General features: G+C 39.1%; 5 protein-coding genes and 2 non-coding genes across 12 annotated transcripts; 5 read left to right on the top strand and 2 right to left on the bottom strand.

Moving 5' to 3' along the window:
* Window positions 1-4,934: 4,934 nt before the first annotated feature.
* LOC108414016 (piggyBac transposable element-derived protein 4-like) lies at window positions 4,935-27,907 on the bottom strand. Its single transcript, XM_017686768.2, has 6 exons — window positions 27,878-27,907; window positions 26,472-26,726; window positions 24,407-24,481; window positions 22,775-24,320; window positions 13,659-13,758; window positions 4,935-5,004 (listed from the first exon to the last, which is right to left on the bottom strand). Exons 2-5 carry the CDS (start codon window positions 26,633-26,635, stop codon window positions 13,750-13,752), a joined length of 1,794 nt encoding a protein of 597 aa, XP_017542257.2. The 5' UTR covers window positions 26,636-26,726; window positions 27,878-27,907; the 3' UTR covers window positions 4,935-5,004; window positions 13,659-13,749.
* A 95-nt stretch (window positions 27,908-28,002) lies between these two features.
* On the top strand, window positions 28,003-28,074 carry trnaq-cug. Its single transcript has one exon. It is a non-coding gene; the product is annotated as a tRNA-Gln (tRNA).
* Window positions 28,075-29,988: 1,914 nt separating this feature from the next.
* LOC108414020 (piggyBac transposable element-derived protein 4-like) lies at window positions 29,989-33,182 on the bottom strand. Its single transcript, XM_017686780.2, has 3 exons — window positions 32,906-33,182; window positions 31,876-31,944; window positions 29,989-31,765 (listed from the first exon to the last, which is right to left on the bottom strand). The coding sequence occupies exons 1-3, from the start codon at window positions 33,067-33,069 to the stop codon at window positions 30,157-30,159; spliced, it is 1,842 nt and encodes a 613-aa protein (XP_017542269.2). The 5' UTR covers window positions 33,070-33,182; the 3' UTR covers window positions 29,989-30,156.
* A 3,177-nt stretch (window positions 33,183-36,359) lies between these two features.
* Window positions 36,360-36,431, top strand: trnaq-cug. Its single transcript has one exon. It is a non-coding gene; the product is annotated as a tRNA-Gln (tRNA).
* Window positions 36,432-39,948: 3,517 nt separating this feature from the next.
* Window positions 39,949-62,598, top strand: LOC108414019 (SLAM family member 8-like). 5 transcript variants are annotated; one of them, XM_037532945.1, is made up of 6 exons: window positions 39,950-40,289; window positions 56,168-56,473; window positions 56,596-56,874; window positions 57,811-57,949; window positions 58,974-59,044; window positions 59,461-62,598. In XM_037532945.1, the coding sequence occupies exons 1-5, from the start codon at window positions 40,250-40,252 to the stop codon at window positions 58,999-59,001; spliced, it is 792 nt and encodes a 263-aa protein (XP_037388842.1). In that variant the 5' UTR covers window positions 39,950-40,249; the 3' UTR covers window positions 59,002-59,044; window positions 59,461-62,598. The 5 variants fall into 5 exon arrangements, with proteins under 5 accessions (XP_037388843.1, XP_037388842.1, XP_037388844.1 ...); XM_037532943.1 differs by having other exon boundaries at window positions 39,974-40,289; window positions 57,811-57,945; XM_037532946.1 differs by lacking the exon at window positions 58,974-59,044 and having other exon boundaries at window positions 39,949-40,289; window positions 57,811-57,975; window positions 59,461-59,580.
* A 2,959-nt stretch (window positions 62,599-65,557) lies between these two features.
* LOC108414014 (hepatocyte cell adhesion molecule-like) lies at window positions 65,558-71,275 on the top strand. 2 transcript variants are annotated; one of them, XM_017686764.2, is made up of 6 exons: window positions 65,558-65,689; window positions 66,327-66,632; window positions 66,751-67,035; window positions 67,572-67,697; window positions 68,685-68,753; window positions 70,985-71,275. In XM_017686764.2, the coding sequence occupies exons 1-6, from the start codon at window positions 65,629-65,631 to the stop codon at window positions 71,008-71,010; spliced, it is 873 nt and encodes a 290-aa protein (XP_017542253.2). In that variant the 5' UTR covers window positions 65,558-65,628; the 3' UTR covers window positions 71,011-71,275. The 2 variants fall into 2 exon arrangements, with proteins under 2 accessions (XP_017542253.2, XP_017542255.2); XM_017686766.2 differs by lacking the exon at window positions 67,572-67,697.
* A 16,019-nt stretch (window positions 71,276-87,294) lies between these two features.
* Window positions 87,295-88,839, top strand: LOC119261986 (CD209 antigen-like protein C). Its single transcript, XM_037532582.1, has 6 exons — window positions 87,295-87,377; window positions 87,456-87,554; window positions 87,655-87,774; window positions 87,862-88,004; window positions 88,087-88,190; window positions 88,442-88,839. Exons 1-6 carry the CDS (start codon window positions 87,311-87,313, stop codon window positions 88,629-88,631), a joined length of 723 nt encoding a protein of 240 aa, XP_037388479.1. The 5' UTR covers window positions 87,295-87,310; the 3' UTR covers window positions 88,632-88,839.
* Window positions 88,840-108,078: the final 19,239 nt, after the last annotated feature.

The raw sequence follows: 108,078 nt of genomic DNA, 5'->3' as shown, positions 1-108,078 counted from the left end.
TTCTGATAAAATGGTCAACGAATGGGGGTGTAAAGTAGGTGTACTTAATAAACTGGCAATAAACTGGCAGCTTATTTCACAGTGAAAGGAACAATTAAAATGTCCTTAACTGTAATGTGGTTTCTACATTAACTTCAAGTTTAGACCTTTTTTCCATTCTTCTGTAAAGTTCACAGCAAAATACAGTACAACATACATCTTACCATATTTTGTACTCTTTTTGCATTAAACATTGTTTCAGCACAATGTACTTCTTTGGGGGTCTGACCTGTTGGACAGTGAATAAAAGATGTGAAAATGTGTGAAAACAAATCGTTTTGTTTAATGAAGCTGACTGAAAACAAAGATAAATACTTCATCTTCTACATTTACGGCACTTGGCTGACGCTCTTATCCAGAGCGACGTACAATTTGATGATTTTTTTTTTCCACAGGTAGGCCAGGGTAGTGTTGGGAGTCTTGCCCAAGGACTCTTATTGGCATAGTGTAGGGTGTTTACCCAGGTCAATAACATTTTAAGAACAGAGACTGTATAAGTTTGAAGATTCATGCCTTCTTGTCTGTTTTTAGGGACATTTTTGTTTCCATATAGCCGGAACGTAGCAACTGATACCAGTAGCATTATCAGCAGTAGCAGCAGTACAGGTATCAGCCACAGAACAAATCGATAGCCTCCTGTTATAGACAAGGACAAAATCGATTAGTCTTCACAGGAGTTTAAACAAAATATTCAAGAAAGAAAAATCAAGTTTGTCAGCATATTCACAAAACCCTATAACAAAACAGCAAAATGTCACTGAAGTAAAACAACACCAGACAGCTTTAGATACAAATGTAGTCTGAAACAAACTAAATCTGCATTTGCCACACATGGTTTGGCAATGAGTTACAACAGATATTTCCAAACATTTATAATTTATTAAACCAGTAGTGATCTGTATGTGATCTCCGTTCTAGTTCTAAATTCCAAAGCTGTATGATGGGGTTGAGGTCAGGACTCTGTACAGGCCAGTCAAGTTCTGCCACACCAAACCTACCCAGCCATGGCTTCATGGACCTTGCTTTACGCATTGGGGCTCAGTCATGCTGGAACAGAAAAGGTTCTTCCCCAAACTGTTCTCAATAAGTTGGAAGCGTAAATCATCCTAAATGCCTTGACATGCTGAAGGAACAAGATTCCCTTCACTGGAACTAAGGGGCAGAGCCCAAGCCCTTAAAAACAACCCCATAGCATTATCCCTCCTCCACCAAACCTTACATTTGGCACAATGCAGTCAGGCAGGTGATGTTCTCTTGGCATTTGCCAAACCCCGACTCCTCCATTAGACTGCCAGATAGAGGAGCATCATTTGTTACTCCACAGGATACATTTCCACTGCTCCAGAGTCCAGTGGTCGCATGCTTTACACCACACCCTTTAACGCTTAGTATTGTGCATTTTGATCTTGTGTGTTGCTGCTGGGCCATGGAAATCCATTTTGTGAATCTCCTAACGTACAGTTCTTTTGCTGATGTTGCTTCCAGAGGTAGCTCTTTCAAGAGTGATTCTAAAGAGGATAGACACTGTGTGTAGCTTCTACTACTTTGTGGCTAAACCATTGTTGTTCCTAATGCTTCCATCTCACAATAATAACACTCATAGCTGACAGGGGCAGACCTAGCTGGACAGAAATTTTACAAACTGACTTGTGTTATGTTTAAACTCACTGAGCTCATCAGTTTGACCCAGTCTACTGCCAGTCTTTGTGTATCAAGACTGCAAGGCTGTGTGCTCAATTTGGTGAGGCTGAAACACTGGAACTCAATTAGCAGGGGTGTCCCAATACATTTGGCCATATAGTGTTAGTGACTATGCGAGTTTTGTTTTGGTTCAGTCCTTTTTGGTCTACCATCTGTGACGGCCCAGTCAGGCTGAAGTCAGCACATGAAGTAAGAGCCCGAGGGCTTTCATCATGCTTATGACATTTAGCACTGTATATAACAATTGCCCATTTTACTTGTATATCATTTCAGTGGTGTTAAAGTTAATATTAAGTCCATAGTTGAACTGTGTTTTGATAGAGCCCACTATAGTCATGCGTCATTTCTGTAGTCTGCGTTATGACCTCTTTGCTTCTTTTTTGCCAGCTGCTTGTTCAGTTCAGAATACAACTGCTGCACCATTTAAGGTGGAATGGGAAAATTCAAACATGAAGCTTGTGAATGTCCTGAGAAAATGTCCTCAGACAATGTTACCAGCATTAAAATAATAATTAGGATATTCTAATATGAATATCAGAGAACTGCAGGGAGCCCTGCTTCTTTTGTTCTTTTCATCTGCCACAGTCTTTACATGTAAATACACTACCACACTGGCAAAGCGTGCTGGCCTGCACAGCTTTTAAAGAGGTTGCCAGTCTAATGACGTCAATTCATTGCGCAGTAGCATTAGCTTACATGTAGCAATATTCATATTTTGACTCTTTAATGACCTCAGAGTTCAGAAGATCTAGTGATATTCAAGAGAAGAATCGTGTTGGGTTCTGAACATTTTTATTTACCACAGGGTACAATAAAGGTGATTTTTCAAGAACCCTATTCATTCTGGCCACAGAGAAATCATAAGATCATGGTGACAACACAACTACAGTGGTATTCTTTTGATATGGCTTGTCTGTTTTCCTATTAGACATGTTTTCTGTACTAGAAATAAAAGCAATTAAGCTGGTAACTGAACTTTTCAATGCTAGGAGGGGACTCTATTGGAAAGGAGTCTAACAAAGGGTTGGGTGTACCTTATATTACTTCAGCACATTAGTAATATTTAAACATACTGCTTACATTCCTGCCATCTTCCTGCTGATCTAAATAAAGATAGTAAATCTAAGTACTTTTAAGATGAGGGTTGAAACATGCAGCTGCTGGCATCCGTGGAGTTCCAAAAAGCCAGAATAGTCAGGGCTCAACTTACATGCATTATAGATGAACAAGGATGCCGCAACGCATTTGAAAATATAACAGGAAATGGAAAGGCAACTGTCTTAGGCATTTGAAAATGTCACATTTGTGGACAATTGTGGAAATGGAAGAGGAAATGGAAAGGAATTTTGGGAAGTACTGCATTTCACAACTGTCTTTTCTTTTTTAAAACTGTTTTCCGTTTCCAAATGCATTTCCCAAATGGATTTTCCATTTCTACATTTGTTTCCCATTGCCTTTTCCAATTCTATATGTATTTTCCAATTGCTGTGTATTTCCAAATGTATTGTCCAACTGCATATTCCATTTCCACAATGAACTCTTTTCTCATTTTCAAACATATTACCCATTTTTTTCCACTTCCAGAAGCATTTTCAACTGTATATTGGCAAACTGGATTCTATATAATGTATTTGTCACAAATCACACTGGTAATAATAACATGCCAAATGTGGAAAAAGTGCACCAAAATATCCCAAACTGGAAAGATATAAATTAACAACATGTGGATTAATGCTAAACATGACAAAAGTGTGGCCTCAAAATTAATAAAATTCCTTAGTATAAAATGTACTAAAGAACACCTATGAACAGAAAATAGACTGTGAGCGTGACTGAGCTGGAATTTATGGTACAGCTGCTGGAATGGAAACTGATTGGAACCCTAAGCAGTGGAAGAAAAAAGGTTGTAAGGAACTGTAAATGCTGATGATGACTGTAAAATCACTAAACACTAAATAAGTAATGAAACATTAAAGAACAATTCATGAAACACCCAGACGCTAGATTTATGCCACCAGCATTGCATTTTGGTTTCAGAATTATTCATGTGTATCTTTTATATTTTGGTTTAAAAATATTTGAGTGCTCTATGCAGAGTCAGTCTCACACTGTAAAATTACTTTTTGCGGTAACAAGCAGTACAATCAATTTTTATTAAACAAATGATCAAACTGAGAGGGGTAAATGATAAACTGCATGAATGTATAGAGTCTCCTATAAGATTCAGAAGTTTATACAGGAAGCAATATCAAAATGAATGAGCAAATGTGCAGATGCTTGTGATGGGTTGTACCTTTGGAAGAATAGAACTGTGTACAGGTTGTATTGAGGTGTACCGTCTGGTTGCTGACAGGATTGGCTGCCACACAGCTGTAGGTGTTATTATCACCATGTTCAAAATCCAGAGGTAGAGAGAGGGTGCTGTTACCAGAATCACTGATAGAGTGTAAATCACTCCCGTTGTACCAGGAGAGAGTCACCTTATATGCATTCCTCACAGAACACACCACAGAACATCTTCGACTTGATGACTTTAAGTCTGATTGTCTTTGTGGAGATCCTTGTGTAATGGAAGGCACAGGCACTGTAGCTGGAAAACAAGCACAAAAAGCAACTCTTACCACTTTTTTCAAACAAGACATGGTTGAAGATTTTTATATGATTGATTAGACATTGTGCCTGTGGGACAGAACATCTCTCCATCCTTGAGTTTCATCAGCAGCATTGCTTCTTTAATTTAAAGGGCCGAATATGCTGGAGGATGACAGAGTGATTACAATAGAATTCAGTGGATCACTCTTTTAGATGTGGTTTAACATCTGTTACTATGACATGTGCACTAAAACACCTGGACTGATTATAAAAATGTTTAATATAATTTAGATAAACGTGCCATAAATCAAACTTTTAGCAATATGAGAAAGAAAATAAGGCACTTACCATAAACAGTGACGCTGAATTTCTTGTTTGAGACCTGTTCACTGATGAGCTGCTGTTTATAAACTCCAGAGTGTAGAAAGCTGATGTTGCTGATGGTCAGAGATCCAGTCTGTTTGTCCAGATTCAGTCTGTTTGTGAATATCCCATTATAAAAACTGACAGTGCCACTGTTAACTAGCTGTGCTATACGAGTGTCTGTAGTTCCAAATGTCCACCGTATCATATCATCACTCTTTATTCCAGTCAGATCAGTCCTCAGAGTTACATTCACTCCCTCTGTAACTTCTACTGTCTCCACTTCATCCTTTACAGATGCTCTCACATCTGGAAAACACACAATCATTCAAGGAGATGTGAATAATACACAACACACACAAATCAAATAATGCATGTTGAAACACATGTATTCCTTATAATTCTTGAAAATATTTAGTGACTAAATATTAATATGAATCCATTTCAGCCAAATGAGATTGTCTTAAAAACAAACTGCAGTTCCAATATATCTATTTAGTGCTATACTGTTCTGCTGTAAACTGGTGTTAGATATCTTATTTCTCATTATATGCATATACTGATACATCACTGGCTGTAAACAAACAGTCACTGATAATACAGCCTGTTGTGTGTGTGTACGATAAATCTTATTCCCAATAAGTGTTATGCTTGCTGCCCATATAAACAGCTTTACATGTAATGTTCTCAGATGCCTAATGCATTTGCACAGTACTGTGTATGTGTAGGTACAAGGTCAGACTTACCACTAATGAAGATAAGAATTAAGAAAAGAGTGCAGCGAGTCATTTTAGCCTGTGACCTCAACAAAAAATACTTGAGTTAGAGTCATTATTCATCTTGTGGTAAGAGTCGTTTGTCCTGCTTCCAAACCTGCTGTTAAAATACAACTTAATATTCCGCAGATGTGAGTACGTATGTTCCTGAACTTGTCTGTTACGTGTAAATACACATATATCACAGACCTCCAGGGGGACCCAGCCCACCCAGAGGAAGGAGGAGTTTCATTTCACTTGTCTATTGCCTGTTTAGAATAGTTTTTATATAGTTTTATAGTCCTTTTTCTTTATATTTAAGATGTTTGATACTTTTTTTTCCTTAAATCTGCACTTTATATATTTTAGCCTTATGTTTAGATATTTTAACCTTATGTTTAATTGTTTTGTATGTAGAAAGTGACTGGCAACAGTAGTTTCTACATTTCAAATGATGTACAGATGATGGTCAACTTTATTTATGGTATTTGATAGAAACATCAGTCTGACCATTGGTTTAATGTGTGGCTTGTGGCTTCCACCATGCCATTACATGTAGAGCTGCCGTCCCAGACTGGCGTGTGTGACAACTACATCCATTTTTCCCTCTATGGCTACATCATTGCTCTTACGTATTTCATTAAGAGCTCCGGCTCATTAATGGGTCTTAATAATTACATAAGTATCCAGACGCACACACTAATTAGTGAATCGAGATACATTAACCTGCATTTATCATTCACACTGGAGTGAAATGTGCACATACAATCATGCAATCACTGGAAATAGAACAAGATGCACCAAAAGGGGGGGGCAAACTCTCTATTAATAAACTTGATGATGATCAGATGTCTACAACAACACGACATATACATAGTTTAATTAGATGTTGACCAAGCTGGAAAAACATTGAATAAGAGTTCGAGGCTATGCAGCATATTGTAATAAAGGCAGTGTATCATGGCCAACAAATAAATAAATAAATACATAAAAAAGTCACAAGGTGATACATTAACACAAAAGCTAGAAAGGACACAACTTGGAACTGAAACTAACAATGCTACACAAGGTCAAGACAAGGACTATAACTACACAGACAGGTAACAAGTCATAGTTTGAACCAGTGATAATAGGGAGGGAATCTAATAAAGACAACTGTAGACTGTGGAGCAGTGAAATAATGTTCTTGGAGCACCAGCCAATAGCTTTGGAATGAGCAGGAATGGTGTTTGTATCTGACCTATATAATGCTCTTGTGGTTGAATACAATCAAATCCTCACCGCAATGTTCCAAGAAGAGTAAATAGCAGTAATCAGGCATACATCTGACTACAGACTTACAAGAATTTACCTAGTGCTTTATATATTGTGGGGTGTTTATATATTGATCTCGTATTTTGCTTTTCCAGAATAAAATGAATATTGAGTCTTAAAAGCATAAGAAATGTAACACCGACTCATGACTTGTCTTACAATGTATCTTTAAAATGAAGATCATTTAGTGAAGTTGTTTACAGGACTTGTCATTGCTCTGCACACTTTATAATCTAACATCAACACTTCACCTTATGCAGGGCATGGTAATTATCTGATGAGCTGAAGTGCTATCAAGTCTGAAGAACATGCAACTGGGGGAAGTGGGTCACCTACACATGACTCAGAAACCACTTAGTTACAGCATACCCAGATAGCTGATCAGAAAAAAACTTCAGCCTGTGACCTGTAACTTCCTCCTCTTGTTTTCGATGTGTGTCTTGCTCTATGAAAGCCTACAACATGGACTCCATGCACAAAAAGTTCTACAGGAACTGGAACCACAAAACCTAGTTTGACATATGTGTTCTAACATATTTCCATTCAGCCTAGCAAGCCACATTCATTTTCTGTAACAGACCCTCATACATTCTGACCTATATAGAGTAAACCACACTAGGTAGCACTTTGAATCTGCAGAGATCAGTGGCTTTTTAACCTGCATGTAGATATTTTTAATTGCATGAATCAGAAAGGTCTTTATCTCTGGCTTTTGCAAATACTCACAGAGCATTTCTTTCAAATGGCTCCTGATTCCTAATTTTGGACTGTGGCCTGGTTGTTAGTTCTAGAAACTGAATTTCCTGGGATTTTCACAGATAACGGTTTCTTCAGTTTACACCAGATGTTATGAAAAACTAAAAAACATCCAGTGAACAGCAGTTCTTTACGCAGAAACACTTTAATAAGGGGTCAGAGGATGATGGCTAGTATTGTTTATGCTGACACGAAGGCTACAGGTTCTCAAGTAATCGCTCCTTACAGCAATAATAATTAGAGTAACATCTCTAATTGTCACATTGAACCTTGAGGTTGATGGGCTACAACAGAAAGACCACATCTGGTTCCATTCCAGTCAAAGACAAGAATCTGAGGATCTCTAAAAATGAACAGTTGAAGATTGGAAGAACGTTGCAAACCTACCTAAATGCCTATAAAGAATATAATGGCTATAAAAAGATATCAGTTCACTTTCAGCTCACAAATTCCACTGTCCAAAATGTCAATTTTAGAAAGTACTATGTTTTAGGATTGTGTGGCAGCCAGAAGCACAAGAAATGTTGTGGGGATAGAGAGAAGAATTGAATATTATAAGATAATGATCCCAAACACACAATAAAATCAACATTGAACTACTTAAAAAAAATCACTAATCAGCAACAATAATATTTCTTAACTAAAAGCATTCTTCAAAAAAAAAAAAAACAGAAGGACTGATGGATGGCTCCAAGAAATGTTTCAGCCTATGATTTCAGGACAAAGGGAGGCTTACTTAGTACTGACTGAATGAGCCCAATCTTATACACATGCCACTTTTTATGTTTTATGACAAATTCAGCAAGAAATAATGGCCCATTGAAACTTGCATATGAATGATTTCCAGTCAAACTACAAATTAAGGCACAATGCACTGAAGCTTGTGCAGATGCAGAGCTGAGGCAGATGAAAGAAATGATAGATGGTTACATTATGTCTGCACAGAATTGGCCTATTAGTGGTTACAGTAGTCTAAAATTTGCTATAATGCAGTATTTCATCCAGTATGGATGCTTTTGATCTATTACATTTACTTTGCATTTCAAAATTCATGATCTGAATCACCTGGGTTAGGCAGCTGCCTGCAGGAAGACTGTGAGCCTAATTAAAATTCAGCAGCCGTGTGTCAGCGTGATGGGAACTACCCTGCATAAGAAAGCTGATAGTTGTAAAAGAGAGTAACAAAAGTGTAAAAGGTGAACTTTGCTTTCATCACTTTTTAACACTTGCCTCTGGTTGCCGACCACTTCCGTTTCATGTGAGACGGGGTGCTGTCCGCTTTTCTGAGTGCGAGTGAAGTGCACCGACCACAAACCCTGTACATCGTCTGTAGCAAATGGTTGGTTGAACATTTACTGTCTGCATGATAAATATAAGGGCAGCTGGAGTAAGAACATGTTGACCTTTGTCCTCTCAAAGTGGTGTCGCTTCAATAAGATGGAGAAAGACATTGTAAACTCACTACGAATGAACTGAGTGAAATACAAATAAATAGAAGAAGATATTTAAAAAGTAATGTAAAAATAACAAAGTGCTCACTCTACATTAGTTGGTTTCTGTTACATTTGGTAAAGAGAAAGCGCCACCTACTCCATTCTGTGTTCTGCTGTTCATTTCTCAGTCTGCATCCGTTTATTCCTAGGGGTGTAATACCATTATGCAAAAATCAATGCATCTTAACTTGGATATCACATGCTTTTAGGTACTAGAGTGCCTAGCTGGCCCAAACCACTAAAAACAACCACACAGATGACTAATGATCATGTGTACAATAGCCACAGCTGCAGGAACCTACTGAAAGTACCAGCTGCCAGGAAAACCCCTAGAATAACTTTTCCTAACAGGAATGTTTACCAAAGTACACAAAACAAATTCGACGTGGGGCTATGGCGGTCATTTATCAACCAAACCTGAAAAAATATATTTTGCCTCTCATACATTTACTATGAAAGTTGAAGAGCCACTCTGGGCACTATTAAAGGACCATTCAAGGAACATACACAATTTCTTGAGGCCAACACATTTACATTTATATATTTAGCAGATATTTTTATCCAGTGTGGAAAAGGTGCACATAGAGTGAGCCAAGCCATTACAAAGTGCCCACAAACTGCAAAGATCTATGTCCTTTAACACAATATGCTCTAACTGAGCTTGATTCAGACTGTAAAGACTTACATATACGTATAAGAAATACATATATAATGAAGTCAAATATTAGGTGCAAGATAAGAAGTTTAGCTTAATAGCCATGTGGCTATGGATTCAAATCTCTGCAGTTTTCACTGTAGTAATCATGTACGTCCTGTCCACTCAGTATTCAGCTTAGGAACTAGATAGCAGGACCTCTTGACAGTTCTTTACCATCAAGAAGTTTCAAGCTAAAGAACACTATTGATTCTACATAAAGATTTGTCTAAGGCAACTGAAGGATTTGACATGTTGCTTGCCGTCCATCTTGCCGGTGCACTGTAATGCATTATTGTATTATGCATAAGCCATTTAGTTTTTCGAGCAACTGACCACAATTACTGCAGAGTATTATAGATATTTTTATAGACATCCTGTCAGCCATGAAGATTCACTCTTGGAAGAACTGAGCTAAAAGCTTTTTAATGCTTCTTCAGCTAGATCAAGGCCTCGTTCCTCACTGGAACTTCTAAATATTTCTATAAGTTTCAGTTCTACTTTTTTGTGGTTATGAGATGTATTATTAACTATATTACATATTTTACAGTGAAAAAAGACATGAGAGAAAAACTGCCTCCATACCCTTTTTTCAGCAAGCCAAACACTCCTCTGCTCGTCAGCACATGAAGGCAGCCTGAGTTTCAAAGGAACCTAATCCAGCTTTTTTGAGCAGCTCTTCATAAATATGTAGATAGAAGAGAAAGATGTTCACTTGTACTTTTCAAAGGTTAGCCTTAGCAGCTCAGTATTGAGTCAAGGTGGGTGTTTAAACAGGAAAAGCACTAAAATTTGCAGGACAGTGGGCCTCAAAGACTAGGGTTGAGAAACACTGAACTAGTTGATGATTGAATTATGTTAACAAACTCCACAGACAGTAAAAGTTTTACCAAGAGATTCTTTAACATCCTAAATCCTGCCAGCAGCAAAGCAGCACCAGACGGCTAAGACAAGATAAAAAAGCATAATTAGGTAACAATTTACCCCACTTGCCTCCACATCCTATATCATCCTTATAGCTTCAGCTCTCTAAAATTTCAGCCAATAGGAACAATGTCCAATATTACCAAACACTGGTGCTACCAAAACTGCAGTGTATCCTAATAGACACAATGCTTTTGAAGTTAGCTGGCTCATGGTGGCTAAACCCTGTTAGCTATCTTTGAAGGCCAATGGACACAATAAGCCCATAGCACAAGAACGCTGATATGAAGAGGCTAAATATGCTGAAGCTAATTGAATACACTTCTCCATACACACGTGTTGCCAGTGTTACAAGGTTCTGAAAGATGTTCACTGTGAGTGTGACCACTTCTCAGCAGTGCTGCAACTAGCCCACAAGGCTAGTATAGTAAAAATCTCAACTGCAGGCCAAACTGTGTTCATGTACTTTTAGAAGATGTCCCTTAGGTTTTTTTATGCTAAGCTATCCACCTCAAAATATTCTTAAATCATTTTAATAAATGATCCTACATTTTTAACACCGCTCCAAATTGACTATGGGTTAACAACAGTACCCTTGACATATGTCTGGAACCACGTTGCGTGTAGCATTTGCACATTGGTCTGCTGGAGACCGTGACGGGCTGTGAGCAAACATTAGCAACATTTTCATTAGCTTAACCATTATGTTTCATTCTTATGCACTTGTTGTTAAAACTTGTGAGTCAACAGAAAGTTCTGTTGCCAAGTGCATTAATGCAGTGTCTGACATAACTGTGAAAAACAACTCTATCTATATATCTATAGTATTGCAGGTAAAAAGCTGTGCAATCACTTTGCATTCCCTTCAGGAGAGGTGTATAGCTTTATGTACATTGATATATTTGTTTACCCAACATTATTTGTAGTTTTCATCCAGTACCTGGTTTTGCTGATCAGTGCTTTATTAACTTAAATCAAGTGTACTGCACCAATCTGACCTGATACCTCAGACTTTTAAAATACACTATTTTTCCAAAAGTCTTCACTCACCCATCCAAATCATTGAATATAGGTGTTCCAATCACCTCCACAGCCACAGGTGGATAAAACCAAGCCCCTATGCCAGCAGACTGCTTCTACAATCATTAGTGAAAGAATGGGTCGCTCTCAGGAGCTCAGTGAATTCCAGTGTGGTACCGTGATCGGACGCCACCTGTGAAACAAGTCCAGTCGTGAAATTTCCTCACTACTACATATTCCACAGTCATCATAACAAAGTGGAAGCAATTAGGAATGATACCAACTCAACCACGAAGTGGGGAGCCACGTAACATTAAAAAGCGGAATCAGCGGATGCTGAGATGCATAGTGCGCAGAGGTCGCCAACTTTCTGCGGAGTCAATCACTACGGACCTCCAAGCTTCATGTGGCCTTCAGATTAGCTCAAGAACAGAGTATAGAGCTTCATGAAATGGGTTTCCAAGGCTGTGCAGCTGCATCCAATCCTTACATCACCAAGCACAATGCAATGCGTGGAATACAGTGGTGTAAAGCGCAGCCACTGGACTCTAGAGCAGTGGAGACATGTTCTCTGGAATGAGGAATCACGCTTCTCTGTCTGGAAATCCGATGGACGAGTCTGGGTTAGGCGGTTGCCAGGAGACGGTACTTGTCTGACTGAGTTTGGTGGAGGGGGGATTATGGTGTGGGGTTGTTTTTCAGGAGTTGGGCTTGGCCCCTTAGTTCCAGTGAAAGGAACTCTTAATGCTTTGAGATTTTGGACAATTTCATGCTCCAAACTTCGTGGGAACAGTTTGGGGATGGCCCCTTCCTGTTCCAACATGACTGCACACCAGTGCACAAAGCAAGGTCCATAAAGACGTGGATGAGCGAGTTTGGTGTGGAAGAACTCGACTGGCCTGCATAGAGTTCTGACCTCAACCCAATAGAACCCCTTCTGGATGAATTAGAACGGAGACTGTGAGCCAGGCCTTCTCGTCCAACATCAGTGTCTGACCTCACAAATGTGCTTCTGGAACAATGGTCAAAATTCCCATAAACATGTTCCAAAACCTTGTGGAAAGCCTTCTCAGAAGAGTTGAAGCTGTTATAGCTGCAAAGGGTGGGCCAACATCATTTTAAACCCTATGGATTAAGAATGGAATGTCACTCAAGTTCATGTGTGTGTGAAGACAGACGAGCAAATACTTTTGGCAATATAGTGTATCATATAGTGTATCTTACACCGCACAGCTTCAAAAACACAAAAAATGTAAAGAAATGAAATAAAGCACTGACCTTTCTTATACAATGTCAACCTCTCTCTATATATTTATTTTGGGTGCTGGTCGCCTACCATTTCCCATATTACTGAGTGTGAAACAGCATCGCTTTCAGTACTCATCATCATACATCCTGTTGAACTGTCATCACGTGAGTGAAGGCACAGCAAACATGAACAGTGTGTTTACTGTAGAGTCATGATCATTAAAGAGCGGCCCACCAGGCACAACCTATCTGTCAAACCTTTTTCTCTTCAGTTCAGTAGAATTATGTGTAATCTGCACACTTAAAAACACTGATTGAAGAGTTTTTAGTAAAGGACATGGTTATTTTTAGAACTACAAGTTATATATAAAACCATTTCATGCTTAAAGAATGCATGGTAAAACGGCTCTTCAGATTGATGGAGAATGTGTATATGGTTCTATTTAAAAGCTTTTTTTAAAAATGGTTCTAGACAGCTCCAAAAAGGTCGTACTATTATTACAAGCTTGACATCAGAATAATAGCAGAATCCTATTTGGTGCTGTGCAAAGAACCATTTAAGCATGAAATGGTCCTATATAAAATTCTATATAAAGTTCCTTTATATAGGAAATCCTCTATATAAAGTTCTAATTAGAACCATTACTTTTAATAAAGAATTCTTAAAACATCTTTTAAATTGTGTATTAATATTGTATTAAATGGATAAGGCATAGAACATTCCTACCACCAATATTTAATAAAATATATAAACAATACCTGTCTGTCTGCCCTGCAATGGACTGGCGACCTGTCCAGAGTGTATCCTGGGATAGGCTCCAGCAGTGACCCACACAAAACTTGAATGGCCCTAGAGCTTCTTCGTATGAAAAAATACAAATAGCAAAATGTTAAAAATATAAATGACTTGCTTGAATGAATGAATAATTAAGAATAAGTTTATTTTAAGATCAATTTTTGGATCTCTGCCACTAGCCAGTCAAAACCAGGCCTGGCCTGGATGAACGAAGAGTGAAAAACCCTGAACCCTAATCAAACCTCCAGGTCCAGCTTTTCAGTCTCATACCAGTTGTCCGTTAATTTATCTGCCTTTTGTGCCACCTTATGAAATAATCATCAAATAACAACGTTTGTTGGGCTTCTACCAATATTATCTTTCAGCAATAAACACCATGTAACCAGGATGGTGGAACCTGCACTTCAGGTTTTAAACAAAATCACCCTGGATATGAAAATTCTTGGAAGACAAGCAGCTTAGATAAAAGAAAAGAGAAAGCCAGCAGGTGTGTCTGTGCCAGATGTCCATTTCCAATACCAGGTAGTTAGTCTTTTGTTAGTGAATGAAACATAATCTGTGTGTGATTTCTGTCAGTTCCTTTGGCTTTGCAACATCAAAACCAAAGCTCTATTATACATAAACAGAGCTGTTTAACTGAAGCTTGAGATGTTAGGGCAACACAGACTGGTAGCAACAACGAGGCATGTTGCTGAATTTTCTGAACACAGCAGAGCAGTAACGGAATAAACAGGCAGACAAAAGAAGGCTTAGCACAGGCACTGCTGTTTACTTTCATTGGGGCCAGCCATTCCAGCTGGCTTTTACCACATGGTCTCATCTTGAGTCTTCTTGAAGAAGACCCATCTTCCTCCAGGGCAGAAATGTCCTGGATTTTTTCTCAACTGTCTTTCTGTAGCTTATTCTTTTCAACGTGGTGGGCTAGCTAACTCTCACAGCTAAAAGCTAGGCCAGCACAAATTACTACCCAAGCTCAGCGGCTCCTTTGGCCTTCATCAGAGCACAGAGTTGCAACATGAAAGGTATGTTGTTGTGATGGCCACTAGCTAGTGAGGCAATAAGGTTACTCTGTGCTGCGGGTTTGTTGCTGCTTTCAGAAAACCAAGTACCCGCATACAGACTATCTACAACACTGTGACTAGTTGGAAAATAGTTTAATATAGCACTATATTGTTGCGGAACAAAACCTTGTATCTCTATTTTTGTCATAATTTTTTAATAATTTGAAAATGGCTATTGCCTAAAGAAATGGCCCAAAATGACGTGAAAAGATGTCTGGTTCCACTCACTTACATTAAAAGTAAAGTCTTTCTCCTGTAAAGTTACTATTTTTGGAGATACAAGGTTTTGATCCAACAGCAACAATATGCATTGCTTTAATTGTGTCTTTGGAGAGTGACCTGGTTTGACCAGAGATCTGCCTTTATCTGTGAGGTAGCCGCGAACCAGCCGCATGCAGCTCCCCAGGTGCAACTTTGGAGAGGGACGTGGACATCACTTACCAGCGATGACAGGGTCTACTGTTACCCACTGAGCACCCAACTATATTTGCATCGCATTTGCATTGTTGTGCATGTGAGATCAAGGACAAGAGTCCGCAAACCACATTCTCAGGAACACATTGTTTTCTTGCAACTGTACTTTTACAAACAAAGCAAAACGATATACAGATCAATATCCTGTCCTAGATACAACCCACACGGCCTATTATGACTTCGCCTAGATGCACGATGCTGCACTCGATTTTGCATGCAGAGGCACGGAGACTCTAAATGTAGTTTAGTCAAATCTGTAGATCTTTCAGGGACTGAAGTGCTGTTTCTGCCTAAACTCCACTCAAAGTAATGTAAAGACCCATTTCACGATCACAACCTCCAAGCAAAGCTAAATCACAGCCTCTAAACAAAAGAAAAAACCTTGATTGCTGTCATGACCTCACACACTCTTTTGATTTTTCACACCTCTTTTAAAAAATTTTTCCACGTTACCCACAAGTCACAACCACATCCTTTTGAACTGTGGCATGTGAAGTCGAGTATGTATTTACTGATCAGTAAAAGCTGCAAGCGCAGCATTCTTGTATAGAAAATTCCTCTTTGCACTTCCGTGCGGTTGCACTGAGAAAAGCAAATACCCACCTACAGATACACTGTGACAAGAGGGAAATATAGTAATATAGAGTATTATACGGCAATGTATTTAATTAGTTAACTGATGTGTATTAAGTGTGTCCTGTTTTGACCTGAGAGCATCTTTTATGTGGAGGTTTAAAGGCCTGTAGGTGGAGCATAATAATATGCACTATCAGCATAATTCTAAGTGCTTGTGCCCACTTCTGTACCAGTTTAAGGCCTCAAGGGGCAAACAGTCCCACAATGTCTCTTCATCAGTGGTAAACCTTTGGTCAGGCTGGCGCACAGATCTCGTCATAGTTTTACACATATACAGTATTATAGTATAGTATATACTTAAATCATATATCCATCCAACAAATACAGCCTGACAACATGTACAGATCAAGCAAAGGTACTATAGCGAAGCAGCGGTAGCTCCTCTATATTAGATAAGCTGCCTGTCTTAAATATGTTACTCAAATACACAGGTTATAGATTGGTACAGACAGCTGGAGTTATCAAAAACTGTGATTTTGCTCTGTAGGTGTTTAATAACCAAATTTTAAGGAGTATTTTTTTTTTAACTTTACTTAAAGAAATTTATAGGAATCTCAAGAAGGCTTGCCCACTGGAAAACCAGAGAACAGAACTTTTTCAGAACAGAGAAAGACTCACAGAGACTACCAAAACACCAGCTTGGTCAGGAGACATGTGCAAAAAGCAGCACAAGCTCAAGACTGAGCCCATAAGAATGGTGATGTGCTCCTTAAGTAAGCCAGGATACAGGTGCTGATAGTTGCCTCTAATTACTAATCACTCTGGTGCCCTCTGGTGGCAGAGGCCAACCTAGCATTGCCAGTGTTTACAGTGACATTTGACAGCACGTTCTATGTTTGTTTATTTTCATAAATGAGGATAAATTAAGCCAATAACATTGTCATAAATTCTGTGTCACTGAATTTATCACAAAATACTTCAGCATATGTGAGCTCAATGTTGTCTTTCATCAAGAAGCAGAGCTTATCATAGTTTTGGTTAATTTAAGAATAGAACAAACACTATAGTCATCAACTATCTGTGGCTTATTCTTATTCTGAGCTCATTTTAATTGCTCATGTTGTTAGAGCTCTATGTATTCAAGCTCAGCCCAGAGCCGGTTTATGAGGAGCCTGGCCGCTTCCTATTCCCCCCGTTATATCAAATACAGGCCTGCTAAATAAATGGGAGTGAATGGAGCTCAAAGGCTAAAGACAGACTAAATAATGACTTATAATAGTGTCTGGTCACTCGCCCTGAACGTTTCTTTAATGTTAGAAAGTAGACGGATGTATTTCACTAATAAACAAAGAAAACTTACCAATATATTTCCTTTTTTCTACAGTAACGGGTTTTGGGCAGCAGGAGGCAGGCTTTACTGCTAGAGCGTGATTATGTATTAGAGAGGAGAGCCACTCATTGGCTGTTCACGCTCACTGATGTCATGGACACACAAACCCATATAACTCGAGTTCAAAAGCTCTTAAAATATAACAGCAGTGTTAAAATGTTTTATGCTGTTCTGTGTTCAGGAAATGATTCTATTCTTTTACATTAAAATATTTAAGCTTTTATAAACTATGATTTTGCTCAAATGCTCCATATCAACCCGTTCATTCTGGACTCGGGAGCGCCCTCTAGCATGTGAGGAAACCAGAAGACACTGCAGAGTGAAAGTTCTCCTCTCTACAATTTCTCTGTTACTACTAGAGAGGACTGATTAGTTAGCTTTACTGCTAACGAGAGCTGATTGGTTGGCATTACTGCTAAATAGAGCTGATTGTTTGGCATTTCTTCTACTGAGGACAGATTAGTTGGCATTTCTGCTAATGAGAGCTGATTGGTTGGCATTTCTTCTACTGAGGACAGATTAGTTGGCATTTCTGCTAATGAGAGCTGATTGGTTGGCATTTCTTCTACTGAGGACAGATTAGTTGGCATTACTGCTAATGAGAGCTGATTGGTTGGCATTTCTTCTACTGAGGACAGATTAGTTGGCATTACTGCTAATGAGAGCTGATTGGTTGGCATTTCTTCTACTGAGGACAGATTAGTTGGCATTTCTGCTAATGAGAGCTGATTGGTTGGCATTTCTTCTACTGAGGACAGATTAGTTGGCATTTCTGCTAATGAGAGCTGATTGGTTGGCATTTCTTCTACTGAGGACAGATTAGTTGGCATTACTGCTAATGAGAGCTGATTGGTTGGCATTTCTGATACTGAGGACAGATTAGTTGGCATTTCTGCTAATGAGAGCTGATTGGTTGGTATTACTGCTAATGAGAGCTGACTGGTTGGAATTACTGCTAATGAGAGCTGATTGGTTGGCATTTCTGCTACTGAGGGCTGATTTGCATTACTTAGTACTGTTATATTTTCAGGAAGTGAATTTATTCTCTCTGGAAAAAATGTTTAAGCATTTAGAAACTATGATTTTGCTCAAATGCTCCATATCAACCCATTCATTTTGGACTGCTCAGGTGTGCCCTCTAGTGTCTGACAAACCTGTAGGACATGACCAGCAGTTCTACTCCAATACCAATCCCTTTGCCCACATTCCTTGCAGAATGCCTGCAGTTGGACCACTGGGGGCCCTGAAAGAGGTGTATCTGCTGAGCCCTGTGAGCTGGACTTCACTAATTCCTTACCCACTAAACATGACTGCAAACCACTACTGCACTAAAGAGTCTTCTGCTAACAATGGAACCAGACAGAAAAATATAAATGTGACCCTTTTTCTGTTGTATGTTTTCCAGTATAAAACTGTAGACTAAAATTGGCCAGAAAATGGCATATTTAAATTTGTTATAATAAGTAACTTAGTAATGGCACATGATAAATTATTACAACTGATTTCTGTGTATTTAGAGATTAATTGATAATCAGATCAGCTTTCTGCAGCATAAAACTTATTTTATTGTGAGTTTTATTGTCATATCAATTATATATAATACTGTCAGACTTGTGTTTTTTTCCAGATTTCCTGTGCTGACAGGAGCCCCACAGCACCTTACTTCCTGTGTTTATATTCTTTTTCACTATTCTCATTCACCTCACTGCTTTGGAAGTGATGTTTACGAGCAGGAAATCCTGTAGAAACATGATTAATGTTTAAGCTCAACTCAACTTTCCTTTTTATTCAGCTCCTTCCCCACCAGTTTAGTCACTGTGTCATTGTGACAATAGAAGAACCTTGGAGTCTATATAGAACTCAGGACTCCCTTTCCTCAAAAACCCTTGAAGAACCATCTTTTTTAAGACTGCAGTATGGCCCACAGGTTGTGCATTTAATGTGTTTAAAAAGCATAATTTAGTATAATCTGCTTTGGCAATTTACTTTTTTATGCAGATATGAAAGTATATTAGACCTTAAGACATAAAGAGTTATGTAACATTTGTTATTTCCTCTGTTCAAAAGACCCTTAATGTTGTTTAAGCCTTTAGACCACTTGCAAGTTCAACCTAAAATAGTGCAACAAGTGGAATTTCAGTGTAAAACACTGATAGAGGCTTTTTGGCTGGTTAACTACTAAGAGAGTAAGAGGCCCTATGCCTGTAGGAGTTATTAAAGTTCTTTAGCATGACCATCAGGCAAGCAGAAAGGAAATCACAGTTGTCTGAGCATGTGATCATAATTTGAACCATGAGGCAGGATTTCTTCCACTCACCCAAAGTAAACTACGGGCTTAAGTCAGGGGAAACGGGTTCATACTTTGTTTTACTTTTTGTTTATTTTTGTTAGACTTATTCCTTTAATTTGTTAGCAGGCTTCTAACACTGTATTAATGCAGTGATTTCTACAGAACTATCCAATGCATTTTACATGTTTATTGAAAAGGTTGTGATTGCAGTGGGAATATCTTTTTAGAAGTGGTTAAAATGTCTGCGGTCTGAGGAATTAAGAATGAAAAACCTTGAAGAACCTTCATTTTACAGATTAGTACTACGAAAGAACGTCATTCAAAATAGTAAAACTCTTGCTTACAATTAACCGCCATGTCTTAAAGTCACTGCCTTGAGATACTTCCGACCGCTGAATGCTAAATCCTAGGATATCTTCCAGAATGGACTGAATGCAGGTAGGACTTTTTCATTCGGAGAGCTGTCTTCGGGAAATATAGGTTCTACTTTTTAAGAATTACAAGGTTCTGTCTGCTAATAAACAAAAAAGGAATAGAACCTTAAATGATACAAACTCTTGCCTTAAATGATTAAAAGATGCACATATAGAAATAAGAGGCTTCGTTTCTTAAACGGTATGAATGGCATTGTAGCTAACTTTAGTATTTTATGTCCTCGTAACCAGATGATCAAATTGGCTGGTATTCCCTTGACCTAGTTAGCTACTTCTTAGTATATGATAATTTAGGTTTTTTTGTTGAGTTGTTTAGAAAATATAAAGGCTAATTTTACTTCAGTGGTTTGCAAGCCGTTATCAAAGCCAGGCAACATCCAACTGAGCTTGGAGATGTGGGTAAAACAAGCATTCTGGCTGTGTATTCTCACATTCATCAGCCATGCTGATTGGAACTACAGACGGATCTTTGTATCAGTGCAGCTCCAATTTAAGCTTTGTACCGTTTTGCTGCACTCAGAGAAGCCGCTGTGGGCTTCACATACACTCGCCCTTATCTCATTAGAGCTACATAGTAATACTGACATCTGTCTATATACAGTATTGTTAATTTCTGTTCAGTTGTTATTAAAAGAGAAGGAACGTCCAGAATAATACACCACTGTTAATCTGTAAAAAAGGTCATTCTGAGAAGTTTGGTGCAAAATACTTAATTCTAGAGAAACTTAGCAAGTCAGAATCGCTTACATGAGTAGTGATTGTAATCACACACCTGACAAGTTTAAGGCCCCTAAAAGCTCCATCACAGAAAGGCATTACATTAAATGGTTATGAATGCTCAGCCTGATACCTGAGATATTGTTTCACACTAGTTTTGAGATTATGTAAATGGGAGCGAGGAGGCGGATGCACGTGCTGAGATAAGCAAGATTTATTATGGGCAAATCCAGGGTCATAGTCTAAACGGTCCAGGTTCAAATAGCCAATACAGAGAGCAGGAGAGACAGACATGACCAAATGAACATAGACAGAGATTCAAACAAAGACCAGCAAACACAAGGGGCAAACACAGGGCTTAAATACATAAGGGTAACGAGGGACAGGTAGAAACACAGATGGAGACAATCAGGGGTGGAGTCATGAAACGAGGGGGCAGGACCAAAACAAACGCACATGGAGTGGGATGAGCCAATCGTCACAGATTCAGTGTTGGCCTAAAATTTATTTTAATCAATTTACATAAAGCTGTTTATGGTGGAGGGATATGGTGGGTGTTCTAAGGCGAAAGAGTTTTTTTTTTACATTTACTACTGTCATTACATATAAAAACCTCAGAGGACTTGTGAATGTTGGCGGTTTTGAATAGTAATTAAAATGGCTATAATTGTGTTGTAGACATCACCCAGAGAGATCCCATCACCTGGTTCCCATCACCACCACTGTAAATAAATCAGTCAGTACGTTTCTCTACAAATGGACTATGGACCGTTCATCTGATGTTTTGCTCTCTCAGTACCTGGAGAATAGCTGGCATATAGCTGAGCTCTGGCAAAAGACAACTTGACCCCCCCCCATACTTCTCCACATACGCACACTTTTTTGCAAATCTTTTCCCAAATTATGAGGTAAATGTTGACTTATTAAAAAAGTAAACGATGAAAAGCTACATAAGTAAGTACGCTTAAAAAAGCTAGTAAAGTTAAACAGTTAAAAAGTTAAAACAAGCTTCTGAGAGGTTACATATTCGGTGATGTGCAAATATAAACACTCATCCTCAAACCTCAGTGGGTAGTGCGAGAAAGTGACTAAATACATAAGAACATAGACTATATAAAAAGTACAAAGACAGTAGAGTGAAATCTCACTAACCTTCATAAAAGAGGTTACAGACTTAGAGACCTTCTTAGAACAGCTCAGATGTCAGTAAGGACCTCACTTGGTCACAAAACACCACACCACACACAAAAAAAAGTTTGGCATTCAACTTAAAAGCTTCTTAAAGTTACTATCGTTAGTAGAGGATATCTATCACCATAGGGGTGTACAGGAGTCTAAACCAATACATGTTGTTAGATCAACAAAATACTGGCTTAAGTAGAAGTAGTCTAAGGAAAAAAATCTTATAGAAGTCTAAAAGTAGTCTAGCAAAAAGCAGCTTGAGTAGGGCCCAGGAATCAGGTCCAAGAACTCCTCACAGAGTTGCACAGAGTTCACTATAGAATTATACGTGAATTTCTTAGCACCTCTAAGCACAGGAATTGGAGTTCATTAGGCACTGCTCTTTTTTGGGTTCCTTTTGGACAAAAATAAAATGTTACACCTCCAAAGTGAAAGGACAGCAAAGCAGTCCAGGTGCTTAGCCAAAAGAACGAAATGAACTGGGAACCCAGCGTGAATGACTAAAGTACGGTCATCTAGAAATACTCAGAAGGAGTATCCCCTGAAATTTTAGCTAGATACCTATAACTGATCAAATGCAATGAGTATTACAATTACTACCCACCTCTGTCTATCACACACGTCCACAGGAGAGCTACAAACATCATGAGGGATTTCAATCATCATAAATCTCAAAGGATTCATTGATTCGTTTAAAATTAGTTTTGTATTTGCATGATGATCTTAGACGCAATAGTCTTTTTAAAGACTTTGAAATGTAGCTTTTTCCAGAAGTGAAGTATTTTGGAATCTTTGAGCACCTATATATAACTTGTCAGTGATTAGTTATGTCCATTTTTATTTTTTGGCCTTGTGTAAAAACACTGGAAAATAATCACCGATAGTGGCAGTCCTGCTACTCCACATTTAGCACCCTTTCTAATGACTCTGGATGTGGATGGTATACTTATTTTACCGCCTTTACAGGGCTGGGGAGATGCCACTTCCTGAAGCAGTTCTTTGGAGCAGATCCACACAGTGGTACATCACATCGTCCACACTGCCACGAAGTGTCACTCCTCCTGCCTTCCAACTTGCATTGTCTGCACACTCTCCGACCCCCTTGGATACGCTGAACTTCGTGGTCCATTGGGATAGTTTTACGAGGATCAGAGTTCAGTTGAGCATTACAGAGCTCCTCACAGAGCTTCTTCCGAAAAACAAGGTGCGACATGGGTTTTCGTGACTTGACTTCGCATTGCTCTCTGTACAGCAGGTAGGCGTTCACTACAGCCATGTCCAGAAAGTGGAAGAAAAAGGTTTTATACCAGCTGTAGGTCTTTCTGCGGGTGGTATAGTTCTGAAGCCTTTGGTCGGACAAATCTACTCCACCCATGTACTTGTTGTAGGCCTTGATTGGTGCTGGCAGGTGAAATTCACGGACTTTCCATGTGCCGTCAGGTTGTCTCTGCCTTCTTGATACCACATCTCCAGTGTAGGCCTTGTGGATGGTGGAGCAGATGGAGACCTCTTTTGTGTCCACCCACTTCACAAACAAAAGGGGTCCCTGTCTGATCCATCTCATGCTGCCTCGCTCTGAAGTTCTACTGAGACTGTTTTCCTGGGTTCTTGGATACCCTGATCGGTTTTCTCGCACTGTGCCACACGCCCCTATCTTCATCTCGTAAAGGTCCCTGAACAGAGTGGGGCTCGTGTAGAAACTGTCACAGTACAAAACATAACCTGTGCCGAGAAAGCTAGGATTCAAAAGAGAAACTACAGAATCATAACTTAGTCCATGGGGAGATTTGAATTGACTCTTACCGGTGCAGACAATGAAATCACAAGTATATCCATTTGCTGAGTCACACAGGACAAACAGTTTGTAACCCCATTTATGGGGTTTGGACTTTATGTACATCTTCAATCCATTCTTTGCCTTTGTGGGTACCATTCGTTCGTCAATAGACAAGTGTTTTTTGGGATGATAAAAAGCTTTGCAAGCAACTTTCAGGCTTTCCATCAGTGACCTGATCTTCATCAGCCTGTCATAACCTGCAGTTCCTTTATTTGCATTATTTTCACTGTCTTTGTCTGGGTCGCTGATGTGCAAGCTCCAGCTGATGGCCTGAAACCTATCTCTCCTCATGATTCTCCTCACAAAGGGTGTCTGCCACACATTGTCTGTTCGCCAGTAATCTCGGATTGAGGGACAACGAATGACGCCCATAAACACAAGCATTCCGCAGAATTTCATAAACTCTCCAATCTCTATAGGTTCCCATTTATACTTCTTGCCTTTTTGTTTCTTTACCTTGGCATTCTTGTTGGTGTTAATGCAGAGACTGGCAATGACATCCATGGAAAAAAACAGCAGGAAAAGATCAAGTGGTCCATATTCTTGAGTATGCTCGAGAAGATATCCTGGTGTCCGGTTAGGCCGGAATTGAAAGGGGAAAGGCTCAGCATCATCCTCGTCTACATTCTTCCACCTCTCTGACTCTTGCGATGATTGTTTTTCTCTGATGACAAAATGGCAACAGAGAATATAGTTTAGCTTATGTAATTTTTTCTGTGTATAAAAAACAAACTTATAAGTTACACTTACTCTTCAGATTCAGACTCGCTGGCGACTGCTTCTGGAGAGTGCGCTTCTGTGGGGGTCTCAGACTCTTCATGTTGCCTGTGAAAACACAAAGAACTTATGAATGATATGAATATAATGCACACAAACAAAAAGCCCAAACTCATAGAAACATAGATTCCATGAATCCATCATTCAACAAATCTCAAAACATCTTGCCAACAACAACAACTGCTATATACCGCTGCTAAGCTGCTTGCCACTTACAGATGATAGGAGCTGATTAGCATTATAACAGCCCTGCTCGCTGGAGAACAGGTTTGGCTCTGGCAACCAACGCACTACTTACACAAGTAATGACAAATCTGAGGGAACAAACTCGAGCAACTTAATGTTGGATGGACAGAAGACGAAATTAAATTAAATAACTACGTTTGGATCTGTAGCTTATAAGCTCACCTAACGGTAGCGTAGAGAGCTAAACCTGGCCTGTGGTGCCTGGAGCCATCACAAGCTAATGACAGGTTATCAGGCCAAAAGTTCCACACAGAACAGTACATGCTCAGTTCCAGCAAACCATTGTTCAAATTGCACACGTTTACAAAATAAAGACTCATAGCTGAGAGCTCAAAGTTGTGCGACTGGTGTTGGAGTGACAGCTGAAATCAAACATGTTCTGTGTTGTGTGTGGCTGTTAACCATCGCTGGGCCACTGTCCTGTGTAGTTTATCTCAGGCATTTCCTAGTCCTGATTTAGCAGCACATCAGATGGAAAAAGAAGCCATATCCACCACGATACAGCGGTGGGAACCAATCAGCTCTACAGCGGAGGTCAACAGCATCTGTGAAGTGATTAAACTGTGCTTAATTTTCAGATAAGAATGCATGTTGGAGGCATTTACATCTGTCACTATGACTGATTCTAGAAAAATCCTGCAGACTGATCCTTTACTATTTTTTGCCTAGGACGTTTCATATGGGACCTTGAATGTTCAAGTAAAAAGAATGTTCAAGTAAGTCAGTGTTGCTAAGTTTTAGCTTCACAAAACATAAGAAGTGTGACTGCAGCGAACACGTTTTGCAAGGACATTTAACAGCTTTCTAATCCTGAAGCCAGATTCTCAAAGCTTCACTGAGGTTACGGCTGTGATAACCTAGGGCCACTCTGTGATCAGCGACCTTGCCCATGCTTCATTCTCATAAAAAGGATGGGCGTCCTGAGGTAGTCCTCACAGTCCTCCACAGACTCGACCCGTGCTTTTAGGACTGCTCTGAGGTGGTCCTATGTTTTGCTACCCCCCCCATCACACCCACAGTAAAGACCATCTGGAATAGATACTCTGAGAATCACTAGAGCAGCCAGTTTTGACAGTTTTGGCACTTTCGAACTGTCTGATGCATCAGAATCGTATGCCTCTTAAAGTTATCAGTTTCTTATATTGGTGCCGGCATGTTTTTTTTGACAGTTGTGCTTTTCAAAACTCATGCAACATGACTTTATAATTTGCATGTACTTTGCTGGAAACGTGCAGAGAGGAAGAAGCAATCCAAAGCAACTTCATTTCATGAAGAAAGATGACAACAGTGCTACTTGGCATGTCTGTAAAATGATTTCAAGCAAGGGTGGAAACTTCAGAGAGAGTTTCTCTGAGATCTATACTGATATCCTTTGACGCATTATGAGCTATAATTCCAGAAATGCCATATATTTCACACTTTATGCAAGAGTGCCACTGCTTCCCAAACAAGCATGCCAGTACTGAGGGTGAATATTCTGTTATAATAACATTAGCGCCATGCAGGCAGGCTTAGAAGATTCTTTCTTTTACTAAGAAAACCTAAATAAAAGCAAATGCTTTACCAATATTATCGGTGACGTTTATATGTGTTTTCCAAGTTATTTACTTTTGATTGATGAATAAAAATGATCTGTAGTCTCGACTTTAACCTGCCCTGGAGCTCCTACACACCCACACCCTCCACACACACACACACACACACCCAACCCGGCATGAATGGCATTTTTGACATTTGACATTTCTGCATGTCCTAATCGATCTAAACAAACCCACCACACAAAAGCACTCACGCCAGTCTGGGGTCATCCTGGACCGGATCCATTCCACTGAAAAACATCTCCTCATCGTCGGAAAACCCGCTCTCAAATCCGGAGCCCGAGTCTTCATAACTCGAGCTAAAACCCTCCTTAATGAGTTTCTCCGTCGTGGCTCTCCTTTTCCGTGGCGTGGACATGACTGACCTATCAGACCAATCAAACCAACACACTGTCTTTCTCGAACAGCGCGCTCCTGCTCCTCTGGCCCCGCGGGCGCTTCACCTGAAGCTGCAAAATAAAGATGCCCGTTTCATGAATCGGTTCAGTGAATCAAATGAACTGATTCTGTTGTATATGAACTTTTCCGCAGCGTTTTAGCCACGTTTACATCAGTGCTATAGGCCCAAAACTCCCAGTACAATTCGAATAACAGTGTTGAACAATTTCATCCCATGAAAACAACACAAAACACCTCATATCTGGAAACACCTCTCTGAATTCGGCTATAAGTGCTCTCAGGGGGCTGCAGCATGGTGGTTTCGAGTGGACCCTCTGCTCTACAGGTTCAACTAGTCCCTTCCCCAGCACACCTGAACAAGCTCATCAGGTAATAATCGAGTGCTGCATGGGCGGGATCACACACAATCACACACACACACACACACACACACACACACACACATATATATATATATATATATATATATATATATATATATATATATATACAAGATACTTAAGGCATAGAAATGACTTAACAAGGTGTGGGAATGTGATCATGCCTTATTAAGCTGTTGTAAAGGCCTAATTATCTCTTTCTGACAGTTACGTCGTGGCCACGCATTAGGATCTTGTTCCGACGCCTTACTAAGTCATGGCCTCGTATTATTTTTATTCATACGGTACGTCACCAGCAGGCTGCATAGCCTTTTGCGACTGTAGCGGCTACTTTCAGGGCAGCAGTTATTTCCAGTTTTACAAGACTACTATCCCCGGATAATTATCTCAAGGTACTTTTCTCAGGATAATTATCTCAAGACTTATAGGGAAAACTTCATCTCTTTTGGAAAGCCTGTGGATTTCTCTGGGCACTCAGCTATATGAGCCATCCTCTAGTCATTTTGGGACGCTACTTTTGGTCCATTCATTTAGAAATTTACACACAGTGTACAGGGCAACAGGCATTTTCAAATAATGTTAAAAACTGAACAAAAATCGAGATGAGGTTTTGCTCCAACAACAGCGAAATGAATGTCCAAAAGCGGCCTACATTAACAAAAGCAGAGATCTAACAGAGAGTGAGGCTGAACCGAGGCACGTCGGAACAGATCTTGAAGAAATACACTACAGGGACTCTGGGTGGGCAGAGAGGTGGGAATTCTGGGAAATGTAGTGTCTAGCGGAACACGCGCGGTCATAGTGTTTGTGTTCAGTTTAACCCAGCAATTCAGACGAACGGCTTCTCGGCCTCAGGTATTGACTGTTTTCCTCCTCCATATCAGTGACAGGGCCTCCGGCGCAGAACTCGTGCTGTAAATGACAGAACATCTGGCGCCCTCCTCGTGGTTCCATGGTGTAATGGTCAGCACTCTGGACTCTGAATCCAGCGATCCGAGTTCAAATCTCGGTGGAACCTACGGTTCTTTCTTTAGCGCCCCCTACTGAAAGCATTCAGATGGTGACAAAGAAAAGAAGAACACACATATGAAGAATATTAAAAACACAATGAGTGCTAATGCTTTCAGGTACGTATTGCATGATGCAATTATCATTACAGATATAAATACTGGTTAAGTCAGGGGTGTCCAATCTTATCCGCAAAGGCCCGACGCGGCTGCAGGTTTACATTCCAACAAAGCAGGAGCTCAGATCAGCTTAAAGACGGGGACTGACTGATTCAACAAGTGCGATCAGATACGCTTTTCTTGTTTGGGATGAAAACCTGCATCCACATCGGCCCTTAACGGATAAGATTCAACCCTGGGGCGTCCAAATATGACGAGGATACCTTGTAATGCCAAGTATGAGGACAGTATTATGGCAAGTCTCAAAATTCAACATAAAGAGTGGAAAGCACTTACTATTTGGGGAGATTTGCGCACATGCAGCAGCCAGAGCAATCTAAAAAAGGGTTCTATGAATTATGCATCACAAACTATTCATGCACATTGCATTTTTGAAATTTCATTCCGTTCCGTTACATTTCTGTTCTTACGTTGAGCTTATTTGATGTAAGAAAGAACCAGTCAGGTCCTGTTAGGAGGAAGAAGGGCTGAACATTTTTAATGATTACAGTTTTATGCTCTACACCTGTACTAGCGACTAACATAGTATTAACTAGAACAATCACACATTTATCCTGTTCGTATACACAAAGAAACGGATGAATGATGCTGTTGCACTTTTTATTTGAACAATGCAGAACATCAAAAGCTAGTGTCTTTTTTACAAATAAACAAGAATTATGTACAAAAGCCTGCTTACAAGCTATATTATATGAAATGATAACCAAAGAGATTTAAATAACACTTGGAAGTAGATGGGTAGATAGATAGATGGGTAGATAGATAGATAGACGGATAGATGGGTAGATGGATGGATGGATGGATGGATGGATGGATGGATGGATGGATAGATAGATAGATAGATAGATAGATAGATAGATAGATAGATAGATAGATAGATAGATAGATGGGTAGGTGGGTAGGTAGATAGATAGATGGGTAGGTGGGTAGATAGATAGATAGATAGATGGGTAGATAGATAGATAGACGGATAGATGGTAGATAGATAGATAGATAGATAGATAGATAGATAGATAGATAGATAGATAGATAGATAGATGGGTAGGTGGGTAGATAGATAGATAGATAGATAGATAGATAGATAGATAGATAGATAGATAGATAGATCGTACATATAAAAACTGTCACTAAAAAGCAACACAAGCACACAGAGAAGAGAAAAACAGTACACAAAACACAGAGCTACTGGAAAGGCTGCCACTCACAGCGGCGGCGAACCAGAAATGCAAGTCAACTAAGGCACACAGCTTAGAGCAGACTTAGTGCTTTCTGACCGGCGCAGAGCGGTCAACACTCTTTTGTTCTCTTCTTGTGGTTCTATGATTGCTTCTGTTTTGAAAGTACATCATGTACATGTCTTAATACTTGCCAGCAGATGCCACCGCAGAGTCATAGTTGCTAAGTTACGACTAGGCCATCGTTGTTCAGAGGTGAGGCTTAGCGAAAGGTCCATTTAGTGCAAGGACTAATTTAAAAGTTCCTTTTTTGGCAAAGAAGACCAGCAGCCACGTTTTCTAACTTAAGGCATAAAGGCTGTCACATGAGTATTTGGCTAGTTATGATAGGTTGAAGGTATAGGCAATTCATGTGTTTGGGGCCATAGAGTTGAGTCTGCACTCTTAAGACTCTTAATGATGATAACTCTTAAGAATGAAAAATTATTGCTCTTGTGATTTGAAAATAGCACTTTCAAAATGAAATTCTGGCATAAAAACATTCAGCACAACACATAACAGGAGCCTGTGTCATGAAGAAAGACTTGGCATGTTACTTTTAAGCACAAAACGTGGGTTCAATGGGTGCAATCACCAAAACTCCAAAACCTGTGCAAAAAAAAGAAAAACAAAAACAAACATCACCATGACGGTTCCAACCAACCGCCAACAGGTTTGAGAATTCTTTACCTAAGAATTTTATTCTATAGTGACAGTCACTTCACCCTTTGAACGGACCCCCTTTTTTAGGTGCAGCCGTTTTACAACCTTCACTTTATCGTCGAGATGCCACTTCCTGAAGCAGTTCCTTGCAGCAGATCCACACAGTGGCACGTCACATCGTGCACACTGCCATGAAGTGTCGTTTCTCCTGCCTTCCAACTTGCATTGTCTGCACACTCTCCGACCCCCTGCTATGCGCTCCAGTTCGTGGTCCATTGGGACAATTTTAGGTAGCGCAACCTTCACTTTAGCATCACAGAGCTGCACACAGAGGCCCCTTCTGAAGTCAATGTACGTCATGGTCTTTTTTGATTTGACTTCGCATTGCTCTCTGTACAGCACGTAGGTGTTCGCTACAGCCATGTCCAGAAAGTGGAAGAAAAAGGTTTTATACCACTTGTAGGTCCTTCTGCGGGTGGTATAGCTCTGAAGCTTCGGATCTGAAAAATCTACTCCACCCATGTACTTATTATAGGATTTGACTGCCGCTGGCAGGTGAAATTTACGGGCTTCACAGGTTCCGTCGGGTTTCCTCCACTTTCTCGAGATCGCATCGCCAGTGTAGGCTTTGTGGATGGTGGAGCAGATGGAGACCTCTTTTGTGTCCACCCACTTCACAAACAAAAGGGGTCCCTGTCTGATCCATCTCATGCTGCCTCGCTCTGAAGTTCTACTGAGACCGTTTTCCTGGGTTCTTGGATACCCTGATCGGTTTTCTCGCACTGTGCCACACGCCCCTATCTTCATCTCGTAAAGGTCCCTGAACAGAGTGGGGCTCGTGTAGAAACTGTCACAGTACAAAACATAACCTGTGCCGAGAAAGCTAGGATCTACAAGAGAAACTACAGAGTCATGACTTAACCCGTGGGATGTTACACGTGGGCTACTAGTACCGTAGACTTTGAAATCACACGTATAGCCGGTTGCAGAGTCACAAAGAACAAAGAGTTTGTAACCCCAGTTATGAGGCTTGGACTTCAGGAATGCCTTCATCCCACTCTTGACCAATGTTGGGACCATTCGTTCATCAATCCACAAGCGCCTCCTAGGATGATAAAATGCTTTGCAAGCAAATTTTATGCTCTCCATCAGTGGCCTGATCTTCGCAAGGTTATCATAGTCGGCTTTTTCCTTTTTCACATTTTCTTTGTCTGCGTCTGGGTCGCTTATGTGAAAACTCCAGCTGATGGCCTGAAATCTTTCCCTGCCCATGACCTTCCTCACAAAGGGAGTCTGCCACACGTTGTCCGTTCGCCAATAATCTTGGATCCTGGGAGAACGAATGATGCCCATAAACACAAGAATTCCACAGAATTTTAAGAACTCTGAAATTTCCACAGGTTCCCATTTATACTTCTTGCCTTTTTGTTTCTGTAATGCTGCATTCTTGTTGGTGTTACTGCAGAGGCCATTAACAACCTCCAGGGAAAAAAACAGCTGGAAAAGCTCAAGTGGACTGTATTCTCGAGAATGATCTAGAAGAGATCCTGGGTTGCGAGAAGGAGCGAATGCGTGGTGGAAAGGGTCAGCGTCGTCCTCATCTACATTCTTCCACCTTTGTGACTCTTGCGATGACTGCTTTTTTCTGATGACAGAACACAACACAACCGAAAACATATTTTAATGTATTTATTTTTGTATGTTAGGAAAAGCAGTAAATTTAACAGCATTCCAGAAAGTCACAGTTTCATTCACCCGTCACTTTTATTGGCGGCTGCGGCTTCAGACTGTGCTTCTGTAGGAGTCTCAGACTCCTCAGGCTGTCTGTGAAAACAGAGAAATGTATACATTGGTGCGTGACATGAATGTACTGTACTCACACAAAAAGCCATTTGAGGTTCTTGCACTTCAGAAACTAAAACCCCGATGTGTAATACTGGCGGATTTTGGCGTGGAACATGACGTCATCTGAATTCACACATCAGGACTAACGAAGTGCAGTTTGTGGAGGCTCAGTACTGCACTCCGGAGTCACGGCCGGTGGAAATCCGAACCACTAACCACGGGCCAGCTTTCCTGCGGTAACCTACATTCCTACATTCATGCTGCTGCAGGATTTACATCTTCACTCGAACTGCACGCTGTCCCAGAAACGCCTTAGAGGCTTTAAATAGGACAAAGCAAGAGCTCAGAAAAGTGAGCTCACTTTCTTGGACTAAAAACAATAACAAACAGCACCTCCACTCCCCAATCGGATATTCAGCCACAATCTCAAAAGATAATAAGGTGGACTTCAACATACTGCTTGATGCTATTCAGGTAAAGGATTACCGTTATAGATATTTTATGGCTCTGTTCTTCATTCTGGGCACATCTTTTTATAGCTATGCTGTGCTGCACAGCTCTCGTATATCAGAACCATTTACAGCCCAACCGAACTGGGTTTATAGGACTGAAGACAATGATTCCAAACTTTTGAACGCTAGTAAGGTTTAATATTTTGGGCCCTGGAGGGACGGGGGGAGGGACGGAGGGAGGAGGGGGTATTAAAGAAAAACAAACAGTCTGAACGGCTAATCCAAGCTCAGAAAGAGGTCACATTCTTATGCAAAGCCAGGTTTTTCTTATTCATATCTCCCCGTTCCACCTTAAACGGTGCAGCAGGGACATTCTGGCGAATATGAAGCAGAATCCAGCGCCTCACATCCGAGCCTGTTCTCCACCTTCTCATGTCTTCGTGTCCTAAACTGACAATGTGGGAAAGAAACAGAAGCAGATCTCTCACGCCAGTGCGGGGTCGTCCTGCGCGGGGTCCATTCCGTTGAAGAACATCTCCTCTTCGTCTGAAACGGCGCTTTCAAATCCAGAACCTCCATCTTCATCACTCGAGCCGTAAACCTCGAGCGCGAGTTCTTCGGCCGTACGTTTCCTTCTGTGTCGCAGAGGCATAGCTGGGATAAAAATCAGCCAAATCAAATTAAACCGGACTTTTGTCCAGCTGCGCGCTCCATGACCATCTGGACTCTCCTGCACAGCACAACACACACACACACCGCTCGGCGCTGTTGTTTATCTGTTTGAGCTCAGCAGATTCGACAGATTCAAACTATACTGTCGACAAAATAGTCAAAGAAAGCGTTTATATAAATAGCTGAAATAAATAGCAGTGCATGAAATACGGTGATATTAAAACGTTAGGAGTAGGCACAGGAAAGGTTTTTGAATGGTTTGACGAATCTGTGGCAATAATGACGAACTGTTACTCGCGCAAATCACACAGGCGAAACCTATCAGCTGGTTTTCGATAAGATAAGATAAGATAAGATAAGATAAGATAAGATAAGATAAGAATAAATAGTGTACTCAAGGTCCCAGTTAACCCCCCAAAGTAACAATAAACAATCAATAGGTGCACTTTATTAGGAAGCTATTATCTCATGAATCTACTCCTTTAGCAACCTTTAAGTGGTCAGCACAACAAAGGAAAAACAGTCGTTTAATTTGGACTCTTCCTTACAAACATGCTCTCAATAAAATAAGAGAGATGTTCTATAAACTTTTGCATAGGCGCTACCCAGTTAAAGCTATTTTGAGTACCCTTTTTTGATATAAGTGATGCTTGTGTTTTTTGTAAAGGAATCCATTGAACTCTTATTTTTTATTGCGTGTTTTCCTGTTTCTTTTTGGATTGATCTATTTTTAGACTTGAAGAGAAGATTTGGTAACGTAATTCCTCTCAAATGCCAATAGGTATTATATATCTTTAATTAACCCTAAAGAAACATGGGAAACAATGGAATGAGCGTCTTTAAAACGATCCACGGATGTTACGTAGTGAATTTATTCTCACAGAGGTTTAAAAATGAGGTCAGCCTCCACTGCCGTTTTCTAGGATGAGCTCCTGAAACGCTGACCCACTTGTTTTGGTCTTCATATTCAACAAGTCCGTCAGGATTTCTCGAGACACGCCTTTTAAAAGTGTACTGTTTGGATTCCCTGATATTTGCAAAAGCTCTGTCTAATTAATTTATTCATTTTTCCTGCTAAACTCTAAACCTATTTTATGGCCATTTGTGAAAACAAAAGGGTGTTTTTTTTACTACCATTTTAAAAGTATTGATGAATATTCCTGCAGGCTACCTTTTGTGGTTTAGAAAAGGAAAGAAATATCCACCAGTGTACTCAAGCTGAAGTGTTTTGAATCAATGTGGAGAATTTTGTACAAAGAAAATCTGGACATTGCATGTTTTTATTTACTTACATATTAATTATGATTTAATTATGCGAAGACCTCCTGACTCTTTTACATAGTTGTGAACTTTGTGTACAATCAATCAACGAGTAAATAAATAAATACATACTTGTAGTAATGGTAAAACAAAGCTATCTGAAGCACTGAATTTTTTTGTGATTGCTGGGATAGGCTCCAGCAACCCCCCGCGCGACCCTGAGGGAGAAGCGGCTCAGAAAGTGTGTGTGTGCGTGTGTGTGAAAATCTTTCTGTTAAACGGTCAGAAAAAGCTTTGTTTGTCGAAGCTTTTAAAACCAGCGCACATTACTGATAATGGATAAAAACATGAACTGCAGCTCTACATCCACTCTGTCCTGGGAGATGTTTTAGGATAAAAGTCCAAATTTTTATCTTCTAGTGATTTAAAAGCATGTCTTTGGTCTCTAAACCATTAAGGGTAACTAGTGACATAAACATGGCTCTGGGTCATGTGGTGTGTCCTATACTGTATATATTGTCAATGTACACGTTGATATGGTGACAAAACCAATGTAATTAATATGTATTAATGTATACTAATATCAACAGAATGTACCTGTGCTGTTAAAGGGAACCCAACTCTTCAGAATTCTGTATCTTAAAATAATGTCCAAAACTATTAAAACGTGATGTATAAAACAAATAGAAGCAACTGTTCATTATCAAACCACAACAAATCCCTCCACTAGTAGGCCACCAGTACCGCACTGTGTCTGACAGTGTATATATATATATATATATATATATATATATATATATATATATATGTCATATGATCTAGCTAAAGCTGGAAAGGGTGCAGGATGTATTTCAGTGAAATGTAGCTCATAGTTCATCACTCAGTGGACAAGACAGAGAGTAACTATTTGATGCCGCAGCACATTTGGAAACCTTGTAGAGATTTTGTCCATTTTTAATAAGAAATCAAACATTTTTCTTGGTCTAGACTTGGTCTTATTTTAATTGTAGTGAAAATGTACACCACACTGAGACCCACATATTCTAACAGTCAGGGTCCCTGTTGTTGCAAACAAACTGATCACTTGTAGATGATTCAATTGACTTATAAGCGCAAGTAATTTTCAGAACTGTGCAGATTAGCTTAAATTTATCTGAAAGAGACGGTTATGGGGGACCCATTTGGTGAGCCCATATGGAAATCTGATCTATGGCAACATCAATATTTCAAATATATCACATATTGTAGCCAACGGCATTAAATATACATGCGTAATACATAAATTTAGCAATATATGATAAAAAAGATTCATGTATAGATGACACACATTACTCATATATGAAGGCTTCATGTTATGTAATATTAGATTTTATGCATTTACTTTGTTTCTTTCACAGATTTCCTAATGAAGTGTAACAGCCACATAGCTCAACTCTAAAAACATGCACATCATAAACTATTCTTATATAATAAGCATTGCAATATGAAACAAATGAAAAATGTTCAATACAATATAACATAGTAACAATTATAGCAATACTTACACATATGTAGGATCTGTATATTATGCATATGAATATATGTCCAATAGACATATACATATACAGAACATATATACTGGATTATTTATGACATGTACATACATCTCTTTTTATCAGATTGTAGCAAGGGGAGTTATAGCTGTTGAAGTGGCCTCTTGAGTGTAACTTCACGCTGCTGCTAGAGGTTGATCAGATCAAGTCTGCACCGATGTCACTTTATGAAGCAGAACTAGACTGTAACCCACCACAAACCAACATATCATCATTATTATTACTTAGATGAAGAAGATGGAAATCATTTCATTTCAGTCTGATTTGTTGTCATGTTTTTGCACCATAGACTCAGTAATTAGACTAGAGCCGTGATGTCATCAGACACATGTATGTATGTATATATGACAACACTTGATACACTTACTACAGGACATGAACTCTGACCTAACCTCTTATCAGCCCACCGCCCTCATGTGGTTCCATGGTGTAATGGTTAGCACTCTGGACTCTGAATCCAGCGATCCGAGTTCAAATCTCGGTGGAACCTGTGGCTCACTCTTTAGCGCCCTCTGCTGGACAGTCTTATATAGTCTTTTTCACTTGGGATGGGGTTGAGGTTTTGAGGTTTTCACAGAGTTTTGAACCAAAGTACCAATAACTAACTCTGTGAAACAAACAAAGATTTTCTCTGCAGTGTTTAGGCCTCCTTTCATGTTTAACCCTTCATGTGGTCATATTAAATCATGCTCTATGAACCATTAGTGAGTAGAGAAAGTGTGTTGATAAATACAGGTCAAAACTAACAGAGCAACAGGTGTTATTCAAGAGTTGTGGGCAGAGGATGGAGGGGTCAGTTCCTGAAATTTAGCATACATGAATAGTTGGATGTTGGTCCGAAATCCAACACCTGAGACGGAACTGCAGCATCTTGGCAAACTAGATGAAATCTAGCTTCCCATTTCGATCACTTTCACTGAACGCTTAGCAAACAGTATGAGAATGTATGTTTTCAAGTATCTTCTGCTCTAGAAACCTGCATGAAAATGCAGTCTATGACAAACTAGGCTTGTCTAATTTTGAAGTTCATTTGAACCCTTGATTAATGAATGAATAAATAATAATAATAATAATAATAATACGATAATTTGAACTTGAACAAGAATATGAAGTAAAAACTCTGAGACCATTTTAATTATAATTAACTGTTAGACATAAAATTAATCTTCTGTACATTTTGATTGTAGGTTCTACAGCAGTCATGCTGGGGACCTTCCAAGCCAAAGTGCAGCAGAGATCAGTGTTTAACCTCATCTAACACCCTGAGTTCAGTTCACAAATGCCTTGCTGAGTCAAGTGTGTTGAATGAGGCAATGAGCTGAAGTCTGCAGTGTTTCGGCCTACGAGGACTGGAGCCTGACACTGGAGCTTGACGCATAGAATATTTGAGTTGAATTTTGAACATGAATACTCATTATATGAGTTCAAACGTGCATTTTAAGTATTACTTTCTCTTTCTTTAAGTATTTAAAGCATATAAAATGGATAATTACAGTTCTAAAAGTTGAGTGGTTGAGTTGCAGTTGACGTGGTTGTATACATATACCATGACCTCCTCGCGATAGCTGAACTCTGTATTACTACAGCATGAAAAACACTTGTGCTGTTAATGGAACAGCTCACATGTACTGATGATGAAGGTACTAATAAACTAAAGGACTGGCAGCTTATTTACTCAACTAACTAGAATTAGGCTGCTCAGCTAGCCAACAGGCTAAAATAACTCCATCATTAATATCACAGCCTTGAATTAAAGTACTTACGGTTTGATTAACTGTGAAACGGCAGTATAAAAGTCTAAGAAATGCCATTTGAATGAATTACACACTTCAAATATCTGTGTTTCAGTCTGAAGTCGCATCAAACCCAGGCTGCTGATACCCAAACGGCCCCATACTCACTAAATAGCATGCTAGCTATAAACATTTAGAAACGTATGGATGTGTCTGAGACCCAATTGATTATTTCTAGCTATGTTGGGCTGCAGGATCCAGTATTTAAATTCCTACATAGTGCACTATGTAGAGAGCAGGGTGTAATTGGTGATTGGTGCTTATAAATGTACTTATAAATGAAAAAAAGTACTTATAAACGATGGTTTGTGCATTAAACAGTGCTTTTTAATGTTTTGTTCCTTTTTTCTGCGATAAAAAGTTCATGAGATGACCACAGTATACAGCAACGGCGACCGATCGTTCTTCTCTTCATTCAGCAGTCCATGGTTGCTTGGCAACAATATGCTAAAGGAACTATGTTTCCTGGCAGAATACATGTTTAAGTTGATTATTATTATTAATAACTAAAATTAGTTTCAGCAAAAATGATGTATTTGATCATATTTCATGTTGGCTGCTGTTTTGTAAAAGCAATAAGCCACTTGAGGCCGCGTGTTACTGTGATTTTATGACGGACAAGGGTATTATTAGGCAAGACGCCAATCGGATTAGATTATTTCAGAAGCATTAAAGGAAGCGGTGTATCAATGTTTCTGGCACTCTGCAATAACACTGTGCAGTTGAGATCTTGCTAAAGGGGCATTCCAGAGTACTTGCATGCAGGAAAGCTGAAAGCGTCAGATCATCTTTACCTCCCCTCTATCTTTTTTTTTTCCTTCTCCCACAGACCAGAATCAGGTTGCCATGCGAACTGATGGTTTTATGACCTAATGGCTTGTGGGCTTAGTAATGGAAGAGTGCCTTTCTGTTGTTCATTATGTTCTGTTTGTTCAGCGTGTGCACTGTCAGAGAGACGAGTCACAGGCGTTAAGCCAGAGATACACTGTTAGAAATAAAACTGCTGTGCAGGTACGTTTTTTTGTTTCTCAAGGTACAAACAATGAAAATGTTCCCTCAAAGATACTACAGCGGTTTTAAGGTCCAAGTGTGAACCTTAAATACGTTTTTCCAGGTGAAAAGTTCATATTTGTACCTTCTCATAGCCGAATGTCTGGAGGCAAGACAGGGTGTGGAGTCAGTACAGCTTAGAACATATCCTTTCAGTGGACTATGGTTCAGTTATATTCCCTGACTAAAGGTACTGAGAGGTACCCTTGAGGGTCCCACCCCAGTGACAGTTTCATACCTTTATTCCCTACATCTAGAAACCACATGCTTTCACCTCCTGACTCCGATATAATGTTGCTCATTCGATGCTTGAGGGTGAGATATTTGAGCACCTTGGGAAAGAGAGAGGAACCAAAAGTTGAGTTGTTTTGGCAACCGTGCAGCAATATGGATCCTTTATTATACACACAGGCAAATAATAATATTAAAGAAGCCATTTCTAGTTCTAAAAAATGTAAAGAATTAAGATTAACAAACGAGCAAACTGCAGAGGGAGCTGTTGCCTTCAGCATGAATGTCCAACCCCACCCCGCTTCCTTTGTTTATCTGTTTACAACAAAAGCCTTTTACATCCAGGCTGCCCTCAGAGAGCTGGATTCCGGATGTTTTTGCCAAAGGATACGTCTGTTGTGGGGTCTTCCTGTGTTTGAACTGTTTCCCCGTTCACCACAGCTACAAATATGCATCTCCCGTTCCAGTTAAGCCAAGGGCAGGATGGAGAATGTATGAACGCATGTATCTAAACTAATGCGGCCTGCTGATTAAAAAAAAAAACACTGTAGTATCTGCTGCTTCTATTTGTACTTCAGCCCATGTTGCCTGGGAGATAAACTCCTCAGAGACACACATAATATCCGGTGAGGTTTGTTTGGTAAACACACATCAGAGGGTCTGACTGAGCTTAATTAAGCCCCAGCTGGGTTGCCTACATGACTTCTAAAGCCAGACTCCCTGTGTATCATGGTAATTTGCTGTAAGCTTGGAGTTCATCTGGAAAAGCAGGGGAAGTCCAGCAGATGGTTCTGTCTAAGCCAGTAGACGTAGCTCCATGTCTTTGGCCCCTGCTTCTCTCTCTCTCTCATCTCTTTGTACCAATAAATAAGCACTAGTCCAATCCTAGGACAGAAACAGAACACCATCCATGGCCCTCCCCACTCAGAACAGGTGTGGTCATTTTGCACTTTATAAGTGAATCACAGGCTACAGATGGATGGAGAATGAATACAGAAAGACTTTTACTGTGCCTGGTACTTTGTACGAAAACGGATATGATATATGTGAAGTTGAATCACTATGGATTCTGAGTATTTTATATATACATACACACATTTTGGACAAATGCCTGCATGTTTGTAAAAAAACAGCCCTCTTTAGTCTCCACCCACCTAACGCTTCCTAGAAAAAAAAAGAAAAGAAAAAAGAAAAAGATGCTGCTGCTGCTCTCTTTGTTCCACGGCTTTAAAAAATGAACAAGCGATGGACTCTACTCTTCTACTGTTTCTCAGGTAAGCTTTCTAATATACAGCTTGTTCGTCTTAAATATCAGTAAATGTTTTTCTCCCTTTATCTATGTAGCGGTCACGGTGGTAGACTTTACAAAAGCAAGATGTCTGACCAAGCGATCTTGTAAACACATTAAATTACGTTCTCAGAGTCATGACCGTGTTAATCTTTCTTTTTTATGGAGAATAATGAGCACAGAGAGAAAAAACATACTTACAGATTTGAGTTAAAAAGAGCACATTCTTTTCCATTGGTTCGCTGAACATGTATGGCTTGATAACAAACCAGAAAGACAAAAAACTCATATGTTTGATGCTTCATGTTCAGAGCTGGTTTTAGTGGATGGTCGTTGACACTGCCTGTTCAATATTTGACTTGCAAATTGCAAAGAACATGAGCCAGTTTAGTCAGGTGAGACTTCTCTGTTTGCTTTGTAGGACCGGTCTATTTCTTTTGTTGTTGTTATAATTTTGCTTATGACATAAAAAGCAGTTCTTCTTTTTTCGATGGTACAATTTAGAGCCGTGTGAAAAAATGTGCTCCGTGGTCAAATTGCACTTTTTGTACATTTTCAAAGTGAAAATAAATGAACACACCATTTATAGAGAACACACTTCTGCTTATTTTAATGCACAATAACTTAATTTGCTGAAAGTAATAAAATATGTGTAATGTGTTAAGGCACATTTCATATTTAATGCTTTAATTTTATACTCATATACCCGTAGTGGATGTGTTAACCATAGAAAATCAACAAAATATGTGACTGAGGGTGTTGAGGTGGTTGCATATGACTGTCCTTTGTGAGAACAAAGTTACTGTACAGGTAATTTGTTTGTTCATTGAGATACAAAGTGAATGTACCCTGAGAGGTTTAAAAATAGTTTTAAGGTACAACTGTGTGCCTAAAAGAGGTTTTTCACAGTAAAAAAAAAGTAAAAAGGACAAACCTAATTCCAAAAACGTTGGGACAGTATGTAAAATACAATATATAAACAGAAATATATACAAATATAAACAGAAAGCTGTGATGTGTAAATCCACAGTGACTTGTTTTAATGAAAGCAGTACAAAGACAGTAGAGGAAAATATCCAAGAAAGGAACAAATATCAGATAAAGCATTGGTAGCAAAGAAAGCGATGGTAAATGTCGGAATATTTGTGGAAACTTCATGAAATTCCTTCTGAATGGTTGATGAATAAGGCCCAGTGTTCCTTCTTGAGCATTTGCAGGGTTTTTATGCATTTCCCCCTTCTGTGGTGCATAATATCACCAAAAGAGAAGCTGGAAAAATCTATTTTGTGTAAAAAGCAAGGCCAAAAACCACGTCTTGGTGCCTGTGACCTCCCTCAGACAACACTGCATTAAAAACCATGCACAGGCTCACGAATACTTCGACAAATCATTGTCAATAAACTTTTCATTGCTGCATCCACAAATGCAAGTTAAGACCCTGAACATTGAAAAGTATGTACACATTTTGCAGCAACATATTCATTTCCTATTGAAGCATGGTACATTATGAAGAGCAAAATATGGTAACAAATGGCTCACAAAGTTGTGCAGCTCATGAACTGCATAATTGAAATAAAATACTGTATTTCTGTATTGTTTTCAAATGAATGCAAAGTCAAACACAATTAACAAATTATTGGCTTTTAATTTTACACACTATGACAACATTTTTAACTGGATTTGTATTTTTCATAACCTAATGTTTTACAATAGAACAATAAAATAAAACATCCTGAGACAAAACATGATGTGTGGAGTCAATATGACTTAAAATATAAATGTATAATAATAATAATAATAATAATAATAATAATGTTACATTTATATAGTGCCTTTCACAAACCCAAGGTCGCTTCACATAGTTTTTTTTTTTTGCCCATGCTAAGCAGTGGAGGAGGAAGAAAAATGCGTATTAAAGAGAAAAGTCTTTAAGTCAGACTTAAAGGAGGAAAAGGAAGAGCAGTCCCGGAGCGACTGAAGAAGAGAATTCCAGAGTTTGGGGGCCATGGCACTGAAGGACCTCCTTCATATATAATTACAATAGATAATTACAATGAAATATGGTACAAATAAGTTTCCCAACTAAAGTTACTGAAGAGGTAACCTTGAGTGTACCAACTCAGTGACCAGGGGTAGGGGGGTGGGGGGTGGGGGTTAGTGCACTTTAGTAACTTAAATCTTATTCCAAACATTAACTTGAGCTATTTAATAACTGAATTATATGTACTTGAACTCAGAGGTATTGTAGTGGTCTCACTTATTTCTCAGACAACTATGAGTCGATGCATGCAGTGTTTTATTTTTAATTCACATCTCGCTCAAATGTGTGCTTTACAAGTGGTCGGCTTGAGCAGGATATCCTGTTCATGGTGAACAACTTGATTCTCTGTCATCATTGCTGAGGGCAGAGGTGTGAGACAGAGATAGGCAAAAAACGCAGAAATAATAATAGCATTTAAAGACACACTGCCATGAAGAAAATACAATGTAGGATACGGAAATCCAGCTTTCTCTTGAAAATCGAACTCATATTTTTTGGTCTTTATTCATATTCATAGGCTTAAGTATATTTTGCCCTTGACCAAACTGGAAAGTCTGGAACATCCACAAATATTGACCATACTTGTTTTGTAAACATAAGTGTTTGTTTATGGTTCAAGCAGCTTGTAGAGCATGCACCTGACCTTCTCCCACACCATCTTAGTTATGATACTAAACAGTGGTCATGCTTGCAGTGCAGTCTTTAGGCCCCTGCTAATAACAGACCAAAATGTCATAATTTGGCTTTGGTTTTGGGCTAATGTGTATCTCTGAGCAACAAGGACTTACAAAGTTCCTACTGATAAATAATTCAGGATCTCTTGTTTACGCAGACTTTATAATGTATGACACCTTTCTACTCACAAGTCCCCGGCTGGTGACTATGCAGTTGGAGTTTGTCCTGGTGGACGAGAGGGTCGCCTCAATGCGAATTAAAATCGCAGAGAGGAAAACTGACTGTTGTCTGTGCCTATGCACCAAACAACAGGTCAGAGTATTTGGCCTTCTTGGAGCGAGTGGCCTGAGTTCTGGGAAGGGTCCCGCCTACAGACTCCATAGTCCTACTGGGAGACTTCAATGCTCACGTTGGCAATGACTGGGAGACCTGGAGAGGCGTGATTGGGAAGAACGGCCTGCCCGATCTAAACCCGAATGGTGAATTGTTATTGGACTTTTGTGCCAGGCAGGAATTGTCCATAACGAACACCAAGTTCGAACACAAGGATGTTCATAAGTGTACATGGTACCAGAGCTCCTTGGGTCAAAGGTCAATGATCGACTTTGTTGTCGTTTCATCTGACTTGGACACTATATGTTTATAGTGTTATATGTTTGCTATACTGTTTCATATGTTCTGGACACTAGGGTGAAGAGAGGTGCTGAGCTGTCAACTGATCACCATCTGGTGGTGAGTTGGATCAGATGGCAGGGAAGACTGATGGTCAGATCCGGTAGTCCCAAGCGAATAGTGAGGGTGTGCTGGGAACGACTTTTAGAGGCCCCTGTTCGGAATGATTTCAACTCCCAACTCCGGGAGAGCTTTTCTCACGTCCTGGAGGAGGTAGGGGACATGGAGTCTGAATGGACCCTGTTCAAAACCTCCATTGTGGAAGCTGCCAGGCGTAACTGTGGCCAAAAGCTTTTGGGTGCCTGTCGGGGCGATAACCCAAGAACCTCCTGGTGGACACCGGTGGTGAGGGAGGCCGTCAAGCTGAAGAAAGAGGCCTTTAGGGACTGGTTGGCCCGAAGGACTCCCGATTCAGCAGATAGGTACCGACAGGCAAAAAAGGTGGCAGCTGCAACGGTGGCAGAAGCAAAATCCAGGGCATGGAACGAGTTTGGTAAGGCCTTGGAAAAAGACTTTCGTTTGGCCTCAAAGAGGTTCTGGACAACTGTCCGGCGACTCAGGAGGGGTTGGGGTGGCTGCGCCCAAGCTGTATTCAGCAGCAGTAATGCGGTCACTGTACCGGACTGTGGTGGTGAAGAGGGAGTTGAGCCAAAAGGCAAAGCTCTCTGTTTACTGGTCAATCTACATCCCAACCCTCACCTATGGTCATGAGCTGTGGGTAATGACCAAAAGAACGAGATCGCGAATACAAGCGGCAGAAATGAGCTTTCTTCATCGGGTGACGGGCTACACGGTATGCAATAGAGTGAGGAGCTTGGCCATCTGGGAGGAGCTCGGGGTAGAACTGCTACTCCTCCGCATTGAGAGGAGCCAGCTGAGGTGGTTCGGGCATCTGATCCGGATGCCCCCTGGACGCCTCCCGGTGGGGGTGTTCCAGGCACGGCCTACCGGGACAAGACCCCGGGGTCGTCCTAGGACCCGCTGGAGGGATTATGTCTCCAAGTTGGCCTGGGAGCGGCTTGGGGTCCACGGGAATGAGCTGGAGGAAGTTGCGGGGGACAGGGTCATCTGGGATTCTCTGCTCTCCCAACTGCTACCGCGACCCTGTCTGGACTAGCGGTCAACGATGATGGATGGATGGAAACCTTTCTACTCTAGTGACAGGGCAGAATAGGGTTTAGCTTCCGTAGCAATTCCAGACAAACCACAGAAAGAGTTAAAATACAGGAAGCCTGTGACCCACAAATTGAAAACAAAGCTAAGAGACAAAGCAGCAGGCAACAGACTCATAAACAGTAGGATCCAAGTGCAGGGCTTTATTGGTTAAAACCGAACATAGTTTAAAAACAGGACCTCTCAAAACAAGAGGGGTATGCACAGTATAACAAGGCAGCCAAAACTAAAACACAGTCCAAACTCTTAATTGTTGAAGTGGCCCTCACCGTCCCTTGACTTGAACATTTTTGAAAATATGTGGGTAGATTTTAACCGCTTACATGTCCAGGGTCTGATGGCAGGCCCAAAGTTTTCTTACACAGTTCTATAACCTAAGAGTATCTCATCCAGTTTGCATTGAAGTTCCTGTAGTTACTGAATAACAAGGCTGAGTATGGAATAAGCCTGGGATTTTAAAGAGTTAAACATTCTATACGTGCGAGACAGCTCAAGAACTACACCAGAATGTTCTGGAAGAAAGACATTATATATCTGATATCTGCTAAATGGGATGTTACATTACACTGAGCAAGCATTTCAGGCAGCAGCTGTGACAGAAGAACACCTAAACAACCTGGAATCAGCCAGACATGAACCGAATACCATTCGCCAAACAAAATGGGCTGGACCAAAACAACATTAATATTGATCTGGCCAAAAATGACAACACTGAGCTGAACCTGATATTGCGGCGGTTTTATGGCTCAGTCCGATTTCCTCAGATTCTGAAGATTAGACTACACGTTTGGCGAATGGTAATTGGTTCATTTCTGGCTGATTCCAGATGTTTATTTGTTCTTCTGTCACAGCTGCCGACTGAAAAGCTGATCAGTGGTGATGACAGTTTCAGAAATTAAAGTAAGGAGCTGGAGAACAACTGCCAGCTGTGCAGTGAGTGGGCGGAGCTCGTTACTCTGACGTAGCAACAAGCTGCTTGTTAAGGAGCTATAATTTGGCGGAAGGAACTGAACATTAAAACATATTAAACGCCGCGCTCATGGCCTGGTTTATTAATTTCTTACTTTATGTATTTTAACTGCTGTATAAAAGCAATGGAACACTCGAGGTTGTGTGTTATCACGAATAACATCGCAGCTGTGATGATCTATGACACTCGCCTTTGGCCCGTGATGTTATTTCACGATAACACACTCCCTCTTGCTTAAACATTACATTCCATATTATAGCTGTATAAGTCTAACAGTGAGCTGTAAGGCTGTGACAATCTACAGAACCAAAACATTAACATTCTTGAAAAACTGACTCATTTCATGAATGAAACAAACAATCTCTACTTAACTGCAGCTTTTGGTTAATGTGAATGTTAACCAAAATAAGGCACTGTGCAGAAAGGAACCACACCTACTTTGCAGTTGGATAGGTCAGGTGACACACTTCAAAATACAGTTCCAGTCCATATTTGAATTATGTATGGAAAAAGGTGAGGGAACAAGTTACTAAAGCAGGGCTCACAACAGTCACTCACACTGGAACTACCACAAACACAATGCAAATTCGCATTGCAACTGCAGTCAAGCCACCACCAAATAACTGTTTTAACAGGAAAAATATCTGATGTCTGTAGAATGTTAAAGTTAAAAAAAAAAAAAACTCAGGATGTCTGAATGTCAAACAAAAGATGGTTAGTTGCACCCAATAAAATAACCAACTAAATAAATAAATACTTCATGTGGTAAAAAACAATTGACATCAATGTCTTTTTTTAGGCAGTTTATTTATATGCCATCTTTCATCCACTGCTGTTATTTAAAGTGCTTTACAAATGAGAAAATACAAAGTCATGTAAAAGGTAAAGAAATGAGAAAAGCAATATGTAAAGGGAAGGAAAAAAATAAAATATGATTAAAACAATAGCTTTTGAAAGAGAGCATCATCAATTTGGAAAGAAAAATAGAATAATAAAATACCATTACAGAGGAGCAGGGTTAGAAGAATTAACAGGTGTTTTAAACTGAGCTGAAAGCTGCTTAAATAAGTTTCCAGCCTGAAATTAAGTGTCCAGTGTCAGGGGCTCTTCTAATGCTCAATCAGTTGGTTCCATTTAAGAGCAGCATAGTAGCCAAACGCTGCTTCACAATGTTTAGTGTTTACCTTCAGCAAGCCTAACTGACCAGTTCCTAATGATCAGATAAATATGCTGGTCCTACACGATGTGTGATTCATAGACCATTAACAGCACCTTAAAGTCTATTCTGTAACTGGTAGTCAGTGTAAGGATTCAATAATGGGGGTGTTGTGTTCTTTTACTCCTAGTGAGACTTTGAATCATCTGAAGCTATTTGATTGTCTTTTTTGCAAGTCCAGTTAGGAGACCATTACAGCAATCAATCCTGATAGAAATAAAGACTTGGATCAGTTTTTTCTGCTAATATAGTAACTGCTTTGATATGACAGCTTAAACTGAGATCAAAGTCTATTAGTACACCAAGGTTACTTACTAGTTCTTTAGATTTTATAAATCTCAAGTCCAGATAGGCAGCTAGTCTGTGGCTCTCATTGCTATTCCTAATAAAATAATCTGTTTCATCTTTATTTAACTAGAAATGTTTTCCCCATCCAGTTAGAGATGTGCTCAAGGCACTAACAGTGAGTCAAGAGGATCATAGTTGTTTGGGGAGTGCAAATCAGAGTATCCTCTGTGTAGCTGTGGTAAAATATCCCATAGCCTTCTAGTATTTGGCCAAGAGGCAGCATGTATGAATTAAATAAGAGTGGCCAAAGAATTGAACCCTGGGGGACACCACGTGTCACTGGCATTCTCTCAAAAACATTATTTTTCTACTTCGACAAAGTAGCCCCTTCCTTGCAGGTATGAACTAAACCATTTTAGGACAGTTCCTGTATGACCAACCCAGTTCTCAAGTCTATCTATGAATATTTTATGCTCAAGGGTTTCAAAAGCAACACTGAGATCGAGCAGTAGTAGAACAGATGTTTTTCCAAAGTCTTTATTTCAACAGATGTCATTAATAAACATAATTAGAGCCGTGTCAGCACTACAACTGGACCTAAACTGTAATAACTGAAATGAATTCATGGTGGATTTGTACTTGACCAGTAATTACTCCATAGAGTTGCTTCTACATTTTTATTTTTAAAGGGAGGCTTCACAACTGCAGTTTTTAATGTTTTAGGAAAAGCACCTGACATGAGTTAAGTGTTGACTACCTAAAGAATATCTGCTGCTACTAAAACACGATCTTTAAAAAGTTCTCAAGACTGCAAGTGGAGGATTTGAGATGATTCACTGTACTGATTAAAATTTCATTATTGATACCAATGAACTGGAGCATTTTAACCAAAATATATAACAGAGCATATTTTAACTCATGAAAAGTGTAGCTGCGCTGTCATTTACAAACCTTTTCTTAAAGTAAACGTGCAAACAACAGCTGATATGTTGTGTTGAGACCCTTTGAAATAACCACATCCAGAGTGTGGCCATGATAGTGTGATGATAGTGAGTCCAAAAGAGTCCAATATAACACAATATATTTTATATATATATATATATATATATATATATATATATATATATATATATATATATATATATATGAGAGTGTGTGAAAGAGAGAGAGAGTTCTTTGACATTAATTGGAATTGCCATTAGAATTCAATATGTCAGTATGTATGTTAAAATCACCAGCAAAAACACTTCAATTCAAACAATTTCAGTGGAAATAAAAGATAATATATCTGTAAATCCATCAATAAAATTAGCATCGATCTTCAGAGGCCTGTAGACATTACTAGTATTACTCTTTGTACCCCTTTCAGAACTGCACAAAGATAGTCAAAGGATGTGAAAACGACCAATGAGAATTGCTTGCATTGAAAAGTATAGAGCAGCTACGCCTCCACCTTTCTTGCCAGCGCGCATGACATTTATAAAACTGGTGGAGCCGACTCGATTAATATGGTTTCAGCACTACATTCAGGTAACCACGTTGTTGTTAAAGCATAAAATCAAGTAATATCAATCTAATAAAATGATCAAATAATAATCAAATAAGACTTCTTTGTGAGAGACCTAATCATATGAACAGCTAGTTTAATAAACTGTACACATTGCTCCAGAATCTGTGCCTCTTTTACATACTGCAGATTGGATATATTCACATTATCTGACATATACTACCTGTTCTTTCTGTTTCTGATATGTACTGGAATGAGAGAAAGAAAGGAGAAAGATGTAACTACCATATGAAATAGCAGTCGGTTAATTAGAGTGTTGAACTGTCAGATCATGGCCAAAAATTGTTCAAAATCTCTTGGTGCTGAAGCATTAAGAGTTCCTTTCACTGGAACTAAGGGGCCGAGCCCAACTCCTGAAAAACAACCCCACACCATGATCCCCCCTCCACCAAACTTTACACTTGGCACAATGCAGTCAGACAAGTATTGCTCTCCTGGCAACCACCAAACCCAGACTTGTCCACTGGATTGCCATGACGGAGAAGTGTCTCCTCACTCCAGAGAACACCTCGCCACTGCTCTAGAGTCCAGTGGCGGCTCTTTACACCACTGCATTTGACGCTTTGCATTGTGTTTGGTGATGTAGGGCTTGGATGCAGCTGCTCGGCCACGGAAACCCATTCCATGAAGCTCTCTACTCTGTTCTTGAGCTAATCTGAAGGCCACATTATGTTTGGAGGTCTGTAGTGATTGACTCTGCAGAAAGTTGGTGACCTCTGTGCACTATGCACCTCAGCATCTGCTGACCCCGCTGTCATTTTACGTGGCCTACCACTTTGTGACTGAGTTGCTGTCGTTCCCATTCGCTTCCACTTTGTTATAATCCCACTGACAGTTGACTGTGGAATATTTAGTAGTGAGGAAATTTCACAACTGGACTTGCACAGATGGCATCCTATCACGGTACCACACTGGAAGTCACTGAGCTCCTGAGAGCAACCCTTTCTTTCACTAATGTCTGTAGAAGCAGTCTGCAGGCCTAGGTGCTTGGTTTTATACACCTGTGCCCATGGAAGAGATTGGAACACCTGAACTCAATTATTTGGATGGGTGACTGATTACTTTTGGAAATATAGTGTAGCTCAAATGAATAGCAATATTTCTGTATAGGAGTTGCTTATTGTGTATTTGCTTCTATCTGTTTAAGTAATTATGTATGTGTCCATGAGGCCGTTAACCCTGTGCATGAATATGCACTTAAGGGGATCGGCTCACATTTCACTTCTCAGCATTAAAGTTGGGTGTAAACTAACCCAGGACACACTGTGATGAGATTATAATCGGATCACTCAAATCACTGAGAAGGATCTAGACCTCATTCAACAAAAGTGTAAACAGAAGGCCTTTTCTATATTCACATACAGTTATGATACAGAAATTCTTACAATTCTTAAGAGAGGTGAGGCTGGAGTTGAAACCATGTGTCTTCTTGCACTTTTGTTTGTCAGTTATATTGCAGTGGAGAAAAAGCAGAAGCAAGTAAAAGGGAAACCATGTACATGTTGATGTGTCTCATCTGGTCACACAAGTGAGGCATTAAAGTAAAAATACGGATGAATGGAATCCAGCGAATGTCGCGACTGGCCCCTCCTGGTCCTGTCCATGTGTTCTTTGTTTTGGTTTCCTAGTCCGGCCCCTTGTTTTGTGACTCCGCCCCCGATTGTCACCACCTGTTTTCCGCCTGGCCCTCATTATCCCTGTGTTTTATAAGCCCTGTGTTTGCCCTTTGTATTCGCTGGTCTTTGTGTTGTTTGACGTGTTTGGGTGGTTGATCGTGTTTAGTTCTTGTTTGAGGTTCTGTGTTCATTTTGTCGTGTGTGTCCCACTTGCTTTCCATGTCGGCTATTTGAAGCTAGACTGTTTCGACTATGACCCTGGATTTGCCCTTAATAAATTTCGCTTATCTCAGCGTATGCGTTCGCCTCCTCGCTCCACGTTACAGCCAAAGTATTTACAAACAACCTACTTTGTGTGTACATAAAGTCAGACTGAGTGTTTAGGTGACCCACGACTTTCAGGTGAATCAGCAGGATTTACATTCCTGGATTACAGACCAGGCACATTGTTAAAGACCAGCAATTAAAGAAATGACATGAACCCTTTGGCTGCCTGCACTTGTGTACCGCTTTCATCAGTGTTACCATAATAAGTCTTTATAAGGAAAATACATTTGCTGGATTGAAAAAAGGAAGATGTTAAGTTTATGGCCTGCCTTGAAAAGGTTTTCAGGAGTTCTGTTTCCAGAAATGAAGCAAATGTGAGCAAACACCAACACAAGCAGGGCTAAAGTTAGTGCCCTTCAGCCATGCTTTGAAACTTTGTGGTTAAGCTATCGTTTCAAGCATCATATTTTAATAACTCGGGAGTTGTCGTAGCAAAAGCTTCTTCTTGCTAACTTTGGTCTGTGACTTGACTGATTAGCACCTTCACTGCTGTGGCACTTCAGCACAGAGAGAATGCCCGCTAGAGCAAAAGATGTGAATCTCTGTATTAGAAGACAAAGATAAATATATGAAAGTTGAATTTAATCTGATTCACTGCTTTCGTTGGATACTGATTTTTAAAATGCACTGTGATTTTTAAACAAACTACACTTCAAAACTAGCATAAGTATTATTGTAAGACCCCAACAGGGCCTTGTGCATGTGTGTGTATTTTCAGTAACAAAAGGACTGGCCTTTGAATTGTAAATTTTAAGAAAGACATTTTTTTTACATCTTTTACACTTATGTATGGGACACAGTCTTGTATACAGTCATAAAATCCAGTTATATATTATTGTTATTGTTATTATTGTTATGTTATTAATAGTAATATAAAAAGGACTTGAGGGATTGAACTGCAAAATAATGGAAAAAACCTAATAATTACCGTTACATTTACAGCAAATACTATATAGTTTTTAAAAATTGTGAAATACATCTTACAGTCTATCTGAAGTAAATACACACTATGAAAGAAGATATAGTGAGATATGCAAGCACTTGTGCAACAAATAGAAACTCTATGTGAGAGTGCAACATTATGGAGGTGTTTTGGCTGGTTAACCACAAGAGCACAACATGCATGCAAGACTGAATGTACTTATTAAAGTATTAGAACCAGGCATGGTGACTAAAATACATCACAACTGTCTGTACATGATAGAATCAGAAATGATCAGACAAGGTAAATCATGAAGCAGATCTGTCCGGCTCACACTTACTTTTTTTCCATGGCTAGCATAATAGAGGGCAGGCAGTTTTACATGCCCTGAGTGGAAAAACAATGTGGGATGAGCTCATGATACCACAGTAAAAGTGCCTGGTTCTACTCATGCTTTTTGCGAAATCTTGTGACTGTGTAACCTGTGCCATCCTCTCTGCTGCCTGGTTCTACTATTTATCATGATACACTAGTTTTCATTACCACTGAAACTAGAATGCACTACTAAAGCTTCAGTGGAATAATGTTTTTGTGTTAGGTGCATTTTATTGTTAATTTCACACAGATTTATTTTATACCCACTGTAATTTATCATGATAACTTTCAGGAGCTAAAATGTCATCACCATGTCAAACCTGGTTATTAAATAACAGGCTTTTCCTGGATGTAAATTATGTAATAGTTACCAGAAGAAGTGTACGTGTGTGTGTGTATATATACACTGCTCAAAAAAATAAAGGGAACACTTAAACAACACAATATAACTCCAAGTAAATCAAACTTCTGTGAAATCAAACCATCCACTTAGGAAGCAACACTAACTGAATCAATTTCACAGCTGTTGTGCAAATGGAATAGACAACAGGTGGAAATTATTGGCAATTAGCAAGACACACTCAATAAAGGAGTGGTTCTGCAGGTGGGGACCACAGACCACTTCTCAGTACCTTTCTGCTTTCTGGCTGATGTTTTGGTCTTTTGAATGTTGGTGGTGTTTTCACACTCGTGGTCGCATGAGACTCTACAACCCACACAAGTGGCTCAGGTAGTGCAGCTCATCCAGGATGGCACATCAATGCGAGCTGTGGCAAAAGGTTTGCTGTGTCTGTCAGCGTAGTATCCAGAGGCTGGAGGCGCTACCAGGAGACAGGCCAGTACACCAGGAGACGTAGAGGAGGCCGTAGGAGGGCAACAACCCAGCAGCAGGACCGCTACCTCTGCCTTTGTGCAAGGAGGAACAGAAGGAGCACTGCCAGAGCCCTGCAAAATTACCTCCAGCAGGCCACAAATGTGCATGTGTCTGCACAAACGGTTAGAAACCGACTCCATGAGGATGGTATGACGTCCACAGATGGGGGTTGTGCTCACAGCCCAACACTGTGCAGGACGCTTGGCATTTGCCAGAGAACACCAGGATTGGCAAATTCGCCACTGGCGCCCTGTGCTCTTCACAGATGAAAGCAGGTTCACACTGAGCACATGTGACAGTCTGGAGACGCCGTGGAGAGCGATGGGTCAGTAGGTTGGCAGTGGGTCAGTAATGGTGTGGGGTGGCATTTCTTTTGAGGGCTGCACAGCCCTCCATGTGCCCCCCGAGGGAGCCTGACTGCCATTAGGTACCGAGATGAGATCCTCAGACCCCTTGTGAGACCATATGCTGGTGCGGTTGGCCCTGGGTTCCTCCTAATGCAGGACAATGCTTGACCTCATGTGGCTGGAGTGTGTCAGCAGTTCCTGCAAGATGAAGGTATTGAAGCTATGGACTGGCTCGCCCGTTCCCCAGACCTGAATCTGATTGAGCACATCTGGGACATCATGTCTCGCTACATCCACCAACGCCACATTGCACCACACTTTATTTTTTTGAGCAGTGTATATATATATGTTCACATGTTCACGCACAGGTTTGAATTGCTGTAAAACCGTATATAAAACTGTAACACCTCACAAAAAAGTTTACTTCATTGCAGAAAGTATGACGGTTCTCAATGTCCCACATAAATTTTCAGTCTTTTACACATTTACTTCAAAACAATGGGATCTAACTGCTCACCATGTGGCCTGGGATGCAGTCTCACTTCCTGCTCTGAAATGCAGAGGTGTGGCTGAAACGAGGCTCCGCCTATGGACTAAAAGGCAGGACACAGTTGGCTGGATATTTTTGGTTGGTGGACTAGTCTCAGTCCAGTAGCGATGATGAGGTGTTCTAAAAGTACAGCTGCACTGTTGTGTCTGATCCACTCAGACCAGCGCAATACACACTAACACAACACCACCTGCAGTCCTGAGAATAATCCACCACCCAAATAATACCTGCTCTGTGAGGGTCCATGGCGGTCGTGACCACTGAAAACCAGGGTAAAAGGGGGCTAACACAGTATTCAGAGAAACAGATGGACTACAGTCTGTAACTGTAGAACTACAAAGTGCAGCTATACAGTAAGTGGAGCTGATAAAATGGACAGTGAGTGTAGAAACAAGGAGGTGGTTTTAATGAATTGGATGGTCAGTGTATTAAGTGCATTTGTAATTTCGCTCGAAATACAGGACTCATACTTTGCGATATTGAAATGTGCTTTTTACAATCATATAAATAGGTAGACTTTGAAACTTGAGTAATATGTAATTGAAGTAAGGTGTGATGTGACATTTAAATTTTAATGGCTCAAACTTTATACAGTGATACAAAAGACATGTTACAAAATTTAGGAAGATCAGATGTACTGCTTTACAGGGTTGTCATACGGACATACGCACAAACGCACATGGCTATTTACTTATTATTCTCTGATTTTAAGTAATACATCTCCCTTCTTTGTTTTAGTTGTTAAACACACGCAAAGCAAATAATTTCTAGAAATGTTCTGTGTAAAGAACAATAAAGCAAAAGTAGTGAAGTTTGCACTTTTTAGCAAAACTCTTTAAAACTACAGTTAAGATCATAAACCTTTTTAGGCCACGATATCTCAAAAACGAATGGAAATACTTCGGTTGTTGTGTTAAGCTTAAAAAAATGCACATAATGGGTTCTTACATTTTTCTTGTTTGCAATATGCATGAAAGTCCTTTAGACATTGACATTAACATTAATGATAGCCAAATAAATTGATATTATCCACTCACAAACTATAATAAATAAACCTGCACAGCCAAAATATTTACTCCACATAATTTAGCAAATTGCTTGGAGAATGGCAAAACCTTTGAAAATATTTCGGAATCGTTCCATCTGCACATGTATCGACTTAAACAGCTTCTTTATAGAACTGCAGAACATATAACGTAATGTGGTTTTAACTTGGTTGTTTGTAAGCGCTACTGTGAAACTGGATCTCATCAGAGGACAAATCTGAGCAACAGTCTCAAAGCAAATCTGTTAAAAACAAAATGTGTTAAAACATTCAAGTAAATGAAACCATAACAATGATAATGTGTTACTTTTGACCCAAAATTAAAATGGATAACAATATTACACACAATATGTTTCAAGAGATAACACAAAAGTTATTGTGGTTATTTAATACACAATCTTCGAGAATGGACGGCAGTATATTTAAGCGTTTCTGCATGTATAAGCAATTCATCAAATAACTATGAGAGGAGTCTTCAAACATTTTATTTAAGAATGAAAGTCACCAATATGAGTGGGCTTCTATACTGCAACTCAATAATAATACAATTTCATAAAATTTTACAACACTGGTAATAAATACCAGTTTGTTGAAGACGCGTATATATGATTACATTATGTTCGTTTTTTGTAGCTTTACAGGTTTAAATTAATTTATATAAATCTCTGAAAAAGGAAAAAAAAAATGTTAGTTGTGCCCAACATGATGAGCACAGCTCTGTTGAAGCATTAATGACTAAGAAATCTATTATTTTAATTAAAATCCAGAACGTCTCATATTTGCAAAATGGTGATTCAATCTTAAGGCAGACAACTTATCAATATATGACTGTAATAAGAGAATTCCAGTACACTTTATTATGGAAAAAAAGTCTTGATGATTAAAAAAGAAAACAAGTTGAACAAAAGATCAAGTGTGTAGCTTAAGGTATTCCAAAAAGGTTGGGACAGTAGGAAATACAGCCAGGTTCATAAGTATCTGGATTTTTGGTCATTTTGCCTCTGTATACCATCACAGTTGATAAAATCTTTGTCAAAAGAAATTTTCATTTGTTTTTCAGTGTTAGCCTAAGTGTTTTTGAATGTTTTACACCATTTTAACATTTTAAGTGTATTTATGTAAACGTTATGCCATATTAGGTTACAATTTATTTTAAGATTTATTGAGACCATGAGACCCATATTCACTACTGTTTTTCCTTTACAGAATTCTTCATCTTTGTGTCAGTATCCAGCACTTCAGCTCAGAAAGTACTGAATGGAGCTGTAGGAGAGTCTATTACACTCCCAACTCGAGTGTTTGAATCTGGCACTATTGTTTATGAGGGCAAAAACATTGGACAGATGATGAATAAACAGCTGCAATCTTTCAGAGAGTTTACGAATCGTCTCCACTGGGACAGTCAGAGTGGGTTCTTCACTCTCTCACTCCTGAGAACAAATGACTCAGGTGTTTATACTGTAGACAACCCTAAAGAGGATAAGAAAGATGTCTATGAGCTGAATGTATATGGTAAGATTTCTATCTAAATTTCTCAATTATTTGTGAAATAAACCAGTTAAAGAAAATCTAATATTAAACATGCAGATTCTCGTTGGATGTCAAGTTTTTTTTTTTTGTTTTTTTTTTTTTAGATAAAGTTTCAGCACCGCAGGTGAAGAAACTCAACTCCAGTCCATCAGAGAGTGAACTCTGCTCATTGCAGTGCTCAGTGAGGAATGTGAGGGGACTGAATCTGTTTTGGTTTAAAGCCAAAGTCTTATTAAACCACACAAACAGTTCCAGTCTAAATGACACATTGAATCTCTTTCTGGAAACTGCGAGGACTGATCATGACACTTACACCTGTGTGACTTCCAACCCAGTCAGCATGCAGACGATCACAGTCAACATCAAAGAGCACTGCCAACCAGGTAGGCGAGTTAATGACAGCTTTTAATAAAAGAATAGAAAATGAAATTTAGAACAACAAAGCTTATATTATCCACAAATTTCTACACTGTGTTCTAATTTCTGTTTATATTATATATTAGCCTTTTCTTTTGTTTTTGCTTTTGAACATGACAGTTTTTCTAGGGGAATTCCACAGATTTTTCAAAACTTCTGCATAAATCAAATGTTGAATTGTAAACATAGCCATTCAGTGTGGTTAGAGGCGAAACGGCTCATTACAGAGAAACTAGACTAACTTCACATTGGTGGTGATTGGGGGTTATGGAGCCAATCCCAGCGGTCTCCGGGCAGAAGGCAGGATACACCTGGACGCAGGGCATGTCTACAACACAAATATAGTCATTCATTTACTCTCTAAGACCCCAGTAAACGTGTCCGAGTTTTAATATGTAATGTTAATAATGGTCAAATAGAAGCACATCTGTTTTATTGAGGAATATTTGCCTTAGAACACACTGCATGTACCTCTATACCATGAATGTGCGAGATATTTTTATATCAAAACAATTGTAAATCAATCTCTCTACATCAGGTAGTGTATTCATAACCATTCCCTGTAATAGTTTTCTGTGGGACAGCTTTTATAGGCACTAAACACTTCGGACATCTGGTCCATCACCACCACTAGAATTGTTCACCAACGCTGTGAAAACGCATTAAACAACTCTCTATGACTTTATTTACATCTTAAAGATTTAAGTATGCAGACATTTTGAAAAATAGATGGAATTCCCCTTTACAATCATTGGCTGTGTTGAAGCTTTTTCATTCGTCACATTTTAAAGGCATACAGAAAAAACAGCAGAGAGTGAATAATCATTTAATGAGGATAAACTGTGTGACTGTTATAGTGATACAAAAACTATTTTCCTTAATTCATTTTCCCTTTTTGTCAGTTCTTGTAGGTGCACCACATAGGTCAAATATCATTGCAATTGTACTTCCTGTGATTTTTGTACTGCTGATAATAGTGATGGTCATACTTTTGCGGAGAAGAAAACGTCACTCTGAAAACAGTCGGCACACAGAAGGCGGGTATTTGTCTGCTTAGTAATGTCTATGTATGTCTTCCAACCAAACAACTTTTTACTTTCATCACTCAGTCTCACTATTTCTGTAAATAGAACTATGCTGTCAGATATCTTGTTGGTAGAGCATTCAGAAAGTATTCTATATAGTATCAGTATAGATGTATATACACTCAGGTTTACAGTCTCACTTTCATAGTTTCATTTGAAGTAAATTATGCTGGACTCCAGAGTTTAAAGAACAGTTGTCACCATTCAGGTAATTACAACCTATGCTGTATTCTGACATGCTATTCCAGCCTGCTGTGTCCAACAGAATCAGAGCACAGTCAGCACACAAACTGCTTGACATGCAATCATATAATCACAAAGTCTTGACTTCACAAAGTCATTCAGAATCAATGAACAACAATTTCATACTGCTTTACCTTCATGGAGTTGTGGCTTAATTATATTATAATACTATATTTAAACTTTAATTGCTGTTACTTAAAGTGATGTTGTATATAATATAATTCAGGCATCCTATGACTGTATACCGTTAACATTACTAATAATAAAATCATCACTGTGGGATCCTCAAAAAAAAACTTTATAGGAGAAGGGAAAAAGTTCTTTCAATGTAATTGAACATGATTTTGAACTATTTGTGTTGGTCAAGTTGTCACACAACTTCTGACACAATGTAAAATTGTATTTTAAATGTAAATGAATTAAATAATGAACAAAAAAACTAAAATTGAGACAATTTTGAGCAACAATACGCAGAATGCTATGGCCACACAAACACACACAAATATAAAGCAAAAAATGTAAACTGACTTTTTATAATCCATGACTGTTGCTTTTATGTCATATATTATTCTGACTTCTGTTTGCCTGACACACATTGGTGCACATGCATGCAGTGTAATAGTATCTCAAGTGCCCATTGCTCTGGTGTAGTCAGTGTCTGTCAGTCTCTCTTTTGAACTGATAAAAATCAGACCAGAATCAGCAGCATACTGACCTTCCTTTGTTTATCTTTGCAGACTCATCTGCAACAGAAGGACTGAATGAAGAAGTGCAATATTCTGTGATAAATCATAAAAATCATGCTCAGGTCAGTGACATGTGATGGACTGACAGACACTGGCAGACGTATGAACATATAAGAACAGTACAGTGTGCACGTAGAGCTCTTTCCCATGAGCCTGTATGGTTTCATGTCTTGCAGAACTGCTCAGTGGTTAGGCTTCTTCAGTAAGCTGTGGTTAAAAGCTCTCTAAAAGCTGCTAACCGGACATACAGCATGTGTGCAAAGTCTGGCCTGTATGGTCTGCTTTGTGAACTCTTTTGTACTGTACTAGACCAAGAACAAAGTCACTATTTAAACAGGCTACACACAGGCACAGTAGGAAAGTCCCTCAAGTCCCTTTACTGAGTCTAACAGTATCCAGTAACAGAAATGAGTGTATCCTCAGATAAATGCACTTATCTTCTCTTCTTTCTTTCTCTATCTCTCTCTCTCTCTCTCAGAAACATGTATGTGAACCTGCCTCACAGGAAATGCATCAGCTAACTACAATTTATGACCGGATTCGGCCGCTTGATTCAGGGGCTTCTGTCCAGAGCGGATACGTGTAGATGAAAACAGGAAAGTGGTCATCAGAGTGTTTATATGAAGAAAAACAAATTGTGGCACGATATGAAGAGCAGAGTTCCAGAGGAAATTCACATGTTCATGAAGAAAGTCATTCTTACTGCGTAATTAATTTTTTTCATTGGTTTCCTGACAATACCACCTATCATACCTACAATTTTAAAGAGAACCCTGACTGTTAAGACTAGTCTATGGAGGTGCATGTGTCTAATACTATTAAAATATGATAAGTCCCTGGACAAAAATGTCTCCATGCATGTTTAAGGTGGTAGTAACTTCAGGCCCTTGTAGATAATGTTGCACAAGGATGATCAGGCTATAAATTTCTACAGGGTGTGCAATGGGATTCATAGATTGAGAAGAGGTGGTACAGAGCAGTGAAGGTCTCATTCCATGTGCGGAAAATGGGTCGTAAAGCAGATGTTAATGATTGGCAAAAAGGGGTGATTGCATTTGGGTGTGTCAAAGACCACAGTGTGAAGGAAGCAGATAAAATTGCAGGTATTTGGAGGTCGACCAGGAGTGGCAAAAACCCCAGTCCACAGGAAATCCTCTTTAGAATTGTGGCCAAAAGACAAAACTGACCGGCGTGTTTCACGGCTTGTGAATAAAAATCACATCACTTCCAGGCAAAAATTGGACTGGCCAGCAAAATCCCCAGATTTAGATGCTCTTTTTAAATCTGTGGAACTACCTGGAACAATGAGCAAGACGCCAGAGAAGGCATCCACGAAGTTTGGCCGACTGCACAATTTTTTGATGAATGTCTGAGCATTGATGTCACCTACATCGTGAAACTTGTCCAGTCCATGCCAAATCGAATTGTAGCTGTTATTTATGCTTGTGGCAGTATTGCATGCTATTTGGTACGTTTGTGTCACAGGTGACTAATTTCACCTGGTCTGATGAGTTTCTAAACCAAATGAAAATGTTTTGATTATTATAAAAGCCATGACAAATTTGCAAAATCCCTCTACTGGACTGGACTAAAAAAAATAAGACAATGAAAAAAACTTCTGCTGGGTAGTGTAATGCTCTAGTTAAGTTGGTAAGGATTAATCATTTATTAATTACATTAGGTATTTAGCTCCCTGTTAGGTGGACAACAGAGAGAGAACTACTTAATGCCACAACAAAGATGAGAAGTATTTTGTTTGGTTAATAAAACACATTTTAGTATTACTGCACATGTACTTTGATTGAGGTGTTAGAGTCTTCACAGTCATGATTCCCTTTAAAAAAAAAAATTAAAAGGTGCCCAGAGTTCTTTGTTTGATGCCATAGAACATGTGTCAAACACCAGATCAGGCCTGCAGCATAATCCTATCCAGCTTGCAAAATTATTTCCATTTTCTATTGATATTAGCCCGTTTCACAACATGCTGAACCATAATCCCCATCATGCACGGCAGCATAATGTGCATAATATGGTTATATAGCCTATTGTAATTATGCATAATGTTGTGTACACAAATGTATAATACCTGTTACCTTTTATATTGTGTGTACATTTCATGATGAATGGAACAACACAGCCTAAATATATTTGGGGAAAAAAGTCTGGTTCCATTGATTTACATTGAAAGTAAAGAAAGTTTTTTCCTTCCTCCAAAGTTATCATTTTGCGGATACAAGGTTTTGTTCTGACAGCAGTAATATATCTATAACTATCTATACATTTTGAATCCTTTCTATTTGTCCATTCATCATGAAGTTTTAATACAATGTAAAGGCTGATATGTCCAAATTATGTTAAATTTTTAAAAAAAGATTTTTTTAAAAATTTTCTTGACAGTGACGATATCTCCTTTACAAAAAAGGTTCCCTGAAGATACATCTGCTTCTTGAAGTAGAAGAAGCTAGAAAGGTTTCCTAGGCCATCGAAAGTGGTTCTTCAATGGCTTTAAAGGCATCACACTGAGAACCCTTTTGGGCACCTCATTATTACTAGAGCCTCCTGTTGCCTTCAAGTGAAAATGTATAAATATGTACTAATTTAAGAAGTTTATTTTATGCTATGTTTTTTTTAACTTAAACTGTCTTACTAATGTATGTCCTGAATTCAACCAACCCTTTGCAAACTTTTAATGGCAGCTGCAAGACTTTGTATTATTATTATTACTATTATTAATGAAGGATGAGAGTTCATGCAGAGCTTTCTGCGTTTTGAAGTTCTGATGCAAAACGCATAATTTGCAACTGAAGTTAAGGGCAAGGGCTCTGGATTTGTTTAATGCAAATAACATACTGAAGTAATCACTCAACTGCTCCAAAGTACATTTCAGTTAGAAAATGTCCCAGAACATTTAATTATTCTTATTATAAAACTGAACTTCAAAGAGCTCTCAGTGTCTTGCCAGTCTCACACCCGTATGCAAATAGCATTTACAATCCAGGGTGCAGCTGTTCTTTTATCTGATACGAGACCGACGAGGGGAGAGCAATCAGGATGTCGTTATTTTGGTTCCTCTTTGTAAACGGAACATGTCTATGAAAAGGTGGGAACCAGGCTAAACTCATAAATCAATCAGCTTGGATAAATATAACACCTGCTGTAAACTCAGAGTTAGATTTCAGGTCAACACATCTCAGGTTTTATAGACCAAAGCTGGATCAACCACATACTACACGTATATCACACAAGTATGTACTATGAATGCAGATGAACTGTATAGTATAGTAGTATGTGGTTTGGGGTGCAGCCTTTTGTGTTTTAAGCCCTGCTGTTAACGTTCAAACGTGACTGTTTGAACTATTTATTCACTGCTTTCATTTCCCCGCTCTTGTGGTTATATCCTGCATGTTCAGTCTAGAGTGCTTATATTTGTTTTCTTATATTTGGTTTCTAGTCTTTTCCTACTGCTCGTTCCTGCTTTGTTCTTCACCAGCCTAGTTAATAGAATTCACTGCACCACATGTAAACATGTTCAATATCTGAATGGAGCCCTGCAGCACTTCCTTGTTATCCATAGTACATATTTATACTTCTTTATTAAAAACATCAGACAAAAATATGAAGTTGATTTGCAGTTTTTCTTTCTTGGCTGACTGAACATAAATAAATATAAAAAAAATTTACATGTGTGATTTTTCTTAAATTTCCAAATTATTAAAGTTTTTAATGCTTCTAAAATCTACCTCACAGGATGCTAATTACGAATATATGGTCTAGTGCTTGAGACATTTTCTTAGGACTGTTTTTTCAGATTTACTTCTATTTTACCAATCATCAACATTACATATAAAAAATTAAGGTACATGTACATGTAGGTACATAGGTGGAGAGTAAATAAAGGTTCTATATTTGGTTCCTATCACCATCACTGCAAAGAAATCTGAGCCACTAAGTTTCTGTACAATTTCACATTATAACATTGAATGATCTACACCAGTGTTTCTCAACTCTGGTCCTGGAGGCCCACTGTCCTGCACATTTTAGTGTTTTTATTGCTCGAATATGCCCACTTTAACAGCTTGTTAATGAGCTGGTGGTATTCCCCTCTTACCCAACATCACCACCTAGTGGACATGACATGATTTTGAATATGAGAGCTGCATCAGAGCTGTAGAGTCTTTGCTTCAACATAAACCTTCATGTCTTTTGACTCACTTTAAAGCAAGTGCGTCAAACTCAGGTCCTGGAGGGCCACAGCTGTGCAGAGCTCAGGGTTTTTCATCTTCCAGCACTAATAAAAAACAACAGGATCAGCTGATGAACTGAATCAGGCATGATAAATGACATACAATACTAAACTCATATGTATGATCTCCACTTACATCTATTGTTAGTACTGCAAATGTTTATTTGCATGCTGTCAAATGAAAGGAAATCTCATACACTAATACCTGAGGGACAAATTTACTGTATGTTAACCAAGTCTACCCTCAAAGTAATACCTAATACCTAAAGGGCCCTTGTCACACTTGGCTACAATTGTAAGTGTTGGCTTAAAGATTATGTGCAATAAATAATAAATGTTCAGTAAAAACAAACAGATGACACCTGCCCTTTAGCCAGTAAAGCCTGGCATGACCCACACCAGAAAATTAAAAGTTAATTGATTTCTGAATAAAACACTAGAGCCAAAAATGATTATGATTGTAATGGAAAATGATTGTATGGAAGTTGATTAGGTAGAGCTCTAGAGTAGACACACCAAATGATATATGTGAGAAATGATATGCACATAAACAAAGCTGAATGTTACTGAATATGAGAAAGTAAATACATTTTCATTCCTTCAACTCATGGCGTTACCTGGTCTCTGCTGCCATCTTCAGGTAAGAGAAGGTAACTGTATTCACACAGCTGCCCTGTCAGAGAAGAGGAAATGTCATTTTAGTTAATCACAGATTAAGACTGACTTTAAGACTGACTTTCAGACTCAGCTCTCAGCAGGAGACACCGGAGTCTGTAATTAATATCAGAAAATGTAGCAATATGAAATGAATGAAGCAGCCTTATTCCTACATGTTCATACATGCACTTCACTAATAGACCACCAATGGGCTACAACTACAGATGCACACTGGGGGGAGACAGTATTCCCCTCTATAATATCTTTAAACGGTCTGCATATACAGTACATATATATACATTTTACGGTAAACTCTGACACACAGCCTGTGGATATTTGGGATGTGAGGGTTAAAAGCTGGGGAATAGATTACTCATCCAAATATACATAAAAATGGCATCCATGTGATATTTTTGTGTGTGAACGGGCATCAAAAGATATCAAAACATGTTTAAACAAGCACATGAACATGTAATATCATTTTACGACAGGTGCTTGTAAGCTTTTAAAAAAGTTTTTGGACCTGAATTCATGTCAAATAAAACCAGCCAGTTTACCAAGGCTTGTCATCTCATGTGAGACGAATAATGTGATGTGTTGGGGAAAAAACATTGTGTTTCTAATAATAAATAAATGCTGTGCTGCAGGCTAAAAGATGTTTAGATCACTGATAGCAGGGGCATTTCACAGTCTGGATTCAGTTTATACTCACTAAAACAGTTCAGATAAATAGCGTACCGTACATTGTACACTGTACATGTTGGTTTCAAATGCCAGGATTTTTCAGATTATTCGGAATGTTGTTTGATTTAGTTTTAACTAAAGACAGTTTGATGGCATTTTAGCTTAGTTCCTTTAATCTCTCATGTTAGCTTTCATTCACATATTTGAGCTCCAGATGTTTTTATGTCATAAGAGGTCAGGGGAATAGATAATGGGGAAAAGTGTCATTGTAAAATGTGTTGTAGAGATATCTCGGAGAAATCCTAGATGGGGGAGGCTGTAAATTCCTGGGTGGGCCTCAACACCTCTATTTTAATTACAAAGGTAGAGGCAGTCGCCCCTCAAGTACGGGGTTTCCGGGTCGTTTAGACAAAGAGACAACAGGAAGGTGTGGTTTACATAGTTGACTATTTAAGTCCATCTTATGGTAAGCTTAATTAGACTTGCTTGGTATACGACTGCTTATCTACTTCACAAAGTCTCCAGTCCTATCCTCAAAAAATCAACATTTTGCCAGCAGAAGTCAACAGTGGTCAGTGGAATCTGGCCAGTGATGATATGTACAACACACTCCATCAAAGAGCAAAGTGTCAAATATGTAACATAGTTGGTCTGTACTTTCTGTATTTACAGTTTCAAACATGCTGTGCTACACAATGACTGGAGTAAAGTGCTTAATTCACAGTCCTGAGTGAAAGTGAATGTGGTCCCTGTCATTAGTTTGACTCTAGAATGTGATCATTAGAGCATCATGAACATCAGCTGTGTATTAATATCAGAAAATATGAGAAAAATCTGATGTTTAACAGAGCTTTAAACTAGTCGATAGAACGGTATGAGATCTCAGGTAATTCTGAGTTCTTATTTTCCACAGAAAACCACAGCCCCCTTTTTTACACACTGCACACAAGCAGCTTTAGTCCCACCCCAATAGAGACGTCCGTAACTGAGCTTCCTGAACTCATGACTAAGATTCTGCGCTTGTTTACACACAATATAATCATCACTTACAACTACAGTTAAATGATGAAGACGGCGAAGTTTCACCATCAAAGATGGACCCTGCTTTTGTTTTGTTTATGGGGTGAGTTTAAATCTAATCTAATCTAATATTACTGTCAAAAAACAAAAAAAAACAACAATGTCCAAAATGGAGTTTACATAAATGTATTTAATCTGCATCTTGTGAGGACATCACGGTTCAGCAGTACAGATTTGATTAAGTTGTATTAATCAAACTTGAACATCATCTCAGTTTTATAGCTTGTTTCTTTTTTAAAGCACGTGTGGATCGTGGCTTTCAGCTCTCATTCACACACAGCCTCAAGACACTTTGTCATGTTAAAACTGACCGGGCTTAGAGGAAGAGAAAGAACAGGTTACGTTCTAAGTCAGGTTAAGTGATATAACTGCAGTCATGACAAAACCTCATATCTCAGAAACAGTAACTTTTCAGGAGGAGCACAAGAAAATACAAAATACACAACTCTGAATGGGAGTTGATGGAACAAGATTTTTCTATGTAATTTTGAAGCGTTTCTATTGGTCCATTCATAACGAAGTTCACCAGGCAGAAAAGCTGGCATTTTCAAAGCCAGACATAAAATAGAGACAGCTTTGTTTACACTGTAAGCATCATATAATTGTACTCTGATTCAAACAATACTGTTGCAGTGAAATAAGAAATTTTGCATTGACTTTCTCAATATCTGTCTGTACAGAAATCTTCATCTCTGAGTCAGTATCCAGCACTTCAGCTCAGAAAGTACTGAATGGAGCTGTAGGAGAGTCTATTACACTCCCCACTCGAGTGTTTGTATCTAGCAATATTGATTATGAGGGCAAAACCATTGGACAGTTGATGAATAACCAGGTGCGATCTTTCAGAGAGTTTACGAATCGTCTCCACTGGGACAATCAAAGTGGGTTCTTCACTCTCTCACACCTGAGAACAGACGACTCAGGTGTTTATACTGTAGACGACGCTGAAGAGGATAAGAAAGAAGTCTATGAGCTGAATGTATATGGTAAGATTTCTATCTAAATTTCTAATTTATTTGTGAAATAAACCAGTTAAAGAAAATCAAATATTAAACATGCAGATTCTTGTTGGATGTCAAGTTTTTTGTTGTTTTTTTTTTTTAGATAAAGTTTCAGCACCACAGGTGAAGAAACTCAACTCCAGTCCATCAGAGAGTGAATTCTGCTCATTGCAGTGCTCAGTGAGGAATGTGAGGGGACTGAATCTGTTTTGGTTTAAAGCCAAAGTCTTATTAAACCACACAAACAGTTCCAGTCTAAATGACACATTGAATCTCTTTCTGGAAACTGCGAGGACTGATAAGGACACTTACACCTGTGTGACTTCCAACCCAGTCAGCAAGCAGACGATCACAGTCAACATCACAGAGCACTGCCTTAATCAACCAGGTAGGCGAGTTCATGACAGCTTTTAATAAAAGAATAGAAAATGAAATTTAGAACAACAAAGCTTATATTATCCACACATTTCTACACTGTGTTCTGATTTCTGTTTATATTATATATTAGCTTTTTCTTTTGAACATGACAGTTTTTCTAGGGGAATTCCACAGATTTTTCAAAACTTCTGCATAAATCAATTGTTGAATTGTAAACATAGCCATTCAGTGTGGTTAGAGGCGAAACAGCTCATTACAGAGAAACTAGACTAACTTCACATTGGTGGTGATTGGGGGTGATGGAGCCAATTCCAGCGGTCATCGGGCGGCAGGCAGGATACACCTGGACGATTTTGAAAAATAGATGGAATTCACCTTTACAATCATTGGCTGTGTTGAAGCTTTTTCATTCGTCACATTTTAAAGGCATACAGAAAAAACAGCAGAGAGTGAATAATCATTTAATGAGGATAAACTGTGTGACTGTTATAGTGATACAAAAACTATTTTCCTTAATTCATTTTCCCTTTTTGTCCGTTCTTGTAGGTGCACCACATAGGTCAAATATCATTGCAATTGTACTTCCTGTGATTTTTGTACTGCTGATAATAGTGATGGTCATACTTTTGCGGAGAAGAAAACGTCACTCTGAAATCAGTCGGCACACAGAAGGCGGGTATTTGTCTGCTTAGTAACTGTATATGTGTCAAGAAAAAAAAAAAAAACAGGCGTATATACAACGTTTAGGATCAGTCTGCCTTATGTTGTTTGCTTGGTTCTTCCCATGACATCTATGTATGTCTTACAACCAAACAATTTCTGTTTATATTATATATTAGCTTTTTCTTTTGTTTTTGCTTTTGAACATGACCGTTTTTCTAGGGGAATTCCACAGATTTTTCAAAACTTCTGCATAAATCAATTGTTGAATTGTAAACATAGCCTTTCAGTGTGGTTAGAGGCGAAACAGCTCATTACAGAGAAACTAGACTAACTTCACATTGGTGGTGATTGGGGGTGATGGAGCCAATCCCAGCGGTCATCGGGCGGCAGGCAGGATACACCTGGACGCAGGGCATGTCTACAACACAAATATAGTCATTCATTTACTCTCTAAAACCCCAGTAAACGTGTCCGAGTTTTAATATGTAATGTTAATAATGGTCAAATAGAAGCAAATCTGTTTTATTGAGGAATATTTGCCTTAGAACACATGCATGTACCTCTACACCATGAATGTGCGACATATTTTTATATCAAAACTTATAGCAGTTTAGCCCAGCCTGCTCATACTAACGTTACAATCAATGTTTCAACCCAGACTGTTTATTCAATGAAGCCAGCCAATCAGAACAGAGCTCATGTACCTCTATCAGTCTTAATGGCAAAAAAGGCCGTTTAAATCTAAGGGGTAAAGGTTTGAAAATGGTAATGTAAATATGTTTATAATAAAAGTAAAATGTGGCTCGTGGGATCTTTAAAACATTTTTTTTACATTTCCAGTGATGTGTATCAGGCTAATGGAGTTTAATGGTCAAGACACAGAATTAATAGTTCATTTTAGTTTCATACATTTGAATTCAGTATATTTGTTATTTTTTGCAGATTCTGTTCCTCAAACCAACTCCATCTCTCCTAATATTCTAATAATATCCACAGATTTTTGGAGAAAGAAATCTACATGTCTGCAAGAAAAACAGCAAAATGATCCCGATCTACTCACAGAAGGTATTATTATTATTGTTATTAATCTTCTATTATTATTAATGACTCTCTGTAAAGTAGTTATATTTTAAGTGCCCATATTATTGAACTTTTTCCTTCATTTTGTTAAATAAGTTTGATGTATGTGAGACCGGACTGCTTTTTGAATGAGGCACAACACAGAGCAGCCAACCAACAGAAGTAAGGCTGACAGTTTTATGACAGTTTTTGGTACAAATCAGATAAAAACAGAACAATTAAAGATATGGGCTCTTTAAAAGAACCCAATGACTGCTGTTCAGCTTTCTCTTCGTGTTTATCCTCAATTATTTACTAGGCCTCCTCCTACAAGTAAACAGCACCTACTTTAAGCCAGATTGTTATAAAGAGGGGTTCCCAATCCCAATCCTGGTGACCTTTTGCTCTGCACATACTTGTGGCTTCCTTGTGGCGCTTGTGAATGAGTTAACCAGTTGAATTTGGGTGCTAAACAGGTGCTCAGTGTTGTGCCAGGACTAGGACTGGGAACTCCTGGGAACACAACAGCTATTCTTTGTTCTACAATACATTTGATGAGTCCAGATTCACTCTATTCCACAGCAATGGGTGCAGGGCAAGAAGGGTTATGAACTGAGACTGCTTTACTTGGATAGGTCTAACCTCAGCAACCTTTTATAGCAATATAATGAAGTCAGTCTGATGACATTGCCCAGATTCATCGGGCTCGAATTGTGAAAGAGTGGTTTGGGGAAAATGAGGAATCATTTTCACACAGAGTCCTGACCTTTACCCCATTGAAAGTCTTTAGGATATGCTGAGAACCGAGTGGCTCGACTCTCTCGTCGCTAATTCAAGACCTCAGCCAAATGTTCATGCAAGGTTGTTGAAGCAATGCAACAGTGAAAGCGCACCATAATCAAAGCTAAGAGTGGTCTAATGAAATATTAAAGTGTGCTTTTTTTATTTACACTATAGGCTGTTATCTTTCTTTGTCCTATTAATCCTGTGCTATTTACTCCAATTACTTCTACTACAGCTTCATAAAGCTATACTGCTTACACATGACAAATATATTTAAGGAAAGACAGGAATTTTATGCTTTTACATTCTCTAGAGCAGTGGTGCGCTGTCCTGATCCTGGAGATCTACCACTTTAGAGAGCTCGGGTTTAAAACCCCTGTTTATAATCATCAGATACTCTTGGACTAGGTATGTTAAATTGGACTAGGTATGTTAAATTAGAGTTGGAGCTAAACGCTGTAGGGTGGTAGACTGGGTTCTCAGCCAATGAGGTGCTTGTTATTTAGTTAACAAGTTGAATCAGGTGTGCTATGAGACAAAGCACAAGAAAGTGCATAGTGGTGAGGTTGTCAGGACTTGGTGTGGAAACCCCTAGCAATGGCCGTTATAAAAGTTACAAAGAAACTGATTCAGTGTTTCGAAGCCTTGGACACCTGACTCCATGCTGCTATCTAATGTCAGTTCAATTTCCTACAATTACTGTTTACTACTGATGGTCATATATTCCCATTGAATCTCATTCATATACATAAACTTTTATTACAACACAAAAGTGTTCATTTTATTATTTGAACATTAAATACACCACTGACATGTTTTCTATCTTCTATTAACTCTGGACAAAGATTTAAAAAAAAAAAAAAAAAGGCATTAGCTTCTCAGCATCTAAAGCGAGGCACCAAATCATTGCTTCAACACAATTCTTAGCACACAGTGTTGACTGTTTCGATGCACTGGTAACGAGTGTAACATGTACATTTAAAAAATGAAACTGCTCTGTTCTTGAATTCAATTTTCACTCATAGATTTTAATTTAAAAAATCAGTGAAACTGAGTGAGTTGTGCTGTTTTAAAGAAATGATGTGGGATTTACTTTAGATGTTTCTATGATCAATGTAATCTCGTAAAACTGAGAACTCCACTGTGTGAACAGCAGTTTTTGACAGACCTACACTATTACATAATTAGCAAAACAGCGCTGTGGTCAAGCTTTTCTGAGCGCAGTGGTTTATGTGACTCTAAAAGCTGTCAGAAGCATCTGTGTCACATGATCAGAGCTCAGCAGTTGCTGTATGAAGACCTTTATTATGTACTCCTGCTAGAATAAGATTAATAAAAGTCATTTTACTGGTCTGGATATTAAAGTAGCTTTTAACATCCAATACTTTAACTTAAATATCTCTCCCTCTCCCTCTCTCTCTCTCTCTCTCTCTCTCTCTCTCTCTCTCTCTCAGTGATATATACCACAGCCGGCCCCTGATGAAACACAGCTACTTACAATTTATGGCAAGACTGAACCACACAGCACTCCGTCCACAGCAGAACCGTTTAGAGACAAACAGGAAAGTGGTGGTTAGATGATACATGTGCAGCTCATGTTTGTATGCTGTTTCTCTAAGAGCTGTACTTCAGTTTATGTATGTATATTGTCTGCATTAACAGTATGTACACTTTATGCCTATGTACATATAAAAAGAAACTTGTAAAAGCATCTTTAAGAAAAGCTGAATAAAACTCAAAACATACCTAAAGCTACAGTGAAGTCCTTTAATTTAAAGTAATGTAGACTTTAGCTCAATTCTTACTGCAGCTGGGGGATGTTAAGGACTAACATTAGACTGAATTATCCATCACTTTAATATTTCCATAATCAGTATGGTCACACTAACTGTAAGCTATTACACAAATTAAAAATACACATTTAAAACATAATTTAGAGTAAATAATGATAGTTAAAAAAATAGCAAATAAGTAGCATCAGTATTAGTTTTACTCATACACACTTGCTACACACAATATTACCCAGATGAATAGTTTGGTTTAGCATAAATAATAAGTAAAAGTTTGTGTGATATTTATAGAAAATGTTAAAATGATGGCTAATTAATAACTGTATCTAATAAGCTGCCATGTATTTATACTCATGTTGTATTGTTAGTATTTGTATTGTGGACGTTTTTGACAAGAAATGAATTAAACAGTGGGTGGTCTCTGCCCTTGCTACTCTCCAGATGTACAACACACCTCATCAAAATGTCTGAATATGTAAACACATGAGCTGATAAACGCTACACAATGACTGGAGTAAAGTGCTTATTTTTAATATATTTATCTTTGTAAAGCAGGTATATTTAAAGGCCTGTATCACTGAGCAATTTTCCTCATTTTGTTAAGTTGAACTTGTTAAGTAAGAGCGTGATGAAGTATGTGAGTAGCTCAAATTTCAAAACGTACCACTGAACAGTCCATACTGTGCATATATGGAAAATGAGCTGCCCGTTTTGAATTCACTCTTTGTAATGTCATAAAAACACATTTTCTTATACAGTATCTGCCTATTTAACCTGAATTATAAGGGGAGGTTTCAGTTTAGATTGCTTTTTGAATGAGGTGGATGTTAATCGGTTGAATTCGGGGTGCTTCATGTGACAGAGCACAAAAATTTGCTCAGTGTTGTGGCAACTCTGGAACTCTTGGCTTAAAACACACACACACACACACACACACACACACACACACACACACACACACACACACACACACACACACACACACACACACACACACACACACACACACACCTTCTAAACCGCTTCTCCTATCCCAGCTGTCATTGGGCAAAAAGCAGAATACACCCTGGACAGGTCACCAGTCCATCACAGGGCATGGGTTAAAACTTCATATCTCTGAAACTTTTTAGGAGAATAAAAGTATGGTATTAGCTTTAATGTTACATAAGATTAATATAATTACATTCAAGGTAAGATTTTACTGTGATTTTGGACTTTCTATTCCATGCATTGTGAAATATTTATACAATGTAAGAGTCAAAAAATGTATTCCAAGTATTTTTGAGTGTCTCGGTCTATTCACCAGCACATTTTCACACAATGTAAAAGGCAGCTGATGAAAGTGCTGGAGAAAAGAAACATCAACAAAACTGGAGATTTAACTTGACCAGCAATGATCAAACATGACTGTAAACGCCGTCACGTCTGCTGCTAACTGTAAAAAGGACACCACAGTGTGAACGTACAGCAGTTTCCCACAGACTTGCACCATTTCATACACTTCAAAACATCACTGTGGTCAAGCTGTTTCTGCACACTGTGGTTACAAGTGTCTAAAAGCTGTCAGACACATGCATAGAAGAGTGAGAAGAGTGTGTCTAGTTCTCATTTTTTGTTGTATTTGCTCATTATTTGACCGCTTCTATTCCAAACTGCTAGAAAATAATGTTTATCCTTCCAAATAAATGTTGGGGATCAATTTGACACTGTTCAATGTTCAACATCTCACTTTTCCTAATTTACTGGGGAAACTCAGTAAGTTAAAATTAACGTCTTATACACATTTTAGCTTTGTAAAGAAGAAATATAAAAAATTTACACATTTATTTTGGTTGTTCTGGATGATAGAGATCATTATAACATGTAAATTTATAATCTTCAAAAAAAATGTCACAATTCTTTAAGGCCCAATCATCACCATAGTTGTAGTAGTGCTAGAACCAGTAAAAGTTCACACCACATATGGAAGGTACACAGGAAAACGTAACTCTGAGAACTTTGACATTTCCTGGAGGTTTAAACTGACGCCAGGTGAAAGATGCTAGTAAATTTGAATATAAGAAGAGGGTTAACCACTAACTGCACTACCTCTTTATCTCTCTCTCACAGTGATTTATACAACTGTTACGTCTCCTAGGGGTAAGACCCACAAAGAAGAAACAAGACTGTCCACCCAGACGCCAGACCAAAACTAAACTTAAAAAAAATAATACTAAGAACACATCAAATACAAGTTTGACCGTTTATTCGATGCTTCGCATTTTCCTTGTCATCAAACTTATTCTCAACAATCCACTGAAACAAAAAACAAAACAAAGGAAACATAACTTCAGGGAGACCCAAAGCCCAAAACAACAAACAAAAGGCCTAATAACAAGAAAAGAAATATAACTAACTTACCTAACAAAAGAAACGAAAAAGAAACTACAAAAACACGACCCTCACTACACTACGGATAAACAAAGTCCAACAGATCAACATAAAGGGCCGGTCACCCCTACGTTTCCTTATTAACCAAAAAAAACAAAAACTACCATCACATCTTTACTGACCCACAGGAACCTGTAGGTCAGTAAATGAGCAAGAAATCGGTCTGTCGACTTGCGGGCAGCCAGGGGAGCGGAATTTTGCGAGACCGAATAAGAAAACCGCTCCATATTGCTCCGACATCAAAGGCCCTTTATAACCGGCGCCAACAGGAGCAGCCAACCACACGCCGGGAAAACCAAGACGTCAATCACAGCAACAAGGTCCACCTGGAAACTAAGGGAAAAGGAGAGAAAGAGCATCCAAACGCAGGACGCAACACTCCCACCACCACCACCAAAAAAAATTCTCCCTGCCCTTCTTATAACGAATATCAAGGTTGAACTCCTGAACTACCAACGCCCATCGCATGATGCGCTGATTTGCATTCCTCAGCCGAGAAAGGAAAATGAGGGGATTATGGTCCGTATAGACAATAAGTGGTACTGAGTAAGTGGTACCGCTTAGCGTGAGGCACAGGGAACTCCATAATTGCCTGCACTTTCGCTGCAACCGGGCGAACTTGTCCTTTACTGTTACCGAGGTAAATGACCGTAGCCTTGCCAAACTCACATTTTGCAAGATTTAAAGTTAACGAGGCTTCTTGTAACCGACCAAACACAACATGGAGAGATTCCACATGATCAGCCCAATCGGAGGAATACACCACGATATCATCCAGGTATACCTCACAGTTAGAAACACCCATCAACACCCGATTCATCAAACGCTGGAACGTAGCTGGAGCATTCCGGAGGCCGAAAGCCATTACAGAATACTCCATGAAATTATCAGGTGTAACAAAAGCTGAGACTTCAGCTGCACGTGAAGTTAAGGGCACTTGCCAATATCCCTTAAGTAAATCCAGTTTCGATACGTAATTTGCACAGCCTCTGGAAAACGCGTTGCAGTACACATAATAGTCAATAGAAATTTATGGCCAGCCTTCGTGCGCGGAAGAGGTCCTACACAATCAAGAACAACGCGCTCAAAAGGTTCACCCACAGCAGGAATGGGTTGGAGAGGGGCTGGAGAAATACCTTTCCTTGGTTTACCAGCAAGTTGGCATGTATGGCATGACCTACAGCACTTCACCACATCAGATTTCAACCCACGGCAAAAGAAATGCCGTAAGATGCGTTTATAGGTCTTAGTTACACCAAGATGTCCAGCAAAACTATGATCATGGGCCAAGCTTAAGACCTGCACACGGAATTTCATAGGTACAATCAACTGGTAACATGAACCCCGCTCTACATCACTCAGAACTGCTGGTGTCCATTTACGCATAAGTAGATCACCCTCCCAAAAATAGGCTACAGGTATTTTAACAACAACTGGTCCCTAATAGATTAAGAGAATCACATCAAGAGATTCAGCCACATGAACCAGGGGCCTTCATCCCATTCATCCAACAGGAAAGTGGTGGTTAGAAACAGCTCATCTGTTCTTAAGCTACATGTACATTTTGTAGCTTTTACGCTGAACCTTTCAATTATGTGTTCAATATGCTTCTAATACTCTTATGGAAAATGTTGCTTTATGTAAAAACTATTACATTTTTAAGAATGTCTGAATAAATTTTAAGTTACATTAAAGTGGAGAAAGACCCCTGTAGATGCAGCAGCATGTTCAGGATGTTATTTTGTTTAGGGCTAATATGTAAATACAAAATATTCCATTTCCTACACATATAGAAACAAATACAACACATTTTCTACAGAGAACACTCTTAAATATGAAATTTACTTTGTATTTGCTGATTTTAACATGAAAAATAAAATATGCCATCACCATTGCACAGGCAATTTTGTAATGTTAATTTTGTAATGTTAAAATTTGCACAAAAAAAATGCATTACCATCTGTATTAATTTTCACTTAGAAAATCAACAAACCAGGTCCTTTCTATGTGTATATCATGATAAATACCACTTTTATAAGTGAAATAAAAACTGTTACACTTTTCAGTAAGTCATTATCTTCAAAATTATAACACCATTTTGGTCTAAAACTCTGTTTATAGTGTATGACAGTTATAACATATCAAAGCATGACTTTTCTGTTATCAGCTTAAGCTCATATTAAAAGAAGCGCTGTACAACCATGTCTGGAATTATCCATTTCTGTTAATGCATGCAAGCAGGTTTGGATCAGGTATCAAATCTAGCCCTACCAATCTATTTAAGTTGGTCTTAAGGACATAGAAATGGGTTCAGTTCAGACTTCAGACTTCTTTCAGTAAACTTGGCATTTACCCCCACCCAACACTCTGAATTCAGTACACGAAGGCTTTGCTTATTTGCCGATGAGCTAAATCGGGTGCGTTTAATGCGGCAGTGAGCAGAAGTCTGCAGTGTTGTGGTCCACGAGGACTGGAGTCTGACACACGCTTTAGATCAAACTGATAAACATGTTTCATCGCATTTTACCAAGAGGACTCAGTAAATCAAAACCTCAGAGTTACTTTTCATTTGTAGTCAGCAACATAAAAAAACAATAGAACAGTACACATATGACAGATTACAGTAAAGAAAAGTCTGAAAAAGGAAAAAGACAGATTTAAAAAAAATTGCTTAGGGGATAGGCTCCAGCACCCCCCGCGACCCTGACGGAGAAGCGGCTTAGAAAATGGATGGATGGATGCTTAGGGGCATTTATTCAGTATATTCAGCTGTGCAACGCATCTTCTTTTCACATACCCAAGAAAGGACACTGCTGCATGAAATATCGTTCCAGCTGGATAGTGCGTCAGTGGAGCCAACATGATGAATTACCTCAGCACAGTTCTCACCTTGATAGTGAGCATTATTCGGCTCACCAGGCAACCAGTACCTAAAAAAAACACAAACGGGCAAAATCAGACATGGAGTAACCTGTAGAATGTAACTGTAGGGTTATGACCAACTTTATATGTAAGTGGCTGCTTAACCTGACAGAAAAACTGTCCTCATAAGCTTGAAAAGCTGTAACTGCTCCATACCCAGTTCCTAATGATGTGTCATCCACCCATTTCCAGTGCCCTTCAATGGCCCGGACAGTCAGACCAATCCACAAAGTCCTTCCAATTCCAAACACAAATTGCTGATGATAAAACAAGAAATAAAGTGCCTTTAAGTAACTCACTCAGTGCTGGTTCTCCAAATTCTTAGGGCCCTAAGCAAAACCCCAACTGTCTATGCAAGTCAAAAGACAAACAATCCTGTATACGCCTACAGGAAGTTGTGTACCCTATGGCTGAGCTTGAGAGCAAGTTTGCCACAACTACTACGTCCATATAGATAACAGAAAAAAACTTCTTGCAGTTAATTGTTGCTACTCTTAATGTGACCAGTCACAGTTTGACATCAGAACATTTGAGCATTACAAATTGTTTAGGTCTCTTTATAAATTTATAACATTTATTTAATTAATAAATATGAAAATAAATGCCATCATGCTCGCCTTGGTGGCCCCCTCAGCAGGTATGGGCCGCTATACGCACACTGCGTAGGTTGCATAGGCAGAAACGGCACTGGACTCTTTGGTAACACTGCTGAGTGGAGATCTTTCCTTTACACTCTCACCTGTTACTCTCTGCTGTTGATGATCACCAGGTCTGCTCCTTTCATTCTGCAGTCCTGCCTGCTCTCTTCCCACGTTTTCCCAAAGGTAGACATGTAGTAACAGCTGAACATAAACTTTGTCCATCCAGCTGGACAGGCTACAAAAGGAACATCATTTGCTGTCATGATCAACTTCTGCTCTTCTGAGCTCACAGTTGTTATGTTAATTACTATTTTTTTCAATAAACGTTTATCATCAATTATAACTCACCGTTCTCTGTGATCTGCCTCTGAAGTTCTTCTCTTTCCTTGGTCAGGACATCATAGCTGGTCTGTAGCTTGTTTCGCTCTAAAGCCAGCCTGTTGTTAGTGTCCAGTAACTGGTTTCTCTCGTTTGATATACTGTCAAATCTGTTCTGTAACTGGTCTCTCTGTTTAGATATGATATTATTAGTGCTCCATAACTGGACATTCTCTTTAGTTATGTTGACTAAACTGCTCTGTAACTGGCCTAATTCCATGGTCACGTTGTTGTACCTGTTCCACAACTGCTCTCTCTCTGCATAATGTTTTATACTCAGGCCTGTCATAACAGCCAGGAGGAGAACACACAGCAGCCCCAGACACACTGCAGCTGGCCTACCAGAGCGCACCTGCCTCCCCTCAGTAACAGCCTCAGAACCTGAAAGAGTCAGAATAGCAACATGGTTAGGCTGCCACTACTGCTTTCTCAGTGACCTTTCAATGATGTGGATGCACTGATATAGATACAGTATCAACCACACAAAAGCAGACACCTAAGACTGCTGCTATTACCCCTTTCTCTTCTCTACTTCCACTAGAAAAGATTTCCAGAAGATCTGTCATCATCCCATTGTCACTGTCATTATCACTAAACACTTCGTATTTCCTTTATTACTGTTTTATTCTTTACACCCCTCGCCCTTCATGTTATGTGAACATGTAATGATGAACGGATAAACAGAAGTGATCCAAAGTTACCTAGAACAAAGTCATGCCACATTAACATATATTAAACTTAAGAAGGTTTTTGGCTCAACCTATAATATACCAGTTTCAGAGATGTGTGGTTTAGTTATTAAGTAACAGAAATTAATTTTAAAATGTTTTAGGTCAAAATCTTCTCTCAACATAGACGGACATCTCCAATATCAAGCAAAATTATTCATAACCATTTGCCCAAATCACAAAAAAAATAGAATTTTATTTTTAAGCCTGAGTAATTGGCTAGGAATAATGAAATAATTACGTATTTCTAAACAATATACTCTTGGTACATTAAAGAAGGGACATGAATGCATTATTTTTAAAAATCAAACTCAAACTACACCTGTAAAACATTTTATACATACATACATACATTTAGTATCCAGATATGCTTTAGGTCAATTCGTATTTAACTGTTTTCTCTTCTGCAATGTTCAGGTAGATGCTGTCACTCTCGTCTTTTTTCTCAATATCATCTATATTCATATAAATACTCTCAGAATCTCCATCTTCCTCAATCTCCTCCATGGTCCTGATGAATGTTAGCTACAGAATAGAAACTGCTGCTTGTCAGCCAGTCAGTTTATTGAGGAGGCGTCATGTGATGCTGAGCCTGTTAGTCTTGTGTATAAAGGAGGCTACAATAGGACGTGTGCACCATGGTGCTGGCAGATTTATTAGAGTAAATCTTTAATACAGTGAATTAGTTTCATCATTATTTCAAAGAAATTTGTTTAATTACTAAGGAAACACTGAAATCTAATGCTAATGTCAATAGCATCATTGCAGTAACACAGGAGGATGTAGTTTCTGATTCAGCTCAGTGCTTTACCTCTAAGAACTTTTGACAAGTAGTGCAAAGTGGGGCATTTTTTGAATCATTTTCAAAAGCATAAACTTTCCTTCCAGCACCAACTGTTTTTGAACAATTCAGCCGAAGGCGGCAGGAGAGCATCCATCACAACCTATCCCATAGGCAGGGTTAACTGTAACCGATGGCGAGGTGCAGACGTCGAGCAGAGGCTTCGCTGGCCGCGTCGCTCACATTGCATTTGGGTGAACTCCACAAGAGGAGCTTCGTTTCACAAGAAGTACGCTGTGCTTTGGCAGACAGGAAAAACTCCAAAATCCGCAGGCCAGTGGGCCTCCAGGAACGGGATTGTGAAATATTGGCCTAGAGTACACTTCTAGGCTAGTTAACGCAAATAGCTCCAAACCTGAAAGGTTTACTGTTAAAAATTGCTGTCATTTCTAAACAGTTAATGCAATATTTTGTTAAAGCCCTTGAAATAAAGCTAAATGTCTACCCTTCAATTACATCCTGCCAGCTTTATTTCAAAACCATTGTGGTAGTGTACACAGGCAAAATCACAAAAATTGTTACTGTCCAAATACTTATTGACCTGACTGTATATACTCTTTAAACACATGTACATTGATTATCAAAGTATTGTGTATTTTTCCCAGCTAAGGCATGGTTCATTTCACAAGTGTAACAAGCTGTAACTCTAAACACACACACACTATCTAAGTGAAGGGAGGGGCTGGAGCCCATCCCGCTCACTGGGTGGAAGGCAAGAAACACCCTGGACAGATCGCCAGTCCATCATAAGGCAGGTACACACACACACACACACACACACACACACACACACACACACACAAACACACACACACACACACACACACACACACACATATTCACACAGCAATGTTGCGCTTTTCTGGTAAATGTGTTACCTGCAGCCAATCTAATACCATCTTTGAAGTCTATTATTGCAGGTAGGAGTGTATTTCATGTGTGTGCATGATGGGAAAGATTAATGTCCACATGTGCAGAAGTATTGTAAGTATGTGTCTGATTTAGTGGGCAATGTTTTACATTTCCTATTATCCACAAATGCTCTTTCTGTGTCTCTATGTCGTACTCTGTCAACATACAGGTTCTACAACCGTTAAAGAACAATTTCATTAGCCTGAAAGGCTTAAAACAGTGTTATGAGTAATGATTCACCAGGCCAAAATGTCCTGTATGATGTTCTTAGTATCTCCAAGGTTCTGAAACGTTTTTTTTAACAAGTGTCAAGAAACTGGTTCATTATCATTTGCTTCTTAAAACTATGTAAAAGAAGACTGTCCAACAACAACATCGAGACTAAACACACTGAATATGTATCTAAAGCTGTTGAATTAGGACAGAACTACTCAGCTTTCCTCTCCTCAGCCTGACATCCAGCATTCAGGAGCTGCCAAATGAACAGACGGAAGCTTTTGTGGTCATTTGTGTGTGCCACGAGTTACAGTTTGAGAACCCCCTGTTTATTCCGTTTATCCTGATTTTGCTAATATTCAATAACAATTCAGCTTCCAGTTACCTCAGATGGAAGGCACGGCACTCAGCTGGTCTCAACAACAACTTCTGAACCTACGTTACCCTGAGACCAAGACCAAACGCTGAGATGAGGCTGAGACTTCTAATTTATGGTCTCAAGTCGAGCACTACAGCACTAAATATTTGATTACAGAACATGACAAAATATTAGACTTACTGATATAAGTGGCACAATGAAAATGTGCCACTATTATTAACACTAAATACTGAAAAAGATTTTTGTTTGGTTCAAAAAAAACCTGGCTGCTTAAAAAATTCACTGTAAGGAAAACTTTGTGTAAATCATGTCATATTAAGCCACAGATAAAGTGATATAAATAAAAGATGTGAAGTGTTTTGTATACAATATTATAGAACTGTGGGGTCAAACTCCACCACTAAAAGGGCCATATTAAAAAAGCTCAACTAATCAGTGGGTCAGCTGTGTTTGTATTTTATTTTTACTTAACATTCTGCCATGACGCCAAACAGACAGTAGACAGTACAATAGTTAAAACTACTTTATATCTGGCTGACCTGACCATGTGTAATATAGTTTTCCCTCAGTAATGCCACTCACAGAGCAATCTGAAGAGGCACAAATGGCAAAATGTTAGGAATTGTTTTGAGGGCATATTAAGTATTTACAGCAGTCTAAATTCCTTAACATGGTTATCTTACCTGCCTTATAAAACATTACTTCTATGTTTGGCAATAGCTTACCTGATACTTATCCAAGTATTAAACCATTAGGGAGTGAGGCTGATCTTAGATGCAAGAGACAGAAGCTGATAGACATACTGTGAGAATAGCTATATTACAGGGAGGGAGTGAGGGAAGAAGTAAGGAAGCAGTGCACAAAAACAAAATATAAAGTCTTTCATTAAAAAACTTGCATCACATCCAGTCAGAGGCTCACTATTCTAATAATGTATCACTTCGTATTTCGTTCAACACAGTTCAGCTCAGATTCTCCGTCTGCTATGATCTAGTGCCACCATAGCTCTTTCTTCACAGGAGTTAAGGCGTCTCTAGGTAACCTCTGTATATAAGGTTGCGATGCTGGTGTTGCGTTTTTAGTCTCTTTATGTCTGAACAGGAAACAATAGTGTGAATGACGTCCTTCACCTCGTCTTTAAAAGTACCTTGCAGGTGCCAAAAAAGGTTTTTCCTTACTTAAAAAAGAAAAATTATTATTTAATAACTATTTTATGCATCTTGCTTAGAGAACTAGTGTTGCTTTTTACTATATCAGGTTAAAGTGACGTACACAGCCCAGGGTGCTCCTCTGTACTTATTTCCCGTTTAAAGGACATTACTAAACCGCAGTAGTTTCAGTGCATCACTGCTGCTGCAGAAGAAACCACTTAATGTGTATTTAGTCAGAAAGTGAGAGAATGGCACAGGAAACCTATGAAGATTTGGACAGCTTTGAGCTTTGTAGTTCTACAGTTACACACTATAGTCCATCTGTTTCTCTGCCTACTTTGTTACTCCCCTTTCACCCCGTTCTTCAATGGTCAGGACCCCCACAAGTCCACCACACAGCAGGTATGATCTGTGTGGTGGATCATCAGACACAGCAGTGAGTGTCCACTCACTTTCCACTCTATTAGACACTCCTACCTTGTCAGTCCACCTTGTAGATGCAAAGTCAGAGACGACAGCTCATCTGCTGCTGCGGTTTGTGTTGGTCATCCTCTAGTCCTTCATCAGTGGTCACATGATGCTGCCCACAGGACACTGTTGGATGGATATTTTTGGTTAGTGGACTAATCTCAGTCCAGCAGTGACACTGAGGTGTTTAGAAACTCCAGCAGCACTGATGTGCCTGATCTACTCAAAGCAGCGCAACACACAGTTAACACGCCGTCACCAGGTCAGTGATCACTGCAGTGCTGAGAATGATCCACCACCCAAATAGTACCTACTCTATGGTGGTCCTGACCACTGAGGAACAGGGTAAAAGGGGGCTAACAAAGTATCAGAGAAACAGATGGACTACAGTCTGTAATTGTAGAACTACAAAGTGCACCTATAGAGTAAGTGGAGCTGATAAAATGGACAAAGAGGAAGTGTAGCAACAAGGAAGTGGTTTTAATGTTATGGCTGATACATGTTTACCCTGTATATGTCAAAAATCCGACACACTACTACAAGGCAGGGGCACAACTAGACTGCCAACGTCCAGGACATTAATAAAATGTAAAAATAAAATGAAGCTGAGGGGCTGCGTTGTCGAAATTTACATTCCACCTTAAATGGTGCAGCAGTTCCCTTCAGACGCCTAGGTTAGCTACATTCCGCTGCACCATTTAAGGTGGAACAGATAAAACTCAAATAAAAAGTCAAATTCAGCTTTAACAAAAACAGTCAGCCAACATAACTGGAGCCATGGACGACAACTAGTGAGCTCATGTTACAACGGTTCACTAACATTAGTGTGTAGCGACGTTATGGGTCAAATAAATAACAACGTTGACGTTGTTTGGTCAACAACCAGGAGAGCGGATTAGCCTGTCGGCCGTTAGCCGCTGCTGCTTCATCGCTTATATAGCTAGCTGTTAGCTAACGAGCTAACGTTAGCTGAGGTTACAGCAAAGTTTGAAATAGACTAAAATTCAAATAGCGCTCGTCTACGTCATTAACTTGATGTCTGAAATCCTGCTGAACTATAAAAGGTCACACACACTAGGACAGCATTTATCTCACGTTTCTCATTTCTTTTCAAACTTTTATCGTAGCAGTGAATCTTAGCACCGCTCACGCCGGCGCCTCCTGAGATCCAACTTGTGGTGGGTCGTTCGCGAACGAGTCGACTCTTTGAATCTGCTCTCTTAGGTGAACGACGGGAGAAGCCTCGCACGGAAGAGCTTTTTTGTTCATCTTTTTATTAAATTCAGGTTAAGATGTTTAGAATTTATGAGGCTGTAGCTGAAAATTCCTAATCATTGTTTTAGGACCTCCTTCTGGATCTCTGTTATGGTACATTGCGGATCAGTACCCTCTTTATCGCCTACACCTGCTGGTTGTTGTGGTAATTTGGCTCTGGTTTTGCTCTTACCGCGTAACCAAGCGAGCCTCATTAGATCTTCAGATTTTTCACCTGCCTTTGTTTATGAGTGCTTTATGGATTTGCTTACATTTAACCTCAAAACCTCTCAAAATTCACCCTTTTAGATTATTTATTAGTGTAGCCGAGTTTAAGAACAAGCATATGCACGTTTCGTTCATTCATTAATTAAAATTTATTTTTACATAAATGGTTGCAACTGTAACAACTGCAATTTCCCCCTGGGATCAATAAAGGAATCTGAATCTGAAAATATAGACTAAGATTTGCTGCAAATGAGCCGAAAGAGCCGAGTCTTCTATGTGAGCCAGAACCAATTTATCTGACTCACTGAAGAGAGTCGCAATGGCCATCATTGTTGGAGAGTCGATTCCAAAAGAGTCGCTCGACTCTAATATTCCTAGTATCGCATGGTCCTTCACTCACTTCACGTGCTGCTTAGACGCCCGTCCATCCATCCATCCAGTCTTTAAACACACCTTTATTTTAGTCTGACAAAGTTCTTTTAATGCATTTTAAAAGTGTAACAAGCTGTGCGTCACGACTGTTTACAGATGATCACAGTCAGCAGCGTTTTACAGCAATGCTGCCCCCTTCTGGTAAACCTGTTATCTGCAGCCGGTTTCAGACCTTCTGTGAAGCCTGTCGTTGCAGAGTCATGTGGTCATCTTAGTGGAAATGATTCATTTTATTATAGTCCACAAAAGCTCATTCTGTTTCTAAAGCTGTAGCCTGACAATATAAATGTTCCAAACCTGGTAAACATTTTCATTAACATGTGATATAAATAAAAACAAGCCAAAATAATCCCAATCCGATTCTAACAGAAATAATGGTTAAAAATCAGAAATATCTCATAGTTTTGCAGCTGTAGAAACTTAAAATAGTGGTATGAGAAACAATCAGCAGGCCTAAATTTTCTGTATGTTCATATAGATCCTCTTCAAGTTTTCGTGGTCCTAATGGCCGTTTTTAGCCGGAATCTCAACCATATAATTATATTTCCAAATATGTGCATTTGTTTTACAAAACTGCAGGCAGAAGACACTTAGCATGTTATATCAGCTGTAATTAGCAGTTTTTTCTGCTTGACTCTTCAGGATCCAGGTCAAAAAAACTCACTTTTGCTCAAATCTTGAACATAAAAGCGCTGTAAGAAATCGTTAGCTTACCAAGTCTGATAGCTAGAGGTCATGATATGATATATGATATTCAAATGCTACCCCAGCCGAGTTTCTTTACTGTTTGTTGTAAACCAGTGTCACAGGCAGAAATGAAATACCAGCTTGGCATGTGAAAAGTGAGTAGGTACACTTGGTACATTCCATTTCCCAAAATCACATTGTGGCATATTAGCATAATATCAGGCTGTAGCCTATTTCTGTCAGTTTTGCACTCATAGCCCTATGTATCCCAACACTTTCACCCCTGTGATGATTCAAAACAATAGCAATCAATCAGAAAGTTGGTTCACATAAACACAAACAGCACTGCAACACCCTTTATTTTAAAGGCTATAAAGCATTCGTCTGCTCACCACAGGCACGTTTACCAAAGCATACTGACGCAGCAAGCATGAAAAATGTTAGCACTCTATTTATGTTTTACTACTGATGAAACAATATTAGATGTTTGCTTTGCACAAAGCGTACGTCAGCTCTTGTGACAAAAGAATATTGTAAGGTAGAACTCCAAAGAAAACCGGAGCTTCAGATTTAACAACTGGTATATTAATGACATACTGAAGGCTTGAGGAACAGGTGGATAGCAGTGGCCGCTAAGCAGTCATTAGAGGACTAAGTAGTAGGCAAAGCTTTTTGGAAAATGCAAGATTTGACTGACCATAATGCAATGAAAGCTCAGCCAGAAAATTTCATTATGTTATAAAAAAGCATAATAAATATTATTTCCTTATGTGTTTGAGTAATTTTACCCTGCTTAAAAAAAAACAAAACAAAAAAAAACATGAAATATTATTGCTGTTAAATGTACTGTTGGTTCCTTTTGGGATTTTGTATTGGTTCGGGTTTTTTTTTTTTGTTTTTTGTTTTTTTGATGGGTTGATATCACAGTGTAAAGGTTCCTAATAGTTTGACCTGTGAATGATTTCAGATGCAGATGATGTTTTTCTAATAGGATCTGAAGGTGTTCTTTGGAGTATTTGGAGAAACAGATATCAAGTCTTCATTTAAACATTCTGGATTATGATTGGCCGTAAAACAGTAACAAATATTTAGATTTTTTTCATAATTGCTTGCACCAGCCACCTACTGGCCCATGCCCATAAAGGTAAAAGTGTGAAGGTAAAAGTCATGGACCATCCTTCATGTATTTACAGTCAAATTAAACACAACTTATTCATTCATTCGTGTTTTTGCTTCAATGCCATAATCCATTTAAACTAAGGTGAAAGTAAAAGTGAAAAAAGTAGGAGTTTCCAAACTTTTGCACTGCTAAATGATACAGAGAAAACGAGAAACAAGCATACAAGAGCTGGTAGACCAGCAAATATGTCCTCATCAGATAAACAGCACTGAAAGCTCTCATCTTTCAGATAGAGGAGACAATCAAGCTGCTTCAGATCTGAAACCATCCTCAGGTGTATCTGTCCATCTTTCCACTGTGAGAAGACGACTCCGCGCTATGGGTCTGAAAGGCTGTGTAGCTGTCAAGAAGCAGATACTGAGAAAAAAGAAAACCGCTTCCTGATCTAAAGCTGCTGGTGCTCTCAGAACAAAGGACTGACCACTCCAGCGTCCAGTCCTCAGCATCACCGACTGTGTTTTGGGCCACTTGGATGATGAGAAGCAGAAAATGCAACTGAACTTTGGAGGTGCTTAAATATATCACTGCAGATTTCTTTGAGAAACTGAAAGCAAGCCTCATGAACAGAATAATGGCTGGTGAACATGCACAGAGTGCACACACTAAACACTGACAATACATATTTAGTTGTCGAGGCTTCTGAATAATTTCCTGTTTAATGTTTCTGCTTTTTTCTCACAACTGAAAAACAAATGACTTGTGCTGAATGACTGTTTTGACTGGAAATGAAACAACAGACATATAGTCCCTGACTTTTAAACAGCACTGCATCTATAGGCCTCTGTCTCTCACTGTCTCTCTGTCTCACACATACAACAGCTTTACTATGTATCTTTGAGCTGATGTCTGCAGCAAAGACAGCACATATATTTTTTAGGTCCGTTTTCACACCTCGGTAGTCAAGAGCTCATCTGATGTCATTTCCTATCTAGCCACTTCTTCACTTGTGAACCGTTGTGTCTGTACTAAAGGTTGAGGAGAGGACTATAGAAACAGAGAGAGAGAGAGAGAGAGAGAGAGAGAGAGAGAGAGAGAGAGAGAGAGAGAGAGAGACTGTCAGAGGAAATCTATGATGATGTGAGCTGTGTTGAGCTGCGTGAAGCAGCTGGAGGAGAGAGAGTGGAGAAGTTGGTGGAGATCTATATGAGTGCAGACGCTGTTAGACCTCAGGAGACCAACACACAGAGGGAGACAACAACTCAGCAGACAGGTAGAGTAACTCTCAGTGCACAAACTCTGAACATATTCATAATGAAAACCTCTTCTAAGTCACTTCACTCTTTATTAGGTGTTAGAAGAGGAAGCAGATGTTCCAGACTGGCTGTGGTGTGTGTGGGTCTGCTGTGTGTTTTCCTGCTGACCACCAACATAGTGCTGTACATGTACTGTGAGTGTTTCAGTCTCAAAACAAATACTTCATCTTCCAAATACAGATATACAGAATACATACGCTATAATACAAAAACTGTAATTCTGTCTGAATGTAGATATTAGGGACCAAACCATCATTGCAAACCTCACTGCAGAGAGAGAGACCCTCTTATCCAGTATCAGAAACCTGACTGAGGAGAAAGAGCAGATAGGAGAAGATTTAGTGAAGCTGACTGGTGAGTGAAACAGCATCTTCACAGTTAATAGACACAAATATTCCTTCATGCTTCTCATTCATGTTTGTTCTCATTGCTCTGTTGTAGAGAGATGCTGGTTTAATGAACTGAAGACTTTCGGAAGCAGCTTTTACTTTTTCTCCACTGAGAGGAAGAACTGGACTGAGAGCAGACAGGACTGCAGAAAGGGAGGAGCAGATCTGGTGATCATAAACAGCAAAGAGGAACAGGTGGGTTGGAGGGGGGTTGTAATTGTATGTGTTGATTATTATTGATTATTATTTATTAATTTTGTTATTTGTTGTTTCTCAGATGTTCTTCATTAACCAAAAGCATGAGAATTTCTGGATTGGTCTGACTGCTACAGAGACAGAAGACACATGGAAGTGGGTGGACGGCCAACCGCTGACTGACAAGTACGTCACAATACAAAACTGTAGTTAAAATCAATGTAACATCATTTTTCCCTTTTCTGTTCATTATCTGACTGTATTCCATTTATATTTAAATAAACCACCATTTTCTCAGAGTTTATGAAGGTGTTCTTGTGCAGAACTGGCACTGTTTGTATGGAGTAAAGACCCTCAGTAGCTGCTGTGAACTGGTTTATTTTGAGTTCTTGTTTGTAACGTGAGGATTACAGATTAACGATGTGTCTGATTGGCAGATTCTGGAAGAACAAAGAACCCAACAGTGGTGATGGTGGTGGTGGTGATGTGGACTGTGCTGTTTTCACCACTGCAGACGAAGACGGTCAGCGAACGTGGAACGATCTTCCCTGCTCAGGGAAAGAAAACTGGATGTGTGAATTCAATCTGACCAACTTCCGCCTGAACATTTCAACTAAACGTTATTAGTTTTTCACTGCTTATCTTGGGATACAGGCATAATTAGATACTTTAGAAGCTGTTGAACTGAAATGTAGAGATTACAGGGCTTGAGCATGTTGACACAAATCATAATTCTAAATGAGAAACAACAGGTGTTACAGATGGATTTTGTTTATTATTAGTTGTGATATTGTTTACATGAAGTAGACAGGGTATGTACACTCACCGGCCACTTCATTAGGTACACCTTGCTAGTAAAAGGTTGGACCCCTTTCGCCTTCAGAACTGTCTTAATTCTTCGTGGCACATTTTCAACAAGGTGTTGGAAACGTTCCTCAGAGATTTTGGTTGGTTATTTGAGTTACTGTTGCCTTTCTATCATCTGGAATCAGTCTGCCCATTCTCCTCTGACCTCTCACATCAACAAGGCTTTTTCATCCACACAACTGCCGCTCACTGGATATTTCCTCTTTTTCGGACCGTTCTCTGTAAACCCTAGAGATGCTTGTGCGTGAAAATCCCAGTAGATCAGCAGTTTCTGAAATACTCAGACCAGCCCCAACAACCACGCCACGTTCAAAGTCACTTAAAGCCCCTTTCTTCCCCGTTCTGATGCTCGGTCTGCACTTCAGCAAGTTGTCTTGACCACCTCTACATGCCTAAATGTATTCAGTTGTGGCCATGTGATTGGCTGATTAACTATTTGTCTTAACAAGCAATTGAATCGGTGTACCTAATAAAGTGGCCGGTGAGTGTAAATGTATCCATTAAGGTTTAAAGACATTAGAAAGTGAGCAAAGACATTAGAGTTTCTGCTGTTTTAACTGTATCTTACTAACATGCTGTGCATTGATGAACCTCTGTTACCATTGAGACTGAAGGGGTGGAGCCTGTACCACCATGATTTTCCATTGGCTGAATGTGCTGTAGGCTGGATGTGGGGTGGGTTCAACACACAATATAGTTATTGACACAGTGTAGAAAACTTTTAAAACAGCCATGGATGGTTTTCACTAACGTAAACAGTTTTCTCTGAGTTTGAAGTCTGAGTCAAAGGCTGTTCCGTCCCAACATTTACTCCCTGATCAGGTAAACTATGTAGCATGAGATGAAGTGCTATGATGGTTTAAACTCTATTACCATTCAAGACTGTATACAAAAATGTTGCAGATTTAAGTTATAATGTCTGTGTGTGTATGTGTGTGTGTGTGTGTATGTGTGTGTGTGTGTTAGACATGAGGCAAATAATAAAACAGAAATCTGGTGAGTCAGTGGTAATGCAGTATGTCTCCTTCTTTGATCTGTTTTTTTTTTAAACTGGACAAGAGGGTCTCCCTCTGTGCAGTGAAGTGAGACACAGAAGACACTGTGCATGCAGGCAAGTACTCTTTCATTGAACAGGCAGCAAGAGGAAACCACCACCCAAAAGGGCTGAATCAGAGGGCAAAGCGGGACGGCTCACCAACAGCCATACAGCCTCACTTCATGGTGAACACTAACACACTACACAACCCACACAGAGCACAATTAACCACAAACAAGATATGACAGCTTTAAACTAGAAGAACAGTACCTTTTTTAGCATGGGAGACTAGGCCTCACAGAGACCTGGCCTTGACACAACTTGATGCGACAGCAGGAGCAATACTGCTCCTCTTCACCACACTCGGCTTTCTTTGCTGCCCACCATGCTGCCAATGCTGGCAAGGGTACTGCTAGGTGTGCTGCCATGCATCCCCGCTAACACCACAACCAGCTTAGGCTCGGGTCATTGAAGGGCGTGGTGTGTCCCTCTTTCTGCAGCACAGCACACCTGTGGAAACCGCTGAGCCCCCTGAGATCCTCTCACATAGTTTCTGCTTAATTTTTCAGTTTAAGCTGAACATCTGTTTCAAGAACCCAACAATTTTCATCACCACAACTAATAATATCTTCTTTTCTCCTAAAGGGGTTTGGGAAAAACAATTCAGAAATCAGTGATCCTTCATTAATATAATATTGAAATCTGCTTTATTTCTCTGAGACAATCTTAAGAAAGATTTTTTTCTCCTTGGGAGGCTAAAGCAAAGAGAATTTTTTTCCTGGGCGTAAAACAAGTGTGTACGCCAATTTGGTCGTGACAACTTCTGAACACGCCATGACATTGTATGAGGCTGTATCCTAAACTTGACAGCTGTGCAGTTATCACTTTACCTATTTAAACGTTTCAACCCCTTATTGTTACATCACCACATTCTGGCAAGCAACCAGAACACTGGATTCACATAAACACAGCAAATACTGCAGCACCCTTTACTTTAAAGGCTACAGTGCATCCACTCACCACAGGTGCATTACACCGGTGAAGATAAGGTGGAGCTTAGTGGCATAATACAATAATAATACACTCACAGAAAGAAAATTACATTAAATTATCTTATAAAATTGCAACTGGATAAATATTTTTTCCCAGTTTGATTAAGCAGGCCTGTCTGAGGCTACACCCCTGGTCCCTAGGAGTGACTTTACGAAGCCCTGGTTTAGTGCACTACAAGAACTATCCAGCCATTTTCTAAGCTGCTTCTCCCTCAGGGTTCCGGGGGGCTGCGGGAGCCTATCCCAACGGTCATCAGACGGAAGGCAGGATACACCCTGGACAGGTCACCAGTCCATTGCAGGGCAGACAGACAGAGACTCACACACTCGGGCAATTTAGCATGTCCAACTGACCTGACTGCATATCTTTGGACTGTGGGAGGAAACCCACACAGACATGGGGAGAACATGCAAACTCCACACAGAGAGGACCCCGGTCACCCGGCCAGGGAATTGAACCCAGGCCCTCCTTGATGTGAGGCGACAGCATTAGCCACCACGCCACCGTGACGCCCACTACAAGAACTAGTCTTAAGCAAAAGAGACTGTTTTATTATTTCCATTAGCGGACACTGTTGCACTACATTATTAATGCACTGGAAGTACCGAAATACAGAAAATAGAACAAAAAGGTCTAAAATGTGCACAGGCCACATTTTGGGTATATTTTTATGATAAATTCAACAAATCAAGATTTGTAAAATGTCTTTGCATGCTTTAGCATTAACATTATCACTTATTGAAACTAAGAGGTGGAGCCCAAACTCAAAAAACAGACCACTATCCCACCTCCACCAAACTTTACTGTTGGCACTGTGCATTCTGGTAGGCAGCGTTCTCTTGGCATCCGTCAAACCCATATTTTTCCATCAGACTGTCAGATGATGACGTGTGATTCATCACTCCAGAGAACGTGTCCACCTCTCCAGAGTCCAGTGGCGGCATGCTTTACACTACTCCAGCTGACGTTTGGCATTGCGCATAGTGATCTTAGGCTTGTGTGTAGCTGCTCCGCCATGGAATCCCATTTCATGAAGCTGACAATTCTTCACTGTCCACACTGTAAATATAGCCATTTCATTTATGATACAAACAGACTGTCAATAGTAAAATACATTTTTTCAGCTGCAAATTTGCCTTACAATGCCCTACATGTACATTTCTAATCCTGCATGTGTAACGGGATTACTTCTGCGTTGTGTAGGGTTTTAATGATGCATTGTTGAAGTGATGACATCAGCACACCAGCTTAACATGAGGGAGCATTTATTTTCTCCACCTGCACAGTTTACAAAAAGCTGAATAAACAGGCTTCATTAGTTTTTCTCTCGTGCCCTCAGCTGCGCCAGTTGAACACCGTGCATTCAGATTACAACAAAGCTGCTACACTACATGAACTATATAAACCCTAAAATTGCGAATAAAAGTTTCAGCTCTTCTTTACAAACAAATGCATGCACTGCCGGTTTAATGTGCTCATATTAAGCAAAAGAAAAGAAGAAATATACTGTGAACAATTAGCATCCCTACTTCGTAATTAGCATCCCACCTTAACAGAACTCATGGCCAACAGCGAATAAAAACGTACTAAAACCTCATAAAACAGGGTGGTAACTGCACAACAGCATAACCAGTGTGTGCTATAATGTTTTTGTGACTGAAGAAACTTGCTTTATGTCGAAAACTGGAAAATATAAAGTGTGTTTTACAGGGGTGATAGTGGGAAAAATTCCTGAGCCTGAACTTTTTTTCTCTGCTCGGGAGGTGAGCAGGGTGGGGGTGCTATGTATGCGACACACTTAACACATAACTTGTTGGCCCCTGGGCGCAGATATACGTCTATGTATAACCCTGATCTTCATTACTGTCAAAGAATTTTTGCTTTTGAATTAGTCCCTTCAATGATAGATTGTGTTGAATTTTGTTGAAATACATGAACAACATTCAGACATGAGATAAACAAACCCAATATAAGCCTATATTTCAGAAGCTTGTGCAGATTACCAGAACTCTTGGGACTAGCAGGCCTGTTCAGGAATCCATACCTGTTTTTAACTAGTCACATACCTTATTGCTTCTATAGCATCGGAGACTACAGATACTATAGCCATACCAAGAACGGTCAGCAGGTGGCAATAACAATACTCCAAAGTAGACTAGGAATTGATTAGTAGCCTAACCAATGACTAAATGACATGAACAAGGACACATTTCTTTTAAAAATATAATAGCAAACTATGCAGCATTTATTTTAAATATTTTGAAACAGTTACAGTGCAACAAACTCATAAATAATACTACAGCCCTAAAATTACTATTCAGTTCCATTTTCCCCTTAATATAGGCTTAATATAGTTGTGTTCCATGGCTGAGTTTATACGTTTCGCGTTGACAGTGGAAAAAAATTCGCACGTGTATTTCCCGGGATTTCCTACTGAATCTATCAATTTGTTTGGTCAAAGCAAGTCCCGCCCCCCCTGTTTCTGACTGGCTTAATGGCTAGTAGGCTAGGCCTTGGTGTTGGTTACAGTGAAACCTGCGGATCAAGAGACGTGTCAGATCCTATGGTCAGATCACGAGGCCAGGGGTCGGCAACCCGCGGCTCCGGAGGCGCATGCGGCTCTTTGATCCCTCTGATGCGGCTCAGCTTTTGAAAATAATCAATTTAATTAACGTATATTATTTTTGAGACTTAAAAAAATGTTCGGGCGGAATATCACAAACGCCTGGTATTTAGTTTCGGTTCGCTAGAGTGAGATGTCGTCGTCGTTTTAATTTATTATGTGGCTCTCACTGAAATAAATTTCCAATCATTTTGCTTTTATGGCTCTGAGTCAAAAAGTTTGCCGACCCCTGCACTAGGCGAACCTTTTTTTTTCCTCGCAGACACGTCGGTACGCCGGAATTCCGGCGTGGCGCCTGAAAACTATCAGGCCTGCACATTTAAAACATAATTTAGAGTAAATAATGATAGTTAAAAAAATAGCAAATAATTAGCATCAGTATTAGTTTTACTCATACACACTTGCTACACACAATATTACCCAGATGAATAGTTTGGTTTAGCATAAATAATAAGTAAAAGTTTGTGTGATATTTACAGAAAATGTTAAAATGATGGCTAATTAATACTAACTGATAACTGTATCTAATAAGCTGCCATGTATTTATACTCATGTTGTATTGTTAGTATTTGTATTGTGGACGTTTTTGACAAGAAATGAATTAAACAGTGGGTGGTCTCTGCCCTTGCTACTCTCCAGATGTACAACACACCCCATCAAAGTGTCTGAATATGTAAACAGATGAGCAGATAAATGCTACACAATGACTGGAGTAAAGTGCTTAATTATGCACAGACAAGCCAAACTGAGTATCACAGTAAAGTAATTTATACAATATTGACACTGTCATTATTGTAACACTGTATTCCGGCTCATTGGGATGAAAACTGGTGCACTGTTTGTAACTACTGTCACAGTCCTGAGTGAAAGTGAATGTGGTCCCTGTCATTAGTTTGACTCTAGAATGTGATCATTAGAGCATCTTGAACAAGACAATAAACCAATGAGCTGAGATGGTTCAATAAAAAGGCTGTGAGAAGAGATAAGAAGTCGTCATATCCATTAAAGCTAATATGCAGGTCACGCTGTTACTATATCAGCTGTGTGTTAATATTATCAGTAAATATGAGAAATCTGATGTTTAACTGAGCTTTGATTTAGTAAAAAAGTTAGTTAGTGAGTTATTTTCCACAGGAAACCACAGCCCCCTTTCAAACACACTGAACACAAATGGCTTTAGTCCCACCCCAATACAGACGCCCGTAACTGAGCTTCCTGAACTCATGACTAAGATTCTGCGCTTGTTTACACACAATATAATCATCACTTAGGTAACTTTAGGTAAATGATGAAGACGGCAAAGTTTCACCATCAAAGATGGACCCTGCTTTTCTTTTCTTTATGGGGCGAGTTTAAATGAGTTTCTAATAAAATTTGGTGGTAACTTTATTTTATGGTTCTTCACTTAAATGTAAGTTAATGTAAAAGATTTTGTTCCAAGCAATTTTGAAGCATTTCTATTGGTTCAATATTCAGAAGTTTTTGGGGTTTTTTTGCACAGCAATGATACCTAACAAAATAAAAGCACTGATTAAATACATAAATGTATTTAATCTGCATCTTTTGAGCACATCATGATTCAGTAGTACAGATATGATTAAGTTGCATTAATTAAACTTGCACATCATCTCATTTTTATAACTTTTTTTAAAGCACATGTGGATTGTGGCTTTCAGCTCTCATTCACACACAGCCTCAAGACACCTTTATGTCATGTTAAAACTGCTCAGCTCAGGAGGAGCTACTTAAGGGAGCTGTAGGAGAGTCTATTACAATCTATATCACACTCTGAATCTCCATCTGGAAATAGAGAAGCTTGACAAGAAGTTTGATCCCTACAGCTGTGTGGCTTCCAACCCAGTCAGCAAGCAGACGATCACGGTCAACGTCACAGAGCTTTGCCCTCATAAACCAGGTATGAAAGTAGACACATTTATTTCCATAACTCTAATTTCTCTTCATTTTGTGCAATGATTGGTAACCACTCTGCTATAAAGTACTATTGTTGTGTATACAAGACATTTTGCAGGTTTTAGGTATTTCACGCATGTCTCATGGCTTTAATGCTGTGGTTTGGAAGAAATATATATAAAAGTTTGGTCAAATGACATGTTTAACATTAACACATCCTGTACAGAGAACACCCTTCAATATTGTATTTTCCAGTAAGCAGTTTAGTGCATACTTTCTATTTATTTACCAACAGAACGTGCTATAACTTTTGCACAGGACACACGTTTTTTTATTGTAAATTCAGTAAATAAACGGAAGTAGTGCCTTAAAATGTGCAGCCCACGTAGGGAAACTAAGCTGCCTGTTTTGAATTCACTGTGTTCATGATATCACAAAAACCAGCACATCTGCATATATTCCCCAATTCAGCTTATAGAAGTTTAGCTCCGCCGTTCAAACTGACGTTAGAATGAATGTTTATTCAATGAAGCCAGCCAAGCAGAACAGAGCTCATGTACCTCCATCAGTCCTAAAGGCACAGACTGTTTAAAACTAAGGGGTAAAGAGAGGTTTGAAAATGGTAATGTAAATATGAATGATTGTTTAAGTTGATAAAACAACACTAACATGATAAGTGTTATAATAAAAGGCAAGACAAATGGGTGCTGGGAGCTTTAAAACATTAATTTTATATTTGCAGTAAGGAGCATCAGACTAATAGGGTTAAACGATAAAGACACAGAATTAATAGTTAATTTGAAGTATATACATATTTGATTTTAGGATATTTCTCTTTTTTGCAGATGGGGTACCAGAGTCTGTTTCTCAAACCTTTGCTATAATAATATGCACAGCAGTGGCAGTAATTGGGATGGTCGTGTTTCTATGAAGAAAGAAATCTACATGTCTGCAAGAAAAACAGCAAAATGACTCTGATTTACTCACAGAAGGTATTATTGTTATTATTATTATTGACTCTTTGTAAAGCAGTTATATTTAAAGGCCTGTATCACTGAGCAATTTTCGTCGTTTTGTTAAGTAGGTAAAAATTTGCTCAGTGTTGTGGCAACTCTGGAACTCCTGGCTTAAAACACACACACACACACACACACACACACACACACACACACACACACACACACACACACACACACACACACACACACACACACACCTTCTAAACCGCTTCTCCTATCCCAGCTGTCATTGGGCGAAAAGCAGAATACACCCTGGACAGGTCGCCAGTCCATCACAGGGCATGGGTTAAAACTTAACAGATATATTTTGACCTACAATACCTTGTCATAACAAAACCTCATATCTCTGAAACTTTTTAGGAGAATAAAAGTATGGTATTAGCTTTAATGTTACATAAGATTAATATAATTACATTCAAGGTAAGATTTTACTGTGATTTTGGACTTTCTATTCCATGCATTGTGAAATATTTATACAATGTAAGAGTCAAAAAATGTATTCCAAGTATTTTTGAGTGTCTCGGTCTATTCACCAGCACATTTTCACACAATGTAAAAGGCAGCTGATGAAAGTGCTGGAGAAAAGAAACATCAACAAAACTGGAGATTTAACTTGACCAGCAATGATCAAACATGACTGTAAACGCCGTCACGTCTGCTGCTAACTGTAAAAAGGACACCACAGTGTGAACGTACAGCAGTTTCCCACAGACTTGCACCATTTCACACACTTGTGAGAAGAGTATGTCTAGTTCTCATTTTTTGCTGTATTTGCTCATTATTTGACCGCTTCTATTCCAAACTGCTAGAAAATAATGTTTATCCTTCCAAATAAATGTTGGGGATCAATTTGACACTGTTCAATGTTCAACATCTCACTTTTCCTAATTTACTGGGGAAACTCAGTAAGCATAAAATTAACGTTTTACTGTCTTATACACATTTTAGCTTTGTAAAGAAGAAATATAAAAAATTTACACATTTATTTTGGTTGTTCTGGATGATAGAGATCGTTATAACATGTAAATTTATAATCTTCAAAAAAAATGTCACAATTCTTTAAGGCCCAATCATCACCATAGTTGTAGTAGTGCTAGAACCAGTAAAAGTTCACACCACATATGGAAGGTACACAGGAAAACGTAACTCTGAGAACTTTGACATTTCCTGGAGGTTTAAACTGACGCCAGGTGAAAGATGCTAGTAAATTTGAATATAAGAAGAGGGTTAACCACTAACTGCACTACCTCTTTATCTCTCTCTCACAGTGATTTATACAACTGTTACGTCTCCTAGGGGTAAGACGCACAAAGAAGAAACAAGACTGTCCACCCAGACGCCAGACCAAAACTAAACTTAAAAAAAATAATACTAAGAACACATCAAATACAAGTTTGACCGTTTATTCGATGCTTCGCATTTTCCTTGTCATCAAACTTATTCTCAACAATCCACTGAAACAAAAAACAAAACAAAGGAAACATAACTTCAGGGAGACCCAAAGCCCAAAACAACAAACAAAAAGCCTAATAACAAGAAAAGAAATATAACTAACTTACCTAACAAAAGAAACGAAAAAAACTACAAAAACACGACCCTCACTACACTACGGATAAACAAAGTCCACCAGATCAACATAAAGGGCCGGTCACCCCTACGTTTCCTTATTAACCAAAAAAACCAAAAACTACCATCACATCTTTACTGACCCACAGGAACCTGTAGGTCAGTAAATGAGCAAGAAATCGGTCTGTCGACTTGCGGGCAGCCAGGGGAGCGGAACCTTGCGAGACCGAATAAGAAAACCGCTCCATATTGCTCCGACATCAAAGGCCCTTTATAACCGGCGCCAACAGGAGCAGCCAACCACACGCCGGGAAAACCAAGACGTCAATCACAGCAACAAGGTCCACCTGGAAACTAAGGGAAAAGGAGAGAAAGAGCATCCAAACGCAGGACGCAACACTCCCACCACCACCACCAAAAAAAAAAAAAACCAACATGTTGGTTTTAAATAATGATTAATCAGGGTACACGAGATGCATCGGCTACCACATTCTCCCTGCCCTTCTTATAACGAATATCAAGGTTGAACTCCTGAACTACCAACGCCCATCGCATGATGCGCTGATTTGCATTCCTCATCCGAGAAAGGAAAATGAGGGGATTATGGTCCGTATAGACAATAAGTGGTACTGAACCACCACCAACATAAACTTCAAAGTGTTGCAAAGCCAACAACAACGCTAACATGTCCTTTTCAATCGTACTGTAATTCAGCTGATGTTTTAAAAACGTCTTTGAATAGTAAGCCACTGGGTGGTCGATTCCATTCTGATCTTGTAACAAAACTGCCCCAGCACCAGTAGCACTAGCATCCACCTCCAGCTTAAATGGCGTAGTAAAATCTGGAGCAGACAAGACAGGAGCGTTACAAAGCAACAACTTCAAAGACTCAAAAGCACTTTGACATACATCAGACCAAACAAAATCACAAGAAGAACAAAGTAAACTTGTCAGAGGCAAAGCAACATCAGAAAAATTTCGGCAAAACCCTCGATAATATCCTATCATACCAAGAAAACGCTTTAGCTCACGCTTAGCGTGAGGCACAGGGAACTCCATAATTGCCTGCACTTTCGCTGCAACCGGGCGAACTTGTCCTTTACTGTTACCGAGGTAAATGACCGTAGCCTTGCCAAACTCACATTTTGCAAGATTTAAAGTTAACGAGGCTTCTTGTAACCGACCAAACACAACATGGAGAGATTCCACATGATCAGCCCAATCGGAGGAATACACCACGATATCATCCAGGTATACCTCACAGTTAGAAACACCCATCAACACCCGATTCATCAAACGCTGGAACGTAGCTGGAGCATTCCGGAGGCCGAAAGCCATTACAGAATACTCCATGAAATTATCAGGTGTAACAAAAGCTGAGACTTCAGCTGCACGTGAAGTTAAGGGCACTTGCCAATATCCCTTAAGTAAATCCAGTTTCGATACGTAATTTGCACAGCCTCTGGAAAACGCGTTGCAGTACACATAATAGTCAATAGAAATTTATGGCCAGCCTTCGTGCGCGGAAGAGGTCCTACACAATCAAGAACAACGCGCTCAAAAGGTTCACCCACAGCAGGAATGGGTTGGAGAGGGGCTGGAGAAATACCTTTCCTTGGTTTACCAGCAAGTTGGCATGTATGGCATGACCTACAGCACTTCACCACATCAGATTTCAACCCACGGCAAAAGAAATGCCGTAAGATGCGTTTATAGGTCTTAGTTACACCAAGATGTCCAGCAAAACTATGATCATGGGCCAAGCTTAAGACCTGCACACGGAATTTCATAGGTACAATCAACTGGTAACATGAACCCCACTCTACATCACTCAGAACTGCTGGTGTCCATTTACCCATAAGTAGATCACCCTCCCAAAAATAGGCTACAGGTATTTTAACAACAACTGGTCCCTAATAGATTAAGAGAATCACATCAAGAGATTCAGCCACATGAACCAGGGGCCTTCATCCCATTCATCCAACAGGAAAGTGGTGGTTAGAAACAGCTCATCTGTTCTTAAGCTACATGTACATTTTGTAGCTTTTACGCTGAACCTTCTTCAATTATGTGTTCAATATGCTTCTAATACTCTTATGGAAAATGTTGCTTTATGTAAAAACTATTACATTTTTGAGAATCTTTGAATAAATTTTAAGTTACATTAAAGTGGAGAAAGACCCCTGTAGATGCAGCAGCATGTTCAGGATGTTATTTTGTTCAGGGCTAATATGTAAATATTTTCCATTTCCTACACATATAGAAACAAATACAACACATTTTCTACAGAGAACACTCTTAAATATGAAATTTACTTTGTATTTGCTGATTTTAACATGAAAAATAAAATATGCCATCACCATTGCACAGGCAATTTTGTAATGTTAATTTTGTAATGTTAAAATTTGCACAAAAAAAAAATGCATTACCATCTGTATTAATTTTCACTTAGAAAATCAACAAACCAGGTCCTTTCTATGTGTATATCATGATAAATACCACTTTTATAAGTGAAATAAAAACTGTTACACTTTTCAGTAAGTCATTATCTTCAAAATTATAACACCATTTTGGTCTAAAACTCTGTTTATAGTGTATGACAGTTATAACATATCAAAGCATGCCTTTTCTGTTATCAGCTTAAGCTCATATTAAAAAAAGCGCTGTACAACCATGTCTGGAATTATCCATTTCTGTTAATGCATGCAAGCAGGTTTGGATCAGGTATCAAATCTAGCCCTACCAATATATTTAAGTTGGTCTTAAGGACATAGAAATGGGTTCAGTTCAGACTTCAGACTTCTTTAAGTAAACTTGGCATTTACCCCCACCCAACACTCTGAATTCAGTACACGAAGGCTTTACTTATTTGCCGATGAGCTAAATCAGGTGCGTTTAATGCGGCAGTGAGCAGAAGTCTGCAGTGTTGTGGTCCACGAGGACTGGAGTCTGACACACGCTTTAGATCAAACTGATAAACATGTTTCATCGCATTTTACCAAGAGGACTCAGTAAATCAAAACCTCAGAGTTACTTTTCATTTGTAGTCAGCAACATAAAAAAAAACAATAGAACAGTACACATATGACAGATTACAGTAAAGAAAAGTCTGAAAAAGGAAAAAGACAGATTTAAAGAAAATTGCTTAGGGGATAGGCTCCAGCACCCCCCGCGACCCTGACGGAGAAGCGTCTTAGAAAATGGATGGATGGATGCTTAGGGGCATTTATTCAGTATATTCAGCTGTGCAACGCATCTTCTTTTCACATACCCAAGAAAGGACACTGCTGCATGAAATATCGTTCCAGCTGGATAGTGCGTCAGTGGAGCCAACATGATGAATTACCTCAGCACAGTTCTCACCTTGATAGTGAGCATTATTCGGCTCACCAGGCAACCAGTACCTAAAAAAAACACAAACGGGCAAAATCAGACATGGAGTAACCTGTAGAATGTAACTGTAGGGTTATGACCAACTTTATATGTAAGTGGCTGCTTAACCTGACAGAAAAACTGTCCTCATAAGCTTGAAAAGCTGTAACTGCTCCATACCCAGTTCCTAATGATGTGTCATCCACCCATTTCCAGTGCCCTTCAATGGCCCGGTCAGTCAGACCAATCCACAAAGTCCTTCCAATTCCAAACACAAATTGCTGATGATAAAACAAGAAATAAAGTGCCTTTAAGTAACTCACTCAGTGCTGGTTCTCCAAATTCTTAGGGCCCTAAGCAAAACCCCAACTGTCTATGCAAGTCAAAAGACAAACAATCCTGTATATGCCTACAGTAAGTTGCGTACCCTATGGCTGAGCTTGAGAGCAAGTTTGCCACAACTACTACGTCCATATAGATAACAGAAAAAAACTTCTTACAGTTAATTGTTGCTACTCTTAATGTGACCAGTCACAGTTTGACATCAGAACATTTGAGCATTACAAATTGTTTAGGTCTCTTTATAAATTTATAACATTTATTTAATTAATAAATATGAAAATAAATGCCATCATGCTCGCCTTGGTGGCCCCCTCAGCAGGTATGGGCCGCTATACGCACACTGCATAGGTTGCATAGGCAGAAACGGCACTGGACTCTTTGGTAACACTGCTGAGTGGAGATCTTTCCTTTACACTCTCACCTGTTCTTCTCTGCTGTTGATGATCACCAGGTCTGCTCCTTTCATTCTGCAGTCCTGCCTGCTCTCTTCCCACGTTTTCCCAAAGGTAGACATGTAGTAACAGCTGAACATAAACTTTGTCCATCCAGCTGGACAGGCTACAAAAAGGAACACCATTTGCTGTCATGATCAACTTCTGCTCTTCTGAGCTCACAGTTATGTTAATGACTATTTTTTTCAATAAACGTTTATCATCAATTATAACTCACCGTTCTCTGTGATCTGCCTCTGAAGTTCTTCTCTTTCCTTTGTCAGGACATCATAGCTGGTCTGTAGCTTGTTTCGCTCTAAAGCCAGCCTGTTATTAGTGTCCAGTAACTGGTTTCTCTCGTTTGATATACTGTCAAATCTGTTCTGTAACTGGTCTCTCTGTTTAGATATGATATTATTAGTGCTCCATAACTGGACTTTCTCTTTAGTTATGTTGACTAAACTGCTCTGTAACTGGCCTAATTCCATGGTCACGTTGTTGTACCTGTTCCACAACTGCTCTCTCTCTGCATAATGTTTTATACTCAGGCCTGTCATAACAGCCAGGAGGAGAACACACAGCAGCCCCAGACACACTGCAGCTGGCCTACCAGAGCGCACCTGCCTCCCCTCAGTAACAGCCTCAGAACCTGAAAGAGTCAGAATAGCAACATGGTTAGGCTGCCACTACTGCTTTCTCAGTGACCTTTCAATGATGTGGATGCACTGATATAGATACAGTATCAACCACACAAAAGCAGACACCTAAGACTGCTGCTATTACCCCTTTCTCTTCTCTACTTCCACTAGAAAAGATTTCCAGAAGATCTGTCATCATCCCATTGTCACTGTCATTATCACTAAACACTTCGTATTTCCTTTATTACTGTTTTATTCTTTACACCCCTCGCCCTTCATGTTATGTGAACATGTAATGATGAACGGATAAACAGAAGTGATCCAAAGTTACCTAGAACAAAGTCATGCCACATTAACATATATTAAACTTAAGAAGGTTTTTGGCTCAACCTATAATATACCAGTTTCAGAGATGTGTGGTTTAGTTATTAAGTAACAGAAATTAATTTTAAAATGTTTTAGGTCAAAATCTTCTCTCAACGTAGACGAACATCTCCAATATCAAGCAAAATTATTCATAACCATTTGCCCAAATCACAAAAAAAATAGAATTTTATTTTTAAGCCTGAGTAATTGGCTAGGAATAATGAAATAATTACGTATTTCTAAACAATATACTCTTGGTACATTAAAGAAGGGACATGAATGCATTATTTTTAAAAATCAAACTCAAACTACACCTGTAAAACATTTTATACATACATACATACATTTAGTATCCAGATATGCTTTAGGTCAATTCGTATTTAACTGTTTTCTCTTCTGCAATGTTCAGGTAGATGCTGTCACTCTCGTCTTTTTTCTCAATATCATCTATATTCATATAAATACTCTCAGAATCTCCATCTTCCTCAATCTCCTCCATGGTCCTGATGAATGTTAGCTACAGAATAGAAACTGCTGCTTGTCAGCCAGTCAGTTTATTGAGGAGTCGTCATGTGATGCTGAGCCTGTTAGTCTTGTGTATAAAGGAGGCTACAATAGGACGTGTGCACCATGGTGCTGGCAGATTTATTAGAGTAAATCTTTAATACAGTGAATTAGTTTCATCATTATTTCAAGAAATTTGTTTAATTACTAAGGAAACACTGAAATCTAATGCTAATGTCAATAGCATCATTGCAGTAACACAGGAGGATGTAGTTTCTGATTCAGCTCAGTGCTTTACCTCTAAGAACTTTTGACAAGTAGTGCAAAGTGGGGCATTTTTGCGCTTCATCATACTAAAAGTATTTGAATCAGTTCAAAAGCATAAACTTTCCTTCCAGCACCAACTGTTTTTGAACAATTCAGCCGAAGGCGGCAGGAGAGCATCCATCACAACCTATCCCATAGGCAGGGTTAACTGTAACCGATGGCGAGGTGCAGACGTCGAGCAGAGGCTTCGCTGGCCGTGTCGCTCACATCGCATTTGGGTGAACTCCACAAGAGGAGCTTCGTTTCACAAGAAGTACGCTGTGCGTTGGCAGACAGGAAAAACTCCAAAATCCGCAGGCCAGTGGGCCTCCAGGAACGGGATTGTGAAATATTGGCCTAGAGTACACTTCTAGGCTAGTTAACGCAAATAGCTCCAAACCTGAAAGGTTTACTGTTAAAAATTGCTGTCATTTCTAAACAGTTAATGCAATATTTTGTTAAAGCCCTTGAAATAAAGCTAAATGTCTACCCTTCAATTACATCCTGCCAGCTTTATTTCAAAACCATTGTGGTAGTGTACACAGGCAAAATCACAAAAATTGTTACTGTCCAAATACTTATTGACCTGACTGTATATACTCTTTAAACACATGTACATTGATTATCAAAGTATTGTGTATTTTTCCCAGCTAAGGCATGGTTCATTTCACAAGTGTAACAAACTGTAACTCTAAACACACACACACACACACACACACACACACACAAACACACTCACACATATTCACACAGCAATGTTGTGCTTTTCTGGTAAATGTGTTACCTGCAGCCAATCTAATACCATCTTTGAAGTCTATTATTGCAGGTAGGAGTGTATTTCATGTGTGTGCATGATGGGAAAGATTAATGTCCACATGTGCAGAAGTATTGTAAGTATGTGTCTGATGTAGTGGGCAATGTTTTACATTTCCTATTATCCACAAATGCTCTTTCTGTGTCTCTATGTCGTACTCTGTCAACATACAGGTTCTACAACCGTTAAAGAACAATTTCATTAGCCTGAAAGGCTTAAAACAGTGTTATGAGAAATGATTCACCAGGCCAAAATGTCCTGTATGATGTTCTTAGTATCTCCAAGGTTCTGAAACGTTTTTTTTAACAAGTGTCAAGAAACTGGTTTGCTTCTTAAAACTATGTAAAAGAAGACTGTCCAACAACAACAAACATTTCCTCTGTTTATTCAGGCACAAATTTAACTTCTAATGGAAATGTGAGCAGCCTTTTAGTAAACTTTAGAACTGCATTTTCAAATGTGTATTTGTTCAAGAAATTACAGGCATATATACAGTATGATTATACTTTTGAATAAATGTTTAGGAATAAACATTAGTTTATGAACCCCTAAATTGCCTTACATTTAGCCCTGAAGTACAGAAGCCCTGATGGGCTTGTTTCTTCCCCTTACTTTATAGAGATCAGGTGAAAAAAAATCTCTTTGGGTTTTGGTCCGTGGTTCTTTTATAACTGTTGATTAAAACAGAAATAATTAGATAATTAAGTCTGGCAGCAGCAGCTCATGACATGATATTGACATCTGCATGCTATCCCAGCTTGTTTGGTTAGACTTTTTTTTTTTTGTCTGTTGCAGACCAGTGGCCTGTAAAAAAGATGGCAGGCCCACTTCGTAGACACAAATTCCAAATGTGCTCATGTCCCGCAACGTAAACACCAGGCTACAGCTTATTCCTGGAAGCTGTACAGTCATCACCCCACTTATTTCAACATTTCTGCTCTACGGAAAATCAACCAGAAAGCTGGGTTCACATAAAAACAACCAACACTACAGCATAATTATATCTTGTCAAGTAGGGGTGGGAATCTTTAAGCACCTCACAATTTGATGCGATTATGATGCAGAGGACTGCAATGCGATTATAAAACAATTATCAATGCATCTCTTATCTTTTTTTTTTTATACAGGGCTTGACACTGTGTCAGTAAAATATCTTCAAAAAAAGCACGTGTGCAACATGGCGCGATAGCCCTGTTTCGCAATGACAACTGACTTGCAGACTGCAGGTCACACAGAAACAATGCGTTATTCGCATTTATAAGCACTGCAGTTGCTTTACTGGCAAGTTCCTAACTACTGGGTACAGGGATTTCAGCCACATCCATTGCTAACAGGCGTATACAGTGAAACACATAGCCTTGCAATCTCCATGGAGAAACACTGGTAGAGGAATGGGTCGTACTGATGTGTTCAGTGACTTTAGACATAGCGCTGTCACTGGATGCCACCTCTGTCACAAGTCAGTTACAGAAATTTCTGCCCTGCTCGTTCTTCCCCATTCTGGAACCTTCAAGTCACTTGGCCTGACTGAGAGCAACTCTTACTGATGCCATTAAGACCGGCACGAAGTACACTAACTTTGTTGACTGAATCTTACAAATGAAACTGTGTTTAGTCAGGTTTCTGAAATAAATTAAGTCTGCATTTTAATAGCTTTGATTTGGGACTGTAATTGTATATTTACGCTGTCTAATTTACATATAATGACATAAAACTATAACTGCTCTGACCATCTGACCAAATCTGTGTCAGATGGGGAGGACACCTGCAGGTGATCTCACCCCCACCACTTGCTCTCTCTCCTCTTTTAGCCTGCTGAAAGTCTGAGGTATGAGGTTGTGTTCGCATGAATGTATTGTTTGTTGAGATTGTTTTCCATTTTTATCCATATTTTTAATTGCTTCCTTTTTCACGTTCCTGTAATCCTGAAAACTTTATTAAATTTTAAGAATTATTTTGCTACTAAATCTCAATGTGTTCTTCTCTTTTCATAATTTCATATTACAGGAATTACGACAATGTTTTCATTCTAAATTATTATCTTAGTTATGCTGTGATAAATTACCCAACATGATACATCTGTGACCTGATATCTTTGAATATGTGACATGCCATGTAATATTTCAAGGTCTACTAATAGTGTCTGTATTTTAATTTGAAAGTTTTTGCATATGTTGAATAAACAATGGCCAGTTTGGGTTATAGCACAATATCAACTAAAAATGAAATAAAAACTAGCCCTCAGATTTGATGAGATTTCTAAATATGCTGATGTTCACCGGAAGTTCAAAAATTAGATCGGAAGTTATATTAGCAAGTTTTATTATTTATTATTATATTATATATTATTATTATATTAACAAGTTTTATCTTACATATAAAACAGTGTTAGTGTTTTTGTACATGTACAACAGTACATACTGCAATGAATTTTATGCAAAAATGTGTCAAAATACATGTTTAATCATTAAATTTGTAATTTTAAACATGAACAATTTTGATTATTTGTAAAAATAAAACATTACATTTCAAACTGCAAACTAGTTTGCTCATCTTTTCAAATGAAGCTTTGAAACCTAATAATTTACACAATCGAGACTAAACACACTGAATATGTATCTAAAGCTGTTGAATTGGGACAGAACTACTCAGCTTTCCTCTCCTCAGCCTGACATCCAGCATTCAGGAGCTGCCAAACGAACAGACGGAAGCTTTTGTGGTCATTTGTGTGTGCCACGAGTTACAGTTTGAGAACCCCGTTTATTCCGTTTATCCTGATTTTGCTAATATTCAATAACAATTCAGTTTCCAGTTACCTCAGATGGAAGGCACGGCACTCAGCTGGTCTCAACAACAACTTCTGAGCCTACGTTACCCTGAGACCAAGACCAAACGCTGAGATGAGGCTGAGACTTCTAATTTATGGTCTCAAGTCGAGCACTACAGCACTAAATATTTGATTACAGAACATGACAAAATATTAGACTTACTGATATAAGTGGCACAATGAAAATGTGCCACTATTATTAACACTAAATACTGAAAAAGATTTTTGTTTTGTTCAAAAAAAAATTCACTGTAAGGAAAACTTTGTGTAAATCATGTCATATTAAGCCACAGATAAAGTGATATAAATAAAAGATGTGAAGTGTTTTGTATACAATATTATAGAACTGTGGGGTCAAACTCCACCACTAAAAGGGCCATATTAAAAAAGCTCAACTAA

This window comes from Pygocentrus nattereri, chromosome 22 (genome assembly GCF_015220715.1).
Source record: "Pygocentrus nattereri isolate fPygNat1 chromosome 22, fPygNat1.pri, whole genome shotgun sequence".
Lineage (NCBI taxonomy): Eukaryota > Metazoa > Chordata > Actinopteri > Characiformes > Serrasalmidae > Pygocentrus > Pygocentrus nattereri.
This window is presented reverse-complemented; position numbering and strand designations above follow the sequence as displayed.

Coding starts and splice junctions, on each gene's coding strand:
- LOC119261986 (XM_037532582.1), top strand. CDS start 87,311: ATGAGTGCAGACGCTGTTAGACCTCAGGAGACCAACACACAGAGGGAG. Junction 87,378..87,455: donor GACAACAACTCAGCAGACAG/GTAGAGTAACTC, acceptor ACTCTTTATTAG/GTGTTAGAAGAGGAAGCAGA. Junction 88,191..88,441: donor GGCCAACCGCTGACTGACAA/GTACGTCACAAT, acceptor TCTGATTGGCAG/ATTCTGGAAGAACAAAGAAC.
- LOC108414016 (XM_017686768.2), bottom strand. CDS start 26,635: ATGTCCACGCCACGGAAAAGGAGAGCCACGACGGAGAAACTCATTAAG. Junction 24,482..26,471: donor CAGGATGACCCCAGACTGGC/GTGAGTGCTTTT, acceptor GTGTTTTCACAG/GCAACATGAAGAGTCTGAGA. Junction 24,321..24,406: donor AGCGAGTCTGAATCTGAAGA/GTAAGTGTAACT, acceptor TTTTGTCATCAG/AGAAAAACAATCATCGCAAG.
- LOC108414020 (XM_017686780.2), bottom strand. CDS start 33,069: ATGCCTCTGCGACACAGAAGGAAACGTACGGCCGAAGAACTCGCGCTC. Junction 31,945..32,905: donor CAGGACGACCCCGCACTGGC/GTGAGAGATCTG, acceptor CTGTTTTCACAG/ACAGCCTGAGGAGTCTGAGA. Junction 31,766..31,875: donor GCCGCCAATAAAAGTGACGG/GTGAATGAAACT, acceptor TTCTGTCATCAG/AAAAAAGCAGTCATCGCAAG.
- LOC108414014 (XM_017686764.2), top strand. CDS start 65,629: ATGATGAAGACGGCGAAGTTTCACCATCAAAGATGGACCCTGCTTTTG. Junction 65,690..66,326: donor GCTTTTGTTTTGTTTATGGG/GTGAGTTTAAAT, acceptor CTGTCTGTACAG/AAATCTTCATCTCTGAGTCA. Junction 68,754..70,984: donor TCCCGATCTACTCACAGAAG/GTATTATTATTA, acceptor TCTCTCTCTCAG/TGATATATACCACAGCCGGC.
- LOC108414019 (XM_037532943.1), top strand. CDS start 40,250: ATGAACAAGCGATGGACTCTACTCTTCTACTGTTTCTCAG. Junction 40,290..56,167: donor ACTCTTCTACTGTTTCTCAG/GTAAGCTTTCTA, acceptor TTTCCTTTACAG/AATTCTTCATCTTTGTGTCA. Junction 57,946..58,973: donor AAACAGTCGGCACACAGAAG/GCGGGTATTTGT, acceptor TTATCTTTGCAG/ACTCATCTGCAACAGAAGGA.